Source organism: Talpa occidentalis, unplaced genomic scaffold (assembly GCF_014898055.3).
Source record: "Talpa occidentalis isolate TD23 unplaced genomic scaffold, MPIMG_talOcc4v2.1 talOcc4.9, whole genome shotgun sequence".
NCBI classification, from domain to species: domain Eukaryota; kingdom Metazoa; phylum Chordata; class Mammalia; order Eulipotyphla; family Talpidae; genus Talpa; species Talpa occidentalis.
Window position 1 is genome coordinate 115,277,451 of NW_023605305.1, and position 138,488 is coordinate 115,415,938.

At 53.9% G+C, this 138,488-nt stretch overlaps 5 protein-coding genes across 8 annotated transcripts; 4 read left to right on the forward strand and 1 right to left on the reverse strand.

Annotated features, from left to right (window-relative positions):
- The first annotated feature begins 692 nt into the window (after nucleotides 1-692).
- On the forward strand, nucleotides 693-61,118 carry RPRD2 (regulation of nuclear pre-mRNA domain containing 2). The gene is given in 12 exon segments (XM_037501058.2): nucleotides 693-978; nucleotides 29,217-29,346; nucleotides 41,328-41,428; nucleotides 42,777-42,854; nucleotides 44,047-44,099; nucleotides 44,480-44,606; nucleotides 46,428-46,603; nucleotides 50,567-50,849; nucleotides 52,052-52,318; nucleotides 54,153-54,353; nucleotides 58,140-60,176; nucleotides 60,179-61,118. Coding segments are annotated over 12 exon segments (4,392 nt in total). The 5' UTR covers nucleotides 693-773; the 3' UTR covers nucleotides 60,913-61,118.
- A 6,928-nt stretch (nucleotides 61,119-68,046) lies between these two features.
- Nucleotides 68,047-82,046, forward strand: TARS2 (threonyl-tRNA synthetase 2, mitochondrial). 4 transcript variants are annotated; one of them, XM_054691623.1, is made up of 19 exons: nucleotides 68,047-68,194; nucleotides 69,193-69,332; nucleotides 69,602-69,798; nucleotides 70,105-70,228; nucleotides 72,157-72,281; nucleotides 73,038-73,155; nucleotides 73,274-73,338; nucleotides 73,583-73,661; nucleotides 75,043-75,189; nucleotides 75,354-75,452; nucleotides 75,676-75,869; nucleotides 76,300-76,462; nucleotides 76,654-76,791; nucleotides 76,946-77,023; nucleotides 78,342-78,442; nucleotides 78,625-78,726; nucleotides 78,820-78,892; nucleotides 79,381-79,495; nucleotides 80,907-82,046. In XM_054691623.1, the coding sequence occupies exons 2-19, from the start codon at nucleotides 69,267-69,269 to the stop codon at nucleotides 81,389-81,391; spliced, it is 2,469 nt and encodes an 822-aa protein (XP_054547598.1). In that variant the 5' UTR covers nucleotides 68,047-68,194; nucleotides 69,193-69,266; the 3' UTR covers nucleotides 81,392-82,046. The 4 variants fall into 4 exon arrangements, with proteins under 4 accessions (XP_054547598.1, XP_037354839.1, XP_037354840.1 ...); XM_037498942.2 differs by having other exon boundaries at nucleotides 80,285-80,946; XM_037498943.2 differs by lacking the exon at nucleotides 80,907-82,046 and adding an exon at nucleotides 79,795-80,327.
- A 266-nt stretch (nucleotides 82,047-82,312) lies between these two features.
- On the forward strand, nucleotides 82,313-86,170 carry ECM1 (extracellular matrix protein 1). Its single transcript, XM_054691564.1, has 10 exons — nucleotides 82,313-82,335; nucleotides 82,508-82,608; nucleotides 82,726-82,809; nucleotides 82,907-82,987; nucleotides 83,197-83,250; nucleotides 83,555-83,877; nucleotides 84,181-84,555; nucleotides 85,022-85,242; nucleotides 85,395-85,482; nucleotides 85,849-86,170. Exons 1-10 carry the CDS (start codon nucleotides 82,313-82,315, stop codon nucleotides 86,077-86,079), a joined length of 1,581 nt encoding a protein of 526 aa, XP_054547539.1. The 3' UTR covers nucleotides 86,080-86,170.
- A 25,990-nt stretch (nucleotides 86,171-112,160) lies between these two features.
- Nucleotides 112,161-118,532, forward strand: ADAMTSL4 (ADAMTS like 4). Its single transcript, XM_037500485.2, is given in 22 exon segments — nucleotides 112,161-112,230; nucleotides 112,392-112,449; nucleotides 112,651-113,006; nucleotides 113,173-113,480; nucleotides 113,483-113,752; nucleotides 113,755-113,856; nucleotides 114,013-114,114; nucleotides 114,675-114,811; nucleotides 115,040-115,244; nucleotides 115,409-115,581; nucleotides 115,689-115,755; nucleotides 115,758-115,796; nucleotides 115,882-115,911; nucleotides 115,914-116,066; nucleotides 116,170-116,299; nucleotides 116,514-116,718; nucleotides 117,028-117,204; nucleotides 117,478-117,663; nucleotides 117,731-117,815; nucleotides 117,818-117,909; nucleotides 118,151-118,295; nucleotides 118,396-118,532. Coding segments are annotated over 22 exon segments (3,177 nt in total). The 5' UTR covers nucleotides 112,161-112,210.
- Nucleotides 118,533-127,875: 9,343 nt separating this feature from the next.
- Nucleotides 127,876-132,890, reverse strand: MCL1 (MCL1 apoptosis regulator, BCL2 family member). Its single transcript, XM_037500101.2, has 3 exons — nucleotides 132,113-132,890; nucleotides 131,622-131,869; nucleotides 127,876-130,906 (listed from the first exon to the last, which is right to left on the reverse strand). Exons 1-3 carry the CDS (start codon nucleotides 132,801-132,803, stop codon nucleotides 130,790-130,792), a joined length of 1,056 nt encoding a protein of 351 aa, XP_037355998.1. The 5' UTR covers nucleotides 132,804-132,890; the 3' UTR covers nucleotides 127,876-130,789.
- Nucleotides 132,891-138,488: the final 5,598 nt, after the last annotated feature.

Below are 138,488 nucleotides of genomic sequence, written 5' to 3' on the forward strand. Positions count from 1 at the left end.
TGGCGGCCTCCCGACATTAACAGTGGCGACCGAGCGGCGGGAACCCCCGGGCCCGGGGGTGTGACCCGGGCAGGCCCCTGAGGAGCACAAGGCGAAGCGGAGCAGTGAAGCCCCTTCCCCTCCCCCTCGGGTTTTCCTCCCAGCCCGCTACACGCCGGCCTGCCGCGCAGGCGCACAAGCCTGCGGAGCGCACCTCGGGCCGCGGGGCCAGCGCGCGCTTCCCCGCCCGCGCCCGTGATTGGCCGCCCGCCTGCCGCGTCGCCGCGACGCCGCGACGCCGCGACGCCGCCTCCGCGCTCCGGGCCGCTGGGGCCGGGGGGCGGGGCCGCGGGGCGCGTGCGCGCTGCCGCCGCTGCCCCTCTGCTGCTATTGCGTTGCAAAAAAAATCCCGACTGGGCAGCCCGGGCCTTCTCGAGCCGAGGGCCGCGGGACGGGGCTGCGCCGGGCGCGGGGCCCATGCGAGAGCGAGGCCCGCCTGCGGGCGCGCGGGGCCGGGCGGGGCAGGCGCCGGCGGGCAGCCGAGCGTCCGCGAACCCCTTCGTCTCGCGCCGCGCGGCGGGCAGGCTGCGCCGGGGCGCCCGTCCTCCGCGCGCGCCGACCGGCCCCAGCGCACCCCTCGCGGCGCCCGCGCCCCGGCGCGCCCCGCGCCCCGCGCCCGCGCGCGCCCCCGGGCGCCCGCCGCCCGCCCGCGCCCCGCGCTCGCAGTGATTGTTGCGCCCGCGCCCGCCGCCGCCGCCGCCAGGGGAGCAGCCGCGCTGGTGCAAACCGGGAAGATGGCGGCCGGCGGCGGCGGAGCCAGCAGCAAGGCCTCGTCCTCGGCGGGCGCCGCGGCGGGGGCGCTGGAGTCCTCGCTCGATCGGAAGCTCCAGGCGGTCACCAACACCATGGAGTCCATCCAGGGCCTGTCGTCCTGGTGTATCGAGAACAAGAAGCACCACAGCACCATCGTCTACCACTGGATGAAGTGGCTCCGGAGATGTGAGTGCGGGGACGCGGGGGCGCGGGGGGACCCCGGCGCGGGGCTGCCGCCGGCGCCCGCATTCGGCGCAGCTGCCGGGCCCAGGCCGGCCCCGAGGCCCCCCTCCAGCCTCCGGTCCCCGCCGGGCCCGGCCCGCGCTGCTGCAGCCGCGTCGTGCCTCGGGTTTTGTGGCCACTGGCTCGGCGTGACCTTGGGCCGTTGGGCCCGATCTGGGGCGATCCGGGGAGCGTTTCCCGCCGCAGCCCCTCAGGTGCGGCCGCCCTCCCGGGCCCTTCGCGGACGCTGTCGCGTCCGTTTCTTTCTCGGGCCTGGCGCGCTGGTGACCGCTGGCCTCCCGGCCGCAGCGCCGGCCCAGCGGGAGTCCGCGCTCCGGCCTCGCCGGGAGACGAGGGCCGCTCGGGTTTCCGCTGAGCTCCAACTTGTGCGGCCGGGAGGGCCTGCCGGGGTGTTGGGACCGAGGCGCCTGAGCTGCACGCGGAGCCGGGGCGGCCGCCTGGAAGGCCCCCTGCCCCTCCGGTTTCGCTGCAGTAAATACCCGCTCTTGACCCTGTCCGGAAACGACCATCCTGACGAGTACTTTGAGATAGAAAGCGTAGCCGCCTACCCGCCCATCCCTTGAAATACCTTTTTAACGAGGTGAGTTTGGTGTAATAGGTGATCGAAACAGGAAACCCAGAAACGTGCTTTTTGGATGAATAGGACTTTCCCTCCCGGTTATGTTTTGTCCATCGGGGAGTTTGTCCCCGCTTTGCTGCTTTCCTGCAGAAAAGAGGTCTGTGAAACTGTCATGATCCTGGCTTGTTTGGGAAAGATTGCAAATGTTTTGGGAGGAAATGTGGAGTCGTCCCTGTTGCTCCTTGCTGAGAAGAGAGAACTCACCCAAGTCCATATCCGACCATCTTTTGTTGCTTCTTGTGTGTGGCGTGTCACGGATGAGAGTCAGTATCCAGCTGTCCTTCATATTCCACTTCTGCCAGTGCTGTTGTAGTGTTTTAATTTGTGTTTACCCTTTAGGGAACAGGTAGAGAAAACTTGTGAGAAATCAGGGGCACCAACCTTTCCGTTTGTGTGTGAAGTTATGGTTGGGAGAGGTGGTTGTGGTTCTTTGAATAACATGCAGAAAAGATTTAGAACAAGCCTGCTTATCAGTAGCAGATCAAATAGTTACTTTCCTGCCAAGGGGTAAAATTAGGGCCTGGAACATCAAATATGATGACAGTCATCATCAGAGACTCACATTGAGTAGCTGGTGTGTTCCCAGCCCCAATTGTCGTTGTCATTCACATCATAGCTCTGTCATTTCTTGAAGTAACCCTAAGAAGTTAGGTTTTTTTTAAGTTTCTCATTTACAGATAGAGAAGCTAAGACTCCAGAACATTAAGTTGCTTATGGTCACACAGTAAAATGGTGGAGTAAGGGTTTGACTGCACCCTCTTAGATGGCAGTGGTCACATTTCACTTTGTAAAACAATGTTTTCAGGATTATTCTCTCATGGGCTTGGGACACCAGTGGTAGCAAACAGTGCTGGTGTGAGCTGCGAACACATTCGCCTCCCTGTTTTAAAACATTTTCACTAAATGATACAAGTATTTAACATTTTCTACCTTTGGGCTCTGGAGCTTAACTGTATGGTTACATCATTTGCCAGAGTAAGTTGGTCCCCAGCCTGCCTTGTGGGATTTCAAAGGACAATGACAGTATTTTTGCTAGTCAGCACTAATGGAGCCAGCGTTTCTCTCCCTCACTGTTGTTGATATTGCGCTGGAGCTTACTTTCCTTCAAAGCAGAAGGACGATCGCCCTAGGAAGACAGCACTTCATTTGCAGTGCATTAGAAATGGTCTGTGTAGTTACATGCTTTTGGCTTCCTGAAATCCTGGGTTTTCTTCCCTTGTGGAGTGGAATTTATAAAACGGTGACTGTGTAGTCATTTTACATTTACAGTTAAGCAACATCATCTATCTCATTGCACCTGCAGCCTCATGTGAGACTCAGGCATGTGGTGGCGGGCGCAGTGGACAGAGTTTATGCAGGGGCTACTCCACCCTCACTTTCATCTTTTTTTTTTACAGTTAGAATTATAATCTTAACAGAATTTTATTTTTCAGTCCGCTTTAGGCAAATCTGAGAAGCGATGTGCCCAGCCTGTCTGCCCATTTTTCTGATGCCATTTTTGCTTGTCTCTTCTTCTGGCATCCTTTTCTCAGTCATTTATCTTCAGAAGCAGTGATGAATTTAAGTAATTGCATTAGCTTCTTCAGAGATACTTTTATTTTCTCCTCTATTTCATTGTGTGTAATGAGAGACTGTCATCTCACTTGAGAGGGAGTGGTGTGGCGAAAGCAGGGGGGCTTTCTGAGGCTGGCCCCCCATGCGTGGGCGCTACAGGTTTACTCAGGTTTCTGTTATTCGCTTTACTGAAGCAGTCATGCCTTTTTTGTTTTTTTTTTCATTTGTTTATTTATTTCTATTTTTTATTTGTGCCGTCTATCTTTTTTAAGTGACTTTTATTCCTATGGCATAAACAGATGTTATGTCTGTGCTTTGAAATCCTCCAGTGGTATCCCGTTGCAATAAGATGAAGACCTAAACTTTTACTGTGGCCTACAGGATCCTACGCCATTGATGCATCTGCTGCTGTGGCTTCTTCAGTCCTGCCTTCTCATCTGGACCCAAGTTCAAATACTAGCTCTTCAGAAAGACCTTCCTAAATGACCTTGTTCGAAGCGGCCCTTCTGTTGCTTCTGTCACATGTCTTATTTACTTGTTTACATGTTTATTGCCTGCCTTCTCCCACCACCGAAGAGCAGGCACAGGGCTGTGGTGCTGCTGAGTCCCTGAGCAGCTAGAACAGTATTTGGTGCACCGTGCGATCAGCAGATGTGCTAAGATGATCTTGTGAAACAGTTAATCAAGAATGAATTGTTAATTTCTGTTTATTTGAAGGAAATGCTTGTAATTTAGTGAAAGAAATGGTAGACATGGTTGTCAGCAGGTTCAAGACATGGCTCTTAATGGACTTGGTGGGCAGTCTGATCAGATTATGATTTCCATACTTGACTCTTCCCTCGTATTTTTAATGTAAAATGGGGATCAATGTGGAACGAAAAAGACTCTGGAATTAGATCTAGGTGTTCAGATCTTCATTTATCACTTAATGCCTGGGTGACTCTGAGCAGAGTACTTAAATTATGATCCTCAATTTCTGATCTATAAATAGAGATAATGATTGTCTCATAAGATTGTTGGCTAGATTTAAGAAGATAATGCATGTCGTTTTGCATATAGAAACATTCAGATTATTTATTATGATGAGGATGCAGATAAAGATAGTCTTGAGAAGTTCCTGAATATTTAAAATAATCACAGCAGAACTTTCTCTTGAGTGCAGTGTTGAAAATTATGTTCCCAGTCAGGAGCACTTGAATTGTATCAGCCTCTCTGGCAAATTAGCAGGTTCTGGGGAACTTGTCGGACAAAATGGAGAGTAACATGTTCCCGATACCGCCGTGCTGTCTTGATGCTGAACACGAAGTAGTTGGTCTTTATTAGGGTGGTGTGAGAGTTTGAATTGTTGGCAAAAGGGGGGAGATAGGAAAGTAGACTCATTTGTAGGGCAGAAAATCTGTTGAGATTACTCTTCAGTTATTTTTGGTGCAGATTTTAAATAAGTGCGGAATTAGAAATATATTGGCACCCCCTCCTCCTTCTAGTGCTCACCCTGCTTCCGTCGTTACCAGCTTACTCCCAGTATCTTCTGTCCCCAGTGCTTTATCTCTTCTCCTTCAATTTTTGTATCTTTTCCCACTACACTAACGTAGAAATATTTCCTCATGTAAGAATAACTGATTGCAAAGAATTTGCAAAGTGCAGTTACCTTTTTTGATCTGTGACGGTGGTTTCCCAATTTTGTTTTGGAATCCTTCGCTGTACCATGATTTTTTTTAAATTTATTTTTGTGCATCAAGTACTGGGGTACAGGCCAGAGATGCGGGTGGTGAGAGGATTCACCAGAGACAAAGTGGGGAACAGAACAGGCAGACCGACGAAATACACTGCTGAGGGGAGCAGTGGGCGAGGCAGGGGAGGTCTGCTGCGCCATGTGGGTTGCTTCCTTGCCAGCCGGGGATCAAACTCATGCTGCAGTGGCTGTGTATTGCTTCATAGTGTGGTGCTCAACCCCTTGCGCCACCAGGGAGGCCCTGTACCATGATTTTTTAGCCAATTTTTACCAGTGCTTGCTTTGTGCCGGGCACTGTTGTAAGCATTTTACATCACTCATCTAGTCCACACAGCACTTTGAAGTTGGCGGTGGTATAACCTCCATTTTACAGGTGAGGAGAGAGAAGCACCTGGCGGCTCACTGCCCGTGGTGACGATGCTGTCAGCGGTGGGGCCGGGTTGAGTCCAGCGTTGTGGTCCAGCATGCTCACCTCAGCCACCCTGCCTCACAGCCGGCCTCTGTGCAGCCAGAGGCAGCGCTAACTGGGCTGCTGCTTCTTTTTTTTTTTTAAGATTTATTTTTTATTTATACAAGAGCTGGGGTACAGGCCAGAGGCGCGGGAGGGTGAGAGGATTCACCAGAGACAGAGTGGGGGCCAGAACAGGCAGACAGATCGAAAGCACTGCTGAGGGGAGCATTGGACACGACAGGAGAGGTCTGCGGCGTCATGTGGGAATCTCCCTGGCTGGCCGGGGATGGAACCCACGCTGCAGAGGCTGCGGACAGCTTCACAGCACTGCTCTCAACTGGCTGCACCACCAGGGAGGCCCCTAACTGGGCTTCTTTATTCAAGGTCAGGCCACATAGATTAACTCAAATGTTGAGTTTTTTTTTTTTTAAAGATTTATTTATTATTTATACAAGAACTTGGGCCTCCCCTGGTGGCGCAGCGGTTGAGTGCTGGGCTGCGAAGCTGTCCACAGCCTCTGCAGCGCTGGTTCGATCCCCGGCCGCCAGGGAGGGTCCCACATGGCGCGCAGACCTCTCCTGCCGCCCGCTGCTCCCCTCAGCAGTGTATTTTGTCAGTCCATCTATTCTGTTCCCCACTCTGGCTCTGGAGAATTCTCTCACCCTCCCACACTTCTGACTGTACCCAGTGCTTGTATAAATAAATAAATAAAATCTTAAAAAAAAAACTGGAGTACAGGCCAGAGGTGTGGGAGTGAGAGGATTCACCAGAGACAGAGCAGGGAGCAGAACAGGCAGATTGACTGAAAAACACTGCTGAGGGGAGCAGCGGGGAGACAGGAGAGGTCTGCTGCGCCATGTGGGTAGCTCCCTGGCTGGCAGGGGATTGAATTCGTGCTGCAGAGGCTGCAGACAGCTTCATAATGCTGTGTCTTAACTCCTTGTAACACCAGGGATGCCCCTCAAATGTTGAAATTTTTTAATCTTTATGGGTGTTTTTGTCTTGTGGGTATTTTCTTTCCCTATGGCAAGACTGATCATCTTAGGTGTATATGAAGTTCTGGTAAGCATTCATTTTTGGTTTTGATTAAAACAGGGAGAGCAAGTTGAACATGTTACTTATTACAGCCCTCTATTGGATGAAAATCTTTAATGTGAGGTGCATTTAGATGAAATAATATAAGGGTTTGGGGGCAGAAAGTTTGGGGTGCAATACTGGTCAGTGGAGAGCGCAGTCTTATATCTGGTGATGCCACAAATCTGAGGACCCAGGACCCTCTTCTGCAGCTCCAACCTCCAAAGTGTAGCTCTTTCTCTGTTTACTTTCTTTGAAGGCAGGGCTCCTGGGTCAGAAGGGGACAGCCGCAGGCACCCCACTTTTTCTGTGTGCACGTATGTGCACAAGTGGGTAGCACAAGTGGAGTGGGAGCAGATCCTGACAAGATGAATTTTGTTTGTACGTCCCTATTTTGCATTAGTTCTTTTTTTTTTTTTAATAGAGGCATGTTTTTATTTATTTATTTGTTTGTTTGTTTGTTTTGTTTATACAAGCACTGGGTACAGTCAGAAGCGCGGGAGGGCGAGAGAATTCACCAGAGCCAGAGCGGGGAGCAGAGCAGGCAGAAGGACCGAAGTACACTGCTGAGGGGAGCAGCGGGCGGCAGGAGAGGTCTGCGCGCCATGTGGGACCCTCCTCCGGTGGCCGGGGAGCAGCCGGGGATCGAACTGGCTCCACAGAGGCCGCGGGCGGCTTCGCAACCCAGCGCTCAACCGCTGCGCCACCGGGGAGGCCCTATTTTGCATTAGTTCTTTAAACACACATTTATTGACTATCTTCTGCTCCAGACACCGGGCATAGAGCAGGCAGACAAAATGGAGAAAGATTTTTGTCCTTATGGTGCTTACACGTTATAATAAGGGAGACAAACAAGATAAATAAGTGAAATGTTAAACATGTTAGAAGGTAAAGATATTAGAAGTGCTATAGAGAAATATAAAGCCAGGAAGAAGAACGCGGAGTTATGGGACTTGCAGTTTGACCCGAGGCGGCCTGGGGCAGGGCCTCGCTGAGGAGGCGCCGTCTGCGGGAAGGTGAGGTGTCACCATGTGGACGAGAGAACGAGAATAGAAAAGTCCTGAGGTTAGAGTGTGTATGGCGAGTTTAAGAAGCAACAAGAATGCTTTTGTGGCTATAAAGCATTAAACTGAAGATCAGCAGACAGACTCAGAGATCACAATGGGTGAGAGTGGGGCGAAGGGCAGATCACACCGGGTTTTATAGCAGGGACTTTGGTTTTTATCCAGAATGAGATGTGGAGTCATTTGATCGGGAGTATGTTGTGGACTGGTTGAGGTTTGTAGATTCTGATTGCTGCAGAAACAGGGCTGCCCATTGGGTAGCTATTGTAATCCTGGTTTATGAAACATTAGTAATTTGGACCGGGTTGTGACCAGGAAAAGACACGCTGTTATTCTGGACTTATTTGTAAGGTAGGTCCAACCACACTTCTACATAGATTAACAATGGGGTAAGAGAGTAGGGTAATCAAAAATAACTCTTTTTTCCTGAGTGACTGGAACGAGTTGACATTGATAATGGGGGAGGCTGTAAGTGGGGCAGATTTTAGGAGGAAGACTGGAAATTTAGGTTTGATTTGTCTGTGTTTAAAAATGTCTTACTTTGAGATACAGTTCACAAATATTAAAAAAAAATTAAGATTTTATGTTTGCGTAGAAGAGCTGGGGTACAGGCCAGAGGTGCAGGGGTGAGAGGATCCACCAGAGACAGAGTGGGGAACAGAACAGGCAGACTGACTGGAATACACTGCTGAGGGGAGCAGCGGGCGAGTCAAGAGAGGTGTGCTGCACCATGTGGGTAGCTCCCAGCCTGGGGATTGAACTCAAGCACCAGTGGCTGGCTAAGACTTAACCCCTGGGCCACCAGGGAGGCCCACACTTTTCTTTTTGATAATGTTTCAAAGCATGAACCTACCTGATTTATAATGTATAGTTATAATGGTATAAACTAAGGAAGCTGTTTCTATGTATATTATGAGACTTTTCAAGTAGTTGTGTTCTTCATTTAGCTACTTTGTCTCTCAAATGTAGAAGGGAGTTGTTATGAATAATCTAAGTGGGTTTGAAGCAATATGTAAAACATAATTTCATACACCAGATTTCTGGATACCCTAAATATTAAATTACGTGGCGCCAAATACTAAATGATGTGGCACTAGATGTTCCTATAACTCCATGAAATATTGACAAACGTCAAATGGTTATGTGGTAGGAAAATAATCTCGAAAGGAAAATTTCATCAACAGTGGAAAAATTCTAAAGTTAAATTTACTCAAACAGGCCACTGTAAAGTTTTGTGAGTGATGTATGTGTGTGATTTTGTAGGGAGTGAAAGTTTACTAATTTTATTCTTAGCCATTTGGTGTCTTGCCTTTATAAACAAACAAATAATGGATGTATCCAAACTTCTCTTCCTCAACTTTTGTTAATCAGTTTTGATTTTTTTTTTTTTTTTTTTTTTTTTAAGATTTTTTTTTTTTTTTTTTTTTTTAATATTTATTTATACAAGCACTGGGTACAGTCAGAAGCGTGGGAGGGTGAGAGAATTCACCAGAGCCAGAGCGGGGAGCAGAGCAGGCAGAAGGACCGAAGTACACTGCTGAGGGGAGCAGCGGGCGGCAGGAGAGGTCTGCGCGCCATGTGGGACCCTCGCCAGCGGCCGGGGATCGAACCGGCGCTGCAGAGGCTGCAGGCAGCTTCGCAGCCCAGCGCTCAACCGCCGCGCCACCAGGGGAGGCCCTGATTTTTTTTTTTTTTTTTTTTTTTTTTTAACTTAAGTGTTTATTGTCTTATAGTAGTACTCCACATCCAAAGGGGATATTTGGGTTAGTCGTTTTAAAATTTTTAACTATCTGATAGTTAAGAACACTTGAGGTTTTTAATGTAGGGAAGGAGCAGAGACCCTAGTAAAAATTACTCCAAAACTCAACCGGGTTGTGCAAACTGGCTTGATTGAGTTTCTCATGTTTGTCAAGGAAACAAAAAGTAGTAGGTGTTTTGTAACCTTTCAGACCCCTCCCCCCAGTTATGATTACAGAACACTGGAACAATGTACATTTTGTGGCAAAAGTAGGAGGACCTCCTTACTCCTGTTGAGAAAAAAGCAACAGTTTCATCTGTGCTTTGGGATATTAAAGTTTTTTTGGCTGAGATAAAGATAATTTAAGAAATAGCTCATTCTTTTTATTCTTAAAAAGAAACATTGAAATAGAGGCTCTTTGATGAGAGAAACAAAATGTTTATAATGCTGGGTTTAAATTTTGGTTGTGGCCTTTATCTGTCCCTCCTCTCCCTCTCTCCCGCAGCCCCGCTCGTTTTCACTTGACTTCCCTGGTTCCCGCCGCCGCAGAGAGAGGGGCTGCTTCTCTGGCACCCTCTAGTAGAAGGAGGGGAAGCATCTCTAATGTTAGGGATTCTCCTGTGCTGTGGGTCATTATAAAGTAACAGAATGGCTGCTGGGCTGCTTTATGATCATTTTTAAACTGTAGCATGACACCTTATGCTACACGATACAGCTGTGGCCTGGAGGCGGTCGGTATTGCTTGAATTAACATTTCTTCCATAGTGTCCAAAGATACAGAATTCAGAAAATGAGCTTAGAAACATGGAGCGCTGCTTCTGTCGGGTGCTGGAGGAGCTGGAAGTATACGGAATTAACAGGCTGTAACGCAAATGAGAATTGAACAGAAATACCAGGTTCTGAGAAGTGAGTCCGTAGGAGTTTTTATATGCTGGTAGCGTTTAGAAGGTAAAAACTTGTTTTGAATTTTTAGTCTTTGTGATAGGCGGACACCGGCCGCGACTGGGTGGCTGTGGCAGGCGCGGCTCCCGGCCTGGCCGGCCCGCGGCCTTCCATCCTCCACGCCCCCCCCCCGCCCCGTGCCCTCCCCTTCTGCTAACCCCTGATTGGTTGCAGTGTAAAAATGTGTGTGTTCTGTTGAATTCATCCCGTTCTCCCGGTAGCGCACCTCTGAGGGCCGCCCTGAGCGCGGCCACCTCAGGGGCGGCTCCACTGGCGCAGGTTTCGTCTTTGCTGCTCGTCTGAATAGCCCCCGTTGTGTGTACCCCCACATCTTTTTTCACCCAGTCTTTTGTTAACGGTCACTTAGGAGGGTTTTAGCTCTTGGACACGTCAGCAGATAGTGCCGAAGTAAACATGGGGGGGGGTGGTATGTTTTTGAATTAGTGTTTTCATAATTTTTTGGTAAATATACAGATGGGGGAACTGGATAGTGTGGAGTTTCTGTTTTTAATTTTTATACTCCCCTTTTTTTGCGTGGGAGAACTGGGGTATAGGCCAGAAGTGGGGGGACGGGAGAGGATTCACCAGCAACAGTGTGGGGAGCAGAACAGGCGGATCCACTGAAATCCACGGCTGAGGGGAGCCGCGGGCAGACAGGAGAGGACAGCCGCGCCTCTCCAGGCAGGGTAGCTCCCTGGCTGGGGATCGAACTCAGGCCTCAGTGGTGACAGTGCTGAGACTTAAGCCCTAGGCCACCAGGAGGCCCCCCAAACTGCTTTCCCTGAGGGCTGCACAACTTATGTTCTGTGTATCAGACTAGCTTAATAATTCATTTCCATCTTCTTAGGTTTCTTAGATCGCATTGTGCGCTGCTGACAAATGTGGGTAAGAGACAGAGAAAATAAAACTCAACAACGAGCAAAAATAACGCTACCCATTTGTATAATACTTTGTACAACAGCATTTACCAAACGCTACTAAATTAAAGTTAAACCTTGTTTCCTGCTGCCCTGCTTTAGTACTTTTAGCAACATGCGTTATGAATTTCTGAGAGGGGCGAAGGGTAGGATATTTAGCATTTTCCAAATTTATTTGACCATGAAATCCTTTTTTCGTTTAACCTTTTCATATGACTGGGATTCCACGGAACACACTTTGGGAACCTTTTTTGTCGACTTTTTCTACACACCCCTAATTAACCAACAGAGAAGCAGTTATACTTACGAGTCATAAGAAAGAGCTCATGACATAGGTTTCCCCCAAAATTGTGAAGCCAATGAAAGAAGACCCCCCCAGTATCAACACAGATGGGCCAGAATGAGCAGCGGGAGTGACCCCGAGCGGCCTCCCCGGTGGAGGTGGGCGAGACAGAGGCGGGAAAGGCAGGCCCGGTTTCCGAGGCTGTCCCGCAGCAGCTGCGGTGCACAGCGTGGCAGAGGGAATAGCTCTGTGCGGACACCGGCCGCGCAGGTAGCGCTGCGCCAGGATCATTTTCTGTAATGTTTGGTATTGGTATAATTTTATGTCTTATTCAGAGGGTTTCGAATTAAAACATTGAAGTCATGTTTGTGGCCACTGTTTAACATATTTCATGTTTTTTAAAAAATATTGTATTCTAAAGCATCAAGTAAAATGAATTTGTAAGATTTAATAAATATTGAAACAGGTTATCACTGTAATAAGGAACTGCTGACTTTGCTGCGCCCTTTGATCGTGGCGTTTTCGCGGAGACAGCTGGACAGCTGCCCTCCTGCTCGGGCAGTGCCCTCCGCCCCCCTCCCTGAGCCGGGCTTGCAGAGCCCTCTGTCTCGCGCTGGTCATTCAGCATGGCAGGCGGTTTCGGGTTTTTCCCTTGGCCGACTCCGGAAAGATGATGCCAATGGAAGGCTGACTCTCTTTCCCAAGGAGAGACTCTTTGTTTGGGCGGGGTCTCTGCGGAGTGAGGGGCAAGGGGGGGAGAGGCCCCCTGCGCTGGCGGGTGGCGAGTTGGGAAGGCGGCCGTGGAGAGGCTGAGGGTGGGGCGAGGTGGGCGAGCAGAGCTGTGCAGGAGAGCGTCACCCACACAGCGCCGAGTCCTGCCTCTTATCTGTCGACAGTTATGTTGTTCTTGGTGTTGGCTCAGGACCTTGTCATGTGTTGTATCACGTAGTCTTGGTGACGGCTCTGCCTCGGATGTGTGGCAGTCTCTGGGTAGAAAGGAGGGCGGGTGTTTTGAAAGGGCTCTGGAGTTGGACATGGCTGGGCTTTGAAATGCGGTCTGCCTAACTGACCAGAAATACATTCCTAACCAGTTACTCCGGGGTCTTGGGGAGGGAGCTGTGGACTTGGGAATGGTAAGCATTTTGGTGGCGATTAGTGGATGCTTTAAGGGACAGTGTTTTAAGTGAGAAGAGGATAGGGCCGGTGAAAGAACTCTGGGGAACCCTCTAGTTTTAAGGGCAGAAGAAGAGGTTTCCTAGGGAGATGAGAGAATCACAACAAAAGTGACTTCTCAGAAACGCAGGGAAGAGCAAGTTTTCCAGAGGAGTTCCAGGGGGGCCCGGTTCTGGGAAGGAGTGCTGTTTCTTGGGCCAAAGGGGCGGGCGGAGGGCTGCTGTGTGTGTTCTGGCCACTGCTGTAAGATTAGTAGCCCCATAGTGTACATTCATGTTCTTTTCTTAGGGTGCTGTTAACCTGCTGAGGCTCGAACTCGGGCCTCAGACAGCAGCAGTGATAGTGCTGTGACTAGAAGTCAGTCACAAAAAGCAAAAAGTTCTACTTTGTTTGGAAATTAAAATATGCATTTCTGGGGCCTCCCTGGTGGCACAAGGGGTTAAGTCTCAGCACTATGAAGCTATCGCAGCTACTGCAGCACAAGTTCGATCCCTGGCCAGGGAGCTGATCCACAGGGCGCAGCAGACCTCTCCCGTCTTCCCACTGCTCCCCTCAGCAGTGTGTTTCAATAGCTATGACTGTTCTGCTCCCCTCTTGGTCCCTGGGGAGTCCTGTCACCCCTCGCACCTTTCATCTACACCCCAGTTCTTATATGCATAAATAAAGTAAATCTTAAGAAATGATTGCCTTTATAAAAAATGCATTTCTGAATAACTGATGGGTCACAGAAGGAAGCTTGTGGCGAGTGTGCAGTAACACCGCTGAGCAGCGCACGCCCAGCGCGGGCCTAGTTTATGTGTGTGCCCTTTGGGCCCATCAGTGATGCGGCAAGACGCCGACGTCGTGGCAGCGCCTGGTGGGGACGGGCCAGAAGTTCAACATAGTGAAAAGGTAACTGCTGTGACAGAAGGTGATGAAGTCTAAAGGGTTAAGGTTAAAATTGGAGGGTCCGGGCATTGGCGTGACGGGAGACAGAGGCCCTGGGGTGGACTCAAGGTAGGCTCCGCGGCGAGGGAGAACCGAGTCAGCCCCGGAGCTGTGGCGCGCGGCACTAGCCAGGCGGCTCTCTGCAGGAGGAGTCCCAGGAAAGGGCACAGCTGGGGTTCAGGTCCTCAGGTGAGTGTATCTGCTTATGCTCAAGGAACTGCGTTCCCACATCCCCTGGCCAGGTGGGGAGACTACAGGGAAGCGGGCGCTGGCGGAAGGAGGGAGCACTGCCAAGTCTAGAGAGTAACACACGGACTCACCTTTGAAAAGGCCCCTCGCTGCCAGGGTAGAATGGGCGAGGGGGGACGGACAGCAGGGGGATCCAGGAGGGGTGCGGCTGCTCCCGGCCAGGGCTGCTGTGGGCAAATTTGCGGAGACTTTGCCATCTAAACGCTTGACGGTGTAGTCTTTCAGCAGGTTGCAGCAAGCATGCAGCTGCCCCTTTGGTCTAGAGAAACTGTGTTTTTATTACAAAATAGCACACATAAGAAACATTGGTCCAGTGTCCATGAGTTCAGCTTCAGCTCGCAGCCCTACAGCAGGGTGGAGCCACGGCCACCCAGGAGAGGTGCAGTGATGCCTTTCGCAGATATGGGAGTCTTGTGGGCATCGCCCGAGGAGGCGGAGGGTGCCCAGCGAGCCAGCATGGAGGGCAGTTGGGTGGCCCCTTCAGGGTGCCCTTCCTTTCTTTGAGACGCCGCCACGCAGGCAGTTTCCCTTACCAAGCCTGTCTCCAGGAGACCCTCACCTGAAGACTCAGCCCGGCAAATGAGAAGACATGCTCTGAAAATGAACTTGTTGCTCTCAGAGCTCAGATGTCCTGCCAGAGCTGCACAACCTCACGGCAGGTGATTTAGATTATACCCCTTCTGTTACCACAGCAACGGATTTTGTCTCGCCTTCCCTGTGCCTGCCTTGCCCCTCTCTCCATCGGGATTTGGGAGAGATCAAGAATTTAGTTTGTAACAGGGTAAGTTTTAGATATAGAATGCAGGTGTCCAGCAGAGAGTTACGTGGGTCTTGAGTTGTGGGGAGAGCTGGGGCTGGGTGCAGCATCGCTGGGCACCAGGGAGGTTAACAGCCTGAAATGCAGGAGACTGAAAATGAATGAGTTGAACATCTCAAGTGAGATATTAGACAAAGAACAATTGAATAAGCCCAAGGAAAATAGAAGGAAGGAGTAGATAAAAATAAGCATAGAACGAAGATTAGTGAGACCTAGTGAAGGATAAACGTGCGTCAGGATTGATGAAGAGAAAGGGATTAAAGCGTAAACGCAGCAGTAGATAGAAGGGCGGGAAGGTGCTGGCACTGGAAAACACTGTTGTGTGCTCCTAACATTCGGGTCAGGAAAGTCAGTGGATGAGAAAGACCAAAGTATTAGCCCACACATTATATTAACTACACACTGATAGTTGACAATAGAGTACCAGTTATAAGGCGGGGGGGGCGGGGGAATAGGCCTTTACAGCGGAGAGTTTGCCCTCGGCAGTCATGGAAGGGCCCGAGAATTCCGTGTGTGTCGTGGCGAGGCGAGGCAGCGAGCACAGGTGCCCCTCGTGCACTGAAGTTAACCTCAGAGAACCGTAACTTAACCCGAAGTTATGCCTCAGAGAACAGAGGAGTCCCCAAAGGTGGGGCGTTTCTGCAGGGCAGCTGGCTTCGCCTCTTCCAAGGATTCAGTGTCATAAAAAATAGGGAGGGGCCGGAACTCTTGCAGGCTGAGAGAGACTGAAGGGCCCCAGAAACCAGGCACTATATAAAGATGTTGGAACTTGGATTGAAAAAATACAAAAACAAAAATAGTCATGAACATTCTGGGGATAATTGGGAAATTTTGAGGATGAGCTTTATATTGGCTGTTGCTATTAATGTAGATGCTCTCAGGTGTGGTGCTGGCCTGTGGCTGTGTAGGAGACTGTCCCTGTTCTTGGGACACATGTGTTGACATATTTAGGGACAGTATTGCTGCCTGCGACACACTTTAAGGTGATTTGGCAACAGCGACGTGTGTTATGTGTTCATGGAGAGAGATGGAGCAGGTGTGGGAAGGCAGTAACAGATGGTAAACATAGGTGAGAAACTGTCATTCCAATTATTTCACATTCTGGAAAGAACTCAGAGGAACACATCTTTATTATCGCATGTGCTTTGTGTGAAGTGGATTGTATATAAAAATTTGTTGAATTACTATCAACATTTTATAAACTGCAAAGTATTGCTGGGATTGTTTCGGTGACTAGAAAAGAGAAATTAATTCTTGGAGTTTTTAATTTGGGGGATTTGTGTGGTTTAATGCAAATCTGTGTGTTTCTCAGCATCTGTGTGAACAATTGACAAGGAAAGAATATTGTTAAAAACAGCAGCCTGGGACCTCCCCTGGTGGCGCAGCGGTTGAGCGCTGGGCTGCAAAGCTGCTTGCAGCCTCTGCAGCACCAGTTCGATCCCCGGCCACCGGCGAGGGTCCCACATGGCGCAACAGACCTCTTCTGCCACGCCCGCTGCTCCCCTCAGTAGTGTATTTCATCAGTCTGCCTGTTCTGTTCCCTGCTTTGGCTCTGGTGAATTCTCTCACCCTCCCGCGCTTCTGACTGTACCCAGTACTTATATAAATAAATAAATAAATCTTAAAAAAAAAAAAAAAAAAAAAACCAGCAGCAGCAGCCTGGGCCTCCCTGGTGGCATAAGGGGTTAAGCACTGCACTATGATGCAATCCTCAGCCTCTGCAGCAAGAGTTCAATCCCTGGCCGGCCAGGGAGCAACCCACATGGCGCAGCAGACCTCTCCTGACTCACCTACTGCTCCCCTCAGCAGTGTATTTCAGTCCGTCTGCCTGTTCTGTTCCCCACTCTGTCTCTGGTGAATCATCTCACTCATCCCCCTGCATCTCTGGCCTGTAACCCAGCTCTTGTATGCATTAATAAATAAATCTTAAAAAAAAAACCAGCAGCCTGGAACAGACGCAGAACAGATTACTAGCAGAGACAGGGCGAAAAAGACGTAATAAAAGCAGTGAAATTATGGCAGTTCTTATCCCAGGTTTTTGGCCCTTAGCCCAGAACCTTCTCTTACTTGCTAATCACCTTGCTTTCTCACCTGTTTCAAAGAATTATACTTAAAAAAAATATTTATATTTGCATAAAAGAGCTGGGGTATAGGCCAGAGGTGTGGGGTGGGGTAGGGTGAGAGGATTTACCAGAGACAGAGTGGGGAGTAGAACAGGCAGATGTACTGAAATACACTGCTGAGGGGAGCAGCGGGCGAGAGAGGAGAGGTCTGCTGCACCCTGTGGGTCAGCTCCCTGGCCAGGGATTGAACTTGTGCTGTGGTAGCTGGTGATAGCTTGACAGCGCAGTGATTTTAACCCCTGCGCCACCAGGGTGACCCTGTGCTTTTACTTTGCATCTTAGAGATCTAAATGAACTACAGAACATCCTTGGGGAGGGGGTGATGGTTGCATTCCGTGCTGTGGATGGTGGTCCCCTGGCTTGTTTAGCCCCTATTAATGACTTTTTGTATATTTTCAGGCTTTTGTTGGAAATAGTGCTGCAAAGAATACCTCTTTTTGGTCTTCTTCATTTATTTTATCATGAAAAGAATACATACTTATTTTATTTTTTATGGAGGTAATGTTGGTTTACAACACTGTGTAAGATTCAGACACGTGATTACACCTTTTCATGCAGATGTATGTTACCATACCTGCAAAGAATCTTTTTTTGTTATTAAGCTTTTTTATTTTCTAACATTGTTGTTCATTTTGTACATTGTTTGCTCTCTCCCCTCAGGCGTAGACTCCGCAGATCTCCCACACCACATCACATCACCCATGAGCCATCACCACAGTCCCTTGAGCACCTCACTCTCCTGGTTTGACCCCTCTCCCTCCCCGCCCCTGCCGTGTGCCTGAGATCTGTATTTTGTCTGTGAGTTTTGTATTTTTTGTTCCTTTGACACTTTGTTTTGTTTCCCTATATTCTCCTGTAAGTGAATCCGTTCTATATTTTTCTTTCTCCTGAATTTCACTGAGCATCATCCCTTCTAGCTCCGTCCATGTTGCTGCAAATGGCATGAGTTTATCTTTTTTCATCCTGCAAAGACTATCTTCAAACATAGACCTCTGTACATAAGAGCAAGCACATCTGTGAAGTAAATTCGCATTGCTGGCTGGTGCAGCTGGAGGCAGGGATCAGTCACTATATAGGAGGTGGTTGTGTCATTGAGAAACTGAGGTGAGGTAGTGGGGAGAGAGAATGAACTGGAAATGATGTATTCCAGCAATGGTACTTTCTTTTTTTAACATTCTTGAAACCTGTGTATTTTAGGGTTGACAGTTTCATTCAGCTGATTGGAAGAACTTTTTTAATTTCTTGGGGGTGTATAAAATGGTACATGTTATAAATATCTCTTTCTCCCCCACACATGCTCCTCCAGCTGCCTAGACTGCCTTACTCCAACTTCCTTTGCGTGGATAACTTTTACTTCACATTCATGTGTTAGAATGCTGTGAACCTCCCTAAGGTAAGGAAGAGCCCTACTCTCAGAAGTGGCTACCATCTCTTCCACCTAGTTTTTTTAATATGAGTTTCAATTTTTTTTTTAAATTTGGGTAACTCTAAGCCTCACTTTTAAGTGTGTTAATTCTGCCTGGTTTTGCTCATTTTTATAAGCAATTGTATAGACTTTCTGGGGCCAGTCAGGACATCCCCTCACCACAGTCAAATCCATAGCTCAGGGCCTCCCCAGTGGCGCAGTGGTGCAGTGGTTGAGCGGTGGGTTGCGAAGCTGCCCGCAGCCTCTGCAGCGCCAATTCGATCCCTGGCCACCGGGTGACGGTCCCACATGGTGCGCAGACCTCTCCTGCCGCCCGCTGCTCCCCTCAGCAGTGTACTTCGGTCCTTCTGCCTGCTCTGCTCCTGCTCTGGCTCTGGTGAATTCTCTCACCCTCCCGCGCTTCTGACTGTACCCAGTGCATGTATAAATAAATAAATAAATAAATCTTTTAAAAAGAAATCCACAGCTCAGCACTCATATGGCAATATTATTATTTATACTTTTTGAAGGACGGTATCAGGCTTCCTATGTCAGACAGGACTTGCTCATAGGACTGGAACACATATTATTTGTTGTCTTAGTTTTCTTCTGAAATTTTCTGGTTGTAAAATAAAACACTTAATGTTCTAAACATCCAGTCTTAATGTTTCAACATTGGATTTGACGTTTAAAAGTTAACTTGTGGGCCTCCCCGGTGGCGCAGCGGTTGAGCGCTGGGTTGCGAAGCTGCCAGCAGCCTCGGCAGCGCCGGTTCGATCCCCGGCTGCTCCCCGGCCACCGGAGGGTCCCACATGGCGCGCAGACCTCTCCTGCCGCCCGCTGCTCCCCTCAGCAGTGTACTTCGGTCCTTCTGCCTGCTCTGCTCCCTGCTCTAACTCTGGTGAATTCTCTCACCCTCCCGCGCTTCTGACTGTACCCAGTGCTTATATAAATAAATAAACAAATCTTAAAAAAAAAAAATCAGGATACTAACTTTAATGCAACCCAGGAAATTTAAAAATAAAATAAAATAAAAGTTAACTTGTGGGCCCAACAAATAGCCCTTTGCCCAGTCAGAAACAGAGCTGTTCAGGGGAGACGACTAGGACAGATGGTGTGGGATTTTTTAGCTGAGTGTAAGTGACGTGTAACATAGTTTCAGGTGTGGCACACAATGATCTGATGCTTGTCTATGTTGTGAAGTGATCACCACACTAAATCTGATTAACATCCATCACCATGTGGAGTCAAACAATTCTTTTTCCCTTGTGATGGGAGCTTTCACATTCCACCATGATACTGGATTATTAACTTTAGTCACCACGGCACACATTACATCCCTGGCTTACTCATTTTCTAACTGGGGAAGCTCATATCTTTTTTAAAAAAAGATTTATTTATGCATACAAGAACTCGGGTGTAGGCCAGAGGTGCGGGGTGGGATAGGGTGAGAGGACTCACCAGAGACACAGTGGCGAGCAGAACAGGCGGATCCACTGAAATCCACTGCTGAGGGGAGCAGCGGGAAGACGAGAGGTCTGCTGCACCACATGGACTAGCCCTCTTGCTAGGGATCGAACTCTGCAACAGCTTGACAGCACTGCGACTTAACTCCTGCGCCACCAGGGAGGCCCTGGAAGCTTATGTCTTTTGACCTCACGCATTTTGCCCACCTCCCACCCCCCGCCTCTGGCAACCAATCTGTTCTCTCCGTGAGTTTGGTTTTTTGTTTGTTTTTAGATTTGTACGTAATCAAAGAGATGGTACAGTATCTGCTGTTCTCTTCCTGACTGACTTCATTTAGCTTAATGCGCCAAAGGTCCGTTAAGTCCTGAATGGGAAGGTTAAATTTTAGAAATGACTGAATATCAGTCCATTGTTTGTGTGTGCACAGAAATGTTTTCTTTATCCATCCGTCATTGGATACTTATGTTGTTTCCGTATCTTGGTGGTTGTAAATAATGACATTATACAATGAATGTGTGTGTGTATATTATCTTTTCCAGTTAAGGTTTTCATTCTCTTTGGATGCTGAAAAAAAAATTTCTAGATCATATAATAGTTCTATTTTTAACTTTTTGAGGCTCCTCCATACTGTTTGCATAATGGCTGCCCCAGTTCACGTTTCTGTAATGGACAAAGGTTTCCTTTTGTCCACATCCTTGACAACATTTGTCATTTATCTTTTTTAGTGTTCTTAGAGGTATGAGGTGATCTCTCAGTGTGGTTGTGATTTGCATTTACCTGATGATTAAATATGTTGCGCATTTTCTCTTGTACCTGTTCACCATCTGCTTATCTTCTTTGGAAAAATGTATTTGGAGCCTCTGCCCATTTTTTAAATCAGTTTGGCTTTTTGTTATTGAGTTGTATGAATTTTTCATGTAATTTTGGATAATGTGAGTATTTTCTCCCACTCAGTAGGTCACCTTTTCATTTGTTGATGATTTTTTCCATTACTGTGCAAAGGCTTGTGAGTGTGATGTGGTCCACTTGCTTGCTTTTTGCTTTTGTTGCCTTTGGCTTTGGCATCAAGCCCAAAAATCATCACTGAGGTCATTATCAAGGGACTTATTACTTATGTTTTCCTCTAGGAGTTTTAAGGCTTCAGGTTTTATATTCAAGTCTATTTTGAGTTATTTTTTGTGCACTTGTAAGACAGTGCTGCAGTCTCATTCTTGTGCATGTGGCTGTCCAGTTTTCCCAGCATTGTTTATTGACGAGACTGTCCTTTTCACATTGTGTATTCTTGGCGTTTTTGTTTGGGTATTTTCTGGATTTTTCCATTATATTCCATTGATCTGTGTGTCTGTTTTTGTGCCAATACCATGCTAGTTTTGATTATTATTACTTTGTAGTGTAGTTTGGAATCAGGGCATGTTGTACTTCCAGTTTTGTCCTTTTGAAGATTGCTTTGGCTATTCATGGTTCTGTGCAAAATTTAGGATTATTTTATTTCTATGGGAAATGCGATTGGAATTTTGATAGGGAATACATGGAGTCTGTAGATTACTCTCGTTTGTATGGACATTTTAACTATTAATTCTTCCGATCCATGATCATGGAATAGCTGTGTATTTATGTTGTCTTTTATCAATGTCTTAGAGTTTTCACTGCACAGGTCTTTTGCCTCCTTGGTTAATTTACCTGTAGCTAATTTACTCTGTCTAATGGGATTGTAAATGGGATTTTCTTTTATTACAGAAATACAACAGATCATTGCATATGGATTTTTTGCCTAACAACTTTACTGAATTCATTTATTAGTTCATATTTTCTACATATATGTTATCTGCAAATAGTGGCACTTTTACCTCTTCCTTTCCAATTTGGATGCCTTTTACATTTCTTTCCTTTTTTTTTTTTTTAAATCTATTTATTTATGCATACAAGAGCTGGAATGTAGGCCAGAGGTGCCGGTCTGGGATGGGGGTGGGGGACGTTGTGTGAGAGGATTCCCCAGAGACAGAGTGGGGAGCAGAACAGACAGATCCACTGAAACAAACTGCTGAGGGGAGCAGCGGGGAGACAGGAGAGGTCTACTGTGCCCTGGCTGGGGATTGAACTCATGCTTCAGTGGCTGCAGATAGCTTCATAGTGCTGAGAGTTAACCCCTGCACCACCAGGGAGGCCCTACATTATTTCTTGACATATTGTTCTGGTTAGGACTTCCAGTACTATGTTGGATGAGAGTAGACATCCTTGTCTTGTTCCCAATCTTAAAGGAAAAACTGTCATTGATTGTGATACTGGCTGTGAGTTTGTTGTATGTGGCCTTTATTATGTTGACACTGTATACATTTTGTTGAGGTTTTTTTTTTTTTTCTTCATAAATGGATGTTGAATTTTGTATCAGATTCAGTAAAATGTAACAGGGCTGACTGGGCTGAGATGTAGAAAATAAGGGGGAGCAAGAGTCAGATTGACATACTTCATAATTTTTTCCCACTTTCGGTAGGCCTACCCTCTTCTGTTTGCTACATTGTCTTCATATTTGATTAATGAATGGCTCCCTTAATTTTGTGAATCAGATAAACCAGCTTCACAGTTAGCAGATATTTACACTCTAAAAACAGTGCATTCAAGATGGTGAAAAGCTCAGAAAGAAGGATGTGCATATGTCATATGGGCCGATTATTTTCTACATTTGGTATAGTAGTTATATTATCTTTATATTATATAGTGGACGCGTATAAAATCACTGATTTAGCTGGATTATGATGTGCTCCCTGGCTTTCATGTCCAACAGCTAGTACAGATGTGTTCGGCGCGGTCCTAGGTGCTCAGAATTCAAGCAACAGGTGGTTTGATTGGGGTCAGAAGGCAATGGAGTGTTGTCATTGGAATCTCTGTTTAATTTTTCAAATTTGCTATTTTTAAAATTCAAATTTGTACCACATTATAAAGACCTCTGTGTACTTCTGCTGCAATTCTGCAGACCCCGCGTGTGGTGGTGCATGCTCCCTCCCGGCCGCTCTCTGCACTCCCGCGCGCCTGCGCTTTCCTTCAGGACCAGTTGGGAATTTGATGCAGCCATGTCGCCCCCTTTACACGTCGTCGGTGACCGTGTAAAGGACATTGTCTTAAAAACAAGGACATTGTCTCTCTTTAGTATTAGTAAGTCTGGGCTGCCGTAACAAAACAGCACAAACCCTGTGACTTATGCAGAGGACTCTGTTTTTTCCTACACTTCTGGAGGGCGGAAAGCCTGTGGGGGGGGAAGCGAGAAATCTCTGGTGTCCCTTCTCCCAAGGACACCCCGTATGTAACTCTCCCCAATGAGGTCGCCTGGAGTTAGGACTCCTCCTTAGGAATTTTGAGGAGACACAGTTCGCACCATTGCAACAGTTGTGCCCCGACCGGGGCACAGCACTGACCCTTGCAGCAAGACCCAGGGTCATGTGTTGCCGTCAGCTGTTACTTTCTTCAGCCTGAGACAGTTTTTCAGTTTTCCCAGACCTGGGCCCATTTTGAGAACAGGACGGCACAGGACCAGAGTGGTGGTGCTCCCTCGCGCAGAGCCCCGTAGCTCCAGGGCGTGCCGGTCCAGTTCCCCTACGGACTTGCCCCCACTGCCTTGGTGGGGGCGCGTAACCAGCCCGGGCAGACCCTGCTCCGGTCCGCCTCAGGCGTTTCAAAGCAGGAGTGAAAGGTCCGCGCGGTGTCCGGGAAGAAAGTGTAAGAACGCCACGGGGATGTAAAAACGTTCAAGAAAGTTAAAGACTATGAACCAGTGACTTGTAAACTAGCTACAAATTTGTGTTTAGTTAAGTTTCCCTATTCCTGGATCTGGGCTACGCAGCTGTGAGCACAGGTGTCCCGGACCAGGTGCCCGCGTGCCCGCGCGCCCTGTGCAGGAGCCGTGGCCGTGGCCGTGCCCGCAGCGCACGCCTTGCCCGTGGTGAGGTGCTGGTGGCTGGTTTTGAGGGAAAGAGGCTGGAGGCCGGGTAACCCTTCTGTTTTGTGTTCAGCTTGGCCGCACTAGCTTATTAGCATCCATTAATGATTGTTTCTTCGTTTTTGCTGACACGGCTGCCTGCTGCTGGTGGTATAATCCCACCACGTCCCGCGCGGGGGCTGTCGGCATCTGGCTTAAGGATAAGGCAGGCTTCTCTCCTTTCCAATCGGTTTTTTCACTTCTTACGCTAGCGTGGATCCCTGTTGTCGGGGGGTTATGATCCTTTGCAGTTATTTATTTCATCGTTTAGCTTGTCCTGTCCGTGTACTGGGCCAGTGGGAGACCCTGGTAGATAATGCTTTTGTCCATCTGATACTGTTCTTTGATCACTTTTTTTTTTTTTTTTTTTTTTAAAGATTTATTTATTTATTTATACAAGCACTGGGCACAGTCAGAAGCGCGGGAGGGTGAGAGAATTCCCCAGAGCCAGAGCGGGGAGCAGAGCAGGCAGACTGACGAAATACACTGCTGAGGGGAGCAGCGGGCGGCAGGAGCGGTCTGTGCACCATGTGGGACCCTCGCCCGGCAGCCAGGGAACGAACTGGCGCTGCAGAGGCTGCGGGCAGCTTCACAACCCAGCGCTCAACCGCTGCGCCACCGGGGAGGCCCTCTTTGATCACTTTTTACCTTTCTGCTCCAAGTTGTTTCAGGCTCTTCTAGTACTTTCTGTCCTGGCCTGCAAGCAGCCATTTCTCCAACAAACACTGGTTCCCGCGAGCAGGCGCCGGTTTAGGTGTTGGGTATTGGAATATTGGTCCTCCTGGGCCCGTCTGCAGGCATCGAGGAAAGAGCCATGTGTCTCTCTCGCCGCGTGTGTTTTCCTCTGAGTTCCCAGCAAACCTCCCGGCACCATGGGGTGGTCACGGCTCCCTCTCCCCGTGTGTCTGCGGCGCGGCAGCGGGATGATGCCCACGCGAGCCGTGTGGAGTGCGGGAGCCGGAGGGCGTCGGGGCTGCCCAGCTTCTCCCTGGCAGAGCGGGACACGGCTTCCGAGGCGGGGAGGCCGGGGCGGGGCTGGGGGGCTGCCCGCGCGGGGCTCGGTGCCTGCCCCTCAAAGCAGCTGAGGCTGAGACGGAGGCGCTCGAGCGACCAGCGAGGCTGGAGGGGCCGTGATTCTAGGCTCTTCCCCGCGAGACCTGGGGTGCCGGCCCGCAGCCCTCTGGGCGCCCCTCCGGCTGCTTCCCTCCGCGGGGCGCTGCCATCCCGTCCTGTCACCGCGCTGGACCCGGCGTGGAGCCCCGGCCTTGGGCTCGGATCCCCCAGCTTCCCTGAGGCTCCCTGGTTGCTTCCTTCCCGTCCCACTCGTTCTTCTGTGTTAATTCTAACAATAAAATCACCTGCTTTTTCTAAAACACCTTCATGAAAAGCTTCCGTTGCTTCGGGAGCTGGCCGCAGGGGAGGGGACGTGGCCGCAGGGGGGGGACGTGGCCACAGGGGAGAGGGACGTGGCCGCAGGGGAGCGTGAAAGTTGCCGTCTCACTTCTTGGCCGGGACGGGTCGCGTTGGCCTGTTCTCGGCACTTTTCTTCCGGCCGGGCCTTCCTGGTCAGACTGAGCCAAACCCTGTGGAGTTAAATCCCCGCTTCACCACTTAGACTTGGCGTGTTTCCTGTCATTGCCTCTGTGGCGTGGAGGGGTCCGGAGCAGGCCTGGAGCGGGGCTGCTGAGGAGAACTTAGCGTTGCTGCGATGTTTAGAGCAAACGCGGCACGTGCAAAGTGCTATATATGTGTGTGTTACATAAATGTACTATTCTAGCCTGAATTCCTCTCCAGAACAAAAGACGCAGGTTTCACGCTCCAACCCAGCCCTCTGCGCCTGCCGTGTCCTTCCTGCCTACAGAAATGTAACTTCTTCTTTTTTTTTTTTTTTTTAAATAGAGGCATGTTTTTATTTATTTATTTATTATATTTGTTTGTTTTGTTCATACATGCACTGGGTACAGTCAGAAGCGCGGGAGGGCGAGAGAATTCACCAGAGCCAGAGCAGGGAGCAGAGCAGGCAGAAGGACCGAAGTACACTGCTGAGGGGAGCAGCGGGCGGCAGGAGAGGTCTGCGCACCATGTGGGATCCTCCTCCGGTGGCCGGGGAGCAGCCGGGGATCGAACCGGCGCCGCAGAGGCCGCGGGCAGCTTCGCAACCCAGCGCTCAACCGCTGCGCCACCGGGGAGGCCCAGAAATGTAACTTCTTAATCAGATATTTAACTGGCATGAACTGAGCACTTAACCAGACACTGAATTAATGATTGACATGCAGCAAACAAGACATTCCCACCCATCCGGGAGCTTACAGTCCCGGGCGCGTGGCCGGCTGTCTGCTGGCGCTGAGCCCCCTGCGTCTCAGGGTGTAGCTTGCGAAGTCAGGGGACGCTTCTTGGAAGAAGTGTCATGTCAAGGAGCGCTGAGGAAAGAAAAGGGTCAGCCTCTTGAAGTGGGTGGTCAGACAAGGAGAGAGGTGGGACTTGGTACAGTTACTAAATTGGAGCTTTAAGGGAGAAAAGTGGCTAAATCTGAGGCTCAACAGGTAAATGAGAGGGTGTGAAAAGCATTCAGGGCAGGCGTCAAGTTCCCACCTCCGCCAGGCATCGCCCAGCCTACCTGACCGAATTCTCTGACCTTCCATCAGGGAGGGTTTGCACAGGGTGAGAACAGAGCTGAAATGACTTGGAGTGATTTCTTTCCGAAAGAGGTAAAGATAAGATGGGGGTCAGAATCTCACACAAATTTAAAATTTCAGATTTTTTTCTTAAAGACTTGGTAGAAAACACTGAAGATGATTCAGTGTCATAGAAAAGGACAGTTCTGAGAGAGAAAGCAAGGCCCTTAGGAACTATCAGCAGAATTCGTGAAAGGTGGAACTTTGAATTTGACAAGGAAGAGATAAGCTGAAACAGAAGGTAGGATCCAGGTGAAGGTGTTTGGGCTTTTCCCCCTTAAGGAGTGGGTAGTCACTGACAGATTTGATATGAGAAATAATTAGATAATCTTTGCATATTAGAAGGTGAATTTGGCAACAGTGTAGAATAAATGCAAAGGGACCAAGTCTGGCGGTGCGGTGGTGGTGCAGGGCGGCCAGGACGAAGTCCAGCAAAGAGCAGTAGTAAGAAGAGAAGGAGAAATATCGACAAGTATTATTGGAGACGGAATTGACTGGTCTTGGAGATTGACTGAATGGTGGTGAGGGTCAGGTAGGAATGAGGAGAAGTCAAAGCGGATTGCTAACATTCTGGCTCGACCCAAGAGCTGTAACAGATGCAAGAGGAGGAAGGTTAATAAAATATTGAAAAGTCAAGCTCAAGGTACCTCTGAGAGTTTGAAGTGTCTCTGTGTATTGACCGATAAAGAGAAATCCAGATCTCCCTGGATCTGGGGGTCATTGATACATTGAAGTGACAGTAGTTAAAGACATGGAAACGGATGGCTTTCTGATAGCATTTCATTTTATGTGTGCTACATGCTTTACATACATTATTTCATTTAATTTTATATCGTGATCTTGTCATTTCACGAAGAAAGTGACATAGGAAGAGTTAGGTAATATATAAGACCCCAAAGCTAGTTAGCAACAGAGCCAGGAATGGAACAAACTGATTTAAAGCCTGAAATCTTAAAGACTGTGCTGGGGTGAAGAGAACAGAGCACTCAGGAGAGCCCCTGGGAGGGGCACGAACTCTCCTGGGTGGAACCGTTCTCTGGCCAGGCTTGCCTGTGCGCTTGGCAGGAAGCAAAGAGGCGGAGGGAGGCCAGAAGGGCTGTGGCAGAAGCTGAGGGGAGGGATTGCTGCAGCTGGTTATTCTGTGTTTCAAAAGCCGTAAAGAGGGGCCTCCCTGGTGGCACAAGGGGTTAAGATGCAACCTATGAAGCTGTCCGCAGCCTCTGCAGCACGAGTTTGATCCCCAGCCAGGTTGCTGCCCACATGGCACAGCAGGCCTCTCCTGTCTCCCCGCTGTTCCTCTCAGCAGTGTATTTCAGTCAATCTGCCTGTTCCCCATCTGTCTCTGGGGAATGCTCTCACCCCTCGCACCTCTGGCCTGTACCCCCGTTCTTGTATGCATAAATAAATCTTCAAAAGCAGTAAAAAATAACATTTTTTAAAAAACCATTTGATAATAAGTTGGGATTTAATCATAAGCTTGTAATTGCTGTTTGAGTGGAGTGATAGCCCCATAGATGAGGTAGCATAGTTTATAGGAAGCTCTCAGCGCAATAAATTACATATTGTAAGGTCAAAAGAAAAAGGTAGTTCCTATAATTATGGAGTTAGTAGGAGCTGAAGTGGATACAGTCAGTATAATGAAACTTTCAGATTCCCAGATCTGGAACGTCTTAACTGACTTGGGTAATTTGATCAAGCTGGATTTAAATATGAATACATTTTTGGTGAGGACATAATTCTCATCCAATGGTTTCTGCTCTCTCTGTGAAATAACATGGAAGCTTCTGAGTGAGCAGGAGTGTAGTAAGGCAATGGGCTTGGCGTGGCGTTGTTATGGCAAAGGACAGAGTATGCTGATTAAGATCATGTGGAAGGACAAGCTTTGAGGACGAGCTTTCTGTTGGAGACAGAATTTATATGGTTTCCATCCTCCTGGTGATGTGATTTTCCTTCACTAGAAGCCAGGAGTAGAAATACAGGTGCAGACATAGACACATTTAGCTAGATTGATCCAGCTCTTGGGTTTTGTTAGATGTATATGCTACCAGGGCTTAATTAGAGAGGGAGGAGAAAAAGAAAAGTTTTGATAAAAAGTGATTTGAACCATGGTCAAAGACTGGTATTGTTAGAGAAAGAATTTAAGTACTGAAAGAGATTGTGGTGATAGAGAAAATAAAGACCTGAGATCTTGAGGAAATTGAAGAACACATTACTGGGAATGAGAGGTTGTGATCAGAGGAGGGGGTTTTACAACGTGCCAAGAAGGGAGGGTTATTGAATTTGAAATCAAGAAATTGAGACTAGAGGGCCTCCCTGGTGGCGCAAGGGGTTAGGCTCTGCACTATGAAGCAGCCCGCAGCCTCTGCAGCACGAGTTCAGACCCTGGCCAGCCAGGGAGCAACCCACATGGTGAGGCAGACCTCTCCTGTCTCGCTTGCTGCTCCCCTCAGCAGTGCATTTCAGTCAGTCTGCCTGTTCTGCTCCCGGCTCACACAGAGCGCAAATGATACATTTCCCAAGACATTCATCTAGTGATTAAGTAGCCACAAGACCTCTCTTGGCAGAAGATGGGAGGATTCCAGCATAGCTGAGTGATCACTGGCCTGTGTGATGGAGAGTCTGTCTGCAGGAATAACGTAGAGCTGAGCCATTGGCTTACGGTCGCGTTCTGGTTGGATCCTAGAGTCCTCGCTCTTTCCGCTAGCCGTGGTGTGTTTACAACAAGTTGAGCTTCAAAGCTAAAAGTTTGAGTTGAGATTTTCAAAGATATGTACAAAGTGAAGTAGAAATCTGCTCAAAGAGCACTTGGAACAGACATGTCTTAAGTAATCAAGATTTTTAGGCTCTGGGTTCAGTAAGTTGGCCCATCTGTTCTGTCCGTCCATCCGTCTATCCTCCATGTAATAGCAGCTGTACCGTTTGACAACACCGTAGTTGAAGTAAGTTGAACTAGGTGTAAGTTGACTGATTTGACTTTATTTCTTGTCTTTTGCTGCCCCAGCTGCCTATCCCCACCGCCTGAACCTTTTCTACCTGGCCAATGACGTCATCCAGAACTGCAAGAGGAAAAACGCACTCATATTCCGCGAGTCGTTCGCTGATGTACTTCCTGAAGCAGCTGCTCTAGTGAAGTAAGTAAATTCTTCCTGCTCTTTAAGGTCTGAGGGCACAGAGAGAATCGTACTTAGAACATTTGCTGGCAAAAGAAATCCTGACGGAATTTAGGGATTTGGTGCTCTGAGATAACGCAAGGTAAGAAGAGCTTCTGGTGACATCTGGTTAGTTGTTGCTCAGTGAAGAAAATCTTCAAGCCACTTGGCAATTTGGATTTTGGCATTTCTCTCACTTTCTGACTTAATTGTCAGACCCACCTTTCTTCTGCCTTTATATCCTGTATCCCAGAGGCGTGTCTACCGGAGCATTTAACTTATTCAGACAACTGCTGTCTCTCTGTCTCTAGCTTTTGGCCACATCTTTACTTCCTGGGAATAACTGCTTCACTGATCCGGCATATGGCCATACTTAGTTCAAAATGTCTAAAGCAACACAGTACACCTTATGTTTATGTACAGCCCTCTTACTGCAATTGGTGTAGAAATGTTATAAGTTGAGAATTATACAAGTATTATTTGAAACTCACAATAACCAATTTGCAGGTAAGCAGATTGGATTTTATTATTCTTCTCTACAAAAGAGGAAAACTGAAGCCCAGAGCAGTTAAGATTGTTAACTTGTCGTCCTTGTCACCCGCTCTCCCGTGTCACATTAATAAGCCATTGCTCCCCACCTCACATGCCTTGATAGCAAATGCTTTTGAGTTTTTTCTTTCTGGAATATTTTTTTTTCTTGGGAAGCAACAGAACTTAGATGTTAAGAATGGAAAGTTTGGGCCTCCCCGATGGCGCAGCGGTTGAGCGCTGGGTTGCGAAGCTACCTGCAGCCTCTGTGGCGCCAGTTCAATCCCCAGCTGCTCCCCGGCCACCGGAGGAGGGTCCCACATGGCGCGCAGACCTCTCCTGCCGCCCGCTGCTCCCCTCAGCAGTGTACTTCTGCCTGCTCTGCTTCCCGCTCTGGCTCTGGTGAATTCTCTCACCCTCCTGCGCTTCTGACTGTACCCAGTGCATGTATGAACAAAAAAACAAACGAACAAACAAACAAATAAATAAATAAAACATGCCTCTATTTAAAAAAAAAAAAAAAGGAAAGTTTACAATCGAGTTGCTTAATACTCAAATCCTGGGTCTACCACTTGTTAGATTAGCTATTTAATTTTTCAGTTCTTCGGATTTCTTACTAGAAAATGAGAATAGTAGTAGCAGTTTGTATCTTAGGGTTGTTGTGAAGATTATAAAAGCTAATACGAGTATCAGGGATATAAAAGTACTACAAAAATTAATGAGCTGGGGGCCTCCCCTGGTTGTGCAGGTGGTTGAGGCAGCGCTGTGAAGCTGTCTGCAGCCTCTGTAGCACCAGTGCATCCCGGCCAGCTGGTGAGGGTCCCACATGGCACAGCTAGACCTCTCCTGTCTCTCCTGCTGCTCCCCTCAGCAGTGTATTTCGTCAGTATGCCTGTTCTGTTCCCCGCTCTCTCTGGTGAGTCCTCTTACCCTCCTGCGCATCTGGTCTGTACCCCAGTTCTTGTATAAATAAATAAATCTTAAAAAAAAATTAATGAGGGCCTCCCTGGTGGCACAGCAGTTGAGTGCTGGATTGCGAAGCTGCCGCAGCCTCTGCAGCACCAGTTCGATCCCCGGCCACCGGGCAAGGGTCCCACATGGCGTGCAGACCTCTCTTGCCGCCTGCTGCTCCCCTCAACAGTGTACTTCGTCAGTCTGCCTGTTCTGCTCCCCACTCTGGCTCTGGTGAATTCTCTCACCCTCCCGCGCTTCTCACTGTACCCAGTGCTTGTATAAATAAACCTTTAAAAAAAAAAAATTAATGAGCTGGGCCTCCCTGGTTGCCTAGGGGTTAAGTCTTAGCACTACCAGCTCTATCACTGCTACTGCCTGAGTTTGATCCCTGGCCAGGGAGCTGACCCACACACGCAGCAGACCTCGCCTGTCTCCCTGCTGCTCCCCTCTGCAGTGTATTTCGGTAGATCTGCCTGTTCTGCTCCCCACTGTGTCTCTGGTTAATCCTCTCTCTCTGTCTCTCTCTCTCTGTCTCTCTCTCTCTCACACACACACACGCACACACACACCCCCCACATCTCTGGCCTGTACCCTAGCTCTTGTAATCATAAATAAATAAATATTAAAAAAAAAATAAAAAGGAAACATACAAGAGGTGTCTAGAGCAATCAATTCATGAAGGAAGCCGTACAATGACTGCCGGGGGCTGTGGGACATGGAGGTTGCTGTTCAGGGGGTGTCAGTCTTAGCATGAACTCAGGCTGCAGCGTGCCCAATGTGAGATGCGTTCTGGAGATGGGGAGGCTGTGGCGGTGGAAAGAGTTCCTCAGGCTTGCCTGGGTTCTGATATAGACAGCTGAATGTGAGATTGTGATATTGTCATGGGTCTCCCTGCGGAAATTTGATATTATGGGACTACCCCCAATGCCTAGGACTTGACCTAAATCATGACCTCAGCTCCATCTCAGGCTGGCTGTGCTGTCCAGGTGGTTGCAGCTGGTGTTGGTGAATTTTGAAGACGGTAACTCCAAGGATGGACAGACCGGCAGGTGCATTGGTGTGAAACAACTAGCTATAGGTATTAACAAGACAGACTTTACTGAGCCACCCTGCAGCCAGAAGAAAGACAAGGAAATCAGCACCTACATTAAGAAAATTGGCCATAAGTAGCATTAGTGCCAATTTCTGCTTGGAATGGTGACAAAGCGCTGGAGCCAAGTACTAGTATCATCCCTGCCTCAAGGTCGGAAAGACATCTGTGAAGATGGCGCTATCGGTGGGCCACGCTGCTTGATATTCTGGGTTACACTCTGTCCCCCAGTTGTCCAGCTGACAAATTCTTATGTTTCTTCTGCTCCAGACGTCTACAAAATTATGGTTTTGGTATTATCCCCGCCAGCCCAGTAAAGCCTTATGTTCTCAGACCCTGTGTGGTATCACATTTGCACTCGGCAGGGACAGAGTGGAAGTAAAGTCTGTTGAAATGCCCCAGGTAGTTTTGAGTGCGGTTCTTCCTGGGAAGATGTGGGCTTCATTGTCAAGGATTTACCTGCAAAGGTGTTTATCATGGCTTAGGTAATTACCAGTCGGGAGCAGCCGCACAGCTGTGCTGACTCGTCCATAGCGTGAGATGAGTTCAGTGCACTGAGCTGGGAGCGTCAGTAACCGTTCTGGTAAGAAGCTGGAAGATGGCTCCATACTCTTGAAATAGTGCTGCGGTTCTTGGAAAGCTCATGCATGCTGTACTCTGCTCCTCTGGAATCTTCTGTTTCATTGTTCATGGCATGAAACTGAATGTTACTACTGGTGGCATCAAAGCAGTGGGCAAGGAGTTGGCAAGGTCTTCCGGTCTGCCCAGAAAGCTTAGCAGGCGAATATCCTCTTCCCCACCACCCCAGTCTCTCTCTTCCAGTCATCCACAATGAGTTGATAGGTATTTTCCTCCACCAACATGAAGAGTCATGTTAGCATTTGAGGTTATATGCTAATAAAATGTAATGCATGGAAATGCTCACGTGAAGCACCATTTTAAATACTGGAGACTCATGTCTTGCAGGAAGAGCATTTAGAATAGCTTGTGCATTTCAGTCTCAACGAGAGGTGGAAAAACAGCTCTTTGTTTCTGTTAAACATTTAAGTTTAATAGTAAAAGACTGATTAATCCTCTTAAAAAGAGTTTATTAGGGGCCTCCCCTGGTGGCGCAGGCAGTTGAGCACAGCACTATGAAGCTGTCCACAGCCTCTGCAGCGTGGGTTTAATTCCCGGCCAGCCAGGGAGATACCCACATGGCGCGGCAGACCTCTCCTGTCACGCCCACTGCTCCCCTCAGCAGTGCTTTCAGTCCATCTGCCTGTTCTGCTCCCCACTCTGTCTCTGGTGAATCCTCTCACCCTTCCGTGCCTCTGGCCTGTACCTCAGCTGTTGTATAAATAAATCTTAAAGAAAATAAAAAAAAAAGTTTTATTAAATTAAAATTATTACATATATAATAATAAAAGTTAAAGGACAATACAAAAGAAAAATGAAGGACTGGTTGACAATGTTGCATTGTAAGCCCGTCAGAAGGAAAGGAGAATGTTTTGTGACTTTTTTGTGTGTATGGTAGTTTTATGTTATACTTTTCAAAATCAGTACTTTTTTTTTTTTTAAGATTTATTTATTTATGCATACAAGAACTGGGATACAGGCCAAAGATGCAGGGGGTGAGAGGATTCACCAGAGACAGAGTGGTGAGAAGAACAGGCAGACTGATGAAATACACTGCTGAGGGGAGCAGCGGGAAGCTCCCTGGTTGGCCGGGGATTGAACTTGTGCTGCAGAGGCTGCGAATTGCTTCGTAGTGCGGTGCTTAACTCCTTGCGCCACCAGGGAGGCCTATCAGTACTTTTTAAATGTAAACAAACAGTGGGCCAAATATCTGTCAAAGAATTCGAGATCCAGGGCCTCCCTGGTGGCACAGGGGTTAAAATCTCGACAGCCACTGCTCTGTGAGTTTAATTCACAGCCAAGCAGGTGATCCACACAGCGCAGCAGACCTATCCTGTCTCGCCCGCTGCTCCCCTCAGCAGTGTGTTTCAGTAGATCTGCCTATTCTGCTCCCCACTCTGTCTCTGGTAAATCCTCTCACCTCCCACACCTCTGGCCTGCACCCCAGTTCTGGTATGCATAAATGAATAAACACAAATCTTTAAAAAAAAAAAAAAAGAATTTGAGACCTGTTAAAGCAAAGTTTAATGAGAAAAAGAAAATCCTGACCTAGATTCATAAGCAAGTTAAATAATTCCAATCTTGCACACATTCAGAGAAAAGAGAGAATGCTATTTGGCTCACCTTAATGGAACTAGCGTAACTTTGACTCCAAAACTTGACCAAGAGAGTATGGGAAAGGAAAATTATAGACAGATCGATCTTATTCATGATCATAGATATCAGGGGAACATAGCTCTGTGGGGCTGGTCACAGCGCTGGGAATGCGACTTCGCATTGGGAAGCAAATTCATACAATTCACTGTGCCAGTAAGTTAAAAGAGAAAAAATGCAGAAAAATCCATTCATTATAAAACAAGTCAGGAACAGAAAGGCGCTTCGCCAGTCTGGTAACACGTGTCCAAGAATAAAAACCTGCAGAAAACATGTCACCTAGGAGGAGGCAAGTGAGAACGGTGCCTGATGCCATGTTTCTGTTCAGCTTTGTAGTGACACTCTTAACCAGAGCATAAAGCAGGAAGAAAGAAAGATACACGAAAAAGAAAAAAAGTCGTTAATGTGATTTATACATGGAAAATCAAAAGCGTCTGCAAAATCTGCAAATGGATGATTGTGATTAATAAAGTTTAGCAAGGTTATAGGATTCGAATCAATACAGTAAAGTTATTATTTTTGCTAGAAACAAAGAAAATGAGGAACATTTAATTTAAATTCTTTGTAATGGAAGAAATAGATACAGCTGATTCTTGTTAATCTTAGTAATTATGAATAAAGTTCCCATGAACAATAAATTAACAAATACTGAATCATTGCTTCGGTGGGAGACAGAGGGTCAGGTGCCTGCGAGCCCCCGGTCATGACATTCTTCCACTGGTCAGTCTACAAACCTGTGCGTTTGTCTGTAAGGACATTTTATTTGACGTGTGCCATTACACTGTTGATTTATTGAAGTCATGGGTAATCCCTGAACAAAGTTCATCTAGTACATGTGTTTTCTCTGTAGGGCACATCAAGCCTTCTTGTGCTTAACAGCAGTACACAGAAGTTTAACACAATGTCTGGGGGTCATTTTAAACAGCAAAATCATCAACAGAGGGCCTCCCTGGTGGCACAGGCGGTTGAGTGCCACACTGTGAGGCTGTCCACAGCCTCTGCAGCACAGGTTGGATCCCGGCCGGTGGGTGAGAATCCCACATGGCGTGGCAGACCTCTCCTGACTCCTCTGCTGCTCCCCTCAGCAGTGTATTTTGTCAGTCAGCCTGTTCTGTTCCCCACTCTGTCTCTGGTGAATCCTCTCACCCTCCCATGCAGCTGGCCTGTACCCTGGTTCTTGTAAAAATAAATAAATCTTAAAAAAAAAAAATAATCAACACAAAAAACCAAAATGTGAAGAAATGAGGCACTAAATAAACTACAGGGAATATGCCTCATCTGAGACAGATGCAGGCCACCCGAGTTTCACCACTCTGCTGGTCGGGAATGACTGCAGGTACACAAGCATGGGCTTAAATTATGAAATGCTAAAAATCTCAACAAAAGATGTATAAGGCCTCTGTGGAGAAAATTATAAAACATAATTGAGAAACATTGTAGAAAATATAAGTAAATATTTGTGGCTAGGGGAGGCTCAATATTTGACAATGTCAGTTCATCCCAAATTGATTAATAAATCAAATGAAGTCTCATCTAAGATCTCATTTGGGTTTTTTCTTTTTACAAGTAGACTAAAATTTATACTGTTATTTAGAGAGTGTCCACCTTCCCTTCATCCCCCCCAAAAAAGAAAGCTTAGAAACTCTTGAAGAGTAACAAGGTGGGTGACTGGCTTTATCAGATTTCAAGACTTATAATAAAGCTATGATAAATAAAGCAGTATGGTATTGCCCCAGATATAGCCAAAGAAAACACGGTAGTAGCCACTTTCAGCAGCTACTATCTCATCACATCCTAGAGCTCTTTTATTCTTTCTAATTGCTACCTTTTACCTACTTAACAATTCCTTATATTAAATTTTCCTTGCTTAAATTACTGGGGTGTGGTTTCTCTCTTTAGTTGGAGTGCAGGTTTGTTCTTATAGCTAGAGAAGTAAATGGGCCTTCTTCCACTTCTCCACTCCCACATGAGATTCAGACCCAAAGAAAGAGTGGGTTCCTACAAGAACATACTACCTGCCACTCTGGCTGCCAAAAAAAATAGGCTGGGGAGCCATCATGGCTGAACTTCAAGACAAGCCTGCAATGTTCTAGAACCTCTGCCTGACACCTGCATGCTGGCCTGTTTGAGGCATCCTCACTACCTATTCCTGCCTCTCAGCCTCCCTCCAGGGCCCTCTGTTGACAGAGGCTAACACTGAACAGAGGGGAAATAAAGAGAGTTTGCTCTCCGGCTCTAGGATCACAAAAAGGCAGTAAGTGGCACACAGATCTACCAGACAGGGCATCAATTTTATTTTTTTTAAAGATTTATTTTATGTATTTATGCATACAAGAACTGGGGTATAGACCAGAGGTGCAGGGGATGAGAGAATTCACCAGAGACAGTGGGGAGCAGAGCAGGAGGATCTACTGAAACACTGCTGAGGGGAGCAGTGGGAAGACAGGAGAGGCCTGCTGCGCCGTTTGTGTCAGCTCCCTGGCGGGGGTTCGAACTCTTGCTGTAGTTGCTGCCAATAGCTTCATTGTGCTGAGACTTAACCCCTGCGCCACCAGGGAGATCCTTAATGTCTGCTAATAACAGCATTAGCAAGGTCTGGCCCAGTGGGAGTTCTCATGTACTTTTGGTTTGAGGTTTGACTGGCATGAAACAACCTTCTATTAAAAACAGTTTGTAACGTATCCCCAGTGACCCTGGGATTCCACCGAGGTTTTAGCCATGAGAAATTTTTGCATATGTGCAGCACGATCAGTGGAAGTTTTTTATAGCAGCTCGTCTTTGTTCATGGTAATAAAATTGTGAAGACAGCCTGGTCTCTTTTGCAGTAAAATGGGTGAATTGTGGTGTATTGAAATACAAAACAGCAAACAAAATAAATGAATTTCAGTTACACATAATATCACAGATAAATCTCACAAATATTGTTTTAAATACAAAGGAGTATTTATATGGTATGATTTCATTTATATAATGTTCAAATCTGACAAAGATAAACTATTGTGCGTGTATGCCTAGATGTTAAAACTAAGAGAAAAGCAAGGGGACGGTCCCCACAAAGTCCACCATCTCTGGGAGATGGGAGGGCTCTTGGTCTTCAGGGGCCCACTGCAGTCCTCCCGGGAGCTGGCAGTGCTTGATTTATTACCCTGGATTGTGATTATATGGACATTCACTTTTATTTTTTATTTTGTAAAGATTTATTTATTCATGCATACAAGAACCAGGGCACAGGCCAGATGTGCGGGAGGGTGAGAGGATTCACCAGAGGCAGAGTGGGGAACAGAACAGGCAGACGAACCGAAACACACTGCTGAGGGGAGCAGCGGGTGAGACAGGAGAGGTCTGCTGCACCATGTGGGTATCTCGCTGGCCAGCTGGGATGGAACCCATGCTGCAGAGGCTGCAGATAGCTTCACGGCACTGTACTCAACCGCCTGCACCACCAGGGGAGGCCCTGAACATTCACTTTTAAATTACTCTTGAATAATTATATATGTGTATATACTTCCATATGTTTTATGCAATTTTTGTCATGTTATGTCACAATTTTCAAAATGTTATTACTTAAAGAGATCAAACTAGAACACAAAAAGACTTACTAGGACTAAACATGATTTTCAAAAGTATAATATTGAATAAATGAAGAAGTTGGTTGCTTTTGAAAATTTAACAACCTGCAAGAAAAAACTGCATAATAGATACAGAGTCATATAGTATTCCCAGCTAGGTGATAAGCTCTCTAGGGTTTTACTCACGCAACCCTTCTACCTTCCTAAAAGAGCAGGCATCCTCAAGAAGCTGTCACTTCCTGACCTCTGCGCCCAGGGTTGTCTCTTCTGTTATAGCCCCTAAATCACTGCAGTGTGAGAATGAAACCTTCTGTAAGTAATTGTGGGACATAAGCTTCCCATGTGGAAAAAATAAACTTTAGTGTTAAGTGTTTGCCTACACAAAAGTGTTCCAAATAAATTACCTTGATATATAAAACAGAACTTTAAAATATTAAAAGAAAATACAAGTACTTACATGATTATAGGGAGGTTAAGAAGCTCTAAGACAAAGAACAGAGAATAAAAATATGAATTATATCAGGATTAAACTGTATTACAGAAGACACCATAAAATTAAAGACAAAGGGCCTCCCTGGTGGCGCAGGCGGTTGAGCGCAGTGCTGTGAAGCTGTCCGCAGCCTCTGCAGTGCCAGTTCTATCCCCGCCGGCCTCGGAGCAACCCACATGGCAAGCAGACCTCTTCTGCCTCGCCCGCTGCTCCCCCCCAGCAATGTATTTCAGTCAGCCTGCCTGTTCTGTTCCCCACTCTGTCTCTGGTGAATCTTCTCACCCTCCCGCGCATCTGGACTGTACCCCGGCTCTTGTACAAATTAAAAAAAAAAAATTTTTTTTAACCTAAAAAAAAAAAATAAATGAAGACAAAGGACACACCCAGGAAGGTATTTGTTATAAACAAATGAAAGAGTTCATTATATAAAAGGGAATTATTGTAGAAGATGCAGCGTCGCCAATGTTTAGCATCAGATAAAGTCTGTCTACCTATTTCAGAGCTCCAAAGTGTTTTGATTATCAGCTGCCTCCTTGAGTGGACCATCGTTTGTCTTCCATTCAGTGAGGTAGCAAACACTGAGCGCCTGCAAGATAAAGCATGTTGATCTGATCCCATTCCAGAATGAAGAAATTGATTTAAAAGAGACGCTGTCCTAAGTGAGGCACGCACAGGGTGATGGTTTTAGGTTTTTTTATTTTATTATTTTTTAAAAGATTTATTTGTTTATGCATGCAAGAACTTGGGGTGAGAGAGTTCACCAGGGACAGAGTGGGGAGCAGAACAGGTGGATCCACTGAAATCCACTGCTGAGGGGAGCAGCGGGCGAGACAGGAGTGGTCTGCTGTGCCCTGTGGGTAGCTCCCTGGCCAGGAATCGAGCTCCTGCTTCAGTGGCTGGCGACAGCTTGATAGCGCTATCTTTACCCCCTGCTCCACCAGGGAGGCCCCCTGGTCTTTTTATTTTGACTCATACCTGGACACTGTATTGTGCTTGTCGTCAACTTCCTGCTTTAATTAATTGCCTTACTCTCTCACTGTTTAGAGGTGAGGGTGGCGGGGCGGGCTGCTAGCAGAGGAAGCATTATTGAACACCCTAACAATTCTGCAAGGTGAGCCAATTTCTATGGTTACTTAAAAGTCAAACAAGAGAGTTGATAACTGTTTCTATTAACGTTAATTGTACATTTGTAGGAATTGAGGTTGTGGCAAGTAGCAGCTAAAACAGGGCTCTTAGGATACCAGAGTAAGACAGACTACTGTTCCAGATTTTGTTTTATGTGAGAGAATTCCTAAATATGAGAGGTGGTTGAACTGCAGAAGTCTGAGAACTCTGTAAATAAAGAATAGATATAGCTAAAAATTTTAGAGCTGGCAGAAAGTATGTAGTACCAATTATCTTATAAATGCGGAAACCTAGCCCCCAGAGGACTTCTTACTAAGGCGCGAACTAAAATCCCTAGTTTCCCTGCCGGCGGTGCCTTTTCCTGTGTCACATACGTTTCTTCTTCTTCCGGCTCATTTGCTTGAGGACATTGGTAAAGTAGCGGCTGGGATGTCATAATGGGTAGTTTAATTTGAAAATGACAAAGTCCAATTGTCATTCGTTGAGTTACTACTAAGTGGGTACCTTGTGGGTACTGAAGAAGCAGCAGTAAATAAATTATTACCTCTGCCTGGAAGACACTCTGTAGTTTAGTTGAAAAGCCATCATTTACAGATAATTGTGACTTGACTCCTCGCAAACTGACCAGCCATCTGCTCCAAGGGGGCCTTTTTTTTTTTTTTTTTAAATAAAACTACATTCTTAACAAAATATAAGATTATAACAGATTTTAAAATGCCATATATTTAACATTAACCTAGGGCCTCCCTGGTGGCATATGGGTTAAGACGCAACGTGTGAGGGCTGTCCGCAGCCACTGCAGCACAAGTTCCAGCCCCGGCCAGGGAGCTATCCACATGGAGCAGCAGACCTCTCCTGTCTCTCCCGCTGCTCCCCTCAGCAGTGTATTTCAATCAGTCTGCCTGTTCTGCTCCCCACTCTGTCTCTGGTGAATCCTCTCACCCTCCCGCACATCTGGCCTGTACCCCCGTTCTTGTATAAATAAATAAGTCTTAAAAAAAAAAGAATATCATTTATAAAACCTGTGGTAGGAAGACTTTCCACACTTAAAAAGTGGCAGAGAGTGCTTTTTACTTCAACACAGCCACATTTTGAAATTCCATTTCATAATGTAACTTAAAAATTAAAATGCATTATGGGGAAAGATATTTGTAATGTTGCCCGAAAATTGATAGATGACTGGTAATTATATTGGTTTTATTTATTTTAACAAAATATATTTTGTCTTGACAGATCAGTTACAAATGTTAGAATGTCTCCAGTGTTACAGACCTGTTAGAATGAAAATTCTTTCCCTGTAACTTCATACTTTGGTCACAGAACCAGTTTTATTCCTCTTCTTTATTACAGTTATCCTGCCCTGTATTGCTTTTTAGTTTTTTCAGTAGTTCAACCTAAGATATGATTTTAATCTGTGAAGCAAGCAGAATAAAGGGCTGCGCCTCACCTCCCTCCTCCTGGAGATACATTTCAGCATTAGACTGTCACATTTTGGAAAATGTGTGGCAGTTATGTGATTAATTCATGATTGTTTTCAACAAAACCCTTAAAATAAAAAACAAGCCTTGCATCATTGCAAGCCCTGTTTTCTCACTCTGCACTAGTGCAGTTCCTTTTTGAACAGGTTCTTATTAGGTCTCCCCTCACCAGAGCTGGGCATCCTCTGGGGTGCCAGCTGTGTCCTCAAGCACCCCAGAGGATGCCCTCGTCACATCCATCAGGAAGTCCGCTGTGTGTCGTCACAGCATGGCCAGGACCTCATAGAAAGTGTTGAGTAAGAGTAAGATTTTAGTCCTAGACACTGTAGGAATTTTTTTTAATGAACACCAGAATACCAGAAGGCATTTGGAAAATAATTTTCCTGATGACTTTATTATCAGATTTCTAGTTTGAGATGTGTTGACATTGATAAGCCTCACTTTTTCTTTTGTTTTAGGGATCCATCTGTCTCTAAGTCTATAGAGCGAATCTTTAAAATCTGGGAAGATAGAAATGTATATCCAGAAGAAATGATTATGGCACTAAGAGAAGCATTGAGTAAGTATCTGTACACTCCTAAAAGCAAAATCGGCATCATTTTTCAGTCTTTTATGTGTGTGTATATATATATGGTTGATAAATCTTGTTCTGTTACTTAATAATGAAAAAAGTTTGGGATCTGGCTCTGTTTGTTTAAAATTGAATACTTAATGAAATATGTTTGAATTAAATTTTAAGATAGAGATGATTTGGGAGGGTTGGATGTTGTTTTTATTGACTAAAGAAAGTCACACACATTAGTGATAAAAGCCGCCAGATCGTGTCCCATGTTCCATTTGAGTGTTGTCTTTTTTTTTTTTTGGCCCTAAAATAGTTTAGTGAATCCTTTAAATACAACGAAGCACTTAAGGCAAGTGAGACTATCTGACTGGCACTCACGTGCCCCAGAATTGACAGTGCAGGGAAGATGCAGGTGCCCCCTGCCAACCACCACCAATCGGAGGATGCACTGTGTCAGCAAACCCAAGTCATCAGGGCGAGGCCAGGCTCTTCACCCCGGCAGAGTCTGTAGACGGGGACCTTAGGCACCCCATCATCTCACAGCGCTGCTCCAAAGTGGCAGGCGCCCAACCGCAGGTCTTGGGTAGTCCGCTTGGTGCCCAATCACTGCAGGGACTCTGCCCCTCTGTCATGCTTTATTCAGGTGCAACACCCTGGGTGGGGGTGGGGGGGTGGGTGTTGACATAGGGGTGGGGTGTGATGTAGGTATTGGTGATTAATAAGGGCCCTGGCCACCAGCTCCTCCCCCTCCCAGGTAGGAGGCATCCCAGCCCAGGGAGGGAGAGGGTCAGCGCCCTGTGGTGGTTTAACTTGTTTATTGCTTGTGATGAATATTTAATGCCCTGTCTGCTTGCTGTTGGAGACTTTTGGACTGGTGTCAGTACTAAGCTATTTGGGATTAAGTGTATATTGTCATTCTTCAGACTCTCCCTTGATTTAGATGTTTAGTAAGTTGCCTATCTTTCAAAAAGTTATTTAGTTCCTAAGTACTAGATGCATGTAATTAAGTCATTGAATAGAAGCTGTTGATGTCTGATACCACTGCCATCGTTTGCCTAGAAATTTGCTTTAGAGAGAGCTGCTTCCAACAAGCTGTTAAATTCATCATTTGAATTTCTAACAAGTACTGGTAAGCCTCCTCCTCAGAATCAGTGCTTTCTTATAGAAGTGTTTATTTGACAGCTTGTTAGATCTGGTAGCTGTTCTTATTTTTTGATAAAATGAAGGAAAAGAAACAAGCACACAGTCTGGGGCTGCCTTTGTTGATGCCACAACTTTGACTCTGAAGTGGACAGATGGGGCAGCTTCCCATGATGCCAGACATCAAAACTGAAATGTTTTCCAGGTACCACTTTCAAAACTCAGAAGCAGCTGAAAGAAAATCTGAACAAACAACCGAATAAGCAGTGGAAGAAATCACAAAGTAAGGAACAAAATCTCAACTAATATAAAATTACCTCCTCTTTTTGGAGCAGGAGAAAAATGTGGACTGTTTGACATCATACCTGGCATAAACCGCGGTGAGCCTGAGTTTGCCAGGCTGGTCGGCGCCTCGTGACTTAACATTAAACAAGCCATCATGGAGTTAACTTCTAAAAAAGCAATGGCATAAAAACCTGCCTTAAACAAAGGAAGTGCAGAAAAAGGGTTGAATGAGTCAAGATTCAAGAGCAGTTGGGGGATTAAAGAAGCAAAAATACTTGACAGTGTCCAGGCTAACTCTCAGGTTCAAAGATACGTGAAGTTAGAGGCAGCTGACATGAAACAGCAGAGCTAATGAGGAGCAGAGACCAGGCGTCAAGAAGCATTTCTGTGGGAGTTGGGAAATCCTTAGGTTTGGGGTACACTCTCCCGATTTAGACATGGGCCTCATGTCCTGGCCAGAAGCTCATGCCTTCACGAGCTCCTGTTACTCATGTCCTCCTGTCAGCAGGAGGTGGGGTGCAGCGCTGCAGGGGCAGGCCCTGTGGCCAGGTGTGTGGGGCGCAAGGTAAAGACCCTTGGAACTGCGACACTGGGGTGGTTTTGCTCCAAGAGTGTATGCTGCTCGGGCTGACCAGGGGCGCCTCTCACATCCTTTGGTCCCAAGGCGCGAGCTCGGGACAGCAGGAGTCACCTTCTCGGCCACAAATCAGCTACCTTGGTGATATACTAGAATTTTCCATTTCTGCTGTGAATTGAGTCAGCAGAAAATGAAATCCAAAGCTAAGTACATCGGAATAGAGTTGCTATTTCTAAGTAATTTTCTTCAGCCAGTGCTCAGGATTAATTGCATGTCCTGAGCCTAAATACCCTTAATTTGAGGTGCTGAGATCCTCTTACTCGCCGTCAGACTGTTGCATGCATCTTACTGTCTCCAAATCCATAATTCTTGAACTTTATGACTTGAAAGGGTCTGTTGGAGGTAAGTAGGTTAGCTCTATCTAAATGGTATACTTTTATACTGATCATACTTGAGAGTGTTTAAATGTCATGTTATTCTAGGAATTAGCATTTAAGTGCATGTTTGGCGTATGTTCAGAGAGTATACCCTGAACTGTAGAACCGAAATTTTACCTGATTATTAATCAACTCTGTTTCTGTATGTTTAATAACCTTTTGTTTAATTCCAACAGCATCCACGAATCCAAAAGCTGCTCTCAAGTCTAAGATAGTGGCTGAATTTCGTGTAAGTTACAGTATATGTTTAATTACAAGCAGAGTCAATTTTGAACCCCAGTAAAGCTCTACTAAACTAAAATTTTCTTAGAGTTAACATAGTAAGACTGTTTAAATTTTATTTGAAGAAACTATAAGTGGACCTTTGTATCAGTCTTTACTCTGTATCATAAATTACTGGGACTGACTAAGGAAAAGGATCTTTTAAAGCATTAACTAAACATATGGTTTCAACATGGGAACAGATGTCAGTATCACTGATTGTGTAGAAATATGAAGGGTTTTGTTCCTCTTGGCATTGGTTAGGTATCAGCATGTTTTATTTTACTGGGGAGAAATAGAATAAGCGAACCATCTTTCAAGTGAAATAAGGCTGTGGTCTGTGTTCAGTCTCAGGCCCTCATTGAGGAGCTGTTGCTGTACAAACGCTCAGAAGATCAGATAGAATTGAAGGAAAAACAGCTGTCAACGATGAGGGTGGACGTGTGCAGCACAGAGACACTCAAATGCTTAAAAGGTAACACACCCTCGTAAATGGAGTGACTCCGGCTTGCTTTCTGGATCTGTCATTTTCCTCCATAAAGATGACCCTTGCCTCTAGAAAGCAGTTGTGGAGACCTGTGGTTTCCCAGGAAGTGATTGCACGCACACAGGCTTGATATGTAAATCCCTGTCCTCCGCCTTGTACGCCTTGAGCTCATGCAATGCCAGATGTTGAGTGTAGCTCAATGTCGAGTGTAGCTCAGTAAGCCGAAGAACAAATTAAGAATAGCAATAGTAAAAACAGACTCCGTCCTCCCTACTCTGAGTGCGTCTGTGATGTATTAGTTGATAGATGTGGATGTGTAGACTGGTGTACTGCACGTGTGTGGTTAACTGGATTGGGCATGTTCTTTAATAAGGTCACACCGTGTTGTGTAATTTATCAGAATATAAATCTCTTAAAGGTACAGATTACCCTCATTTGTTCATTGCTATATGCTGACACCCAGAGTGATACCTGGTCTGTAATAGGCATTTGATGTTTTAGAAATAATGAATAAATGACTATTAATTGTTCGTTTTGACACCATTTTGTTCTTGCACCATGCTTTAAATTTAGCATGTTATCTAATTTTTTTTTAATAGAGGCATTTTTTATTTATTTATTTGTTTGTTTGTTTGCTTGTTTGTTTATACATGCACTGGGTACAGTCAGAAGCGCGGGAGGGTGAGAGAATTCACCAGAGCCAGAGCGGGGAGCAGAGCAGGCAGAAGGACCGAAGTACACTGCTGAGGGGAGCAGCGGGCGGCAGGAGAGGTCTGCGCGCCATGTGGGACCCTCCTCCGGTGACCGGGGAGCAGCCGGGGATCGAACCGGCGCCGCACAGGCTGCGGGCAGCTTCGCAACCCAGCGCTCAACCGCTGCGCCACTGGGGAGGCCCATGTTATCTAATTTAATCCTCACAATAATTCAGAAGCATATCAAAAGCACAGCTGACTAGAGGCAGAGACATCACTTGTACCCATATCTAATGCCACATCACAGTAGACGCGGGGAAAGAAGTACACTTAGGAGAAGTAATACCATTGTTTAAAAATCATGGCTTATCAGAAAAAAAAAAAAAAAAAAATACCGGATGGTCTCACTCATAGCAGGAATCTAGAAAACTTAAATAAGGGACCAGGAAAATGAATAACTATAAGAAAAGGAAAATCAAAATCAACAAAAAACTATGAACCAGAGACACTCTATGGGGGGTGGGGAGGGGAGATTGGGGTCAAAATAAGGGGGTTGCAATTGTATGGGGAATATAAAAATAATATTTATTTTACAAAATAAAAAATAAAATAAAAATCATGGCTTATATTTTTCTGATACCAAATCACCAGGTATCTTCTGCAAATAAGAAAGAAGGATTTTTAATGCCATACACACAGAGGTGACTTTACTTTTCTGAATTTTAGTTTTCTCATCTTAAGAGAGTGGTCTTAACTGCATTCTGTAGTGTAAAAGTTGGTGGCATAAGCAAGTAGAGTTAACCTTCATGGCGTTGCTCCTTAGTACCGGTGTGACATCTGCTCACAAAGAAAGGCAACCTGTCAGCCTCCTTCCAGCTGCACGCGCCTTTCGCCCTCAGCGCAGGCCTCTGGGGCTCTCCTACTCTGCTCACGAGGCTTCACATGAGGCATTTATACCTGTTTTGCGATCTGGAGACACTTCTTTAAGATGAAGTTAAGAATCTTACACTCTGCTAAAGCAGCAAGAATAGGTTCACAGATCATCCTGAGCCATTTCTTCAAAAGATTAAATTTTTTTACCTTTTTATCTTGAACTCATATTTCTCTGTTGTTTTAGATAAGACAGGTGGGAAGAAGTTCTCCAAAGAATTTGAAGAGGCAAGCTCCAAGCTGGAGGAGTTTGTGAATGGATTAGATAAACAGGTGAAAAATGGGCCCTCACTGACAGAAGCACTAGAAAATGCTGGAATTTTCTATGAAGCACAGTACAAAGAAGTAAAAGTGGTGGCTAATGTAAGTAATAATTAAAGCTCTTCAGTGGACTCTTTATATGTGTTGCTTAACTCTGTGCGGACAAGCATTATTATCTGCAGTTCCCACATAAAGTTGCCTTTGAAGAGAGTTGGTAACCTGGTACCAACTAACTATAAGCCTGTAAGTAGTGGGGTTTAACTCAAGACCTGGGTCTTCCTAATGGTAACGCTCATGCAGACCTGATGGTCTCACTTCTCTAAAGCCTGTGTCTTGGCATTTTGGAGACAGGGTGCTGAGCTACTGTGACCGGACATAAAAATGGGGCAGAATATACATATATGTGTATACACACACACATTTTTTTAACCAAAAGATTGGATGTAAACATTCTCTTAACTAAATTTTGTATAGAAGCCCTGAATTGGGCTTCCCGCTGCAGGCTATTTCCTTTAAAGCACCTTCACCAGTTGTGTTTCATCACGGTCAGCAACAACTCCAGAGTCTTCCTGCGCGCTCTGTGGAATTCTTAACACGAGAGTATGCGTCTGTAGTCGCTCGATGTTTTCTCTTTGTCCAGAGAAGGTTCACTTTTCCCTTTACTAGGAAAATACGGTGGCCCCCTTATCCAAGGGGTAGATGTCACAACACCCCCAGTGGATGCCTGAAGCTGGAGTATCGTGCTCCGTGCAGTGTTCTCCTGTCTGTGCATATCTAGTGCGGCTTAAAGAGCCGTGCAGTAGGAAGTTAACAATAGTAACTAGTAAGCTAAACAGTTGTAATAATATACTGTGATAAAAGTTATGTGAGTCTCTCTCAAAATAGCTTACTGCTCATAAATACAGTCTGCAGTTGACCGTGGATAACACTAGAAAGTGAAACTGCAGATAATGGGGGTGGGGGGTGCTCTGTCACGCGAGACACTGTCCTCTTTTTTTTTTTTTTTTTTTTTTTTTGGTACTTTTTTTTAATTATTATTTTTTGTTTTTTTACATCATTGTTCATTTTTAAACAATATCTGCTGCTTCCCACACCCTCAGGTGTAGTCCCCATAGAGTTTCCTTCACCAATGCACCCGTGCACCATCACCTCAGTCCCCTGTGCTCCTCCCTCCCTCTGATCCCTCTCCTGCCTCCTCCCCTGCAGTGTGTCTCTGGTTTATAATTGTTTGTTTTTGCTTCATTGTATTTTGTACTGTTATTATTTTTTCCCCGATGTCTTATTTGGGTCCCCTATGTTCCTGCTATAAGTGAAACCATCCGATTTTTTTATTTTTCCTTCTGGCTTATTTCACTGAGCATCATTCCTTCTAGCTCTATCCACATTGCTGCAAATAGCATGAGTTTATCTTTTTTTGATTGCTGAGTAATATTCCATTGTGTATATGTACCACATCTTCTTGATCCAGTCATCTATTTTGGGGCATTTAGGTTGTTTCCAGGTTTTACCTATTGTAAATAGTGCTGCAATAAACATAGGGGTACAAGTGGTCTTTTGAATCAGTGCTCTTGTGTCCTTTAGGTAGATCCTTAGGAGTGGAATTACGGGGTCATATGGTAGCTCCATTTTTAGTAGACTGAGGAACCTCCACACAGCTCTCCGTAGTGGTTGGACCAGTTTGCACTCCCACCAGCAATGTAGGAGAGTGCCTTTTTCACCACATCCTTGCTTGTTTTTTTGATGTGTGCCATTCTTACTGGTGTAAGGTCATATCTCCATGTGGTTTTGATTTGCATTTCCCTGATTATAGGGATGTTGAACATTTTTTCATATGCCTGTTGGCCATTTGTATTTCCTCTTTGGAGAAATGTCTTTTAAGTTCTTCTGCCCATTTCTTGACTGGATTGTTTATTTTGTTTTTGTTGAGTCTTGTGAGTTCTTTGTATGTCTTTGAGATCAGTCCCTTATCAGTTGAATGGAGTACAAAGATTTTTTTTTTCCTAATCAGTGGGGTAGCTCTGTTTTGGTTAATGTCTCTTGCTGTACAGAAGCTTTTCAGTTTGATGTAATCCCAGTTGTTTATCTTTTCCTTTACTATCTTTACTTTGGGTGATGAGTCTTTTTTTTTTTTAAAGATTGATTTATTTGTTTATCCAAGCACTGGGTACAGTCAGAAGCAGGGGAGGGGGAGAGAATTCACCAGAGCCAGAGCGGAGAGTAGAATAGGCAGACTGACGAAATTTACTGCCGAGGGGTGCAGCGGGCAGCAGGAGAGGTCTGCGCGCCAGGTGGGACCTGGGGGTCAAACCGATGCTGCAGAGGCTGTGAGCAGCTTTGCAACCCAGCGCTCCACCGCTGCACCACCAGGGAGGCCCTGGGTGATGCGTCTTTTAAGATGTTATTGCGATGTATGTCATGTAGTGTTTTACCTGTGTGTTCTTTTATTTTATGTTTTCAGGTCTCATGTCCAGTTCTCTTATCCATTTTGAGTTGATTTTTGTGCATGGTGAAAGGTAGTGGTCTAGTTTCATTTTTTTGCATGTGGTGGTCCAGTTTTCCCAGCACCATTTATTTCCGTGTTCCATTGCATGTTCTTTACTCCTTTGTCAAAGATCAGTTGTCCATATAAATATGGTTTTATTTCTGGGCTCTCTATTCGGTTCCATTGGTTTGTGTGTCTGTTTTTGTTCCAGTACCAAACTGTTTTAATTAATATGGCTTTGTAGTATAGCTTGAAGTTTGGAAGTGTGATACCTCCTTTCTCCTTTGTTTTCATCAGTAGGGCTTTGGCTATTTGTGTTTTTTTGTTGTTCCATATGAATTTCATCAGTATTTGTTCTTCAGTATTTGTTCTATTTCTTTGAAGAATGTCATTGAGATTTTTATTGGAATAGCGTTGAATCTGTATATTGCTTTTGGTAGGATGGACATTTTAATAATATTAATTCTTCCAATCCATGAGCAGGGGATGTCTTTCCATTTCTTTGGAGACACTGTCCTTAATCAAGCCTGAAACTAAGCTGACTGAGGTTGAATTGCTGCCTGGCTGAGCCTTGCTTTCCTCTGGTTCATCTCAGCTTCTCGGAAGTAGATTTTTAATCTCAGACTGTCTGGGTTCCTGCTCCATGGCGTGACTTGAGCTCTAACCCTTGTCTCCTCAGCACCACGAGACTGCTAAGTTCCGCTGTGCTCTTCAGAGGTTTTTGCTTGGCTGAATTCCCCTTTAAGCAATTTCAGAATTCGGCAGACCTCTTGAAGGAAAAATGATAACATATTGTTGTACGAGTTCTGTTCTTCCTCTTTCATCAGAATCTTGGTTTTTCAAATCTCAAATCTATACAGACCAGCAGGACTGTTAAAAGTTCTGCTTTCCAGGCCTCCCTTAGTGGCACAGCAGTTGAGTGCTTGGCTGTGAATCTGCCCTCAGCCTCTGCAGCGCCGGTTCGATCCCCGGCCACTGGCAAGGGTCCCACATGGCGCGCAGACCTCTCCTGCTGCGCCCGCTGCTCCCCTCAGCAGTGTCCTCCGTCTGTCTGCCTGCTCTGCTCCCCACTCCGACTCTGGTGAATTCTCTCACCCTCCCGTGCTTCTTGTATGTATGTATGTATGTATGTATGTATGTATGTATGTATAAATAAATAAATAAATCTTGTATAAATAAGTAAATCTTTAAAAAAAAAAAAAAGTCAGTATTTGACCTTGTAGGCTGCGCTTTATTTATGGATTTGATTTTTTTTTTTCTGGCTTCTTTGTCACTGCTGTTATCTTTAATACCTGGGAGAGTGGCCAGTCTGTTTATGCCATCGGTAAACACTGGTTAGTCAGATGGAGAGAAGGGAGCGGAGGGGGATGAGTTGTAGGTGACCTGTAGCTGTCCAGCGCAGGCAGCTCCATGGATGGTGAATACCAAAAAATAGAGGTTGGAAATTACTCCAAACCTGACAAACCATCCTGGTTTCCTGTTTTCTGCCTGTGATGTGGTTAATAATGAGGAAATTGCATCAGAGTCAAAATGGTAGCTATTTGGTGCTTTTCTCAAAGGGATAAAATCTTTTTCTCTTCTAGGCTTACAAAACCTTTGCTAATCGCGTGAACAATTTAAAGAAAAAGCTGGATCAGCTAAAGGCAACCCTTCCTGATCCTGAGGAATCACCAGTCCCCTCCCCAAGCATGGATGCTCCCTCCCCAACTGGCTCCGAGTCTCCTTTTCAGGGGATGGGAGGTGAGGAGTCCCAGTCCCCAGCCATGGAGAGTGAGAAATCTGCCACGCCCGAGCCTGCCACAGATAACCGTGATGTGGAAGACATGGAGCTTTCCGACGTGGAGGATGACGGGGCCAAGATCATCGGTATGTCCTGCGCAGTCCCTGGGCCACCTGTTTTCTTAAGAGTCTTGCTTTCCCACCATCGAGTCCATCACACACAGTTACTCACGGTAGTTCGGGATTTGTGCAGCAGGGACTGGGAGCTGAGGCCGCGCGGGTATGGCTCAGCACCTGTGCTGCCCACTGTGGTGACCAGTAACCCCTTGTGGCTGTCGGGCGTGAAATGTGCACCCTAGACAGGTGCACTCCTGCAGTTCCAGGGCTCTAGAAATCTGGTACCATTGAGAAGAGTGAAAATGGCTGTTTTCATGTTATAACTCATTGAAATGAGGATGTTGCAATATATTGAGATTAGTAAAATATATTATTAAAATTAACTCACTTGTTTCTTTCTGTGTGTGTGACTACCAAACAATCAATGTCAGCTCACATGCGTGGCTTGAACTACTTTTCTCTGAACAGCACGGCTCTAGAGGGAGGGGCGCCCAGTTGGAATTCCCTGTTCTCCGTCACTCTTGATCTTCAAGAGTCCAAACCCATGGTTTTGTTAGGCTCACTTTCAACGTTTTCCTGGTTTGGCAAATTATTTCTCTGGCATCCAGCTTTTTGTAGTTATTCTTACTAGGCAGTTCTGGCGAATGTAGTGCACTGTATAGCCTTTAAAGTACCCAAAGGAGCATATCACGGCGCATCAAGAGTTCCAACAGTGCAGTTCAAAGTCATGCCGATCGCACCCTCCCCACCCCCACCCTGTAGGCCAGTTTCAGGAAGACAAAGGAAAGTACACTAAAATGTGCACCAAGTTTCTGTCTCTTAGAAAGCTCTGGGTTAAGGGCAAAGAAGGTAAAAAACATTAAGTTTTAAAGAAAAGCAGTCACACTTCATATTTATAATTTATGACATAAATATCATCACTGAGAGAATACTAGCATATTCCAAATAATAACATGGCTCTAGAAATGTACAAATTTCATGCATATATACTAAGATATAAGGAAAATAATTAAAAACTAAGATGAAAGATTAATATGGAAAATTCATTTTAAACAGGTTTTGAAGGCAGGACGGATCATAAAGTATAAAGAGCATGACGTGTGGTTGCTTTTCTTTAAAGTGTCGTGCTTTTTACCTTCTGTCAAGGGACGTGAGGACATGCTGTTTCATACTAGAAGCCGTCTGGAAAGTAGAATAGTAGGCTGCAGTGTCGTCTCTTTCTGTTTCCACAGTGGAGGACAGGAAGGAGAAACCTGTGGAGAAGTCAGCTGTATCCACGTCTGCACCCACAAAGCCAACAGAAAGTGTCCCAAAGGCCTCCCCCTGCGCCCCGGCCCCGGTGCCCGTGACCATGACGGCAACCCCACCCCTTCCAAAGCCTGCGACCCCTTCCCTTCTGACCCCCTCTCCGGCCCTGGCGCTGCCAAACCTGGCAAATGTGGATCTGGCGAAGATCAGCTCCATCCTCAGCAGCCTAACATCAGTCATGAAAAATACTGGTAAGTAAACCCAATGAGAGCATTAAAAAAGGTGATTTCCATTTTCCTAATTGAACAGTCAGTCCAGGTTTTTGTTGATTTTCTAAAAATAAGAGTAATTTTTAACTTTTTTTTTTTTTTTTAAGATTTTTTTTTTAAGATTTTTTTTTTTTTGGTGGGACCCTCGCCAGTGGCCAGGGATTGAACTAGTGCTGCGGAGGCTGCGGGCAACCTTGCAGCCCAGCGCTCAACCACTGCGCCACCAGGGGAGGCCCAAGATTGATTTATTTTTATGCATACAAGAGCATAAAAAGAGATGTGGGAGGTGTGAGAGGATCTATCAGAGACAGAGCGGGGAATAGAACAGGCAGATTGACTAACATACACTGCTGAGGGGAGCAGCAGGGGAGACAGGAGAGGTCTGCCTCGCCATGTGGGTTTTTCCCTGCCCTGCCGGGGATCGAACTTGTGCTGCGGATTGCTTCATAGTGCAGTGCTTAATCCCCTGCGCCATCAGGGGGGCCCAAGAGTAATTTTTTTTAACTTAAAATAAAACTGTGAACGGGGGTGGAATTCGGAGGAAAGAGCACAAGGGCAGTGGCAATGGTCAGGGGCCAAGGCGGTGGCAGAGTTGCGGGGACAACACCTGGGGTGGGGGCAGCGAGTACTGTCTAGAAATTAATGTGAAGGGGGACAAAAAGCACTTCATCTGAAAATGAACTTAAAAAATGAAATGCAGGGCCTTCCTGCTGGCTCAGGGGTTAAGAAGCAACTTATGAAGCAAGCTCCAACCACCGCAGCATGAGTTCAATTCCCAGCCAGCCAGGGAGCAACCCACATGGCGCAGCAGACCTCTCCTGTCTTGCCCACTGCTCCCCTCAGCAGTGTGTTTCAATGGATCCGCCTGTTCTGCTCTCCAGTCTGTGGTGAATCCTCTCACCCCCCACACCCCTGGTCTTTACCCCAGCTGTATGCATAAATAAATAAAGCTTTTTGAAAAAATAAACAAATATTCTAATGACAGTACACAGATGTGCAGCCCCCACATGAACCCCTTGTCTTCAAACACGTGGCCAGTGGTGTTTGTGCCCAAACCAATCCTGAATATTCTGAAGAAAATCCCAGTTACTTCATTTCTCCATAAATGCCTAAATATGTATTTCTCAAAGATAAAGACTCTCCAAAAAATCAGCATATTGCTTAAGTCTTTTCATGTTATAACTAAAATGATCCAAACATGTAATGTTTTATGTGCCAAGTGTATGCAAGTCCCTGTGGCTCCCCAGCCTCGCAACACTTCCTGTGCTGGTTTAACCTTTGTCAGATCCAATCTTTAAAAGTTATTTTAACCTGCTTTGCTTATTCATTTTCTTTTGTTCCTGTTTTTTAAAAAATTATTTTATCTTCAATACTTTTTTCCCTATGTTAAAATTCAACCTAGTGTTGTAAAATGTAAAAATATAAAGGAAGTTGTATTTAAAGGTTTTTTCAAAAACATCTTTCTTACTTAATCACAGACTTAGTGACGTGGTAGCCAAGTCATGTGTCTGCACAGCTCCATCACAGCCACCTGTGATCATGAGCCCTCGGGGGCTGGGGTGCAGTGCCCCTTGGAGCGGGTGGAGAGAGGTCCCTGGGCTGTTCCCCTTGGCTCTCAAAATTAATGAATACTTAGCAAAAAAAACCCTTAATACTTGTTTATTTTGGGGATATCCAAAATAGACAAGAACAAATCTTCACCCAATACTAAGTTTTTTTTTTTTTTTTTTGCACAAGCCTTTTTTTTTTTTTTTGCACTGAGGGAGCGTGAGTGTGGGGGACATGCGTTTTCTTGAGTTAATCTTTCTGCCACCAGGGGTCAGTCCTGCATCGAGACCGTCTCCGGGAACGCCCACCAGTCCCAGCAACCTCACCACCGGCCTAAAAACACCGGCACCTTCTGCGACCACGTCCCACAATCCTCTGGCAAACATCCTCTCGAAAGTGGAGATCACCCCAGAGAGCATCCTGTCTGCCCTCTCCAAGACCCAGACGCAGTCGGCCCCCGCGCTACAAGGTAAACCGCAGGCGCCCAAGGGCACTGAGTTGAGAGTGTGTCTCTGAGGGCTCGGTCTGGGAACAGGCTGAGGACTCCAAAGCTGTGAAGTATGAGATACAGTAAATCTCTTAGTCTCTATCATCTGCAAGCTGGCGTTTGTGGAATTATAAGATGTCAAAGCTGAACGAAAACTTTAAATAACATCTAGTCTAATCCCCTCCTTTTCAGGTGAGAAAATTAAGGGCCAGTGAGATGATGTGACCGACTTCAGGTCACACATCTGTATTCCGTGATGAGCTGGGCCTCAGCCAGATTTCCTGACTGGAGCCCAGAGTTCTCTCACTTACACCATGACATCCAGGGTTGTGGTGCCCGCTCTTAGTACAGGTCAGTATGTGTCGAGGTTCATCTGTTTTACTGTGAACCAAAGCGAAAGACAGTAAGAAAGGCCAGTTTTACTCTTGAAAGTCTAATGAGACATGATTATTATTTTTGTCCTGGTATTTTCTAGATGCTACTATTTATAGGTATATGTATATAATACATTATCTAGTACACTTTCTTTGTTTTCACTCTCTGTAATCTCTGTTTTCAGCTCTGCTAATTACCTGTTTTGCCAGCTCTGTCTGCTTCTAACATTTTTTTCCATAAGGCTCACCTGCTGTGTGTTGTCAGGCCCCCAGACACAAACCCAGCTCCTCTCAAGCACCCTCAATGTAATCATGAAGTGAATTACAGAACAGTTTCTCCAACACAGTGAGTCTCAACCAGGACCCTCCAGGGGCCATTTGGCAATGTCTGGACATGTTTGTATCCACAAGAAGTAATTATCCAGCCCAGAATGCCAGTAGTGCCAAGGCTGAAAAACCCTCCGTTCTGTGACTAGAGAACAGTTCACAGCATTAACCTTACTGTTTCCTGAGCTGTCCTCTGAGCCGTCAAGTCAGGCGCTGTTACAGGGAGCTTTGTGCTAAGATTGGAGGATTTCATTACTATTAAATAGTAACCCACAGCCCTGTCCATTAGCACTAACAGTAAAAAATTAATAATAATAATAATACTACAGCACAACTTATGCTGCTGATTTCAGTGACGGTGAGTTTGAGATCAGCATGGTCCCTTTTCTCTCACTAGAGAAAGTATAGTAAAAATCTTTTTTTAAAGATTCATTTTATTTATTTATGCATACAAGAGCTGGGGTGTAGGTCAGAGGTGCAGGGGGTGAGTGGATTCACCAGAGACAGAGTGGGGAGCAGAACAGGCGGGTTGACTGAAATAAGCTGCTGAGGGGAGCAGCCGGGAGACAGGAGAGGTCTGCCACTCCATGTGGCTCAGCTCCCTGGCCAGGGATTGAATTTGTGCTGCAGTGGCTGGTGTTAGCTTGATAGTGCTGAGACTTAATCCCTTGCACCACCAGGAAGGCCAGGTATAGTAAAAATCTTGAACTCACTTGTATTTTACTTTCTTATGTATATATAATACCTAACCCTTAAAGAAGTTTTTCATTTCAGCAAATTGTTGGCAACAGTATCACAAAAACTTACTCATCAGGGAGAATTTGAACAGAACTAGGTATGTTCTGACAATGAGGAATGAAAACTCCGGAAAACAACCTTCGTGAAATAGCAGAGTAGTTTTTCACCATTCATTTCCTTATAGACACTTCTCTTTTGAAGTCTTCTTGACTTTTAAAAGAACTATGTCTAGCACCTTAAATAGATGTGTTTCCTCAAAGATTAAAGAGAATGTAGTAGACCTTTGCTCTGATTATGTCACCCACATCCCTTATTGATGGATTGTCAGCACAAAAGAACCAACTCAGTGGGCAAAAAGATCACAGATTATGGCTTATTAAGATTAAGAAAAGCGGGCCTCCCTGGTGGCATAAGGGGTTAAGCCCGCACTATGAAGCAATCCACAGCCTCTGCAGCATGAGTTCGATCCCCAGCCAGCCAGGGAGCAACCCACATGGCAAGGCAGACCTCTCCTGTCTTGCCTGCTGCTCCCCTTTGCAGTGTATCTGAGTCAGTCTGCCTGTTCTGCTCCCCACTCTGTCTCTGATGGATCCTCTCACCCCCACATCTCTGGCCTGTACCCCAGCTCTTGTATGCATAAATAAATAAATCTTAAAAAAAAAAAAAAGATTAAGAAAAGTAATGTTTACCGGTGAAAGACTACACCAGAAATCTGGATTGCATCTTTCTTGACAAAGTGGTCTTTGAATAATTTCTGCCACAATATATCTGGGAGATATGCTGAAATATCTTTTTAAAATCAGGTGATATTATTATACATCACATTTTAGTGCTTGAGAACTTCTGGTTTTGGTAGGAACAGTGACTTCTAAGAATTAATCCAGACTATTAGGAGGATCAGTGTACAGCCAGGGCGCTTCTTTAGACATAAGACATGTTCATTTATGGGAGAATAATAACTGGAATAAATACCATATCAATTACTTGGATGTCATTGAATTGTCAACAGTAAAACCACACACCATTATTTAGAAGTAGATGGTGTTAAAAATATTGTAAGAATGGAAGGGCCTTGAAATTCTTTATACCTTAAACCTCTTAGCAATTCTAGATTAAAATTGAGATTTTGAAGAAACATTAATGAAGTATCATGAATTCCTTGCTTTCACATACTACATGAAGGACGTCGTAGTGTACGACTAAAAGCTATAAATGCAGGTGACATGTACATTTGAGTTTTCATTTGAATTGAAGCTGAATAATTTTTCCAAAATGTGATTGAATTTATGGGACCTCTGTTATCTCTTTGTCAGTGTTTTTCTAAAAAATTTTCTACAGGAGCTGTTTGCGTGGGTGAACTTCAGCCTTGCCCCAGAGAGTTCTCTCTCAGTGCTTCTGGGAAGGTTTTGTCTGTCAGTGAGTAGGGTCCAGTCTCATCTGTGTCGACCTGGGTAGTCAATAATCCTTAAAATTTGTTTTTTTATGAAAATTTTTTTACGTGTTTATAATTTGTCACAATAATTTGTCACCTTTCATTTACATACAGAAGATTCTGTTTTCTGAGTAGATCAGTCAGGCACAATGTTATATATAGTGGAAAGCTGTTAGGATTTCAATTTATGAAGTGTGTTTTTTATGAAAGGGTCAGTGTCCCAGGTGGTCTGACTTTGTGAGTCTTTGTGTTGTCCGTTTGTGTATTTGTTATTGCTACACTTCCAACCAAAAATGATCGCTTGAGGCTTCCACTCCCAAAGGTAACACCAACAGGTAAACTAGCCAGAGATGAATAAAACATTCCCTGTTCAGACAGATCTCTGCAGTTGGTATGTGCTGTCTTTCTCTTGAGAATAGCAGTGTACACAGTAGCTCCGGAGGGACAATTACAGAGGCTGAAAAGGAAGGGCAGGGCAGGACACTTGCCCGCCCGTAGAGAAACAGTCCCGCGATCAAGCATTGGGAAACACGGGCTTGCAGTGTTATTTTAAGAATAATTTTGCCTCCTTTCTCTTCCTGCTCAGTCTTGTTTAAACCATGAGTGATTCTGACACGAAAATCTCCCCCTTCCTGTTGCCTTTCATCGTACACGTTGGGCTTGTTTCACGGCTGCACCAGGACCGTGTCGCGATGGCCTTCCTCATGTTGATAAGGAGGCTCAGTGTTCCTGTGACATTTAGCCCTTGTTTGTTTGGTCTAGATTCCCTCTGGCCCTATAATTTAATCTCTTTCTGGTTCTCATTGGAAGGAATGAAACTGTCGAATTAGCCTACACTGTTTTTATTGTAAGGTCGGGTGTTGTTCTCACTGAGTCCTCTGATCTTTCTTTCTATAGGCCTGTCCTCTTTACTTCAGAGTGTCACAGGGAACCCAGCTCCAGCCAGTGAAGCTGCGCCCCAGAGCACTTCCGCGTCCCCCGCCAACACCACCATCTCCAGCGTGAAGGGGAGAAATCTGCCCTCCACCACCCAAACCTTCATGCCCAAGAGCTTCAGCTATTCTCCTAACTCAACAACTTCTGAAGTCTCTTCGACTTCAGCCAGCAAGGCCTCCATTGGGCCAAGTCCAGGGCTCCCAAGCACTACTTTCAAGCTGCCCTCCAACTCCCTGGCATTTGCCAGCACCCACAATACTAGCTCTGCCGCCCCCCCTCCTGAAGTTGCCATGTGCCAACCTTCAGACATCTCCAAGCCAAAGCTGGAGTCCGAGTCCACCTCCCCAAGCCTGGAAATGAAGATCCACAACTTCTTAAAAGGTAATCCTGGCTTCAGTGGCTTAAACTTAAACATCCCAATCCTGAGCAGCTTGGGGTCCAGTGCCCCCACGGAGAGCCACTCCTCAGAATTCCCACGTGGCCCGACGAGCACCTCCGTGGACAACATCGGTGGAACCCCAGTGCGGGACGAGCGGAGCGGGACGCCCACGCAGGATGAGATGATGGACAAGCCCACGTCCAGCAGTGTCGACACCGTGTCCTTGCTCTCCAAGATCATCAGCCCTGGCTCCTCAACCCCCAGCAGCACGAGATCGCCGCCCCCCGGGAGAGAGGAGGGCTACCCCCGGGAGCTCGCCAACTCTGTGTCTGCCTACCGACCCTTCAGCCTCGGCAGTGAGTCTCCCTATAAGCAGCCCTCGGAGGGCATGGAGAGGCCATCTTCCCTGATGGACTCTTCGCAGGAGAAGTTCTATCCAGATACCTCTTTCCAGGAAGATGAGGATTACCGAGATTTCGAGTATTCAGGGCCTCCCCCCTCTGCCATGATGAACCTGGAGAAGAAACCAGCCAAGTCCATCTTGAAGGCAAGTAAGCTCTCTGATGCCACCGAGTACCAGCCAATCCTGTCCAGCTATAGCCACAGGGCCCAAGAATTTGGGGTGAAGTCCACCTTCCCTCCATCCGTGAGGGCCCTGCTGGACTCCGGTGACAGCTGCGACCGTCTCTCATCCTCCCCTGGGCTCTTTGGTGCCTTCAGCATCAGAGGGAATGAGCCTGGGTCCGACCGGTCTCCATCGCCGAGTAAGAATGATTCCTTTTTCACCCCTGACTCCAACCACAATAGCTTGCCTCAACCTACCACTGGGCACCTCACTTTGCCACAGAAGCAGTACCCAGACTCTCCTCACCCCGTCCCACACCGTTCCCTTTTCTCTCCGCAGAACACCCTTGCCGCTCCCGCGGGCCACCCGCCCACCTCAGGCATGGAGAAAGCCCTGGCCTCCACCATTTCCACCACGTCGACGATTGAGTTTAAGAATATGCTTAAAAACGCCTCCCGCAAGCCCTCGGATGATAAGCATTTTGGCCAGGCCCCCGGCAAGGGCGCCCCGAGCGACGGTGTGGGCCTCTCCGGCCTCACCCAGCCCAGCCTGCCCGCCCCCGAGCAGCAGCAGCCAGAAGAGCACTTCCGCATTGAGACCCGCGTCTCCTCCTCCTGCCTAGACTTGCCCGACAGCACCGAGGAGAAGGGGGCCCCCATAGAGACCTTGGGCTACCATAACGCATCCAATCGGAGGATGTCGGGGGAGCCCATTCAGACCGTGGAGTCAGTCCGCGTGCCCGGGAAGGGAAGCCGAGGCCATGGGCGCGAGGCCTCGCGGGTGGGCTGGTTTGACCTGAGCTCCTCAGGCGGCTCTTTCGACAACGGCCCCTCCAGTGCCTCTGAGCTGGCGCCCCTTGGGGGTGCGGGCAGCGGAGGCCTCACTAGCTTTAAAACAACATCATACAAGGACCGGGCACCCCAATTTCAGGAAAGTGTCGGCAGCTTTCGTTCCAACAGTTTCAACTCAACATTTGAGCATCATCTCCCCCCAGCCCCCTTGGAACACGGGACACCCTTCCAGAGAGAGCCAGTGGGGCCGGCGTCGGCCCCGCCCGCCCCCCCAAGGATCACGGTGGTATCTTCTCTCGAGAGGCGCCCACGCATCTGCCTTCCGTGGATCTCTCGAACCCGTTCACGAAGGAGGCGGCCCTGACCCACGCGGCCCCGCCCCCTCCTCCCGGAGAGCACAGTGGAGTTCCTTTCCCCACCCCGCCCCCTCCTCCTCCCCCCGGGGAACATAGCAGCAGCGGTGGCAGTGGTGTCCCCTTTTCTACTCCGCCCCCCCCGCAGCCCCCCGTTGACCACTCTGGGGTGGTCCCCTTCCCAGCCCCATCGCTGGCCGAGCACGGAGTGGCGGGGGCCGTGGCAATGTTTCCCAAGGACCATAGCTCCCTCCTTCAAGGGACCCTGGCAGAGCATTTTGGGGTGCTCCCAGGACCCAGGGACCACGTGGGCCCCACCCAGCGGGACCTCAATGGCCCTGGCCTTAGCCGTGTGCGCGAGAGCCTGAGCCTGCCCTCCCATTCTCTGGAGCACCTAGGCCCGGCCCACGGAGCAGCAGGTGGGGGAGTCAGCAACAGCGGCGGTGGCCCCCCCTTGGGTCCCTCACACAGAGACACCATCAGCCGGAGCGGTATGATTTTGCGGAGTCCCCGGCCAGACTTCCGGCCTAGGGAGCCTTTCCTCAGCAGAGATCCGTTCCACAGTCTAAAGAGACCCCGGCCGCCTTTTGCCAGGGGCCCTCCATTTTTTGCACCAAAACGCCCATTCTTCCCTCCCAGGTACTGACGGAAGCCAAGGGAAAGGCATTGGAACAGTCTAGAGAGCTTTGGAAGTAGGAGTTTGGATTATTGGCGGTTTTGTTTCCCCTCCTTTGACTTTTTTTTATTATGCCCGAGGGCCTCCCTTCCAAATTAGAACGCCACCCGTGCTCACACGTCACTGGTCGACCCGTCCTCCCTCTGCCCGCCGCACTTACCCGAGTTGTTTGTATTTTTTAAAAAGGGGGGAGAGGGGACAGCAAAGAAACGTAACCAGAGCCTCTGCCTCTGGCTGGGGTTCGCGGGGCGGGGAGGGAAACAGGTCTCGTTTACCCCGTCTATGAAGAGGATTATTACATTTGAAATAAAACTTCCATCAGTGCAGATAATGCCGTGCCATGTTGGGGTGTTATTTGGGGTTTGGCTTAAGTAGTCAATGGAAGGATTCCCGTCCCCTGCTCTCTCCCGCTGAGTGACCGCTGCGGCCGGCTGGGCTCCCCTCTGTGCCCTGCCCACCCACCGCGTGGCGAGGGCAGGGAGGGGGCCTCGGCCTGGCCAGCGCAGTTGTGCTGTCTGATCCGCAGGGCGTGTGGGCCTGGACTTCCTTACCTTTCTCCATTTCTTTTTTAAATCAGCCTCTTTGAAAGTGCTGTTAGGTGGTAGCTCTGAGGGGATATAAATTCCAGGTTTAACTAAGGAACAGCTGCTGTGAGGAGCCGTGAACGGTGCGCTGCGGCCTGCCCGTCCTCCGTGGTCAGGCGGGCGCGGGCCTGGCTGAGGTGGTTTCTCGGGTCTCGCACAAGCTCTTCCAGCTTTTCCCTTCGCTTTCTTTTTCTCCCTCCGTTTTCACTTCTACTTTGACCAGAAAGTCACTACAGTTGACAAATGACACGAAAGTGCACCTGAAATGTGCTCCCTGTGGTTTTAATGTGAGAGTAGACGTCTTCATCTGCGGTTCCTCCCGTTGTGCTGTTAGATGATGAGCTTCCGCAAAGGCTAACCGCGAGGGAAAGGGAAATGTGCCTCTTTCTCGTTTTCCCGTCCTTGTCCTATATTCAGCTGGTTCTGGTGTTTGCAGGAGCTTCAGTAGCACCTTTTCTGTTCTGTGGCTTTAGATGTGTGTGTGCCGAGTGGTATCTTGCAGGAGGACGCGATGCATCCAAGTGAGCCCAGGCCTTCTCTCATGCCCACTCCCAATGAGAAAGAAGTGCTTTCCTCCTCCCTGGCCTGGGAGACTCCCTTCTAATCCATATTCCAGCTAGCCCTGAGGAAAAGACAGTCACCGCCCTGAGTGTTCATAGCGCCACATCTCAGGACACAGAAGCAAACGTGGCTTTCCCGCCTTTATTATTCAGCGTCTCCCACCGTCCACTCTGGTAGCCTCCAGCTAGGCGAATGAAACTATGTGTTGGGTCTGTTTCATATTTTCTCTCAAGTTAGTATAGAGCTGACTGAGGTGGCTTTAGATTCTTCCAGTGAAATATTAAAGATGGCGGAGACGTGGCGATACGGTGACAGGAGGCGGTTAGGTCTCAGATACAGGCGCTTTGCAGGTGAAGAGCAGCTTAAGCCAGGGGAGCGTCATAGTTTGGGAGTTTTCCTGTAACTTATTCCATGTTATTTATTTGGGTCGCCATGTGTTCCATGGGGAGGGCGCTGCAAGTTGTCTTCCTGATGCATTTCTGGTCTTAATCCAACTGTTCGTTCTTTTTTGACCCTGTTAGGTCCATTTGCCCAAGGCTCCTTCCCCCAAATGCATGACACCATGACCTTGTGTGTGGGATGGAATATATAGTGTAGCAAACGAAGAGACAATATAGTTATGTTGAGTCTTAAGACATTTGTTTAGGGAAAAGTATAAGAAAGTGGGGGGAGAGCTCTATTTGACACAATTGAAATAGATTTTTTTTTTTTTACAGAAAGTAAGTGGAATGTTTTTCATTCTAGAATAAAAGAATGTGAATTCTTCTGCTGCTCTTGTTAAGCTAAAAGTAGTGTTTACTTGAAGAGGCTCTCTGACCATTTGATTTTATCAGGAAATGTGGGGATGTCAGGAAAATGGCTTCCTGAATATTGGGGCACGGTGGCTGATACACGAAAGACTGTACTTGTATACAGTCTGAAAGATGGACCTTTAAGTGCTGGGGTTTGGGTGAAGTATTTTTTTGTAAAGCCACAAAATCCTCAGTGTTTTTGCTTTGGAATGGAAGTGAGGATTTGTGTGTGACTGTCAGTTGTTAATTTTAAGGAAATCTGTCCACAGCAGTAAATGAAGACAACAATGTATATATGTGATATAGTGAAAAAAAAGACAATTCTGGTATTCATAACGTGAAACAAAGGGGTTTTATTCTTTCCGTGTCTGTGATTTAAAGCTCCGCGCCCATGCCCTGATTTTTGTATTTCAACCTGAGTTCAAAGAAAAAAAAATAAACAAGATATTTTTTAAAGAAAGCATAACATAGTGTGTCTTGGCAAGGACATGAGTCACGTGAAAACATGCGAAGTTGTTGCTGAGGTTCTTGGTGCTCCCTGGAAAATGAGACAGAGCCGACAGGGCCTCCGGGGAGCCGGCGCCGCCCGAGCGCGGTGCTCCGTGTCCGAGGCTCCTGCAGTGTTTTGTAAGAGTCTGTTCTCCGGTCCTCTTAGCTCCGAACTCGCCCTGCTCCCCTCTGCCCTCCAGAAGTTGAGAAATAGAGTTCGGTTTGATTTCAGGGAGGGTGAGGTGATCAGAGAACAGGATTTTTTTTAGCTTCTGTGGTCCCAGGAGGACGACGTCTGTGATAACCACGGCACAGCGGCCGGTCTCTGGGAAGCGCGCGCGGCCTCCCGGCGCCGACTGGTCACCGTCGACCCTGAAGCTGCTGGTTCACGCAGAACTAAGCTTCAGCTGTTACTGTTCTGAAGCCTCTGTAAACTACTGCTTTCACCCCTTTTTCCCTTCTGTCCGCCCCCCCCCTTTTTTTTGAATGGGCAGGGTGCCTGTTAAGTAAAAGTAGATTTGTTGGATTGATATTCTCACATGTTCGGTGTGGAAAGCAAGTACATGCGTTAGAGGCAACAAAAATGAAATCCTTCTGAAATGTGTATTAATATCATTTAATAAAATAACTAGTTCTGAAGGTTTGACATTTTTCTTTGAGATCTGGGGCTGTGACCACGGGCCCCTGGCTTCTCTGGTGAGCACAAGTAGGAGGGATGACTCCGAGCCAAGATGCCACCTGCGGAGCAGCCTGCTTGGAGGCCCGTCCCCTGCAGAGCCCTGAGCCCCTCCGTGACTGTCCGGGCCTGAAGGTGCAGCCAGCTGCAGAGCCAGAAAGCAAGCCGGGCGCCTCGGCAGGTGTGCCGGGTCAGCAGCCTGAGCCCAAGCGTGCCTGCCGCGGGCCCCCGAACCGGCACCGTGTGTCTCCGCCTGCGACCTGGCGCTCGCCTCACTTCCAACCATTCCTCTCAAAACTCTCTGTCCCAGTACTGTTTTGTTCTCCCGTTAATAAAGTACGGTTTCCTTGTTGTGTGGCTGCCTTTTCCCCTCCCCTTGATCTTGCCCTGCTGTCCCCTTTGACTTCCGCACTGAGCGCCCGCAAGGCCGTGTGGGCCTCGAGGATCTTCATGGCCTTTGGGTTTTCTGTTTGCTCCTTTGTAATTCAAATTTGGAGAAGAATGATGGGTAGGGTGAGATCAAGATGTTCAGGAGTGGCTGGTAATGAGGTGGGTTATGCTGTATGGATAATTACCTGTGTATGTCTTCAAAAAGTTGTGCAGTTGTGAGCAAAGAAGCATTTTTAAAGCAAATACAAATCGGGGTGATGGTGACAGGGATCCTGGCCAGCCCTGTTCCCACATCTGCCCCTTCTGCTGGCAGTCTGGCAAAGGACGCCACGCCCTTCCCTTGCCCCGTCCCTTCATGACCCAAATGGCTTAATCAACGGAATGTTGGCTTTAGGGTAAAGAGATAGTCACCGCCTCGCCTCCGGCCCTGGCTCACTGGCAGGGTAGAATGCTCTAAATAGCAGCCTTGATTACGCGGAGCTGCACACGTGTCCCAGACACTCCAGAAATAGCCCCAGCGGTAGGGTGCGCCGCCAGGCTCGGGGCTGCTGAGCTCCAGCTCCCTGGCCCCCCTCGAGAGCTTGCCCCCCATTCCTGTCTCCACCCGCAAGGAAGCGGCAGCTGTTAGACCTCTGGGGAGGGGTCTGAGGGTCCCCTGGCACGTTGACAATGCACACCTTCCCCTAAGCCAGTCTGGGAGAGGAGAGGCACTTGCCCCTCTTGTACGTACACATGTGCATACACACCACATGAGTGGGTTTTGGGGTATTGGGGCGTTTCTCATACTTGTTTGTGAGTAACTGTATGGACAAGTCCGGTCAGCTGCTCTTCACAATTGCTGAGTAATTGCTCATCGAAGCTGCCCAGGCAGTTACAAGAGGGACACCCTCAAGTGAGATAGGGGAGTCTTAAGTAAACATCCTGTTTCCCTTCCTCTGTAGAAGTTCCAGCAAGTGCAAAGCAGGGACGGAGAAAGTTGAGCCTGGTGACGAGCAAGAGGGGAAGGGGAACGTGTAGAAATGGATGCTGCAGTGACCCTAGGCCCCCCCTTTTCTCTCCTTTCCCTCTGTTCTCATGGTGGTAAGAGTCAAAAGCCAGAAATACAGGTGTGGGCCAGGGCCAGCAGCGCCACGGTGCCCACAGGACAAAAACAGCTGTGGCGTCTGTCTGATTCTGAGGTGTTGACTAAACCCGCCCGCCCTGGCCTGTCGGGGTTCACCGCGAGTTAGATGCTCCAGCGGCTTTAGTTCCTCATTCCCATGGTTGCTCTTTACAAGAATTATTTGTGCCCTTTGCCACATAATTTGTGGAGAAAAGAGGATGTCATGCTTCCTACATTTTTCTTGGGGTATTTCAGCCAGGGCGGGTGGGAAGAAACAAAGGGGCAGCATCGGCCTTGTGGCCTCTCCCACCTCCTGGCCAGGGCCCGGCCCCCGCACTAGGCAGCGCGGAGGCCTTGTGTTGTCCAGGTGTGGGGGGGCGTCGGGACTCTCGGTTAGTGGACAGTCGGCTTCGCTGTCTCCTGGAGGTGCTTCCTGCGGCTGCTCTCAGGGTGCTTGGTTTGTGCTTTTTTCTGCTTCAGCACTGAGCCTCAGTGGACACATCCCGTGCTGGCTCCTGTGTTCCAGACACTTCTGCGTTTCCCCTTTGCCTTGACCTGCAAGTCAGGGCCATGTAGGGGGCAGCGGTGGACGTGCTGTCTCCTTGCTTCTCTTTACGGTCTCAGGTCTTGGGGACGGGGCTCTATGTAGAGGTTTTAGGTGAACCCAAGGCTTTGCTTTTTCAAAGCAAGGTTCAAGCGTGCCGCATGCCCCTGGTAGCTGTCCCCAGCAAACTGGCTATAGACATTCTTTCCCTCCGTGACATCTTTTTTTAAAAAGATTTATTTATGCATACAAGAGCTAGGGTGCAGGCCAGAGATGCGGCGGGCAGGGGAGTGAGAGGATTCGCCAGAGACAGAGCAGAGAGCAGAACAGGGGGATCCACTAAAACACTGCTGAGGGGAGCAGCGGGCAGACAGGAGGGGTCTGCTGCGCCCTGTCGGTAGCTCCCTGGCAGGGATCAAACTCGTGCTGCTGTGGCTGCGGTAGCTTCATAGTGCTGAGACTTAATCCCTTGCGCCAGCAGAGAGGCCCTCCTCTGTGACATCTTAAAGGCAGAAAAGTAAAAGCTTGGCCCCATCTTAGATCTTCATTACTAAGGGGGAAAAGAAATCTTACCCTCCTAACTACAGTACCTCAGACCACTAGCCGTGACATAAACTTTTGTATTTCTTTTTACCTCCAATATATTTTCTACCTTTTTGGTGCAGGGAAGTGAAAATTTTACTTCTAAGAGCTAAACCGTGATTCTGATGACAAGTGGAAAATGTGTGTGCCCTTCAGTGAGAACATTCCCCAGGTAGTTTACAATTATGAAAAGAAAGTACCTCACCCAAAGCTTCTAAAGGTGGAATAAAACCGCCCGTTTCCCAAAACTCGGCTGGGGCCTTCCGAGCCCCCCTCTCCGCCCGGGTTGCTGTGAGACCTGGCCTGTTTCCTGAACACTTCATCTTCCTTGCTGCCCATCTGGTAGGGAAGATGTGTTAGATACCTGCTCTCTTGGACTTTTATAGGACCCTCCGCTGCCCCCTAAACGAAAGAGGGGAAAGGCTCCAAGTAGTGTACCCTGGGGAGCAAGAGGGAGCGGCACCAGCAAACGTGACGCCTTCTGACTAACCTGGCCCGAGAGGCAGCATGGCGCTGGCGTGGCGGGCTCTGGGTGCAGGCACGCGGGGCTGACTGCTCCGAGGGTGGTGGTGCATGTTTTAAAGGTGCATAAGAATAGCAGTGACTCGGGCAGGGTTGCTGGAGGAGTTAAATGAGATAGCAAAGGCAGGCTCTTGACACCCAGTAGGTATTATCCTAGGGGGTACATGAGGCAATTTTTAGGGATAGATGTTTCCCAGGCAGATTAATGGGTTTAACATTCCCTGAGGCTGGAACACGCTATTTACAAATCAAGTCGTGGGAGAACCATGGTGACTGGGGGCCGCCCTGAGCTAGCCCGCTCTTGCCTCCTTGCAGGAGAGGGAGAAATGGAGTGACTCTTGACATTCCTTCCTTCTCCTGCAACGCAAGGCACGGAGGCGATGATGTGGCGGCGGATTGGCATCCTCTCGGCACCCTGCTCAGTGCAGTGCACACAGCAGCAGTCGCGTTGGAGTAGATGTTTGAGGGATGAGTGCGGGAGTGCCACCCCGCGTGATCGCTAGTCCAGCAACCCTCCACTACTCTAACAAAAGAGGACAAGGTAGAATGAGTCTGGGATGTGTTTGTCTGCCAATGTATCCTTTGGCATTTCAAGTCAATATAGTGATGGGTACACTATTAATATTTATTGAGCACCTGCCATTTCTTTCTATATATTTCTACAATAAAATGCCTGCCCCTTTTGGTGCCCAGCTGTGGGGAAACAATGCCTGTTGTTGCAGTTTTTATGAATGCCATTTAAAAATCTTCACAACCTGCTTCCAACCACACAAGTCATCTTCCTCTTCCACAGCCTTGTCTATTCTTTTTGTATTTCAGGGTTGGCTAACATACCAGAAGATGGAGCCGAATGGAGCCTCTGACTCAGACCAACTGCTGCTTCCCCAGACAGAAGCTCTGGCCGCTGGAAACCTACATTAAACAGCTTTCTCTGACAGCTCCTCCTCCACAGTCTTTGATTCCATCACCATCAGAAACTTGAGAACCAAGTCTAACCACCCCCACCCCCAGGTGAGGGGACAATGGGAATTACAGGGAACCCCACAGCTGTCCCCAAGTCCATTTCCACTCATGCTTTTTTACTAAAGCTCTAACCGTGTTTCGGTTTATCACCGTGTAAAATAAATCAGATACACATAGTCCTGTGTAGAGAGAGCAGCGAGAGGGGAGGGAAGGGGTAAAAAGGAAGTTGAGAGCTAGGACAGGAATGAGAGGCCAAGGTCTTGGTAAGAAGCAGAGTCTAGGGTCGGGCACCTCTGTCCAGCGTGATGGGGATATACTGGGAGTGACCTCTCTTACCCCAGAAAGGAGGGGGTGGTCGAAGAGGACAAGACTTGGATTCAGAGTGCAGCATCAGCATTTACTGTTTGTCCTTAGATCACTTCCTTTTCTGACTTTAAACTTCTCATCTATAAGACGAAGAGGTCTCCACGGTCCCTCTAAGGCAGGTTCTCTGCTGGGGTCCTAAAGGTCTGACACTTGTGGCCCGTGTACGTGCCCATCCCTGTGTGCCCCGCAGCATGATAAGGTGTTTACATCAAATTAGCCTCATCAAATGGGGCTGTAACTGTTGTTCCCATTTACTGAGGAAACTGAAGCTGAGAAGAAATCTGAAATCACACAGTGCCCAGCAGATCCGGGATTTACCCTAAATCTGCTGGTTCCAAAGTCTGTGCTCTGAACTGGTTCCTGCCTGCTAGTGGAGATGCTGTGAAAGACTTCTTTGGTTAGAAAAGAAACAGCTAACTGCCTTTCCCCTCCGCTTTTCTCCTGCCCTCTCTCTCAAGAGCTGTCCTGGCCGGTCCGCAGAGCCGCAAAATCCCTGATCGCTTTTCTGCTGAAACTCAGCGGGGCTGGAGCGCGGCGGTGTAACAGCTTAGGTCTTCCGGTCAGGCGGAACCTCCGGCACCGCCGCTCTTGCTGTGTGGGGGGTACCTCTCTGGAGTTCCTGGAGGCGGTGCCAGACTTGAGTGGCAGCGGTTCTAACCAATAGGCTTGGGTATTGTTAGGCAAGGAGCCAATGAGGGATCTGGCGGAGGAGAGGCGGCGGTAACTGGCGGCTGTGTGCCGGGCCTGAGGAAACATGGGGCTGTATCCGAGGTGGCGGCGGCTCCGGCTCCCAGGGTTACGAGCCTGCGGGGTGCACACGGTGCGTGAGGGGCCCTAAAGTTCCGAGCCGCATCGGGCGCAGCCCAAGGCCAAGATGGAGGCTCTCCACCCAGCCTGACCCCTCGCCGACGCCCCAGGCGCACCTGCCCAGCCCTCTCCCTCACGCCATCTTTTTGCTGGGACGAGCGAGCCCCCCCTCGGGCCCTTGTCACGGTCCCCCCCAAGAGCCAGGGGTTAGGAGCAAGGCCACCTGCCCAGTCACCAGTGGAAGGGTGGGAATTGCGTTATTCCTGACATGTTTCCCTCCAGGCAGCTGTGCCGACCCTTCCGCACTGGTTGGCAGAGCGGCTTGGCCTCTTCGAGGAGCTCTGGGCCGCCCAGGTGAAGAGGTTAGCCCGCAGGGCCCAGAAGGAGCGCCGGTCTATTAAGATATCACTTCCCGGAGGCCAGCAAGTGGACGCTGTGGCGTGGAACACAACCCCTTACCAAATAGCCCAGCAGATCAGGTACTAGGCCTGTTCTCAGGTCCCCGGTCTGCTCTTGCACCTTTGCTTCCTTTGGACCTGAGTGGGGAAAGAAAGCTGTGCGTGCTGCAGCCCCACCCCCATCAAGGGCCTTTCCTGAGGATTTTTCTTTTTGCATTAGTGTTAGAGTCTCTGCACATCCATTATCCGTCAGGCAAAGTAACAGGCTCTGTTGCTTTGATAACACATCTCCCCTTTGCAAGTGTACACTTGCTAAGAAATGGGTCCCTTTCACCCCCTCTGGTTGGTAACCCTCTTTTTCTCCCAACCCCACCCCCATTGCTGAAGTTCAACACTGGCAGATACTGCAGTGGTGGCTCAAGTGAATGGAGAACCCTATGATCTGGAGCGGCCCCTGGAGACAGACTGTGACCTCAGGTTTCTGACTTTTGCTTCTGCAGAGGGGAAAGCAGTAAGTTTCTTCTTTCAGAGGAATACATTAGCTACTAAACTATGAGAGATTTAAGCAGCCATTTCTAACATTTCCTTTGCAGTAGTTTCTCCATTTGTAGTTGGGAGGGAGACCTACCACAGATAGCTTGTTTTGCTTATTCTGGCTAAACCAGAAACTTACAATGAGTTTTTACTTAGCCTGTATCTGAAAAGGACAGGTATTAACTTGAAAGAAGAAGGACAAGGACTCCCTGGTGGCCTAGGGGTTAAGTCTCAGTGCTACCACCATAAGACTTGATCCATCCTGAGTTTGATCCCCAGCCCCAGAGCTGACCCACAGACATCTGTCTCGCCCACTGCTCCCCTCAGCAGTGTATTTCAGTAGACCCACTGGTCTGCTCCCCGCTCTGCCTCTGGTGAATCCTCTTAACCCCTGCACTTCTGGCCTACATCCCAGTTCTTCTATGCGGAAATAAATAAAATTAAAATCTTGCAATAAAGAAATAATTCTTAAAAAAAAAAAAAAGGATAATATGCTAGACTAGTCCCCTCACCTCTTTTTGGTGGGCAGATAATTTCAGTGGGTTCTTTTTTCACAAATGACACCAAGCAGTCATGCAGTGTGGGCAGCATTGAGTGCATTTCTGAGTCACAGACCTGCACACTCCTTTCGACTGGTGCAGTGATGACAGAAACTTTCCTCTTGGATGTACCATTCACTGTGGCCCCTGCACTATCTTCAGGGTAAAGAAACCTGCATCTTTTCTCCAAGATGACTTTCCTTTTCATGTGACCACTACTGGACGTTCCTTCTTTCTGAGTTCTGGTTTGCCTTCTTCACCGGTCATCACTGTGATGCCCACACCAGCAGCAGAGATCTGTCCGCTTGTCCCTTGATCCCCTTCACAGAGGGGATGTACAGACTTTTTGCTCCTGTGTGCTCATCATAGTTGATCATGGCTCCTAGTGGACAACCCAAGGAAATTAGCAATTTCGCACCAGCGGACCCTCTACATCACTTCAACATCTTGAACACCAGAAAGGGAGAGAAAGCCAGCGCCCTCAACTTTGAGACAATATTATAAGTCCTCCATAGGGTGTATTCTAGCATGGCTTCCACAACTGAGCACACAAACTACCTCCTCCCCACTTTGTCTTAAGCATATTAGCTTGGTAATTATTCGGATGCAATGGAGGAAAATGGAGTTCCCATGTCTCCATGGGACAACTGGTGACCAAACCTAGAGGAGTGGTTGCATCATACTAGATTCCTGGGACAGAAAAAAAATAAAGACTGAAAGATGTAACAGGCCTTGGGAACCACTGTCTTTTTTTTTTTTTTTTTTTTAAGATTTATTTATTTATGCATGCAAGAGCTGGGGCACAGGCCAGAGGCATGGTGGGGGGGGGCTGAGAGGACTCATCAGAGACAGAGTGGGGAACAGAACAGGCAGACTGACGAAATACACTCCTGAGGGGAGCAGCGGGCGAGACAGGAGAGGTCTGCTGCGTTATGTGGGCCACTCCCTGGCTGGCCGGGGATCAAACTCGTATTGCAGAGGCTGCGGACAGCTTCATAGGCTGTATCCCAACCCCCCGTGCCACCAGGGAGGCCCGGGAACCACTGTCTTAAGAAAGTAGTTAATTCTGAAGCCCTAGAAAATGTTACAGTTACAGCAAAAGAAAACTGGCCGCTTACTCAGTCCTCTAGGGCCAAGAAGACTGAGTTGGGCTGGCGGATAATCTCTTCGGTGCACTAAAAGGAAGGTTACTGGCCTTCTTTTCTATTCAATTTTTAATAGTCACCCTCAAGGTCGGATTCCCCATTTTGTAGTAATTTCTAGGTGAGCCAGTCTGGTTTCACACCATCTTCTCTGAGGAGAGGATCAGAGAACTAGTGGTTAAAGGAGAAAGTTTGAAGTCAAGAACTCTGCTCTTGTGAACCAGGTGTTCTGGCACTCCAGCGCCCATGTCCTGGGGGCAGCAGCTGAACACCAACTAGGTGCTATCCTCTGCCGAGGTCCCAGTACAGAGTGTGGCTTCTACCATGACTTCTTCCTGGAAAAGCAGCGGTGAGTAGTTCAAGGAGGGAGAGTGATACTGGGGTAGTTTGTTTTTTAGAGATTTCACCAGATTTATTTTCAACTGTTTTGAAGTATAATTGACATAAAATAGTAATATATTTAAAGCATCCAAACTGATAGTATGCACGTATATATCGTGAAAGGATTCCCACAGTTGAGAGGTACAGCATATCTGTCACCTTGCATTTGGAGAGAAGGAGATGAGAACAATTAAGATGTCTCTTAGCAAATTTCAGTTATGCAATGCAGAACCATCCATCGTCGCCGAGCTGTACACATAGGGCATAAATCTTATAAATGTAACTTAGGAATCTTAAAAGTTTTAATAGCTTCTAACATTATTGGGATGGTTTCTGAGACCTCAGGCTTGAGGTCTTCAATTTGGAGGGAAAAGCTAGGGGAGGACCCCTTGAGTTAACTGTGACATCCACTAGTCCATGCCTTTCCTCTTTCGAATTCTGCTTGGAATTTATTTTCTCTTGCCTTTATGAATTCCTCGATCTTTGCTTCATCCGTCCATATTGCTTGATTTTGTCCATCCAGATTATCTGCACTGAACTTTTAATTTCACATAGAGCTTTTGTTCCAGCTTTGTACCCAATTTCCTACTTACGTGTTCTTTTAGTTAGTCTTTTCCAATAATTCTAAATGTTTCTAGAGAGCAGGACTTTACCCCTTAGCCAATAAGTGTGTCACCCAGTTGATGCTTCTCAGACAATAAAACCCACAGCTGCCATCTTCCAGGACAGTCCGGGGCTCGGAGCTGCCTGTCTTGGAGCGCCTCTGCCAGGAATTTGCAGCTGCTGCTCAACCCTTCCGGAGGCTAGAGGTTTCCCGGGAGCAGCTTTGTCAACTCTTCAAGGTGGGGTGGAGACGCACAGGTTTCTGAGGAAGATCCAAAGGCTGGAGGGAAGAGATGGCTCTCTCCCAGCATATCTTGGTGGAAATAAAGACTTCTCTTCACTCCTCCCTTGTTCCAGGATAACCCCTTCAAGCTCCGCGTGATCGAGGAGAAGGTGACAGGTCCGGCAGCCACAGTATATGGGTGAGCCCTGTCAGGACCAGGGAGCCAGGGCATGGTGGGGCTGCGTGGGGGCTGGGGCTGAGGAGGGAGGAAGAGGGTGATTTGTGTTGCTCCAGAGAAAAAACATGGGAACAGGAATTGATTTTTATCCCCCACTGCTCTCTCTAGAACAGTCCCTCACCACTTCTCGTCTGCGGGAGAGGAGGAGAGGGAGAAAGGTAGCTCATTACTTTGGAAACCATAATCGGCCCCTTCTCTCTCGTAGGTGTGGCATGTCGGTTGATCTTTGCCGGGGCCCCCACCTTCGCCATACTGGACAGATCGGAGGACTGAAGCTATTAACAGTCAGTGGGGCGGGCAGGGGTCGAGTCAGCCTGGTTTCCTGGGAGGGAATGGGAATGGGAGATGGTCTTCTCTCTCGGCCCCTTTTTTATGCTGATTGCTAATGGGGAGATCCAGAAGGAGAAAGATGCTTAGTCCCTGCCTTCTAGAAACTCCCAGTGTGGTGGCAGATACTGGACACCCTGCCGGGGCCCAGAAGCCAATTCAAATTCCAGAGTCAGACATCAGTGCTAAGGGACATGAAGTGGGGTGTGAACAGGCTGGACAGGACCCCACAGCGAAGGCGACTGTGGCGAGAGGAGGTGTAGAACGCCCCGCGACAGGCTTGGGGAGAATATCCTAAGTCACGGGCACATCTTTTGTGAAAATACTGTTCCCAGGCAAGATGGGTTATTAGGTGGGAGTGGGCGCAGGGAGGAGCGGGGGGCAGTTACGTAGACTAAAAAGCCCTGGCCTGAAAGCCACGCCGTCAGCGCCCAGTCCTGGCTCTGCTGCCAGTGACGTGTGCGGCCTTAGGTCAGCCCCATCACCTGTTCCCACCAGAGAGTGTGGCGTGATACATTTTTTTTTTTTTTTTTTTTTTTTTAAAGATTTATTTATTTATTTATTTATACATGCACTGGGTACAGTCAGAAGCGCGGGAGGGTGAGAGAATTCACCAGAGCCAGAGCGGGGAGCAGAGCAGGCAGAAGGACCGAAGGACACTGCTGAGGGGAGCAGCGGGCGGCAGGAGAGGTCTGCGCGCCATGTGGGACCCTCCTCCGGTGGCCGGGGAGCAGCCGGGGATCGAACCGGCGCTGCAGAGGCCGCGGGCAGCTTCGCAACCCAGTGCTCCACCGCTGCGTGATACATTTTAAATATAAAAAAATTAATGCTGCTAACTCCCGTCTGACCAGTGAATCCGCAGTGTAGAGATAGGCCTCGCGGGCGCGGGAGCGGGGCGAGGACATGACAACAGCGCTGTAACCACAGGCCGTCTCGGTGGTGCTGCTGTTGAGGGGAAGGGCGGGGGCAGGAGCAGCTCTGGTGTGGAGACTGGTAGGAGGGGCATAGACTGACCTTTGGGTTACTGCCCTGAGCACCCACTGATGAGAGGGGGACAGAACTAAGTAGAGGCTGCCCGTGGGGCAGTGGTACTGGGAGGGAGAAGTGCAGGATGCGTTTAGGCTTGAGGGGGACATGAGAGTCAAGAGTCAGGCACCTCCGAGCTGTAGCGGCAGGGCTCTGCAGGGTTCGGTGGCCATCCTACTCGTGACCGGAAGGAGCGAGGGGGTGAGTTGGGCCAGGGTCAGTGACACAGCTGTTCTGCTGACAGGGTCTCATGTGCGGATGGGGGGGCGCTTCCCTGCTCCCCTCCTTCACTTTGCCTCTGTCCCGCGGCAGAATTCGTCAGCCTTATGGAGGTCTTCAGGCAGCCCAGAGCCGCTGCAGAGAGTGGCGGGGATTTCCTTCCCCACGGCAGAGGAGCTGAGGGCCTGGGAAGAACAGAGGGAGGAAGCAGAGTTACGGGACCACCGGCGCATTGGGAAGGTGCAGAGGCCGGGGAGTGAGGGCTGGGGGGTAAGGATTGAGGAGAGGGGAGGGGGCCTGAGCCCCAGCCAGGGTCCAGGAGGCTTTCGTAGTGCTGGCAGTTGTTTCTTCTGGGCTCCAGAGTCCCCTCCCCCTGGAGGTAACCATGGCCATCCCCACCCCAGGAGCAGGAGCTCTTCTTCTTCCATGAACTGAGCCCTGGGAGCTGCTTCTTCCTGCCTCGCGGGACAAGAGTGTATAACGCACTGGTGGCTTTCATCAGGGTAAGGGGGGAGGACCCAGGAGGGGCCAAGGGCCGAGCAGGAGCCAGGCGTTGAAAGGACGGGTAGAAGCTTGGACGTAGACGTGGTAAAGTGCTGACGGCCTGTATCAGGGGCCTGCGGTGGGGGACGCAGAGAGGGTTGAGATCGCGTGACCAGGGGGCCAGAGAGTCACAGATGCTGCCCCGGCCGCCCTGACCTCGCACACCTGTACCCTTCTCTCTAGGCCGAGTACACCCGCCGTGGCTTCTCAGAGGTGAAAACCCCCACGCTGTTTTCCACAAAACTGTGGGAACTGTCGGGGCACTGGGCGCACTACCAGGAAGACATGTTTGCCCTGCAACCCCCGGGCTCTGACAGGCCTGCTGGCCAGCCCACAGACACACTGGCCCTCAAGCCCATGAACTGCCCTGCGCACTGGTGAGCTGGAGCCCGGAAGCTGGGTCCTCCCGGGGCTGGGCTGGGCTCGGCAGCCACTTGCTAAAGCTGAGTAATAGACCTGGGAAGGCCCTGGGGCCTCCTGAGTTGAGTCTTGAGTCTGGCCTCTGCCTGAGTCACCGAGCTTCTAGGTCCCTGTCTCTTTACGTGCAACAGCAAGGATTTGGAGTAACTGTCTGAGGTTCCTCTTTCCGGGCCACAGGACAGGCGCGGGAGAGATGCTAGTGTCGTTCCTGAGAGAATCCTTTGAGCTAGGCAGGGCTCCGGTGTGAGCAGCAGGCTTGACAGGGATGCCCAGGCTGACCAGGGTGTCCTCTGGTGTGCGGAGGAGGGAGCAGGCACGAGGGGTGGAGGCACGGGCTTCGGGGCCAGCTTTCCCCGTGGCCCTGACCCCTCCCCACCCCAACCTCAGCCTGATGTTCGCCCACCGGCCCAGATCCTGGCGAGAGCTGCCCCTGCGACTGGCAGACTTCGGGGCCCTGCATCGGGCTGAGGCCTCAGGCAGTCTGGGGGGCCTGACCCGGCTGCGGTGCTTCCAGCAGGACGACGCACACATCTTCTGTGCCCTGGACCAGGTGGCTCCCCAACGCATTTCTAAACCACCTTTTGTTCTCCCTGTGAACCCCCACTATTTCTGGTCCTCAGTTGCCTTCCATATGTTCGGTTACATTCTCTTCCCAACCTGCCTCTGTGCGTTTGCCTCGAGCCCGGTGAGCCCAGCGCCCTAGCGAGCATGCGGCTCACCCGCCTCCTTTCCGGCCCCCAGCTGGAAGCGGAGATCCGGGACTGTCTCGATTTCCTCCGCTCTGTCTACGCTGTCCTTGGCTTCTCCTTCCGCCTGGCACTGTCCACCCGGCCATCTGGCTTCCTGGGAGAGCCTCGCCTTTGGGACCAAGCTGAGCAGGTGAGCGGGTGGTGAGGGGCGGAGGCAGAGGGTTCACTCTGGTGGGAGGGGAGGAAGAAGGCGGAAGCGGGGTCTGGGCTGGAGGCCCGCGCTGCAACGCTGGTTTGCTCGTGAAGTCTAAGGTGACGCGTCTTCTCGCCTCTTTCCTTCAAAGGTGCTTCAGCGGGCCCTGGAAGAATTCGGAGAACCCTGGGACCTCAACCCGGGAGAGGGTGCCTTCTATGGGCCTAAAGTAAGTGGGGGCCCTAGCTAGAGCTTTGCTATCTAGTAGGTATGAAGGAACACTCTGAGCCTGTGCCGGATACAAAGGAGTGTCGTCTGTTTCCCATCCCCCGTGACCCAGTCTAGGGCTGGGGAGCCTGACGGGCCCTGCTAGGGTGTCTCTTTCAGTCCGAAGGGCGACGTGGTAGCATAAGGGGGGGGGGGCACTGTTTAGGCAGAGGCTGGAAGGGGGGGTGGAGGGAGAAGTGTCTGGCATGAATACAAAGCTGTTAGGATTTGAGGGGCCACTCTTGGAACCGGGAGCGGACTCAGGATCAAGTGGACATCCATTGCTCTTTCAAGAACCCTCTCTCTCAGGAAGGCAAAGGAGAGTAGAGTGGCTCAAGGTGCCTGGGGAGTCAGAGAGGTTCTGATGAAGGGAGAGACTCGGGCTGTTTAGTTTTCATTTTAAAAGGACAAGCTTACTAGGAAAAAGAGAAAGGGCAACAAGCGCGGCTCCTGCGTGGCCACAAGCGGGCCAGAGAGTGCTGGGGGTGTACATGCTGTGGCGGAAGGGCTGTCGGGATCAGGGAGGAGTTGGGTTGTAGACTCCTGGGATTGAGGGCCAGCACGGAAAGGCCCGCCTTGTGGGGGCAGGAAGAGTACCCCCGGGGTGCAAGGGGGTACAGTGAGGTAGCAAGTGGAGACGTGCTCCCCTGAGGGTACTAGCCTGAGTGCTCCGTGAGGCAGTGCCAGGGTCATCGCTGAGGGGGGATGTGGAGAGCGGGGGACGGGCCACGCCGGTCAGGGCCGCCACGGGAAAGCTGGCAGCAGCGAGGGTCCAGTGGAGCTTCGGAACGTGACTCCCCCGGGGCGTCAGCTCTGATTTGCGCCGAGTGCCCGGTGATGACAGGAGCAGCCTGCCGCAGGGCCGAGGAGGCGACGTGCTGCCCGGGAGGGTTTGCCACGTGGACGTGACAGAAGAACAATGATACATGGGTTACATGTGGGGAAAGAAACAAGGTGGGGCCCTGGGTGGCAAAAAGGGTCAGAGAGCCATTTCTGGGAGTGATTGGCCCCTGGGCCGGGAGCTGTAGTCAGAGCAGGTGTCTGACAGGCTGGTGCGGGCGGTGACGGGCGGGCGGGGCCGGGCTGCGGGCCTGGGGCAGGCCTCGGAAGGAGCAGCTCAGGAGGTGAGAGGTCAGGGTGTGGACGGGCCGTCTGTGTGCTGCCCTGCCACGTGGCAGACACCCCTGCAGCGTCGCGGGGACACAGTAGAGCGTGACACGGCGGGGGGGACACAGATGGCTCTGGTCCTGGTTCTCACGCCCCTGCTCTGTGCCCTCCAGATTGACGTGCATCTGCATGACGCCCTGGGTCGGCCCCATCAGTGCGGGACAGTCCAGCTCGACTTCCAGCTGCCCCTGAGGTTTGACCTCCAGTACAAGGGGTACGGCCCGCGACCCCGCGCCCGTGCCCTAGCTGGAGCCCAGCGTTCCGGCCCCCTTTGAGCCTAAGCACCACCCCAGTTTCCCGCCCCTCCCAGCCGGGGAGAATATTTCTTGAGAAGCGGACGGCAGTCAGGGTACATAGTTCCTGACGCTTCCTCTCCACCCCCTCTTTCTCTCCAAGGCAGGCGGGGGCCCCAGAGCGGCCGGTCCTCATTCACCGAGCGGTGCTGGGCTCCGTGGAGAGGATGCTGGGCGTGCTGGCCGAGAGCTGCGGGGGGAGATGGTGAGCCCTCTGGCCCTGGGTCCTGCCTGCTCCCCGCGCCGCTGTGGGGTCAGAGCCAGACGCCGCTTGTCCTCCCTCCTCTTTCCCACGCAGGCCCCTGTGGCTGTCCCCGTTCCAGGTGGCGGTCATCCCAGTGGGCACCGAGCAAGAGGGATACGCCAGGGAGGTGAGGTGTGGGGGGAAAAGCAGGGCCCGGAACAGGCCAAATGGGGGGGCCGGGGCTGGGGGCCTGCTAGGAAGAGGCCCCACGGGTCATGGAAAGGTCCCCCAGCACTGGAGCCACATTGGGTTCGCGTGGCCGCCGCCCGGCTGCTGGGTGCGGGCAAAACAAGTGAACAGATGCCAGATGCTGGCAGCAGCACTGGGCACATTAGAGGACTGGGCAGAAGTGGGGCTTCCCGCTCTGGAGAGGGCTGAGATGCGGCTGCAGGAGCCGCCGGCTGGTAGAGCAGGGCTGGAAGCAGGCGGCGTCCCGGGCACCCTTGGGCTCCACTCTAGGAGGCAGCAGAGAAGCTGCAGGAGCCTGTTAGAGAGTCTGAGGAGGGGTGTCCTGAGGGCCCGGGGGCCAGCAGGGGCCTTGGGAAGATTGGTCTCGGACTTGCGGCTCCTCAGCCTTCCCTTAAGCGAAGTGCCTGTCGCCAACCCCTGGCCCAGGTATGGCAGAGCCTGAAGGCCGCGGGACTGGCCGCGGACCTGGACGCCGACTCTGGACTCACCCTCAGCCGCAGAGTCCGCCGGGCCCAGGTCACCCACTACAACTTTCAGTTTGGTAAGTGACAGGATTAGCGCAGCCCCGCGGAGCCCACACTCACCCGCCTCCCTCCACACTCCTGTGTCCAGTAATTCAGGTCGTCTGCGTGTTTGAGTCATTGGGTCTCATACCTGAGCTGGGCAGGGGCCGGGGCTCGGCATGCCTGAGCCATCTGGGGCCCGAGTTCCTGTAGCCTTCGCCTGCCCTTCCCCTGCCCCAGCTGCTGCAATCTGTTAGGTTCATTAGCCCAGGGAACATCAGCGGGAAAGGGACAGGAAGGGTTAATGGGCATTCATTAGTAGCTTTGTTTATTCTAGTCCTAGATGGAGTCAGCGCTGCGCCGTGAGGGGAGCCCCGCCTGACCTCCCTTTTCCATTTCCCGGGGTTCACGGCTCTGTCTCGGGGCTCAGAGCAGAGGCTCCTCAGCCGGATGACCTGGCTGTACACCCCTGGCCACGCACACTTGCGCCTCCTACCCCTGTGGCCAGCCTCCCCTCGCTCTAGTGTCTGCGCACGCGCACGTTTCTCTGCTCGCCCATCTGTTCGTCTCTCCAGCTGGCCCTACTGCCCTTGACCCTGGGCGCCTGCCTGGGAGTGATAGGCAGGAGGGAGCGTCTGGAGCACGTCCTTATCTCCTCAGGATGAGCAGGGCACTGGGGAACAGGAGGCGGCTAAACACAGCCCTTCCCTGAGCCACAGCGGGCTCTGCGCTCATCCTTCCTGGACAGTTGGTCTCAAACGTCTGCACAAGGCGATGTCTCTGGGTAACTTGGTCCGGAGAGCCCCACACCTCCCGTCTTCCCGCAGTGGTTGGCCAGAAGGAGCAGAGCGAGAGGACGGTGAACATTCGGTCTCGAGACAATCGCCGCCTGGGGGAGTGGGGCCTGGCAGAGGCCGTGCGGCGGCTGCTGGAGCTGCAGGACACCCGGGTGCCAAATGCTGAGGAGCTTTTCTGAGTGTGTGTGGGGCTGTGGTGAGACCTGAGGAGCCGCCGCCAGCCCCTTCTCGTGGGAGAGCCCAGCCTCACTGGCGGGCCCTGGACCCTCAGAGCTCAGTGGAGGCCTGAATCTCCTCTCCGCAGAGAGACTCGGTCTGGGGGGCTGTGGCTGTTAGACGTGAGGGAGGGGCACTGGAGATAATAAACTTGAAGCTGCTGAGTGCGTGTCTTTATCTCTGACTCCTGGGGCTCGGGGATGGCCGACACAGGGAGCTTGGACTGTCTCCTCTTTTCCCAGGGAGTTGGGGGCATCGCCGGGGACAGCCCAGGCCTCTCCGGGCTGGGTTGCTCCCTGGGGCGCTGTCCTTTCCCGCTGTCAGCTCCTCGGGTCTCCTCAGCCCAGCGCAGCAGGTGTCAGATCCCTCCTCCACACAAGGCAGGGAAATCAAGGTACATAACAAGGTCTCTGGCATCTCCTTCCTCCCCCCTCAGAACCACTTTCTCTCGGCGTCGGGAATGCTCTCCTGCCATCCATCACATTCCTCTCGGAGCTCTCAGGAGGATTCAGGGTGAGTTTGGGAGGAGCTGCTGCCAGAGGAGGAGCAGCTGGGACTGAGTCACGGCAAGGCAGGAAGCTGAGGAGGGCGGGAGATGGCCGTATAAAGACGGAGCAGGAACCGGCCCTGAGCTGCACAACAGCAGCAGCAACCGGAGAAGCAGGCTCCAGCAGCCCAGCCCTCTGCCCGAGGACGCGCTCCGAGCCGCCACTGACCAGCCCTCGCCCTGCGATGGGGGCCGTGCCCAGAGCAGCTGTGCTCCTGGCCTGCTTGGCTATTGTCTCGGCAACCCCCGAGGGCGGTGAGTCAGGTGGGGGTCGGCACTGGGGAAGGGGTTCTGGCCAGCGTGGGCGCGGGCCTGGTCAGCCACCCCGAGAGGCTGTCACCCGCAGGGCGATTCTCCATTCGGCCTGTTTCTGAGCAGGCCCCAGAGGACCCGGGGCGTGGGCGCCTTTAACCAGAGGGCACAGGGCACAGAGGAGAGGGGTTCCTGGAGATGCCGCCAAGACCACAAAATTGCAGTCAGATGGACAACAATGGGGGGGAGGGGTGGCTTCACAGGTGGGGGCCTCTGCCTGAAGACCACCTGTATGTGGGGCCTATAAGGAGGCCCCCCCCGCCGCCCCGGAGCTGCTCAGAACTGTTTTGCTGACCCGTGACTGACTCCCTGCCTGGTTAGGGGAGGAGTTGAGGTGTCCATCCTCTGGGGCCGCTCGCAGCCACCCTAGACCTAGCGCGCGCTCTGCAGCTGAGGCTCCGGAGCTGAGCGCAGCTGAGGGACCTGTGGGGCCAGCCACAAAGTCTGCCAACCCCGCCAGTTATCCCCTGGGGCGACTCCTTTCCTGGGGCTCTAGACTGACACGGAATCCTGAATCATCCCCGGCCCCCCAGGTAGTAGATTCAGACCCCACTGAGGAGGATCCAGGACTAGCTGAAGGGCCGCCTCAGCCTGCGGGCGGCTCCTGCTCTGAAAGCCCAAGGTGCTCAAAACACCTGCAGCAGAGGGGGGGGTGGCCGGTGGCGCTCCCGCAGCTCAGGTGCACTTTCTTCTGAAGCTTCCGAGCTGAGAGGCTGGGAGAGGAGGGCCCGTCCTGGGAAGCACCTTCCCGCCCAGCCCCAGCCCCACATACCACGCTCCCTGCCAGGCCTGGGAGACCCGAGGCCTCAGGGCAGGAGAGGTGCGGCCATGACGAGGGTCCAGGCTCAGCACCCAGCACTGACGTCTCTGTGTGTGTTCCGGGTGGGGGAGCCGGGCGACTGGGCGGGGGCCGGGCAGAAGCCACTCAGAGGGGCACCTGCTGTCCTTTCTGCTGACGGCCGGTGCTCCCCAGCCCCGTGTCCATGGCCAGGAAGGGGCCCCCCGCGCCAGCCCTGATTCCGCCTTCCTCCTAGGTCCCAAGGCTCCCGAGGAGGCTCAGCTGGGGCCCTTTCAAGGGGATAACCAGCCCTTTGAAAAAGGTGAGGGCGGCGGGGAGTGGAATGGCTTTGGGGGTCCCAGAGGAACCGCAGGCTCTGAGTATCTCCTCTGGCCTCTAGTTGGCTATGCCGCCCCCCCGCCCCCCCCCTGACCCAGGCCTTCCCCATGGATCACCCCGATGCCCCGCAGCCTGCACCCGAGTTTGAGGCACAGAGTGAAGGTTAGTGCACCTGCCCACCTCGGTTACCCCCAGGTTGCCTCTGGTGGAGCCCCTGTCCTCAGAGGGGAGGTGGGAGGCCCGGGGGAAGGCGGCTCCTCACACACTGCCCCCCTGCAGTGCAGCCTCTCCCGGCTCTGGCTCTCGACATCCCTCTGCAAGAGGAGAGGCAGGCCCCGCCCCAGCTGCCCCTGGAAAGGGGAGGTGAGTGCCACCCGCCCGGCTCCGCGCGAGGCCAGCTGCTGGCACAGCTCCCGTCTGACCTCTGACCTTTGCTTCTCTTGCCCGCGCCACTCTGCAGCCGACCCCGCTCGCCCTTCGGACGCCATCCCCCAGCATGAAGGGCTGCCCCCTCTCCAGGTTCCTGTCAGACAGAAGGAGTGTAAGTGCCTCCCCTGCTCCCCGCTCCAGGCCGTAGCGTCGCGGGTAAAGTTGGGGGAAATGGTGTCTCTTATAAAGTCAGGAGATTACATGGCATAAAAGTAGCTCCTCTGACATGGCTACTGCTTTCCTCTCGCGACTGGAAACTGGCCAGGCCCCCTAGGGGTGCTCGCCCCGCTCGGTCTTCTCACATGTCTCCCTCTACCCCAGTGGACCCGCCTTTCCCCCACCAGAAGGAGATGGCCTTCCCGTCCAAGCAGAGGGGTGAGTGACCGCGCGGCCCCCCTGTGCGCGCCCACGACCCCGGGAGGGAAGCAGAAGCCTGAGCCTGGGAAGCAGGCCCGGCTCGGGGACGCTGGCAGGGGGCAGCTCTCACGCCTCAGTCTCTCGTCCTCTCCGTCAGTCTTGAAGGGAAGAGCCGCAAATGATCAGCACTTTTTTCAGGGCCACAAATTAATCTTTCTGCCCCCCTCACCGGCCCAGTCCCTTCCCCGAAGCCCAGCTTCCCGCAGCCCCCCAGCTCTCTCGGCCTGTCCCTTCTTTCACGCGGTCCTGCTTCCCACTCTAGAAGGAACAGCCGGCTTCGTGGATGACCAGCTCCCAGAGCCCGAGTCTGGGAGTCCGGCCCATCACTGCCTGCACGGCCGGCCCCACGGGGGCTGGGGCCACCGCCTGGACGGCTTTCCCCCGGGCCGGCCTTCCCAGGACAACCTGGACCAGATCTGCCTTCCCGACCGGCAGCACATAGTGTACGGCCCCTGGAACCTGCCGCAGACGGGCCACTCCCACCTCAGCCGCCAGGGAGAGACGCTCAACCTGCTGGAGACCGGCTACTCCCGCTGCTGCCGCTGCCGGAACCAAGCAAACCGCCTGGACTGTGCACAACTCGTGGTAAGAGTTGGGCCCTCGGCCCCGGGGTGCCCGTCCCTTCCGGCCAGAGAGTGTGTGTGTGCGTGTGTGTGTGCACGCGCGTGTGTGTGTGCGCGGGTGTGCGCGCGCGCCCGCATGCGTCTCTGAAGACCGACAGGCCCGCACCTGGCGTCAGGACCTCAGGCCTGGCCTCCCCGGGGAGCCAGGGGAAGAGGACGCCTCTGCTTCTTTCTCATCTACCTGCCCAGGGTCCCTCCTGGCGCTGGGCGGAAGACAGGCGCGTGGACAGTGGGCAGCTGGGCTGACGCACCCCTCTTGCTCTAGTGGGAGGACGCGGTCACCCGGTTCTGTGAGGCCGAGTTCTCGGTCAAGACGCGGCCCCACTGGTGCTGCAAACGGCAGGGGGAGGCTCGATTCTCCTGCTTCCAAACGGCAGCCCCCCAGCCACACTACCCGCTCCGGGCCTGCCCCAGCCACCAGCCCGGCATCTCCTCGGGCCTCGAGCTGCCCTTCCCCCCTGGCGCGCCCACTCTGGACAACATCAGGAACATCTGCCGCCTGAGGCGCCTCCGCGCTGTGCCGCGCCACCTCCCGGGCTCCGGCCCGGTCCACAGGCAGCTGCAGGCGCTGACCCGGCTGGAGGGCGAGTTCCAGCGCTGCTGCCGGCAGGGGGGCAACCACACCTGCATCTGGAAGGCCGTAAGTGGGCGCCCAGCCTCCCCGAGAGCCCGCCTGCCCGCCCGCGACCTCCGATCCTGCCAGCCCATCCGTCCCTGCGCCCCCGCTGCCAGCATGTGGCCCGCAGTCCGCCCGTTGTGTTCGTCGGCTGAGTCTGTGCGCCTCCAGCCTCCATCCTGCACGCCTGGCCTCGCCCACCCACGGCCCCAGCGCGCCGGCTGCCGCCCGCCCGCTGCCCAGCTCTGGCCTCCCCCGCCCTCTCGTTGCAGCTCACCTCCTCCAAACCCAGCCGTGCCCACCTGCGCCCCACCCGCACCCCACCCGTGCCCCGCCCCACCCCCACAGCTGCCTCCTGCTGGTTCTTTGCCCTTCCCGTGGGCACCGGGCGGGAAGTCCCTCCTCCCAGGGGCAACAGGGAAGCCCGAGGTTCGGGAGAGCTGGGCCAAGGCCAGGCTTCTGATTCCCCCCCCCCCCCCCCCGCCTGCAGTGGGAGGACGCCCTCGACGGATACTGCGACCGCGAGCAGGCCGTGAAGACCCACCACCACTCATGCTGCCAGCACCCTCCCAGCCCTGCCCGGGACGAGTGTTTCGCCCGCCGGGCGCCCTACCCCAACTATGACCGGGACATCTTGACCCTTGACCTCAGTCGAGTCACCCCCAGCCTCATGAACCAGCTCTGCGGGAATCGGAAGGTCCTCAGCAAGCAGTGAGTCTTGCCCGCTGTTTCCCCGGCTCTTTTCCCGCCCCAGGCCTCCTTCTGGGGCACCTCGGGGCGCTCTCGGGAAGGGCAGACTCGTCTCCAAGCCCGCCGATGTCTGGGTGCCGAGACCCTGACCCCCGCCCTCTCCCGCCCCGCAGCAAGCAGATTCCTGGGCTCATCCACAACATGACTGTCCGCTGCTGCGACCTGCCGCTGGCCGAGCAGACCTGCTGCGCGGAGGACGAGGTGAGCCGCGCTCCTCTCCGGGAAATCCAGGGCGCAGCAAGGGCGGGTGCAGGCCACTTGCCCTTTAGTACCTCAGAGCGGCCCGCAGGAACGGCGACTACCCGGGGAGACCCTTTTTCTCGGGTCCGGAAGTCCTCACTCCGGCCTGATCTGCTCTATTCTGCCTCCCTGAGCATTAAGTGTCTGGCACTTGCACTTGCCGATGTGCACATCTGCCCATCCCCAGGAGCCTCGCCCTGCAAGGCAGCCTGGCCTCTTGCTGGGTCCCAGGAGGGGGCGGAGGGAGGGGGACTGTGGGCACCAGTACCCACACCTGACCTCGGACGGCCCCCCTCCCCGTCCCTGCGCCCCACTCTCCTTCACCAGAAATCAGCCTTCATTGACGGGCTGTGCGGCGCCCGGCGGAACTCCTGGCATGACACTGCCTTCTGCTGCGACCTGAGCCCCGGGGATGAGCAGACCAACTGCTTCAACACGAACTACCTGAGGAACGTGGCTCTAGTGTCTGGAGAGACGGGGCCTGCCAAGGGCCAGGGGGAGCAAGACCCAACTCAGGAAACAGATTCCAGCCCCACCCTGGAGCCCAAGAAAGAGTGAGTCACTCCGGAGCCGTGGAGGATCAGATTGGGGGAACCCCACCCCATCTCGCCTCCCTTGAATACTCAGTACAGTAAACACCTCTGGATTTAGCGCCTCATTGTCTGTGACATCTCACACACAACACACCCTCGGTGCCGGAGCCCGCTTGGATGTCCCGAGGGGGCCCTGCGGCCGCAGCCCCGCTGGGGGCCACCCTGCAGGCTGGGCGGGGCCTTCACTAACCGGCCTGACTTCACGCTAGTCGCTCTCCATGATTCACGCCTTTAAGGAGCCTCCCTTGTTCGCTCACTGGGGGCTCAGGGATGGCAAAGACACGACCCACGCCCTTGGAGAGCCCCCGAAATGCCCCGGCCCCGGCTGACTCTCGAATCTCCAGGAGGGGGGTGGCCGGGGCGCCCGCTGAGCCTGCGCGCAGGTGTGGGGCTGGGGGCGCCCGCGGGGACTCCCCGCCCCGAGCCCGGCAGGCGCGCGGGGCCCCCACCGCGGGCGCGCAGGCCGGGCACGGGGAAGGCTGGGCCCGGGCGCGGCGGGCGTTGCTCCCGAGAAGCCGCGGTCGGGCCCGGGCGCGGCGCCCGAAGCCTGCTGGGCGGTCTTTGGGGTCTGGCTGGAAAGACCGTCGCTCGTCCCGCCGCCGCCTCGCCCGCAGGGGTCGGAGGGGCCGCGGGGCGCAGGCCGGGAGCGTCTCCCCGCAGAGCCGGAGGACCCCGGCCGAGGCGCAGCCCGCACCGGACCCGGGCGGCGTGGCGCGCGCCCTTCCCGGCTGCAAACGCGAGCGGCGAGGCCGCAGCTGACGGCCCCGCCCCGGGCCCCCGCGGGTCTCACGCCGCCCCCGCGCCCCCGCGCCCCCGCGCCCCCGCGCCCCCGCGCCCCGCGCCCCCGCGCCCCCCGCGCCCCCGCGCCCCCGCGCCCCCGCGCCCCGCGCCCCCGCGCCCCCGCGCCCCGCGCCCCCGCGCCCCCGCGCCCCCGCGCCCCCGCGCCCGCCGTCTGTTTGCCCCGGTTTCCATGGGGCCCGCCCCGCCCCCGCGGCGCCTCCGCCCCCCGCCTGCCCGTCAGCACGGCTGCCAATGAGCGGGCGGGAGCCGCGCCTAGCCCCGCCCCCGGGGCCCGCCCGCGTCTGCGTCACGCGCACGGAGGGACCCGGCGTGTCCGCGCCCGCCCCGACTGCGCCCGCCCCCCAGCGCCCGTCCCCCCCGCGCCCGTCCCCCCCCGCGCCCGTCCCCCCCCCAGCGCCCGTCCCCCCCCCGCCCACCTCCCCCCGCGCCCACCTCCCCCCGCGCCCGCCTCCCCCGCGCCCGCCTCCCCGCGCCCGCCTCCCCCCGCGCCCACCTCCCCCGCGCCGACCTCCCCGCGCCCTCGGGACGGCCCGCGGGCTCTCCGCGCGGGGTCCGCACGCGCCTGTGCGGGGAGGTCCGGGGGCGGCCGCGTCTGCGGGGCGAGCGCCGGGGGCGCGCGGGGAGGGCGGCGGCCCGGGGACCCCGTCTCAGCCTCCCGGCGCCCGCAGGCTGAGGGGAGAGGGCCCGAGGGGCGACAGGCGGCGGCGCCAAGCAGCCCCCGCGGGCGGGGCGCGGCCGGGCGGCGGGGCGTCCGCGCGAGAAGCGAGTTGGGGGCCGCGGGGCCGCGCGGCGAGCTGCTGCGCCTCGGGGTGCGGCCGGGGGGGTCCCCCGAGGAGGCCTTGCCGGGGCGGGGCGGGCCCGGCTCTGGGCGCGGCTCGGGGACTCCGGCCTCGGGATCGCAGCTCCGCGCAGACCCGCGGGTCGGGACCCTCCGGCGGCCGCGGGGCTGGGGGGGGCGGCGCGCGGGGCGCTCGCAGACGGGGGTTCACGCCAGACGCGAGGGTCCGGTCCCCGGCATCGGCGGGGGCGGGAAGAGGGAGGGGGCGGGCGCGTCAGGGGCTGAGGAAACAGGGCGGGCAGCCCCTCTTCGCGGAGGGGGCTCCCAGGGGCGCCCCCAAGCCTGGCCAACTCCGAGGTGGGGTGTCAGCGGGGCGCGGGGGAGACGGGAACAGCGCGCACAGCGCGGGGCCGGCGGCGCGGGGGGCGTTGCTGTTGACAGTCTCCTGAGTCGCTGCGTTTCTTGAGATTCTCCCCAAAAGCGCCGGCGCCGGCCTCCCTGGCGGCGCGGGGGCTTCAGTCTCCGCGCGGTGAAGCAGCCGCCGGCCACTGCGGCGCGAGTTCGCGCCCCGGCCGGGGAGGTGACCCACGCGGCGCGCGGACTCCCCGGTCTCCCCCAGCGGCGGGCTGCAGCCCGTCTGCCCGCTCCGCTCCCCGCGCCGTCTCTGGCGACGCCTCTCGCCTTCCCTCACACTGGCCTGAATAAATAAATCTTTCCCAAAAATTAGGGGGACGCACACGCGGCCATCGCTGCCCCCTGAGGCCCATCTCAGCGACAGAACCGGCAGGTACCGCGGTGCCGGCGAGAGGGCTGGGCAGCGCCTCACCCCTCCCCGCCCTGTTGCCCCGGGGCTCGGGTCTCCTCAGTAGCCCTGAAATCCCCCGCGCGGGGACGGGGGGCGCCGCGGCCCGGGGGTGTCGGGGTGCAACCGGGCGGCGCGCCGTGGGTCTGCGCGAGAGGGTCGGGCTCACCGCGGCCGCTGCGCGGGGCCCCGCCCGGCTACCCCAGGCTCCTCGCACTGCGGGGCGGGAAGAACTTCATGGAGTGACCCGTTTGTTACGTTCCCTTCAGCGTGAGCCTGGAAGCGCCCAGGCGCGCGCCCCGGGGCTGCCCCTCCAGCTGCTGTCCCGCAGGCGGGAATCAAGTCCACCGGGAATTTATTAAAAAGGGCATCCGGGAGCCTCCCTGGTGGCGCAGCGGGTTGAGCGCAGCGCTGCGAAGCTCTCCGCAGCTTCTGCAGTGCGGGTTCCATCCCCGGCTGGCCAGGGAGCTACCCACATGGCGCGGCAGACCTCTCCTGTCTCCCGGCTGCTCCCCTCAGCAGTGTACTTGGGTCAGTCTGCCTGTTCTGTTCCCCACTCTGTCCTGGTGAATCCGCTCACCTCCTGCGCCTCTAGCCTGTACCCCGGTTCTTGTATAAATAAATAAATAAATAAATAAATCTTTTTAAAAAAGGTTAAAAAAAGGGCATTCAGGGAAATGGCAGACTTTAAAATGCACTGAACAAATGGACAGTGCATTGTTAGAAAATGATATTCCCCCAGCAGTCACCCCTTCAAGAAAAAGGGCCTTCACCCACAACCCCTCCTACACAGTGCTGGGTAAAGGTCAGAGGGCGCTGCCCAGGCCGGGACTGGTCAGGCCTGTGGGGTTTCAGCTGGGGCTCACCTGCAGGGCCACTCAGCCTCAGGGCCCAGCAGTGGGGTTTTCTTAACAAACGGGAGACAAAGGGTTTAAAGGGCCCAGTGGCCAGCTGCCTCCCCTAGAGAGTGTGCAGTGTCCCCGAGTTCTAAAGGCCACTGATGCCAGATGGCACTGGCCCCTCCCGGGACTGGATGGGGGCCAGGGGGCAGCCGGACAAGGGGCAGGAAAAGCTTTTACTGTTTTGTTTTTTTTTTTAAGATTTATTTATTTATAGGGCCTCCCGGTGGCACAGGGGTTGAGCGCTGGGCTGCAAAGCTCCCTGCAGCCTCTGCAGCACCGCTTTGATCCCCACCCCGCCGCCGGTGAGGGTACCATATGGCGTGCACACCTCTCCTGCCTCTTTTTAAAAAAGATTTATTTATTTATACAAGCACTGGGGTACAGGCCAGAGGTGCAGAAGATTCACCAGAGCCAGAGCAGGGAGCAGAACAGGCAGACTGACGAAGTACACTGCTGAGGGGAGCAGCGGGGAGACAGGAGAGGGCTGCTGTGCCATGTGGGTAGCTCCCCGCTAGCTGGGATGGAGCCCGCGCTGCAGAGGCTGCAGACAGCTTCACAGCGCTGTGCTCAATCGCCTGCGCCCCCAGGGGAGGCCCAGAACTGGGTTTTTAAGTGACTTCAAGTTTGAGTTTTTCGTGGCCATACCTGTGCTTACGCTTAAAAACTCCCAGTCTGGGGGGTGGGGGGGAAGCCCCCCATCTAGCTCTACCTGATATTTTGGGCCCATAGATATATAAATTTTTTGTCTTTCAAATTTTTATTTGGGGTCACAGTCAGCTTTGGGTTCTAGATCCGGCTCAGGCCCAACAGGCAGCAGCCGCCTGGCCCGGCCCGCCCCGAGCGGCAGCTTCGGGGGCGCCCTGGGCGCGCGAGGCTGAGGGCCGCGGCCTGCAATCTCGTTCTCAGGTTCTGTGCAGGAGTCGCCCCTTTCGAGACACAGGGCAGCGCGAGCGTGGCTCCGAAAAAGGGCCGAGGCTGCGGGCTGCGAGAGCCAGGAGGGGCCGAGGCTCTGAGCCTCTGAGGAAACTCGGGGCTTCTGCCCGGCGCTCCCCCGGCGGCCACAGCCGCGCCAGCGCCGGGGGCCGAGCCTTGGGGGCGCCAGAGGCTTCTCCAGCCGGTTTCCCGAGGGGCGCTCGCGGGGCGTCCGGGCAGCGCGCACGGGGCCGGCCCCACACCCGGTCCCTGCTGGAGGCCCCGGCGGGTGTGACCGGAGTTTCACTGCGGGGCGCCTGGCTCCCCGGTGCTGTGTCCTGTTTAGCATCTTTCCACGTGCGCATTAGGCAGTTTTATGTTCTTTGTCTTTTTGAGAAATATTTTTCCAAATTTCCTATTGTTTACATGGATATTTACCTTTCTGTTATTGAGTTGTAAAGGGTTTTTTTTTTTTTTTTTCTTTGTGGCTACAAGATCTGGGGTGCAGGCCAGAAGTGCAGAGAGTGCGAGGACTCACCAGAGACAGAGCGGGGAGCAGAACAGGCAGATGGACTGAAACCCACTGCTGAGGGGAGCAGCGGGGAGACAGGAGAGGTCTGCTGCGCCCTGTGGGTAGCTCCCTGGCGGGGGCTGGAACTCGCGCTGCAGAGGCTGCGGACAGCTTCGTCGTGCTGAGACTTAAGCCCTTGCGCCACCGGGAGGCCCCAAGTGGACCACTGTAGCTTGTCCTTAGCCTTGACATCAGGATGTGCGGATGCCTCCAATGTGATAATAAAGGACGTGGAGCCCATTTATCTGTTGTGTGCTTTTTCCTTTGCCTTGGGTTTCCTGCAGCTGTGATGCAGTGTCTCCCGCGGTGGTGTCTCTGGTGTGTGTCCCGCTAGGACTTGCTGGCTTGTTGAATGTATGATTCTAGGAAAATGGGAGCTGCTTTTCCTGCCGCTGTTTGCTGCGTCTCTCCTCTGCGGGTGTCACTGTGATCTCGTGGCTCTTGTTCATGCCTCCGAATTCTACTTTTTCACTCTGTTATGAGTCATTCTAGAACTTTTCTGCTGACCTGGGTGTCAGTACATTAATTTTTTCTTCTGCTATCTCTAACCCTCTGCTAAAACAGTTTTAAGTTCCAGAATTTTTATAGTTTCCTGTTTAAATTTGCCATGTAATTTTTTTTAAGCATCCAGCTCCCAGAGAGTCTATTCTTGGTCCTTCTTCCCTGGACATGAGCACGATTGTTTTGTAATCAGCGCTGATAATTCCCATATCCGGAGCCCCGCGAGGCTGCCGCCATGCGCATTGTTCCCGCTGTTGGTCTCGTGTCCTCCGTTTATCTTCCTGGGCTGCACATTGTTTTTGAAAATTTATTTATAGAAAGAGCTTGAGGCTGAAGATAACACTGTCTTCCTCTGAGAAGTTCTTCTTTTGCTGACTCCCGAGGGCCCTGGTGAGCTGAACCACAGTTCAGACCTTGGGTGGCGCTTGCCGCAGTCCACGCCCCTGCGGATCACACCCGGGCAGAGCAACGTTCACGAGGGTCCCCATTCTTGCAAACTCTGACTCTGAAAATTTCACCTTCACCCCTCGAGGCTGCCAGCATCACAGCGCAGGCAGCCTTTTCCAGAGCAAAACCCCCAAGGCATAAGCCGCCTCAGGAAAGGCTCCACTTCCCGGCATCCCATCCTTGTCAGCATCTCAGCTCGGTCATCCTGCAAGTCTTGTTACTTCTCCAATGCTTATAAGAAGGGTGTTGTTTTTTTTTTTTTTTTTTTGCTTGGAAGAACTGGGGTGTAGGCCGGAGGTGCAGGGGGAGAGAGGATCCACCAGAGACTGAGTGGGGAATAGAAAAGGCAGAGCCACTGAAATCCATTGCCGAGGGGAGCAGCGGGGAGACAAGAGAGGTCTGCTGCACCCTGTGGGTAGCTCCCTGGCTAGGGATCAAACTCAGACCGTGGCGGTGATAGTTCTGAGACTCAACCCCTAGGCCAAAAGTCTAAGATGACTTTTTTTTTTTAAGATTTATTTATGCACACAAGAGCTGGGGTACAGACCAGAGATGCGGGGGGCAGGTGAGAGGATTCACCAGAGACAGAGTGGGGAGCAGAACAGGCAGAAAGACCGAAATCCACTGCTGAGGGGAGCAGCAGGCGAGACAGGAGAGGTCTGCTGCACCATGTGGGTTTCTCTCTGGCCGGGCGGGGTTCAAACTCGTGCTGCAGAGGCTGCGGATTGCTTCATAGTGCAGTGCTTCCCCTTGCACCACCAGAGAGGCCTAAGATGACTTTTTTTTAAGTTTTTATTGGTGTGGAGTTTTATTTGAATTCCTCATAGGCAACAAAAAACAAAGAACCCAATCAAAAAATGGGCCAAGTCCCAACTAGACAGTTCTTCGAAAGATGCCCTGAGGGCCTAGCGGCACAGGAAAGCTGCTCAGCCTCACTGACTAGAAGGGGCTGCAAAGGGCACCACGCTGAGATGGCACCTCTCCCGGGAGGGGCTGCCCACGGCAAAAAGAACAGAAACAACAAATGTTGGGGAGAAAGGGAGCCTCATCCGCTGTGGAGGGAATGTCCTTCGGTGCAGCCTCTATGGGAAACGGTGTGGAGATTACTTCAAAACAGAAGCACCAGGCGACCTCCCTGGTGGCACAAGGGTTAAGTCTCAGCACCATGAAGCTGTCCACAGCCTCTGCAGCGTGAGTTGGATCCCCAACCAGGGAGCTACCCACATGGCGCAGCAGACCTCTCCTGTCTCCCCGCTGCTCCCCTCAGCAGTGGATTTCTGTGGATCCACCTGTTCTGCTCCCCACTCTGTCTCTGGGGAGTCCTCCCACCCCCCACAGCTCTGGCCTGTGCCCCAGCTCTTGTATGCATAAATAAATAAATCTTTAAAAAACAAAGAAAGTGGAAGACAGATACCAGATGGTCTGACTTATCTGTGAAATATAAATAAGCAAACAAACTGGCAGAGTAAAAAATAATTCTTAGACTCTGTAAAATGCGCTGGTTACCAGAGGGAGGGGGAGGAGGGCGGGGGGCAGCGGAGGAAGGGGCCAGGCCACCGGTAAGGGAATTCCGGTGGCGGGTGAGCAAAGCGTGTGCACATGGGGGTGAATATGCGCCCCCGAGTTATACAGCTGTGTGAAGACCACGTGCGTCCACGTGCAGACGAGCTTCCAGATGCGCCCGGCCCTCTGGATGAGGCGCCAACAGGCAGCAGGGTCTTCACAGAGGACGGGTCCTTGCGGTGTTAGGGTCAACCCCGGGAACGCCTTTTTCTTTCTGTCAGTGAGAAACGGGCCCATAACCCACTTTTGGGCAAAAAAAAAAAAAGACACAAGAAGAAAACTCCTGGAAAGTAGCGGCTGAATTGTGCCCACTGAAAGTGAGCTCTTTGGGGACCAAAGTCGCTCTCTCTCTTTTTTTTTTTTTAAAGATTTATTACTTTGTGCATGCAGAGCTGGGGCACAGGCCAGAAGTGCGGGAGGTGTGGGGGCGGGTGAGAGCATTCACCAGAGACAGAGCAGGGAACAGAACAGGCAGACTGACGAAATACACTGCTGAGGGGAGCAGCGGGCGTGGCAGGAGAGGTCTGCCGTGCCCTGTGGGTAGCTCCCTGGCTGGCGGGAATTGAACTCGTGCTGCAGAGGCTGTGGACACGGTTGTGTCTCAACCCTTGCGCCACCAGGGTGACCCCTCGCTCTTCTTTTGCTTTGGGATGAAGTCACGTAGGGAAGTCACACTCGAGTCTGCACCAACCCTCTTGTGACTGAGGCCAAGAGATGTCAGTATGTGGTTCTTGGTGTGCCTGAGTCACTTAAAATCCCCAGAACACTTTGCTTCTTAAAGAAACAACAAACGTCCTCAAGGCTTCACTGGTAGCCAGGTTTTCTACTGTGCAGGCCAAGGCATTCCTAACCGACACATCATCCTTCCAGGCTCAGCTTTAAATGTCACTTCCTCAGGGAGGCCTTCCTGAAACCCCCAGATCAACACTTTCCCTGGAACTCTCGGTTTTCCCTGTATACCCGGCAGGGCTGTTTGCTGATGATATTCTTTTTTTTTTTTTTTAAAGATTTATTTTATTTTTAAAAGATTTATTTATTTATTTATACAAGCACTGGGTACAGTCAGAAGCGCAGGAGGGTGAGAGAATTCACCAGAGCCAGAGCGGGGAGCGGAACAGGCAGAAGGACCAAAGTGCACTGCTGAGGGGAGCAGCGGGCGGCAGGAGAGGTCTGCGCGCCCTGTGGGACCCTCCTCCGGTGGCCGGGGAGCAGCCGGGGATCGAACCTGCGCCGCAGAGGCTGCGGGCAGCTTCGCAACCCAGCGCTCAACAGCTGCGCCATAGGGGAGGCCCTTAAAGATTTGTTTATTTATGCATACAAGAGCTGGGGTGCAGGCCAGAGGTCTGGGGTGGGGAGAGGATTCACCAGAGACAGAGTGGGGAACAGAACAGGCAGATCTACTGAAATACACTGCTAAGGGGAGCGGCAGGGAGACAGGAGAGTCTGCTGCTGATGTTTCTTTTTTTCTTTTTTTTTGAGATTTATTTTATTTAAATAAGAGCTGGGGTACAGGCCTGAGGCATGGGTGGGTGAGAGGATTCACCAGAGACAGAATGGGTAGCAGAACAGGCAGATGGACCAAAAGCACTGCTGAGGAGAGCAGCGGGCAAGACAGGAGGGGTCTGCTACGCCATGTGGTTACCTCCCTGGCCGGCCGGGAATCGAACTCGGGCTGCGGAGGCTGCAGACAGTTTCACTGCACTGCGCTCACACCGCTGTGCCACTGGGGAGGCCCCAGTGATGTTCTTTCACCCTGACTGTAAACGCCTGAAAACCAAGAGCACACCCCAGGGCCAGGCCTGAGGGCCTCTAAAGGAAGAGCTTCCCGAACATACCAACAAGCCAAGAGCACAAGTAAAGAGAGAAACTGGGGCCTCCCCGGTGGCGCAGCAGTTGAGCGCTGGGTTGCGAAGCTGCCCGTGGCCTCTGCGGCGCCAGTTCGATCCCCGGCTGCTCCCCAGCCACCAGAGGAGGGTCCTGCATGGCGCGCAGACCTCTCCTGCCGCCCGCTGCTCCCCTCAGCAGTGTCCTTCGGTCCTTCTGCCTGCTCTGCTCCCCGCTCTGGCCCTGGTGAATTCTCTCACCCTCCCGCGCTTCTGACTGTACCCAGTGCTTGTATAAATAAATAAATCTTTAAAAAAAAGAGAGAGAGAGAGAAACTGGATAAAATCCTGGAGGATGTAAAATAAAATGGGAGTGACTGTGCTTCTCCCAGCCCGCGAAGCCTTCCAGCGCGCCAGGAATCACTAGAGGTTGGGGCGTCCATGGTGAGGACGGGCTGTGAGGGTGGGTCTGGCGCGAGGAAGGGTTGCCAAGGGGTGCTCCAGACCCAGCTGGGATTAGAAACCATAAAAGGGCGTTGGCCTAAATCGGCTGATCACGAGATTTCCTGCAGCTCTGCTCTGGCATCTGCGTGTGGGAGAAAGTTGGGTAATTAGATTGAGCCCAAGATGGGCGCCCTTAGGACAGGCTGCCTTCTGTTCTTCCCTCTGCCGAAGTAAATAAAAGTGGATGTGGAATCTTGTTTCCTCTGTCAATGGAGCCCTCTGGGACGCCTTTTGTTCTGGACGGAGACTCTGCCTGGCTGCTCAGCGCTCACCCCAGAGGTCGTTCCTCATCCCTGAGTGCCGTGGGGGGGCTTGAGCAGGATCCGTGAATTTCCTCACGCATGTGCAACCCTGTGTGTGTGTGTGTGTGTGTGTGTGTGTGTGTGTGCGCACACGCATGCGCATGCCTAGGAGGGCGTTTATAGCTTTCACAGATGCTCGCAGGGGCCTGGGATGGAGAAAGGCCGGGCTTGGGTGGACTTGCGAGCTGGGGCCACCACGGGGTTCCCTGTGGGGATCGGGCTCCGCTGGCTGAGAGCGAGCGCCCCGCTTATTGACAAGACCTGGCGCGGGGAGAGGGAAGCGTCAGAGGCCTCGGCTGCACCGCGCAGCCCTCAGCCATCTCGGCCCTCAGGTGGGGTTATCAGCACGACTCCCGGGCTCGCGGGGCCCTGGCGAGGATGAGTCACCCGCGTTGACACGGGCAAATGCTTCCAGCCTGGGCCGCGCCGAGTCGGGGTCGCCTCTGCCGGGACCGGGACGAGCGACGCGCCCCAACGTCGCGGGCCACAGCGGAGCCAGGGGTGGCGTCCAGGAGGCGCGGGTCCCGTGCAGCTTCTGCCAAACCCAAAAGCTCCGTCTTGTCTGTGTGGCCCCGGCAGGTTCCGGGGGGCGCTGGGCCTCGGCTCTCTCGCCCCGGGACGCAGACCTGGGGGGCCTGCCCTGGCGCAGGGGTGCCGTGGGGCCCCGACAGTGACTGGCCGCGTGCCCGTGTTGTTGCCCGTGTTGTTGCCCAGGTGCGCTCCGGGCCTCCCTTCCCGGCGGTTCCGGCCTCCCCTGCCTGGGCCTCCCCTGCCTGGGCCTCCCCTGCCTGGGCCTCCCCTGCCTGGAACCTTCAGGCCCCACAAAACTCCTTCCCGCCCGCCTGGTGCTTCCCGGTGGCTCTTGGGGTGAAGAACTGAGAGTAAATGAGGAACCCCAAGGTCCTTCAACCCGCACCTTGCTTCGTGGCCCCCCTATGGGAGCCCCCCTGGCTCCCTCCCCACCCTGGGGAACCGCTCGCCACCCGCCGGGCCTTCCTCACCCCGGGCCAGCTCCGGCTCCAGGCGGTGCGGGAAGGCGCGTGTCCTCGAGCGCGAGCAGGTCCCCGCCCGCCCCGCCTGCCCCTCTGGCCCCGCGCCCGGTTCTCTGTGCCCGGGGCCTCCCCGGAGCCGCCGGTGAAGGCGAGAAGCCCTCCAAGAGGCCGAGCCCGCGTTCTCAGGTCCCCCGAGGGGTCCCCGGCTCTGGGCTACCCCGCAGGCCCGAGGCCGAACACGGGCCGAGCTGCCCCCGCGCCCTGCAGCCGCCTGCCCAGCGGCGGCCCCTCAACACAGGACCCCCACAGCCGGGGGCAGGCGCCGGGGGCGTCCCGGGAGGTGCCCTTCACCCGCGGCTGAGGGCGCCGGGCCTGGCCTGGGCAGCGCCTCCCAGGGAGAGAGACCGCAGCTCACCGCCCGGAGCCCCCCGCGTCCCGGACCCCCGCGTCCAGGCGCCCCCGCTTCTGGGCAGCTCGGGCTGCTGCGGGATCCGAGGGTTACTCTGGGCTCGGCCCGCCTGCTCCGCGCGGGGTGGTCACCCCCCTCTGCCCGCACCCTCCGGCTCGTCTCCCGCGGGGCGCCCCCAGCGCCATCGGGCGCCGCGGCAGGGGCTCCCTTCTCCCGAGCCCAGGCCGCGACCAGGGGCGCAGCGCGGGGGCTGGACGGTGAAGGACCCTTCGCGGACCCGCAGGACGCCCCGCTTGCCCCGCCCGGCCCAGCGCAGGTGCCCGCGCCCCAGCGGCCGGACGAAGGGCCTTGGGGTCCCCCCCACCCCCACCCACACCCCCGGCCGAGCCCGCAGGACCGGCGGGAGCGCGACCGCCCGGGGGCAGCCTCGGGCCCGGGCAGCGGCCTGAGCTCGGCGGGCACGCGGGGGTCCCCGAGAGCGGCTGGCGGGGCCGGGGCGCCGGGCACCGCGGGGGGGAAAGGCGGGCGCGGGCCGGGCTGGGGAAGCGACCGGCCGGCGGGGGCCCCGCGGGGGGCGCAGAAGAAAAGAAAATGGGAAGATGCCCGGGAGAGAAGGGGCGCCGGGAAGTCACAGCCCGGGAGGGGCCCCGGGGGGCGGGGGCCGAGCTGGGGCAGAAGGCGCAGCGGAGACCCGCGGGGCGGCCGCCGGGTTCCCAGGCAGAGGACACAGCCCGGGCGGAGGCGGAGGGACCCCGCATGTGCCGTGAGGAGAAGGCGGGTGGGCTGGAGGGGGCGCAGGGGAGGTGGAGGATGCGGGGGGCAGTGAGATGGAGGACGGGGCAGGGGAGCTGCAGAGCCAGCGGTGCTGCTGCCCCCCGTCCCTGCCCAGGGGGCCTCTCCTGGAAATCTCTCTTCCTGACCGCTGCCCCTGGCCTAGTTCAGCTACGCCTGGCGCCCTGCAGTGAATTCTTTCCCTGGAGGGCAAAGGACCCTCTTGCTAGGCCGGGGCCTGGAACATCTCCAAGCTGCCGCCCCAGGGAGAGGGCGGGGCCGGGGAGAGGCAGGTGTGAAGTCCAGGGCGGGGCAGAGACAAACCTGCAGGTCTCACCTGGCCCCACCCGGCCCAGCCTGACCTGTGCTCACTGCCTGACAATACAGAGCTTGTCCTGAGCGTGGGGAGGGGGCAGGGGGTGGGGAGCCGGTGCCCTGAGCCTGCCAGGCGCCGGCCTGTGGAGAGGCCTCCCAGCCCCAGCAGGTCTTCACTGTGTCTGGGCTCTCCGGCCTTCTCTGGCCGCCTCTGCGGCTCTGCTGTTCCTTCTACTCCTGCTTCTCTGCTGCTGCTGGCGCCCCTGTGACGCCGCCCTTAAAAGCCCAGTCTCAGCCCAGGTGAATCCCATCTACCTACGCCCACACCCCACTGCAGGTGCCCGCCATCAGGCATGCGTTCAGGACCGCAAGGATCCATCATCCATCCTGATGGCGGGAGGGCACAAAGCCTGATGCTTTTACCTGACCCGACACAGGCCATGTCTGTGGGCACTTTTTTTTTTAAAGATTTATTTTATTTACTTATGTATGTAAGAGCTGGGGTGCAGGCCAGAGGTGCAGGGGGTGAGAGGATTCACCAAAGACAGAGTGGGGATCTGGCGGATCCACTGAAATCCACTGCTGCGGGGAGCAGCAGGCAGACAGGAGAGGTCTGCGGTGCCCTGTGGGTAGCTCCCTGGCCAGGGATTGAACTTGCGCTGCAGTGGCTGCGGACCGCCTCACAGTGCTGAGACTTAACTCCTGCGTGTGAGCCAGGCATGTTCAGTTAAAAGCCCAGAGCCTGAGGACAAGGGCGGGGACAGTCCCTTGCACACAGTAGACTTCATGAGGACACGGTTTATCTGTGCTCAGGGAATGAAACCAGTGATTCTTCGTTTACCCCAAATGGGACCTGAGCCACTTGGGAGCCTGGGGCCAGGAGGCAGCACACAGGTCTGCAGGCCCTGCAGCACCAACCCCCGGGCCACTCCTCTGTAAAATCGGGCCGGCCTGTCCATCCCTGGCCCCTCCAGTTCGGAAGGGCTGAACCTTGCTTTGAAAAAAAGCATAATGAGCGCCTTCTGCTGGGTGCTGGTTATGGGAAGGCCTCGCCAGCCCTCTCTCTGCCCCAGAGCATTGCGGGAGCTGCAGGGCCCTTCCTGGCAGCCATGGCAGGAGGAAGCAGAGGCCTTAACTGACGTCAGGTGGTTGAGGAGCGCAGAGACACCACTGTGAGCTCAGAAGCGGGGGTCTTCCTTCTGCTGTGTCCCTGGGCCGACGCTTCCGGGCCAGGCACTCTGGGGCCCATCTGGAATGTGATGTGGAGAGAATCACGGCAGCCAGCCTGGAGCGTGGGGGCTGGACGTGAGGCAGTGAGCACGACAACACACGCAACCCCTGAAAGCACAATGGGGACGGCAGAGGCCCAGAAATTTTGCTGGGGCCACTGACAACTGAGAGTTCAGGCCCTCTGTCCCGGGGGCCCGAGCGAGCTGAGCTGGCCTGGCCTGGCCTCCGCCCGGCCTCCACCCTCTGGTCTGACTTCAGGTCCGTGGTATGTACAGCGTGGCCTCACGTTCTGGACCGTGCACCAGCGCTCCCCTCGCCCTCCACCCTCTTAGGGCTTGCTGGCCTCGTGGATTCAGCGCTTCCGCCTCAGTTTGCGCCCTGCGTTCACGTGGGCAGTGGCTCAGTGGACATTCCCCAACATTTCGCTGGCTTCTCCTCTCTGCATGCACAGGGGTGACACGGCAGCGCGGAATCCCTGGTGCTGGGCCCTGTGAGCAACACCCAAAGGTGTAAGGCCAAGCCCCTGGTCTGAGGAATTTGTGATCTGCCCAGAATCTCACGACTCGTCAGGGGCCGTGTGGGTCTCCAGCCGAGTGCCGTGGGGGGCGCGGCCGGTCAGGACAGTGGAGCCTTCTCGGCAGAGGTGGCGCTGCGGGGGGGCAGGGCCATGGGGAGTGGCTCAGAGGCCGTGAGCAAGTGTCACGTGTCGCTGGGACCACACAGGTGAGCAGGGCTCAGTCAGGTGTGGCCGCAGGATGGCCAAGGACACAGACCACGTGAAAGACGCCAAGTCTTGAGGCTAAGAGGCCGGATTCACATCTCTGACGATGTGGAATCTAGTCTGGTCTTGCCGGAAATGTCACGATCTTTTTACCTGTGAAGTGAAGGGCCCAGGGGCTGACCTCACCCTAGTCACTCTGGCGACTTCTGTACCTCCAACCCCCACCATTACCATGACCCCTCCTGGAGCCCTCAAGGGCCATGAAGGCTGGTGACTCAAATGGCCTCCGTTCAGCAGCTCCTTGACACGGTCCACCTCAAGAGACGAGATGGTCATCACGTTGGACTGACCGGGGGTGAGGCCCCCTCAGCGTGCTCTTCGGAGTCACACCCACTCGGTTAGGGACTTAGGGACATGGTCACCCCCTCAGGCTCCTGGGCAGGAACCCTGCACCTCTGGGAGCTCCCATGGGTGGCCCTGGGCCCCTGCAGCCCTCCCAGAGTTCGTGGTGGGTGTGGGCCTCTGACAGGCAGCTGACGGTCTCTGGCCCCAGGATAAGACTATCAGGCTGTGGAATACCATGGGCGTGTGCAGACGCGGCCTGGGGTGAGGCTGCCGGGAGCGGGCACCTCGTCTGCTTCTCACCCAAGCCTCATCTGCTTCTCACCCATCATCACCCTCATGGGTGGGACGAGCTGATGCCTCCCAGGGGCAGCACCTCCATGTGCTGGCTGTGCCTCCGGGCCCAGCACCAAGCCCTGGGGCTTGGAGGGCGAGGGGTCGTGGACAAGCCGAAGCAAAAGCTATCAGTGCCAGGGGCCTCCCTGGTGGCGCAGGGGTTAAGTCAGCACTATCAAGCTATCACCAGCCACTGCAGCACAAGTCCGATCCCTGGCCAGCGAGGGAGATACCCACATGGCGTGGCAGACCTCTCCTGTCTCCTGCTGCTCCCCTCAGCAGTGTATTTCAGTCCGTCTGCCTGTTCTGCTCCCTGCTCTGTTTCTGGTGAGTCCTCTTACCCCCCACACTTCTGGCCTGTGCCCCAGCTCTTGTATGCATAAATAAATAAATCTTTAGAAGAAAAAAAAGCTCTCTGAGCAGCAGCAGGGAGGCAGAACCCCCACCCGTGGCCCTGCGGGCAGGATTGCTGGCGGAGGCTCTGCCCGCGGCACAGCCAGCGAGGGGAGAGTGGCCGTGGCCGTCGGCCCCCGCCGGGAGCACATGCAGAAGCTTCGAATACAAAACTGGTTTCTGAAAAAATAAAATAAAACTGATCTCTGATGTTTCATATTAGTCTGAAATAAAGAGAGAAAAAGGACTAAAGGTGCCTCAGGAATTTTGAAGACCAGTCCCCGAAATAGGAGTGAGGCGGCGGGGGAGCAGGCCCGGGAGAAGCCTGCTCTAGACTCGGAGAGTTTGCAGCGGCGGGAGGCGGGGAGAGCCAAGAGCAGCTCTGCCTCTCACTCCCCCAGCACAAGCTCTTGTTACAGATCCCAACAAAGGAACCAGAAAATAGCACGCAGGGGTCCCGCTGAACCGTCCGGGGTCTTTGCTGGGGCATCCACTGCCCCCCACCCGCTCCCCCAGTGCCCGAAGCTGCCTCAAGGGGAGAACGAGAAGAGGAACTGGCCTTGGTCCCAAGAGCTTTGTCAGCTTCTCCGGCCGTGAGGAAACACCCTCTGCATCACCCACACAGTTGGTCTGGAAGCCTGTGGAGCTGCGGGTGCCGAGTGCCGGGGGCAAGGGTGGGAAACCCCTAATTGACCCTTCAGTTTCCTTGGCCCAAGGGAAGGAGCCTCGCACAGCAGTTAGGCTGTTCCTGTTCCCGAGAGAGCAGCTGAGTGTGGTGCCTCGCGCCCTTGTCCGGCGAGCAGACCCAGCAGCTGCTCACCAGCAAACTCCCCGCGAGCGCTTTCGAGGGGCCGCACCTGGCACAGGGTGCCCGTGGAGTCAGAGACAAGCCGCGGTGGAGACCCGGCACCTGTGCTTTCAAACCTCTGTAGAAAACGGTGGGTCACACCCAGGTGGCCCCCGGGAGAGAGCGACGGGTGGGGTGTCGGGGCTGGAGGGGGCCGGACGGCAGTGGGCGTGCGGGCGGCAAGGGCCCGCTCAGGGGGGAGACTGAGCCGGCCTTGGAGGAGGAGCCGCAGCAGCGGAGAGGAAGGAGTGAGGCCACAGGCCCTGGCAGGCGGGGCGCTGCCTGTTTGGGGGTGAAGCTGGAGAGGCCAACAGAAGCCACGGGGCACAGGCCGTGAGTGCCAAGCTCCCACCCCGGGACTGGATCCTGAAGCTGCCAGGAGCGGGGAGGAGGGGAGCAGCCCTGGCAGCCTCTGCGCTGAGCCCGGCCTGCAGGCGGCCCCGGCCTGCAGGCCTCCACCTGCCCACGGGCCCTGCTTCTGGCGTCACGTTCTCCCCCGCGCTGGTGTCCTGCCCGTCTCTGGCCCGGCTTTGCATTTGGGCCCTTGTCCCTGGAGCTCTCCCGCGTCTGCCTTTTCCTCCTCCAGCGCCACGTCAAGATTAGCTTGACCGGGCCGCCCTGGGGGCGCAAGGGGTGGAGCACAGCGCTGTGAAGCTGCCCGCAGCCGCTGCAGCTCGAGTGCCATCCCCACCGGCCAGGGAGCTACCCGCATGGCGCACAGACCTCGCCTGCCTCCCCTCAGCGCTGTATTTCCGCCAGTTCTGCTCCGCGCGGACGGGACAGCTGAGGAAGTTCCTGCCGTTCACGAAGACGCGGAGTCTAAATGCATTTGCAGCGGGGGAGGCTGGGGAGCGGCATCGAGACCAGCTCTCCGCCTTCCACTCTCCCAGCCCAGGCTTTCATGACAGAGATGAACAGAGGAACCAGAAAATAGCCCGCAACTGTGTTTTTCCTTATACAGATGAAAAAGGTACGGCATGAAATGAAACACGTTTTCCTGGGCAGTGGGGAACATGCGCTGAAGCCCGCACAGCCTCAGAGAACAGGAGTCAGCTCTGGAAAGTTCTGTTCGCAGAGTAAACAGGTTCTCTCCAAAAACTCCAGCTCCCTTTAGGACAGCAGGCTCCCAGCACTGCTCCCACTCTGTCTCTGGAGAATCGTCTCACCCCCTGCACCCCTGCCCCTCTGGCCTGCACCCCAGTCCAGTAGGCATAAATAAATAAACCTTAAAAAAAAAAAAAAAGATTAGCTTGACCCCAAACTGGCTTTCTCTAGAAAGGCTGGATGCTTTGAGGCACGAAAGTTAGATTCCTGGGGGGGGAACCCGAGGCAGTCCTGGGGTCAGTCCTGTCCAGGGATGGCCCCTGGAGAACAAGCCACTCTGGAGGCTCAGGTGCGGCTGGGACGCACTTGGACGCTGGTCCTTGGGGTGGGCCTGGGCCTCCCCTCCCTGCCCTGCTCTGCGGCCCCAGAGACCTTCCTCAAGCCCCGGCAAGGCCACGTCACCTCCAGAACCCGCCTGTCTGTTCACCTCGGCTCGGCTCAGAGAACTCCTTAATCTCCCTGGAATGAGGCGAGGAGCTGGAAATCTGACCCAGTCGTCACACGGCCCTCGGCGCTCTCCGGGAGCCTGTGCGCTGCCGGCACCGTCTGACCGGGACAAACGCGCTGGTTCCTGCTCGGGACTCGCATGTGCCATCGGCCCGGACGAAGGCCAGGGCAGCCAGGGCGGCTCCAGCCCCACCGAGGGAGCTACAGGGAGCGGAGTCTCTAGAAACGCTGGAGTCCTGGGGCCACCAGGAGGCAGCGCCACCCTCCCCTTGGGGCCTCGCCCTGCCGAGCCTCTGCGCCTCCGCCAGCCCAGCTCCCGGCCAGGAGCCCCGCGCCCAGGAGCCCCGCGCCCAGGAGCTGGCCCCCCCCCCCCCCGGGAGGCGCCGCGGGCTGCCAGGCGTCTGCATAAGGAAGACGGTCCGCGCAGCGCCCCACACCCCCCACCCCGCGCGTCGGGCGCTGCCCACCGGCCAGGGGAGCCAGGGCACCGTCAGCCACCCGGCCGGCTCCCAGGGCATCACCATGCGCTTGACGCCGTCACACACTTTGGGGCACATCAGCCAGAAACACAGGGAACAGCTTCATCAGTCATCACGCTGACCCGCCCGTCACACACGAGCTGCCAACTGTCCCAGTTCTCGGGTGACACGAGGCGGCTGAGCTGAGGCTGCTGTTACTCCAGTTTCAGAGACGCTTGGGCTGCCTGAGGTCACACAGCTCCCAGCTGGCAAGACTGGGAAACGGACTGGGGGGATCTGGGTGAGACAGCGCCCCCCGCATGAGCCCCTTCCGGACACAGGCCCAGGAAGCCTGGAGGCGGCGTGTTGCTCGGGAATGTTCTATTAGACCCATTTTTGTAGAAGGACTGGGGTGCAGGCCAGAGGTAGGGGGGTGAGAGGATTCCCCAGAGACAGAGTGGGGAACAGAACAGGCGGATCCAAGGAAACACACTGCTGAGGGGAGCAGCGGGGATACAGGAGAGGTCTGCTGTGCCCAGGGAGCTCCCTGGCCGGGGATTGAAATCAGGCCATAGCGGTGCTGGTGCTGAGACCTAACCCGTAGGCCACCAGGGAGGCCCAGAATGTTCTCTAAGATTCTAAGGATAAGTTGCGTGGAAGCCTGTGTCGGGGCCGGGTGCTGGCCAATTGTTCCCCATCTCTGGCAAGTCATCACTGTATTAAATCTGTAAAACAGTTATGTTGAGTCTCTCCTGGAGGAAGGGCATCATCTGAGGAATCCCCTCATCTCGGCACACAACGAATATCCTCAAACACTCCGGAGGCCTCACCAGAAGCGGTGGTTGGGTCCGCGCTTCCCCAACGCCAAGACGAGTTCAAACCCTTTGACGCAGTTGTCGGACACCAATGACGCTGTGAACCCGACGGCTGCCAAGGTGATGTCCGGGCAGCTCCCCGGACTCCGTAAGCCTCTACCCCCGTCTTCAGAATGTCCATTGGCAGCAGACGCGTCACCCGTCATGGGCTGCACGGAGGCCACTCGGCCAGCGAGGACCCTGTGGCCACTGGGGCACCAAAAGGAGGCGGATTCTGCCTTCGGGACTTTCTGACCAAACTGAAGGCGCCCCGCGCGGTGACCGGGAGGCCAGAACATCCCGTCCACTTCTTGGTCCTCACTCATCGAGTGGGTCACATCCTGTTTCATCATCCCACAGTCAGCTCAGCCGTGACGGTGCAAGATGACAACTGGAAAGTGCTGGAACGTGGCCAGCGCCGAGGCAGGCACGCTCTTCTGCTCATCCGTGGGTTAGCCCACAAGCATGCATTAAACGCCTACTGTGTGCGCAATATCAAAGGTAAACAAGCGGGTGGGTCCCTGGAGAGGACAGAGGACAACAGGCTGCTCTTCTAACTGGCCGGGGCGCGGGTGACCTGGGCCGAGGCAGAGCCTGAGGTCAGGAGAACGTCATTGGGACGAAAACAGGCGAAGCACCGTTGACACTGGGACCAGCCGGGAGCAGAGAACAGAGCTGCTGGCTCTTCTAGAACAAAGGAGCTGAGCACACCCTGATTCTGAGAGGCCGAAAGGCAAACACCGGCTTGCTGGAGTGGCTGCTATGACCACAAGCCGAAGCCAGTTTCACATTTGCTTCAACCCCACCTGCACACGCTGGAGCTGGCCTCAGCGAAGGCTTGGAGCAGGGACAACGTCTCACGGAAAACATTAGCTCGTATTGTAGCAATTCAATCACATTAGCCAATTACATGAATCAAATGAATGTAATTAAATACTGCATTAATGAAGTAGTCATTAAATGTTATTCAATTCATCACAAATAAAACTTCCTTAACTTGCCATCAGGAAAAAAAATTATTAAACAAGCTCAGCTAAATTTCTCAAAAATTTGAACAGTAAACAACATATGCAGGGAGCGGCTTCTAGCTGTGAGATTTGGGGCAAAGTACTGAATTTCTCTGTCTTTTTTTCCAAATGCGTTAGAATGATGCCTCACCCAGGTAAGGGGTGAGGTCTTAGCACGGCCCAGGGCCCAGAATGAGGACCATTAACGTCAGTTATATTGTTATTATGAAGCCACCTTGCTAAGCTCAGAGTCGGACCAATACTCAGACGTCCCCTCTCTTTGTCCTTTATCTGTCCTACCCCTAAGAGCTACTTTTGGGTGAATGTCTACTTGTAAGAAACCCCTTTTTTTTAATAAATTTTATTTTTATATTCCCCATACAATTGCAACCCCCTTATTTTGACCCCAATCCCTCCTTTCCCCGCCCCCCACTCCCCATAGAGTGTCTCTGGTTCATAGTTTTTGTTGATTTTGATTTTCACTTTCTTATAGTTACTCATTTTCCTGGTCCCTTATTTAAGTTTTCTAGATTCCTGCTATGAGTGAGACCATCCGGTATTTTTCTTTTTCTTTCTGGCTTATTTCGCTGAGCATGATCCCTTCCAGCGCCATCCATGTTGCGGCAAATTGCATGTGTTTATCTTTTTTGATGGCTGAGTAATATTCCATGGTGTATATGGACCACATCAAGAAACCCCTTTTTATCCTTGAGATAGGGCCCACATTTGATGTGGTGCTGCACAATTGCTGAGGCAGGGGAAAGTCTCATCTTTATGCAATATTTTCCGACCCCCAAGTCATGGGACGTGACAGCTGTAAACCCCACGAGCTCTTTGGTCCCCAGCCACTTCTTAATGGAAAGGGCTATTTCTGACCTCCAGCTCGTGGCAGCTACAAATGTCAAAGGTGGAAATTTTCTCTTCTCCCAGGCTCCCTTCCCGCTCTGCTGTCCTCAGTCCCACCTTCTTGTGCCGTAGCTGAACTCCCTGCAGATAAGTGGACGCTGGTGGCATGTGACCGGGGGTCCCTGACCTAAATTATCTCCCTCTGCCTGTGGACTGGCCATTTCACTGCCCACGTTGCACTCTGACGTCTGAGCCCAAGGGCTTCCCTATCCAAGCCCAGACTATAAATATGCCTCGGGCTTAGGACTATTTGTCTCCAAGAGTCCTCAGATAAACCACTCTTCCTGGGAGGGGGAGCTTTAACCCATAATCTCCCGAACTCTTTAGCAACAGGGCACAGGACTTAGATGTTTGAAGGATCAGTGCAAGGTGGAGGCCGGCAGGCAAGTCTGTACAGCAGTCATGTTTTGGGGTGTATCTGGTGTCTTAAAGTTGTTCTGCTGCTATCAATATTTTCGAAACTTTTTAAATATTGTAACGTCAGTACTTTATAACTCCTCCTGAAAAATAAAAACACAAAGGTAGAAGCTTTAACGATGTTGTTCTGCATCTCCACAAAATAAAGGGGTCTCAGCTGCCCCCTGCCAGCTTCCTCAGGGGTGGCTGAGTCCTGGCCCCTGGGCCTAGTTTGTTTGTCCTGTAGCATTCCCATTCAGATATTAACCCTTCAAAACAAAAAACAAGTACAAAATATGAAAAATATATAGATGATACAAAAGTAGTCCTTGTCTTGAAAAAACTTGTGGATTTATTGAGAAAGCAAACTATGCATGCGAAACGTCACGTCAGGATACAATTCTTACATTTTTAAAATATTTTATGTTTCCACTTTTTTTTTTAAGATTTATTTATTTATTTATACATGCACTGGGTACAGTCAGAAGTGCGAGAGGGCGAGAGAATTCACCAGAGCCAGAGCGGGGAGCAGAGCAGGCAGAAGGACCGAAGGACACTGCTGAGGGGAGCAGCGGGCGGCAGGAGAGGTCTGCGCGCCATGTGGGATCCTCGCAGGGGGCCGGGGATCAAACTGGTGCTGCAGAGGCTGCGGGCAGCTTCGCAGCCTAGCGCTCAACCGCTCTGCCACCCGGGAGGCCCTATGTTTTCACTCTTTAGAGATAACATTTGCTTCTCCTGAAAGCAATAATTACCTCCTCAAAACTGTTTGGTTCCTTCTACACCCAGCCCTTGAAGCCAGAGACACTTCCATTGCAACCTCAGCACCCAAGGTGCTCCAGAGAAGTTAACTGGGCGCATCTGAGACCCTGTTATCTTGTGGGGGAGTGGGATGCTGTTGCTAGAGCTTCTATTTTTATGATGTTGTTTCTCAAGAGAAGTCATAAAATATTCTGGCTTTATGATATTGATAAGTCACTGGGAAGGGAAAAAAAAAAATCTTTGACATACTGAGTAGATCCAAACCATAACTGTGGTTCACGAGTTAATGGCAAATAAACATTTTTAAATATCAGTGACCATTTATTATCTACCGTCGGCCATTTCACACATCTATATTTTATTTATTTATTTATTTATTTTTGTGGGACCCTTGCTGGCGGCCGGGGAACGAACCGGCGCTGCAGCCTCGCAGCCCAGCGCTCAACCGCTGCGCCACCGGGGAGGCCCACATCTATATTTTTTTTTTAAAGATTTTTATTTATTTATTTATACGAGCACTGGGTACAGTCAGAAGCGCGGGAGGGTGAGAGAATTCACCAGAGCCAGAGCGGGGAGCAGGGCAGGCAGAAGGACCGAGGTACACTGCTGAGGGGAGCAGCGGGCGGCAGGAGAGGTCTGCGCGCCATGTGGGACCCTCCTTACCACATCTATATTTTAACATAACTAGTAACATAAGCAACATTGTGGGTAAATACTGGGACATGTAAACATACAGGGTAAAAAAGCAAAAGCCTGTTTTAACCACCACCACCCCCCCACCCCCCCCCCCCCCCACCCCCGCCCAGAGCCCCTTGGGTGCCGCCCGCCGAGAGTCGGGTGGGTCCTTCCAGACGACTTGGGCAGAGGCAGCTCCGGGCCGCGAGCCACCAGCCCAGCCCGAGGACGAGGAGCCGCCGCCAGGGGCCTGAGTGTCCGTCCGGGCCGCGCTGGCACGCGCGGGTGCTGGGTTCGAGGCCCGGGCCCTCGAGATGGCGCGAGTGGAAAAAGCAGATACCCCGAGCCTCAGAAGAGGCCCCCGGCCTCGGAATCGCGGGGCTCACGGGCCGACTTGGGGAGACAGGGCTGACCGTCTCGCGGGGGAGGCGAGGGCCGGCACCGGTGCGAGGGGCGGGGGGGCGCTCGGGCTCCGCGCGCACAGCGCCGTCCGGGGCGCGGGGCTCGCCTCGCCGCTGGGCGCCCCCACGTCCGGCCACCAGCGCCCCGCGGCCGCCCCTCTTGGGCAGGACACGCCCGACCCGGGGACGTGCCGGCTGACGCTGCCCCCGAACTGCGGGACCGCCCCGCCCGGGCCCTCGAGCCAAGCGCCGGCTCCCGCCGGGTGGCCGAGCCCGCAGCCCCGCGTGGGTGGGCGCCGCGGCTCTGGGCCGGCGGGGGCGGGGCCTCCCGAGGGCGGGGCCTGCCATGGGGCGGGGCCTCGGGCGGGGGCGGGGCCTCGAGCGGGGAGGGGCGGGGCCCGGGCGGGGAGGGGCGGGGCCCGGGCGGGGCCCGGGCGGGGCCCGGGCGGGGAGGGGCGGGGCCCGGGCGGGGGCGGCAGTGTCCGCAGCGCGGCTCTGGGGCCGAAGCGGCCGCCGCGGACCGAGGCTGCTGGAGGGAGCGCCGGGGCGCGGAAGGGTTAACGGGCTCCCGGGGCCGCGCGAAGCAGGTACAGACCCCCTCTGGGGCCCCGGCCCGGGCCGCACCCCCCGGCCCCGCTAGAGCCGCCGTCCCCCCCCGCGCGACGCCCCCGCCCCCGCGTGCGGCCGCGCCCCCCCCGACCCCGGGCGCGACCCCGCAGCCGGGCCCGCCGAGCGCGAGCGCAGGGCCGGTCCGCGGGGCCCTGGCGCTGCCGGCGCGCGGGGAATCAGCCAAGATTCCTGCTCAGTCACACAGCGCAGTTGGACACACGGCCCGGCTCCTGCACGCGCCGCCCTCCCGCCCCTCCGCGCGGAGGCGCGCCGGCTGCTGCGCCTGCACCCCGAGCCGGGACGGGGCGCCCCGAGGGCGGCGCGCGGGCCCCCGCTGCGGCGCGGCCCGACGACTCCACCTGCTGGGGGTCCCCCAGGAGCCGCGCGCGGGGCGCAGCCCGGACCCGGGAGCTCCGACGAGGACAGGGGCGCTCACCGCCGGCCCGGCCCGCGCCCATGGCCCCCCGCCCGGCCGCCGCGACCCGAGTCCCAGAGGTGGGTCCTCCCAGGGGGAGGGGTCGGCCCTGCCCGGCCTCCTCCTGACCCTCCCCAGCCTGGCGTGCGGGCGGGACCCCCGGCTGCCCAGGCCAGGGTCGTGCCTGGCACCCGCGCGCCACTTCTCACCTCTCCTCTCCTCTGCGCACCCCGGGCACTCGGACACCCGTGAGAGGGGCACGAGAAGGGGTAAAAAGCACAGATGCGTGTCTGTTTCCACGGTGGAGGGGGTGTCGGCCCCCAGCCCGGCTGTGCAGGGGGACAGGGTGGGACTTTTCCAGCAAGGGAGCCAGGCCTGGCTGGGGCCCCAGGAGCTCACGTCACCCCCTCCCCCCACCCCCTTCTCCAGGGAACTGCCAGAGCCAGAGCCCGGGCAGTGTGGGATTATGTGTACCGGGCAGCCCCGGAGGGACAGGAGACAGGGCCAGGCAGCGGAGGGAAGCGCAGGCAGACGGGGCGGAGGGGACCCGCGGCAGGGAAGGGCAGTGACCTCCCCCCGTCTGTCCGTCCTTCAACCTCCAGCAGCAGCATCAGGCAGGGCGAGCCCTTTGGGTGGCGGAACGCCGGCCACTGGAGCCCTCGCCCCCCCCCACCACCGTCAGGGTGGAGTGGCTGACCTCAGCCCGGGCCGGCGCGGCCGCCCCTTCCCACCCTTTGGGGCTCAGGCTCATCTCTGCGGCCTCCCTTCAAGTCCCTGGGTCCTGGGGTCTCGGGGAAGGGGGCGAGGTGAGTGTCACCGCCCCGGCCACATTCCCGCTGCCCCCAGCTGGCCCACCTGGCACCGGCTCCTTGGATCCCTTCCCCTGTGCCTTTCGGATCCAACAGAAACATTTTTTTTCCCCTGGAAAGCAGAAGGCGGAGCAGGGTGAGGAGTGGGAGCAGGCAGGGCCGCAGGAGCAGGAGGGGCTGGGGGCACAAGGGCAGTGGGGCGCGTCCCGCCTGGAGGCCAGGGGGAGGTTCCCAGCCCCCGGCCCACGAGTCCCGGGCGGGCGGGCCTGGACGGGCGCAGCGGCAGCCCTCCCTCCATCTCCCTTCCAGGCCCCCCCAGTCCCTCAGTTGCCCCCAAAATAAGCCCCCAGCGAGCCAGTGCCTCACCCCGGCCCTAGAGGGAGTCAGCCCCCAGGAGGGAACCACCTGCTGCCAGAGCAGGGCCCACCGAGCTCTTCCCGGCCGGCCGGAGGCGGCTGGAGGCGGGCAGGGGGCCCAGAGGGAGCGCCGCTGAGGGAAGGAACCTCTGGGAGGCAGGGAGGGCAGGGCAGGCCCGCGGGACTCCTTGTCAGCGCCTCGCAGGAGGGCCTGGCATCTCCTCACCGCTCCCCTCCCCAACGTGCGGGGACCCCAGCGGGCGGCAGCTCCCCGGGAGGGCTGAGGGGTGGCCGGGTGGAAACCGTCTTAGAATGAGGCAGCGCTGGCCGCCAGACGGCCCCGGGGGGGCCTGGGAAGGAGCAGGGACGGCCCCAGGGCCCGCGGTGACACCGCCCCAGCCCGAGCCCCAGGGGCCCCCTCCCGCCTCCCCTGCTCGGAGCATCCCAGCCCTGTGGGCTGCCCTTCCCCACCGCACCCGCACTCTGAGACGCCCTTCCGCGGGGTGCTCCTTCCCAGCCCCCAGCTTCTGGAGCCCGGAGGGCGACCGTCGGCTTCCATCCCTGCGCGCAGAGGGCCCGGGGGCCCGAGTAGCCTGCCGCCCGCGGTCCCCTCTCCTGGCCGCCGCCACCGGGGAGCAATGGAGAAGAGGGCGGGCAGGTAAGAGGGGGCAAGAGAAGGGACATCCCTGAGAGGCTGGGGACGCAGCGAGGAACTTCTGCTTTCTGAGAAGTCGCCTCAGGATGTGGGGAGCCTGGGGGGGGCGGTCATGTCACGACACCCCGGCTCCCAGCAGACATCCCGCCACCTTGGGTTTGCAGGCCCCAGCTGTGTCTGATGCTGTTTCTGTCCTTCCCTCAGCTCTGCCTGGATCAGGAGGTGAGCGGGGGAGGAGAGGCCTGGGCCCTTTCACCTGTGCCCTCGCCCGTCCCCCTTTTCCAGACCAGCTCCCTCAGTCCCTGCCGAACCCAAGTCCCCCCTCTGCCAGCGCATGCGGCCTTGGCCCCAGCTCTGGGCTGCACAGTCTCTACAGCTCCCCGGAAACTCTTCCCAATTTTGTCTGACTTTTTTACCTGACAGGTGTCACCTGGACACTCCCTGGAGACACCCCCCGAGGAGGGGCAGGGCCCTGAGGGCACCTGGGGCTCTTGGGACCAGTGGGCCTCTTGTTCCCAGCCCTGCGGGGTGGGGGTGCAGCTCAGGAGCCGGACTTGTCAGCTCCCTGCAGCTCAGCTCCACCAGGGCCTGCCTCTCCCTCCCCGGCCCCCAAGACACCCAGACGCCCCGCTCCCCAGGGGGCAGGGCCCTAGGCCCCAGGCCTCCCGAGAAGGCCTCTCCCTGTACAGACCACGTCCTCGGGGGAGAGGTGGCCCACTTCAAGGTCCAGCCCCCCAACTGGGGAGAGAGGAGACCCAGGAGAGTCCAGGAGCCAGGCGGTGAGGGGCTTGGCTCTGAGGGAGGGTGGGCTTGGGGTGAAGCGAGGTGGGGACCAGGATGCGAGGCTTCGGGGGCTTTTCTTGGCGCTGGAAGTCCGGGACGGCTGGGGAGGTGGGTGAGAAGTGGTCGGAGCTGTGACCCCCATCTCTTCTCAACACCTCTCAGGTCCCGGCTCCGCGACCCCATCAAGCCAGGGATGTTTGGTTACGGGCGCGTGCCCTTCGCCCTGCCACTCCACCGGAACCGGAGGCACCCCCCGAGGCCGCCCAGCTCCGAGCTCTCCCAGCCCCCAGCCCCTCCATCCCTGACTCCGGGGGCAGAGCCGGCCCCCACAAACCAAACCCCTCAGGCTCCGCTCCCTCCTCTAGAATTGTCTGCCCACACCCCGCCTCCCCCAGCAGAACCTCCAAGTCCCAAAGCTGCCCAGACAGAGGTGCCCTCCAGAAGCAGGCCTGCCCCACCAGAGCCCACTCCGGTGCCCAGGCCTCAGGCACGGCCACCCCCGGGTCCACGCTCCCCCCAGGGAAAAATAGCTCCTTCCACGTGCCCCTTCCGCCAAGAACACCCAGTTCCCAGGGTCGGGCCAGTCCCTGGGGGGCAGAGAGACACCCTAGTCCCGCCCTCTCTGCCCCTCGGGGCCACGGCCAGCAGCACTGGGTGCACCGGAGACCCGGGGGCGGTCGGCACAGGCCCCTCGCGCAGGCCGCCCCTCGCCACGCGGACGGCTGGCTGCCCCTGCTCAGCACCGGCCCCACGCCAGCCCCCGCTGGAGCCTCTTTGCTCCCAGCAGCCCCGTCCCGAAGTGTCCCGGGGAGAGCGAGCAGCTCAGAGCCTGCAGCCAGGCGGTGAGTCCCCGGCCGGCCGCCCCCCGGGCCCGCTGGCCCGGCCTTGGGCCGGTGCCGCTCGCAGCTCTGGACCCGCGGGGGCCGGCTCTGCACCTTCCCTAGAGGGAGCTGCCCCCCAGATCCAGCCCTGCCCCTGCGCTGATCCCGGGTCCCCCCGCAGCCCTGCCCCCCGAGCAGCCGGACCCGCGGGCCCTGCAGTGTGCCGCCTTCGACGCGCAGGAGTTCATGGGCCGCCTGTACCAGTGGGAGCCCTTCACGGAAGGTGACTGCCGCGCTGCCTGGGGCGCTGCGCGGGGCGCGGGGGAGACAGGCCTGTGCTCCCCACCCCGAAAGCTTTCCTCCTCCTCCTCCTCCTCCTCCTCCTCCTCCTCCTCCTCCTCCTCGGCCCGTCTTCCCTCTTCCTTCCCCGGGCTGGGGTGAGGGGCTGGCCCCAGCGGGAGGCGAGGGGTGCGGACAGGCCCTGCTGCCGACGGAGGGGGACCCGGACACTTCCCCAGGGAATCCACCGGAGCCGGGGTGCAGAGCTGAGGGGTCCCGCCCGTGCGGACGCAGGGTGGGCATGCCACGTGCTCCCCGGTGCCACCCGCTGGCCAGCCTGTGTCCACGTGACGCCAAGACGGGCCCCGCGAGCCCTGAGCCAGCACGGCCGGGGCCTCGACACCCCAACTGCCCCGACCCAGCCTCTGTGGGCCCCGCCCCAGCCTTTCAAGGCACGGCCACCCAGGCAGCCCTGGGGTGCCCCCCGCGGCTGTTGGGGCCTGCGGGTTTCCGCAGCTCCCCCGCGCCAGGGGCCCCAGCTCCCCACCCTCTGCCCTGCCTCAGTCCAGGGCTCCCAACGCTGCGAGCTGAACTGCCGCCCCCGGGGCTTCCGCTTCTACGTGCGTCACACCGAGAAGGTGCAGGACGGGACCCTGTGTCAGCCCGGAGCCCTCGACATCTGCGTGGCGGGGCGCTGCCTGGTGAGGCGCGGGGGGGGGGTGGGGGGGGGCGCACGAGGACGTGGCAGACGCCGCTCAGTTCGCCGCTGCAAGGCGGACGCCAGGGGCCGGCGGGAACGGGGTCCGCACAGCGGCAGGCGGGAAGGCACCGCAGCCCCCCGGCCCAAGTGCATCTCACGGGGTGGGGGGTGAGCCGTGGGGCGGCGGGGCCAGGCTGCAGCCCGTGCCCCTCCTCGGCCCGCTCCCCAGAGCCCCGGCTGCGATGGGATCCTGGGCTCCGGCCGGCGTCCAGACGGCTGCGGCGTCTGCGGGGGCGATGGCTCTACCTGTCGCCTGGTCGCGGGGAACCTCACGGCCCGCGGGGGCCCCCTGGGCTATCAGAAGATCCTGTTCATTCCCGCGGGAGCCTCCCGGCTGCAGATCGCCCAGCTCCGGCCCAGCTCCAACTACCTGGGTGAGCACCCCGTCCCCAGTCGTGGGCCCCACTGCATTGGGGGGCTTCCTTCTGCTCCCAGACGTCATCTGGCACCCGGCCCGGCCCCCGTGGGAGCTGAGCGTGCGGGCCAGGCTCTGCGGGGGACACGGCGACCGGCCCCTGTCCTCGTCTCCCCCCTGCAGCGCTCCGGGGCCCGGGGGGCCGGTCCATCATCAACGGAAACTGGGCTGTGGATCCCCCCGGGGCCTACACGGCCGGGGGCACGACCTTCCAGTACAACCGGCCTCCTCGAGAAGAGGGCGCGGGGGAGACGCTGTCCGCAGAAGGCCCCACCACCCAGCCCGTGGACGTCTACGTGAGCCCGGCGGGCAGCGGGCGGGCGGCGGGCGGGCACCACCGGGGCGGGGGCCGGGGCGAGCCCCTCTGCGTCTCCTGAACACGCGTCCCCGCCCTTCCCCCCAGATGATCTTTCAAGAGGAGAATCCAGGCGTCTCTTACCAGTATGTCATCTCCTCGCCCCCAACGCTCGAGCCCCCACCCCGGAGCCCCGCGCCCCCCACCCCCAGCCGGGTGAGGAGACGGACCCCCTGCCAGGAGAGGGGGCTGGAGGGTGGCCCCGGGCCTGCCTCTCACTGCGTGCTTGGCTCCTGCACAGAGATTTTGAGGGTCGAGCCCCTACCTGCTTCGGCCCCCGGCCCCCCAGGACGCCAGGCGCCCTCCACCGTCAGGTGCGGATCCCACAGATGCCCGCCCTGCTGCGCCCCAGGACACCTCTGGGCTCTCCAGCTGGGTACTGGAAACGAGTGGGGCACTCGGAGTGCTCCGCCTCCTGTGGGAAAGGTGAGGTGCACGCGCTGTCCTGAGCCCCGGGGGCCGCCCCTCAGCTCTGATGCCCCACGGACGCTGGATGCCGGGGGGGCCCCGGCTTCCCTCATCCCTTCAGGTGTCTGGCGCCCCATCTTCCTCTGCACGTCCCGCGAGTCGGGAGAGGAACTGGATGAACGTAGCTGCGCTGCGGCCACCAGACCCCCGGTCTCCCCGGAGCCCTGCCATGGCCCCCCGTGTCCCCCATAGTGAGTGTCCCGCAGGGAGACCCAGGGCCCAGGGGGGCGGGCGTCCTCAGTGCCCGCCGGGGCTCCCGGGCCTGCGCGCCAGCCGGCCGTGGACACCGTGTCTGCTGAGAAAGGCCCGTCCCGGGGAGCGGGGTCGCCCCGGCTGCCCCCCCCAGGCGCCCCTGCCCGCGCGGCCTGCACATCTGCTCTGTGCCTCTCCCCGCCCGCGCCACAGCTGGGAGGCCGGCGAGTGGACGTCGTGCAGCCGCTCCTGCGGCCCCGGCACCCAGCACCGCCAGCTGCTCTGCCGGCAGGAGTTTGGGGGCGGTGGTTCCTCGGTGCCCCCCGAGCGCTGCGGGCACCTCCCACGGCCCAACATCACCCAGCCCTGCCAGCTGCGCCTCTGCGGCCACTGGGAGGTCCGCTCGCCCTGGAGCAAGGTGAGCAGGCCTGGGGGGAGGCCCCGGGGCTGGGGGGCCCTGAGCAGTGGGTGCGGCAAGGCAGAGCAGTGGTTTCGCAGCTCTTCACTCAGCAGAGGCTGGTTATAGGGGGGGGGGGGGCTCCCGGGTGAGGTAAGAGCCTGAGGCGGGTCTTGGGGGCCCAGAGCTGGTGCTCAGCCTGCGCCTCCGCCCACAAAGCCGAGAGCCTGCTGAGCTGGAGTCACCGGCAGATTCTAGTCTAAAGCCGCAGAGCCCGAGGCTGGGGGGGGTCACCTGGCAAGCCCAGACCCTGGGTCCCCCATCCCTCAGTGCTCCGTGAGGTGCGGCCGAGGCCAGAGGAGCCGCCAGGTTCGCTGCGTGGGAAGCAACGGAGAGGAAGTGAGCGAGCAGGAGTGCGCCTCGGGGCCCCCCAGGCCCCCCAGCAGAGAGGCCTGCAACATGGGGCCCTGCACGACGGCCTGGTTCCACAGTGCCTGGAGCACCAAGGTGGGCCCCTCACCTCTCGCGGAGGCCCTGCCCCTAGTGCCCCCCCAGGACACCTCTCAGAGCCTTTCCAGCAGCCTCAGTGAGTGCTTGTTGAGCAAGCGCCTACTACGCGCTCGATGCTGCTGATGCCCAGCATGGAGCTGAGAACAATAGCAGGTCTTGGACCCGGGCAGGGGGTTCCCTCACCTGCAGGCCCGTCCTGGGAGCACCCCACGCCCCTCCTCTTCCCCAGCCACCACAGCCCCCCTCAGCTGCCGCCCTGCCGCCCCACAGTGCTCGGCCGAGTGCGGGACGGGGATCCAGCGGCGCTCCGTGGTCTGCCTGGGCAGCGGGGAGGCGCAGGAGGCCGGGCCCAGCGAGCAGAGCTGCGCGCCGGGCAGCCGCCCCCCGGACATGCGCGCCTGCAGCGTGGGGCCCTGCGAGCCGAGCCGGCGCTGGTACACCGGGCCCTGGGCGGAGGTGAGCCGGGCCGCGCGGGGGGGGGCGGGGGGCGCGCGGGCGTGACCCTGTCCCCTCCCTCCCGCAGTGCTCCTCGGAGTGCGGGGCGGGCACCCAGCGCAGGGACGTCATCTGCGTGTCCAAACTCGGGGCCGAGTTCCACGTGACCGCCCCCGCAACTGCTCCCACCTGCCCCGGCCCCCTGCGCTGCAGCCGTGCCAGGGCCAGGGCTGCCAGGACCGCTGGTTTTCCACACCCTGGAGCCCGGTGAGCCCCGGCTTCCAAGGGGGCTCCCTCTCCCTGGGCCGCCCCCTCCCCCCGCCCCGTGTCCCACAGCAGGGCCGCGGGCTCGACACCAGCCGCCTCGCCTGAGGCCCGCTGGGCCCCCAGCTGGGATTTCAGGGTCCGCCCCCCCCCCCGCCCCCAGCTCGTCCTCCCAGGGGCGCGGCTGGGAGTCAGGGGGAGCCTGGGGCCACAAAGGTCTGACACGACACTGGGGTCTCCCCAGTGCTCTCGCTCCTGCCAGGGGGGCGTGCAGACGAGGGAGGCCCAGTGCCTGACTGCCAACCAGACCCTCGGCCTCCGCTGCCCCGGCCACCTGCGGCCCTCCCGGAAGCGGCCCTGCAACAGCCAACCGTGCGACCAGCGCCCAGGTGGGGCCCCGCCCCGGGGGGGCTTGGCGGGGCGCGGGGGGCGGGGAGCGCGGGCCGCGCCCCCCCGGGGTGACCTCGGTGACCGGCGCTCTGCCCGCAGACGACCAGTGCCAGGACGACTCCCCGCACTGCCCCCTGGTGGTGCAGGCGCGGCTCTGCGTGTACCCCTACTACACGGCCGCCTGCTGCCGCTCCTGCGCGCACGCGCTGCGGCGCCCCCCGCCCGAGCCCGCCTGAGGCGCCCGCCCCGACTGCTGGTTTGCCCCCGCCACCCGTGGAGCGGCTCCTCGGCACCCCGGCTGCCCTGCCTGCCCTGGCCCGGCCGGGGCTGTCCCCCAGGGGCGGCCGGAATGCAGTCGGGGTGTGAGCGGGCCCGCGAGCCGCGCCTCAGAAAGACAGGAGCGGCCGGAGAAGGGGGCGCGAGGGGTGCGGCCTCTCGCCCGGAGACGCCCCTAGGCTGCGCGGGGCTCGGGCCACCCGGGGTCTCCCGCGCCCCAGTTCTCGGGGAGGCCTCGCACCTGGCGGCCCAGCCCTGCGGCCCCGGCCCCAGGGGGACTCGACGCCCCTCCGCAGAGCAGCCGCGACGGCGCGCGGGGAAACTGCTCGTGCGCGACGCCCCGGCCCCCGGCCCCGGCCCCGTCTTCTAAAGCCCTCCCCACCCCAGAACTAATTTATTTTTTATTAAAGCCGATGACGACAAATGAGAAACAGGCTCTTCCTTGTCCTCAAAGGGCCCTTGTGCAGCCGCCGGAGCCAGCGCGTGAGGTCAGCGCGGCAGGGGCCGCGCCTCGAGGCCGGCGCGGGGCCGGGGGGGGGCCGGGGGGCCGGCGCGGGCTGCAGGCGGGCCCGGCCGCCAGGGGTCAGCGCTCCTCGCGGCCGCGGGCGCCGGCCGGGCCGCATCTGTCACGCCGGCGGCCGGCGGCGTCTCTCGACTTGGGACGGGGCGGCCGGCGGCTCGGCCTCCTCCCGGCCCCTGCCTGGCCGTCCTCCCCTCCCGGGCCGACCTGCGGGCCGCGGCCGCTCACAGGACCGCGCCGAGGCAGCGGCCCCCGACCCCCGCGCCTGCCGTCGGCGGAAGCGCGGGGGGCGGGCCGGGCCCGGTTCGGGACGCCGGGCCGGGCCGCCGAGCCGGGCCCGGGCGGGCCCGGGCGGGCCGGGGTGTCCTGCCAAGGCGCATTCCTCGGAGCTGCCTCACGCCGGGCTCCTCCCGCCCGCCCGCCCGCGCACCTCTAGGTAACTGGCCCGCCGCGGCCGGCGCGAGGGGGCGGCCGTGTCCCTGCCCCTCGGAGGCCGAGCCCTGGGCCGAGCTCCAGCAGCCAGACCCCGCGGGCCCAGAGCCGGGACGCCCCCTGGAGGCGCCCGCCCCCGCCCTGCCCCTCCTCAGGCCGGGGGCCGCGCCCTGCGCCGCGGGGGAACTCGTGCCGCCGCCCGCGACGCCCGCCCACCCCGTGCCGGCCCCCGGGCTGCCCCTGCCGCCGCGTCGCCGGGGCCTGGCGGCCATCTTGAGGGCGTGAGGGGGGGGAAGCGGCGGGATGAGGGGGGGAAGCGGCGGGATGAGGGGGGAAGCGGCGGGATGAGGGGGGAAGCGGCGGGATGGGGGAAAGGAAAATGAAACCGACGAGCCAGCGCGAGGGAAGGGGCGTGAGTGAGGAAGCCCGGCCGGCGTCCGCCCAGCGCCAGGGGCCCGCGGAGCCCGCCAGGGGGCAGAGGCGTGGGCGGGAGGCGGCCCTGAGTCAGCGGGGAGATACGGGGCCGAAGGCCGGCGCGGGGGGCGGGAGGGCGGCCCGGGCCCTCCCAGCGATTCCTGGAAGCCGCGGGCGGGCGGCGGCGCCGGCTCAGCTGACTTCCCTGCAGTCCCTCCCCGCCGGGCCCCGCGGCTGTTGCCGGGCAGGTTTAGAGCCGGGCCGGGCCCGGGAGCCAATCACAGGTGGGGGACGCGGCCCAGCCCTGGGAGGGAGCCCCCGGCTCCAGCACCTCTTTCTCTTTCCGCGAGCCCGCGGCCCCCTCGCGGCCCCCAGCCGCCGGCTCCAGGGTGTGGGCTTCCCTCTCGGGTTGGCCCCGTCCCCCGCCCATGTTCAGGCCAGGATTAAGTGCAGCCCCTCTGGACCCATTTCCCTGGCCACGGAGGTCAGGATGGGGTCAGTGTGGAAGTTTTCAGGAAGGGGAACCGGACCCTAAGGGACCCCTGTGCCGGGCCCCTCTGATAAAGCAAGCGTGTGGCCAGACACCTCCGTGACCTCTGAAACCCCCTGCAGGGACTTGGGAGAGAGGCAGCTGCAACCCGAGGCCAGGGCGAGGTGGTGCAGGCCCCCAAGCTGGGTGCAGAGGTGGTGTGGCCCCCAGGCTGGGGGTGGGGGGGTGGGGGAAGGACTGGAGGACGTGGACCCCTATGAACTGAGGTGGGGGTGGGTTGGCGATAGAAACAATTTGATATGCGCAGGGCTCCCCATTCCAGTACTGGCTGGGGGAGGGGGCTGTGGCTCCGCATCCGTGTGCTTGGGAGTGCGCGTGAGGTCTCGGGAGTGCGCGTGAGGTCTCAAGTGCAGCTGGGTCAGAATTCCTCGCCCCTCCCCCCTCCCAGCGCCCCCAGAGCAATTACCCACCCTATTAAGCGGTAACCTTCAGACTAAATTTAGCTCCTAGACTTCCCCAACCCCAGGGCCTCCCAGTAAGCAGGTGCTCGCAGCTGCAGGGGTGGGCCTGTGGAGACCCAGGCGGTCACCTCCACTCCAGATGCTGCCTTGGGGAGCCTGCGTGTGGCTGTGCCGGCTCAAGCACCTTCCCTCAGGGGACCTCTAGAGAACTGTGGTTGGGGACCCTGGATGGACCTCGCGGGCAGAAGGACCATGAAGGAAGAGGGGACAAAGTGCAAGGAGAAGCTCCCTCCAGATTCTGTCCAGTCAGATCCTCTTTCATTTCTTGCTTTCCCCTTCTCCCCAGTTTTGCAAACAGACTTTTAACTGAACACCCTTCCAGAGGGCGTGGAACGTGGGAGATCATGGCTGTCCTGAGTGTGTCAGGACTCAGGACTCTCCCCCCCCCCCCCCCCCGGGGTCCCCTCAGATAGTTGGCAGGGGGCCTATTTGTTACAGGTGATGAAGTGGCATCAGCTTTCAAGGGCAGGGAGGGAGGCACCTTCCACAGGAAACATCTGAGGAAAGTACCGAAGTCTCAGCCTGTCAACAAGAGAGCTCAAGCTGGGCTTGAGTCTGCTTCACGCTGACAGCAGACGGGGAGATTCAGAGGGAGGGGGCTCCGGAGCTCGGGTCTGAAGGTAGAGGACTTGAGGAAGGGGTGTGCAAAACTGAGGACCAGGTCCGCGTGAGCCTGGCGGTCAGATCCAGGGGAGCCCCAGAGGGGGTGCTGGGCGGCGGCGTAGGGGTGGCCTGGGCCTCAGGAGGTCCCCGGGCTGGGGCTAGGATGTGGGCGTTGAATTGAGCGTCAGGGTCTCTTTGAAGACAGCTCTTCGGAACTCTGCGTGAGGAAAAGAAACTGGGGGAAAGCACAGACTGCATCCCTGGGGTCCGCCTGGGCTTAAAAAGCAGGGTGGCAAAGGCCCTGCCCCCCCCCCTTTTTTACGTTGCTATCACTGGAGAACCGAGCGATCCGAGCCGTGTCACCAGGGGCTACGAGTAAACGCACAGCCCACATGCAAATCCACGGGCACTGCAGGTGTCCGTCAGGCTGAGGCTGGGAGGGGCAGCGTGTGCTCCCAGGCCCCTTTCTCTCGCCCCTCCCTCCCCCTGACCACGGATTCCTGGTTGCCAGCCTCTTGCATCACTAAGGCCCCTTGTCAGTGCTAGTCAAGGAGGGGGCAGCCCTCTTCTTGGAAGGACCAGAGAGTAATTCAGGCTCCGCAGGCACCTGCTGCTGTTGCGGCAGGAAGGCGGCCCTGGACAGGCGTGAGCCGACAGGGCGCCTGTGTTCCCTTGAACTTTATGCCACTTAACTTTTAATGTCCTGTCGTTTTAACGTGTCACAAAGTGGTTTCTTTCGATCTTTTGAAAAATGCAGAAACCATGCCTAGCTCCGGGGCGGGGGGGGGGGCGGGTCCTGGGGCAGTCCGCTGACCTCCCCCAGACTTTTCCATCCAGCTGGACTGCTCTGCCCACCCAGCCACAGAAAGCCCAGTTTGTGTGCCCTCTGGGCTTTGAAATACAGCTGAAGAGTCTTTCAATCCGACATCCTGTCTCTGATGCCATTCTCAGGGGCCTCTCCCTGGGGGATCGAGCTGAGAGATGGCCCACAGGAAACCCTTAGAGGTGTCCCTGACATTCCTCAGTTGTACAGCTTCACGGCACTTGCACGCATGTTCTCTTGAATTCCGCACAGTAAGCCAGGAAGACAGTGGCTGAAGCCAGTTTACAAGGGAGAACATTTAAACCTGAAACTGCGGCTCCTTTTTTTTCACTTTTGAAATTCTACCCCATTCTTTGGTTCTAGTACTCACCTCCAGCCCCACAGGGCACCTTACCTGATTATCAATTTCCTCAAAAATCCCAGAGTGATCCAGAACTTGGATGGCTCGAAGAGTTTTTGTTATTTTCAAATGTCATTCACTACTTTCAGCATTTTGGGTAATTATTATTTTTTTGACCCAAAATTTCAAGGACTTAAAACTCTTTTCAAATGTATTCACTATTTTGGGTTTTTAAAAAAGATTTATGCATAGAATTGGAGTGCGGACCAGAGATGGGGGCGGGGAGTGAGAAGATTCACCAGAGACAGTGGGGGCAGAACAGGCAGATCCACCAAAACACACTGGCAAGGGGAGCAGCGGGCAGACAGGAGAGGTCTGCCGCACCATGTGGGTAGCTCCCTAGCCCGGGATCAAACCCAGGCAGCAGTGATAGCCCTGAGACTCAGTGCCTAGGCCACCAGGGAGGCCCATCAAATGTATTCAGTATTTTAGTCCAAGGAAATAAATGTGTGATCTCCAAGGTATGTTGTCATGTAAACAAAGGCTTATGTATTACTAGTTGAATGAGGGGTTTTCCTGGTGAAAAACTTTATCACTAAAGTTCTGTGCTTTATGCTCTGCACTTAAAAGCGATGCCCTCTTTCTGAAATGCCATCTGGGTTACCTACCAGAGCTCATTCTGCATTAGATGTTTCCTTTACCCCAGTGGCATCCCTGCAGCTTTCACGGCTCCCAGGGCTGGGGAAAGGTACACACATCTCTGTCCTGCTTGGGCCTCACCCCAACTTTGAGAAAAGGGGTTGGTTGTTCCTCAAAGAAGAAAACAAGTCACCTCATTTCAAAACACAGAGACAAAACCTCTTTCGACACCAACTTGTTTCCTTCTTTCTGTTTCTCTACTTTGCCTCAAGAGGGTTTCTGAGAAATGAAAATAACGTCACCTCCCACAACCTCAATCTGCAGTTTTTTAAATGAGGGAGGGTTGGGAGTGTTCCGCTTCAGCCAATTTTATCAACCTCAAACTTCGCAAAGTAGGAGAAAAGCCCTTCCAGAGGTGGGCTCCCCTGGCCTGCCTCAGAGCTGGGCTCACAGGGCCTAAGGAAATAAACAAACTATCCTCTCAGGAAATTTCAGTAACAAAGCAGTGACACCAGACAGCTGCTTGCTCCAGGAGCCCAGCTGTCTCGTCCACACCCCGCCCCTCCATTTCCATGGAAGCCAGAGATGGGTGGGGAGCTCGTCCAGGCACCTCAGGAAAGGAAGTGTCAGCGGAGGAGAACATACATGAAAGATGGGGCAGGTGCCCAGGGGTAAAATGCACAAAGCCACGTTTCCAGGGGAAACTACTCCCCCTTCACACCTGAACACCTAGAGTCGTGGCTTGCGGGTCAGGGAGGCGAGGGATATTCAAAGCCAGCTATTAGACAAGAAAGCTCACTTTTTCTAGGGGGGCCAGGCCTCTTGTTAAAGGTGTTTCTTAAAGTGGGAAACTCATCTAATTCACAATGAACCCCAACAGTTAAACGTTCTAGTCCTGTTTCCTTGGCGCTCTCCCAGCACACCTTGTCCCAGCTCACTTGAATAAACACATGTGACTGCGGGAGGGTGGGAAGCAGCCAAGTGGGGGAGGGTGAAGTTCTGAATGGAATGCAGCTCCAGCCTGCTCGGGCCTCTGGCACCGCCGTGGATTTATACAGAGAAGCCAAAACAATGAGCTCATGGGCAAGAATGCAGCCCGTGGGCAGCCAGAGCCGCTGATCTTTTGAACCAGGATGGGAATAGCTGGGACAGAGGCTCCCACGGGAACAGGATTAGGGGAGAGCGGGAGCCATGCGTGTCTTGGGGTCCAGTTATGTAACTTTTGGGGGCTGTCACAGGTAAAATTACAAAGAGCGGTGCCCTCAAAATGCCCTTTCCCTGGCACGTGACCTTAGGAGGGTAAAGGATGAGCAGGCTGGAGAGTGAGCTGCCCAGGCGGTGCTGCTACACCTGAGGGCCCCTCCCCCACCGAGACCCCAGCCTCTGAGGGTGCGTCCCCTTTCTCAGACAAGCAAGCAATCCATCCAGCGGATTTCGAAGACCAGAGAGACATCTCCTTTCCCCCCTCCCACAAATTCCCATTACTCTTGTCAAGGACCCTGGGCGGAAGAAACCAGAGACACCCTATTAACTGGCCACACGTGGTAAAGGGGAAGGCGGGCAGGGTGGGGAGACAAACTGAAAAAAATTACCTACAAATCTGTCACACCTTAGAGACCTTTCCAGCTCCAGGCTGTGGTGCATGTTTCTTTCTTACTCATTCTTTGATCTAAGATCCAGCCTCCAAGGTTCCCTCTGAAAGCTGCTGACCACGCCCTCCCAGTGGGCTTCCTGCCGGCACACCCCTGGCCTCTCAAGCCTTTACTATGGCGCGCCACGTCCTGCTTTCCAATCATCTGTCCATGCCTTTCGCTGAGATCGTGAACTTTACTGTTTTGCCAGAATTACTTTCCTATTCTATGGATTCGTTATGCTAACATTCCTCAGTATCTGTCTCCTAAGAACCAGGACATTCTCTTCCATAACACAAGGTAATTAATACTCAAAGGTTAACACTGATACAGGCAATGCCTGGAGCAAAACTTCCACTGTGCCATGTCCTCTACAGCCTTCTCCTCAGGGACCCAGAGATCACCATGCACCTATGTGCGTGTCCGCTTGCTTCCTCTAGCATTTTCTGACCGAGTCACAAGGGCAATCTTGCAATTCCTGCATCTTACAGCTTGGCCCAAGGTCCTGTTGCGTGGTGAACAAATGAAAGGCCCAACACACACTCAGCTGCCTAGAGCTCATTACATGGCCCAGCTGACTGCAGTGAACAATTCTTAATAAATTAAGGTAATTCCTGAAGAGGGGGTGAGATTTAAGTGAATAGAGACACCAAAGGCAGAGATGAGCCATGGAAATGGTGTTTATTTGGAAAAGGTAAAATCCACGCTCTGACCCTTACACATTTCCAAACGGGAACTACTATTCTGAACAGGTTGGGAAAGGAACTGCAAGAGAAAGAAGATGCAGTTTGAGAAAAAACTTTTCACATGGACTTCAACAAAACAAAACAAAAACCTTAAAAGAATCTTTGGTTAAAAAAGAACACTGAGGGCCTCCCTGGTGGCGCAGCGGTTGAGCGCTGGGTTGCGAAGCTGCCCGCGGCCTCTGCAGCGCCGGTTCGATCCCCGGCTGCTCCCCGGCCACTGGAGGAGGGTCCCACATGGCGCGCAGACCTCTCCTGCCGCCCGCTGCTCCCCTCAGCAGTGTGCTTCGGTCCTTCTGCCTGCTCTGCTCCCCGCTCTGGCTCTGGTGAATTCTCTCACCCTCCCGCGCTTCTGACTGTACCCAGTGCATGTATAAACAAACAAACAAAAAAACAAACAAAAAAAAACATGCCTCTCTAAAAAAAAAAAAAAAAAAAAAAAAGAACACTGAGGGCCTCCCCTGTGGTGCAGCAGTTGAGCGCTGAGTTGCGAAGCTGCCAGCAGCCTCTGCAGCACCGGTTCAATCCCCGGCTGCTCCCCGGCCTCCGGAGAAGGGTCCCACCATGGATGGTGCACAGACCTCTCCTGCCGCCCGCTGCTCCCCTCAGCAGTGTCCTTAGGTCCTTCTGCCTGCTCTGCTCCCCGCTCTGGCTCTGGTGGGTTCTCTCACCCTCCCCCGCTTCTGCTGTACCCAGTGCTTGTATAAATAAATAAATCTTAAAAAATAGTAATAATGTTTAAAAGAAAAAAAAAACACACAAATTCTGGAGAAATGTCTGTTCTGTCAGCCTCGAGGCAGATTCCCAGCCCCCACCTTTCCACATGCTTCACATAGCTAAGATAACACTCATTTCACAGCCAAAGGAGGTCAGAGTAAAACTTTCCAATCTTGAAGGAATGGGCCTTTGATCATTGTGGGAAGGTTCAAGACAAAGTTCTGCAATCATTCAAACCAGGGGAGCCAGACAGAGCTAGATAATGGGTTCATCATCCCTAACTCCAGGAAATGGCCAGGGCTCTGGGCATCTCGCTGGAGCCACACCACATACCAGTTGCACAAATTATTTCACTTTTTGTAAAATCTTCCAGCTGTCACAACTGCTTTAAATTTTTCTGGAAGCCAACAGTATGAAGCAAGAGCTGGCTCTCAAATTGCGAAACAGGAACTGAGAAGTCTGGTTCTGTCGAGAAGGGGAATGACTATCTTGATTCCTCTAAGTTGCCATTTGACCAGCTTTTAAAATGTTAAACATTGTGACAGCCTCCTGTCACAAGGTATGACTCGGAGCAACCCCATTTCACTGGGCTCAGGCTGGAGTCCTGGGTCCAATCATGAGTGGGAAGGGCACAAGTCAGCTTTTTCTGCAATGATAAAAAGTTGCCATCTTCTGGCAGGCTCCAGGAGGCAGCTTTCCAAGCAGAAATGCACTTTTGAAAGCAGACAAAACCTGGATGGGCACTAGCACAGGCTCCAGTTTGCAAGATCAGTATTTAGTGCTCAGGTGTGCAAATCTATTTGCTCATTTTCCTGGTGCTTTCCACTCCCCCTTTTGAGGTAGCTAAAAATACTGGATAGGCTTTCTGAAATTGATCTATCCAGAGAATTCCTTTTGGGGAGAGGGAAAGAAAGTACCAATTCTTCTGGCTCCTCCACCTCAAAAGATTGAAGATGAAATAACTGCCTAGTGAAGCCTCTTACTCAAAATTACACTAGGCATTTGATGAAAATCCAGGGGCCTCCCTGGTGGCACAAGGGGTTAAGCACCGCACTATGAAGCAATCGCAGCCTCTGCACACAAGTTCGATCCCCGGCCAGGGAGCAACCCACATGGTGCAGCAGACCTCTCCTGTCTGGCCCGCTGGTCCCCTCAGCAGTGTATTTTAGTCAGTCTGCCTGTTCTGTTCCCCACTGTGTCTGGCTAATCCTCTCACAACCCCCCACCCCTGCATCTCTGGCCTGTACCCCCCCTCTTATATGCATAAATAAATGAATCTTGAAAAAACAAAACAAAACATGCATAAATAAATGAATCTTAAAAAAACAAAACATAAAACCAGGACATGGATTTTGATTTTTGTACCCTTAAGTACAGTAGTAATCTACTTAAAAACACAACTCATTTGAATGAAAGTGATTATTCTGAAAGGACTTGTCCTTTGCTTTAAGGCAACTCAGCTTTATGGGGCCTCTTAACTCACCTATGCTCATTGGCTCATGAGACTTCCCCAAAAGGCTTGACTACGAGGGGGAAGGAAGACGGCCCATAAATCAGAAAACACCCATACCACACCTTCAATTTGAATAAAAGATTTATTATTTTCTTCTCAGGAAAAACAGGAAGTTAGGGAAACACTACATTTTACAGCCCGCATTAATCTGTAGTTGGTCCTAAGCCTTCCTGGCAACAGCTGTCAACAGCATTAACTGTTTAACCAGAACCAAAATGTCAACCCCCAGAGAATACACATGGATGACACCAGAGACCCACATGTCTTTCCCTGAGAGAAGTGTAAGACAGACAAGTTGCTGAGAGCCACCTTTCCAAGCAGCCCCTCCCTTCCCATCCTGGAGGATTTGCCTGTGTGATGCAGCTAGTCAGCAATTTTACAACACTTGCCTCCTCTCCCTATAAACCAACCCCCCCCTTTTCCCAAAGCACTTGGGCTCCCCAACCATCACAACCCCAACACAACATTTCAACTGAGACCCTCACCTACATTTCAACAGTCACACCTAGTAAATTGGAAATGGGGACCCTAAACTCCACCAGTTTTCATCTATGCACTTACTTCCACACAGGGTATGGGGAAACAGGCCTTTTCGCCACCATAACCAGATCTTAAGATCAAAAACTACATAAAGTGCTTGTAGGTATTTAGAGAGACACATGATATAAATAAGTGGTTTATGATCAAGATAAATACACAAGCAAAATAGCTCTAGTTAGATTACCTATGGCTCGGAGGTGGGCAGGCATGACAATTCTCCCATTACATTCTCAGTCATTTAATTTATGCCTATTTTTATCTGAAGTCCACAGATTAAAGGTCATGTTCTGAAGTTTTTAGTTTACCAGTAGCTTTTTTTTGTAACTCTTTGAGACTTCATGGACCCCACTTCTTTGTATAAAATTTAACATTCAAATGCAAAGGAATATAAAAGAAAAATCACGATTGTTTCCCTTCTACGGAAATCCCTAAAAGGACTTTTCCAAGTAATGACAGAACCACCAAAAGGGTGCATTCAAAAAAGGGACTCCTCCCACCTCAAGACTGCTGCCACAACAAGCCAGGACACCACTACCCCCAAGATACAATTTGTGAAAGCTGGAGGTCTGTGGACTCCAGGGGAGAGCAGTGGGCTTACTCAGATTACTAGTACCAAGCTCCAAAAGGACTAACAGTTCAAAAACGGCTAGGTTCAGACGCAGGAAAAATCTGTTCAGGGAGCAGAATAAGCAGCAAATATTCAAAGGAAGAATAGCAAATAAATGCTAAGTTTTAAAGAATATCAAATCTGAAATCAAAGAGATGCCAGTGCAAAAATTTGAAACAAAGTTTGGGAACCAGTAATAAAAATGAAACAGTATTTGTTTTATTGATAAAACTAGGCTCAGACCTGTCCTTAAACAAGCCTAATAATAGCACCATGGTTAGACTATAGCCTGCTTTTCTAAGACATCGTTTTACGTTTATATTATGCAAACAAGGGATCAAATGTCTCTCCATGCACCTGATGGGATCTTTTTATACACACACTTAGTCGTCCCATTTGGAACAGCTGAATATCTTTTAATAAAGGCTTTGAAGATGAGCTCATGAACTCAAGTTTAATTTTACCAGTTAAATTCTGTCAAATGGAAAGAACTCAATTGTGTAGCAGCCCAATCAGAGCCCATTATTTTGAAGTCATCACCCTGTGGCGCATTCCCCCCTCACCAAAAAACAAACCCTTAAAACTCCAACTTAATTATTCAAAACTTACATGTAACAAAGTGAAAGGACTGATTTTCCTTTCCTCAACTTCTCAACTCTAGGTTTGTTTTTAAAAAAAAAAAAATCCCATCTAAAGAGTACTTACCAAAATCAGGCAGGAAAATAAAAACCTGCAGTTACCAATCAGAGCTGTTCCACTACAACCAAACTGCATACAATTAACATCAATTGGTTCCATATACATTCTAGAACTGACCAGGACATTTATAATAGAAAAGCTGTAAGAAATAGGTTCCTAACTACTAAGTTGTAAATTTCAAAAGGGTATGAAAAACATGTAAATTTGACTGTTTACATTTCAAGGAAATAGACTCTGTAAAAATATATACATTTTTACAGACATACATTTACAACAAGTCATTTCAAAAATTGAGGATATTCCACATTTTAACTGCAATCATTGAGCCTTAAGTCAAGTATTCTTGGCCATTAACTAGGCTAATAAACTAGGAATCACTCAAACCAAACCAAAGGTATAAAACCCTTAAACACTCAAACTTGTCAATAAGTACACCCGGGAAAGCTCATTAAAGGATAAAAGCTTCCCTTCACACTCTGTTGTACAGTACTGAGGCTTCGAGTCATAGGTCTGTTTCTTGTAGCTTAAATCCACACCACACAGCCATCACTGGTCTTAGAGCATCTCCTTTTTCAACACTATTAGGAAGTAAATAAACTCGAAGGACGTGTTTACTGAACTATGACTAGCCTGGCTACTGGCCACTCTCCTGTTCTAGACAAGGGAATTAAGTTTCTCCACCGTCTTTGCTAAATCTCAAGTCCCCCTCCTCCATCCATGGCCTCTCAAAAGTTTGCCTATAGGTAAAACTAAACTTTGCTTCTTTCAAACAGTGACTCTTCAAGGACTACTTTTCCCAAGTATTTATTCCTGTTACCCAGAATCCCCTTGCCACTTGCTTTTCTACGCTTGCTAGAGCAGAACTCTTGGAGGTTACAGCCTGGGCAACTTGAAGTCCAACTTCATAAATACACTTGATTTCACAGCAGTCGTTATGTGGTCTTGGTGGCTGGAGTTGGTTAAGAGTCAATATTGCACTTAAAGGCTATCTTATTAGATATGCCAGACCAGCTCCGACTCCAGCAACACCTGCAAAAGCCAGCAGCACATTTCTGATGCCACCTTCTAGGTCCTCTACATGGAAGAAATCCACAAACCCATCCTAGAAAACAAAAAAGAGAGTAATCTTCAAGTATGGGTTTCTGCTGGCTTAAAAAGCACTATTTACAGGGAATACATGGGTGGGGCAACCCAAGTCTCCTGCCCCCCCCCCACCTCAACGAACCCATTTGGCTGGAAGGAACACGCCCTACACACTGCAGTGAGCACCCAGAGTAGTTAAAAGGGGTTAAAAGGGAACTTTACAGCAGCACCTTAGTCGTGCAACTTAAGAAGGACGTAAGTTTCCATTACTTAGACGAAAGGCACAAGCTCTTACCCTCCAGACCAGCCGCTCTGTAGACCCTGTTCTCAGTGTGGCTCCCCACCTCCCACGTCCAACTGGAGCCATTTGGCTCTAAGTTCGAAATGCAGGCCCCACCCATATCTGTTCAACTAAAATGGAACGGGGAGAGCACATGAGGCAGTTTACCATCACTCCCAGGTGATTCTTATGTTTTCATAATTTGACTCCACAGGTAATGGTGAATATCCAGCTAAATTACAATAAAATATCAGACGCAAAAGACTCTAGGACCAGCACAAGAGCCCAGAGGATAATCAGGACCCCGGATGCGGCATCCGCCACAGCCACATCACTCCTTCATGGCCCCATGCAGCTGGGCGTCCCGAGGAGCCTGAAAGCGAGCTAGGCCTCCAAAAACCATCTGGCTCACCCCACTTCCAGGAAGCCCTCCTGAAGCTTCCAGCGAACTTACCCAGCCTCTTTGTTTGACTAGCCACTCTCGTTTCGTCCTGACGAGGACGTCTGTGATGCTTTCTGCTAACGGGTCGATGCAGCTTTCTTGGTTTATGCTCTTCAAGTGTTTGGCCACAAAGGCACCAAAAGAAATAAGAGTCACAATCCTGCCCCAGTTGGTTACTCCATCGCTGAAAACGTGGACCATCACCCGAGACAAGGACTTGACGTCGTCCTCGCCCTTGATGTCCAGCTTCCGCAGCATGCCTGCGGGGAGAAGCGGCGGCCTCAGCGCCTTTGTCTCGCCGGCCCACCCGCGGCGCGGCCGCCCCCACCTGCGCGCGGCAGCCCACCCTTTCCGGGCCGGGAGCAGCGCTGCCGTTTCCACGGGAATCGAGGGGCGGAAACAATGACTCACGGCCAGAAAATCCTGGCCTCGGAAAGACCTGCGCGGCGCGTCCGGCCCGCCTCGCCCCTTCCACCCCGCGGGGCGCCCGGGCGCGGCCCTACCTTGGAAGGCCGTCTGGTGGTTGCGCTGCACGCCGTCCCCCACGCGCCGCAGGGTCTCCAGCGCCTTCCGGCCGGCCGCGCCGGGGCGGCCCAGCGGCTTGGCGTCCTTGGCGCCGGTCGCCTGCTCGCGGAGGTACCGGGAGATGATCTCCAGCGACTGGCGGTACAGCTCGTCCTCCTCCTCCTCCGCCGGCGGCGGCGTGGACGGCAGGGAGCCGTCGGTGCCCGAGGCGCTGCCGGCCTCGCCCACCAGCCCGCGCAGGGGCAGCACCGCCGGCCGCTTCCCCGGGGGCTCCGGCTCGTACCCGTCCAGCTCCTCCTCGGGCGACATGATGGCGTCGGCGGCCGGCGCTGCCATCTCCTGAGGCGGCGGCGCGCGGCGGGCGGGCGCGAACAACAGCCGCCGCGCGGGGGTCGCCGTGACGTCGAGGCCGTCGGCGCCAATGGGCGCGGGCCGCGCGACCCTCCGGGCGTCCGGCGCGAGGGCGGCCGGGGAGCCCGCGCCGGCGCCGCCGCCCATCAGCGCGCCGGCCTCCCCTCCCCCGGCCTCGCGCCGGGCCGCGGCCTCCTTGCCCGCGGCCGAGAGCCGCCCCGCCGGCGGCCCCGCGTCCCCGCCGCTGCCGGCCCCCACGCCGGCGCCGCCGCAGTAGAGGTTGAGGCCGATCACCGCGTTTCTCCTGAAGCCGAGCATCGCGTCGCGCGGAGGCCGGCGGGGGCGGGGAGGGCGCCGGACCGCTCGGGGGGAAGAGGAACTGGAGAGTGAGGGCCCCGCGCCCCGCTCGCGGCTTTAGGCCGTCCCACCCGCGCGGCGCCGCCCAACGGGAAGGGCGCCCATAAAAGGGGGAGGGGCGGGCGCTTCCGGCGCTGCGCACGGCCCGGCGGCCGCGGGGCGGGGCTTCCGGCGCCCGACCTCTCGCGGCGCGCGGCGTGACGCGGCGTGACCCGGCGCCGGCGCGGGTGGGCGGGGCCCGCGGGGACGCGCCCGGGGCCCGCGGGGGCTCTGCGGAGGCCCTTTGCTCGGACGGAGGGCCCCGGCCCGACCCGCGGAGCTGAGGGAGGCGCGCGAGGAAGGCGCGCCCGGTGGGCAGGGCCGCCTCCGAGAGGGAGGGGGACGCCCTGGGGGTCTCCGCGCCTCCCGACGTCCTGGGAACGGCCGCCCCGTGGGCCGCTCTGCCGGGCCCCGCGCCTGTCGGGGCCTGAGACCAAATCGAGCTGCCCCAACTCCGTGCCAGCCCGGCCGCCGCGCCTGCTCCCGCCCTCCGCCGCCTCCGGAAAAGCCTCACTCGAATAGCCGCTCGTGGAGCCGGACGCCCCTTGAGCATTCCCTATAAGGCGCGTTAGACGAGGGGTGACCTCGAGGACGAGGGGCCCGCTGTGCACGTGTCAGTTACCACGACCCGAATAAACCTTGTTGAAAAGACGTGGGGGGGGGGAGCTGGGATTCCAGGACAAGGCATGTGAGGGACGTGAGCAGGAGAGGCGAGAGGGGCCTCGTGCCCAGCGTCAGCCCGGAGCTGAGCTCGGGCTCCGGCACCCACCGCGACGTATGTGGGCAGGCCCTGGAGTCACGGGGGTTGTCATCTGTGCAGAGGATGGAGAGCAAGGGCTGGCAGTGCACAAGAAGTAAGTTCTCTGTCTGAGAACTTAGGCTCCATATAGGCGGCAGCAACGCAGGCGTGGAGAGGTTGGAGAATCCACTTGGGGCTCTGAGAACTGGAGGAAGACCATGGGAGAGGCAGCATTTCTGCCGGGCCTTCTAAAATGAGATTTTATCAGGTAGTGATAAGTTGGTGAAGGGAGCAAAACTGAGGAAGTAGCAACTGCAAAAATTTTGCAGAGGCTGAAAAAGGAAGTGCAAGGCAAGTTTCGCTATAAATGCTTAGCCAGACATTGCGGGTCCTGGCAATCTCACTGCATTTCACTAGTCAGTTCACGCTCTTGTGCTCCAAGAGGATTTTTTTTTTTTTTTAAGATTGATTTATTTATGCATACAAGAACTGGGGTACAGGCCAGAGGGGCAGAGGAGCAGGGGTGAGAGGATTCACCAGAGGGAGTGGGGTGTAGAACAGGCAGAATGACTGAAACACACTGCTGAGGGGAGCAGCCTGGAGGGGTCTGCTGCGCCATATGGGTCAGCTCCCTGGCCAGGGATCGAACTCATGGTGCAGATAGCCTCATAGTGCTGAGACTTAATCCCTGCACCACCAAGGAGGACCTACATCATTTCTTTTAAAATAGAAAATAGGAGGGCCTCCCTGGTGGCACAAGTGGTTAAGCACCATACTGTGATGCTGTCCACAGCCTCTGCAGCACAAGTTCGATCCCGAGCCGGCCAGGGAGCAACCCACATGGCATAGCAGACCTCTCCTGACTCACCTGCTGCTCCCCTCAGCAGTGTATTTCAGTCAATCTGCCTGTTCTGTTCCCCACTCTGGCTCTGGTGAATCCTCTCACCCTCCCACCCCCACATCTCTGGCCTGTACCCCAGCTCTTGTATGCATAAATAAATAAATCTTAAATAAAATAAAATAGAAAATAGGGGCCTCCCTGGTGGCGAAAGGGCTTGAGCACAGCACGGTGAAGCTGTACACAGCCTGATTATTCAACCATTTTATTCCTCAGCCTGGTAAAGCCCTTGGGTCTGATTTGGTTTTTTAAGTCTGCTATATGGCTCAGGCTCTGGGATGTTCTCCAGTGTGCTAATAGAAGTTTGCAGAACTACCTATGCATCCTGTTCTCCCCCTTTATTTCTCCTCCTTTATTTCTTCCCACCACTTTTTTGATCCTCCTCCCTCCCCTCCTGCTTTTTTGTTCCACTTCCTTTAAACTGAAGCTAATCTATGCCTTTAAGCTCTTTGTAAAGCCTCTTTACAACCATACTCTGCTCCCCCATCTGTTTTATTTACTTCAGTGATGAAGTAATCAACAGAATAACACATTTAATTGATTGAAGATATGAGAAATTGGATTTATTTAGTCAACAGGGAAAGAAACGTTGAAGAAGGACACTACAGCAGGTACAAAAGCAGTCAATAGTCTGTAGGTAGTAAGTGGCAACTTTGGGCTAATCATCTTTAGCAGACCTGAAAAATATCACTGTACCTTATTGGTTTTTTTTTTTAAGATTTATTTATGCATACAATAACGGGTACAGGCCAGAGTTGGGGGACGGTGAGAGGATGTACCAGAGACAGAGTGGGGAGCAGAACAGGCAGACTGACTGAAATACACTGCTGAGGGGAGCGGCGGGCAAGACAGGAGAGGTCTGCTGTGCTGTGTGGGTTTCTCCCTTGTCAGCCGGGGAATCAAACTCGTGCTGCAGAGGCTGAGGATTGCTTCCTAGTGCTGTGCTATACTCCTTGCGCCACCAGGGAGGCCCCCTTATTGGGTTTTGACACATTATCCTTTAATTTTTGAGGGTCGTAAACCTTCTAGGTTCTAATCAAACAAAATTACACTCACCAGGATAATCAGGTGATCCTCAGGTGGACTAGAAAATGCTACAGTGATGCGTTAACAGACGGTGTAGCACGTTTTTGCCTTATTTTTAAAATGTTGTAAAGGCAGGACTGGACCAGTGCAGGTTTTCTGATCCCATGCAGACCAGGTAAAGGAGGAGTCAGAGTCCTCAGTGGTTTTTTGCAGGTCTTTTATTGGGGTTCACCAGGCATATGGCAGGCAGGGGTGCTGGCTGGGGGGCTGGGAGGCTGACAGGCCTCCCAGCCCCCAGCAAGTCTTCACTCTATCTGGGCTCTCTGGCGTTCGTTCTGCTGCTTCTCGGCTTCTCTTTCGGCTTCTGCTTTGGCTTCTGCTGGCGTCCCCGTGATGCCGCCCTTAAAAAGCACAATCTTAGCTCAGCTGAATCCCATCTACCTATGCCTATACCCTATTCCAGGTGCCCGCCATCAGGCATGCATTCAGGACAAGGATCCATCATTTATCCTGATGGCGGGAGGGCAGAAAAGCCTGACATTTTCTTTACCCTACAGTCCACCCCCTCAGGGTTTTCTGCCATACAGTCTCTCTCTATATATAATTTTCTTATCAAACATAAACAATGCAGCCATGGCCCACAAAAGCAAATACATTACAATATAACAAAATACAACAGAACACAAAAGTCCAGGCAGGGCCCCAACCTAGTGCAAAAGACAATTATTGGTACCAGCAGATGAGCCACCACATCTGCTGCCGAAGGCACTGCTCATACGAGGGAGGGGAACCGCTCATGGCATCTACTGTAACACACCAGGAGCCGTCAGGCTTCCTGGCCTTCTCTGGCTGTAGTCTCGGCTACAAGGCACACACAGCATCCACCCCCAGGATGCACTCGCTCTGGGATTGGCGATTCTATTCTGTTGGGGGTAATCGCCAAACCTCAGGGTTTCTGTCTGCTGTCGCTCCAACACTCGGCCTTCATAGCCACTAATGTGACTCGCAGACCCCTGCACTCAGGCCAACCCACTGCACAAGCACATGGGTCGGGGATCCAAACTCTACATTCAGCTTGGGCTCCACCCCAAGCCACGTTCCCCACCCGTCCCCAAAAGACGGGTTCCTCAGCTCCTCGCCCTCACTCGACAAGGAGCAGGGCATCACCCACAGGTGATTTTACGAGACTCACAGTTCTTCAGCATACCCAGGCTGCTTAACAGCCACTCAGGGCTTCTCAACTTAGCATCAGCACCAGCTTTTGCCTTCTCAGCTGGCTTTTCTCCTCCGCCTGGCTGCTGGGCATAACAGGCTGCTTTTGGCCATCAAGGCCCACTGGCCACCCCCAGATTCCCATCTCCTGGGGTTTACAAACGAAACTGTTCCACCCCAGGGCCCCAAAATATATCAACCTGCAAGGGCCTCCGCCTTCTGGCGGGAATGTCAGTCCAAGTTCATCAGTCCGAGTCCATCAGTCCATTAGGCCAAGTTCGTTGGCCTCTCCCTGAATCACTACTGGCGCGCTCCTAATCGTGGTCCTCTCTTCGCCGGTGATTCTCCTGCCTCAGGGGTCGTTGGCTGGTCCTCTCGGGCGTCTCCATGCGAGGTCTCGTCCGTCCCACAGCTCCCGGACCCTATCCACCTTCTGTGCCGCCATGGCGCCTCCAGCGTCGTCACAGGCAAACACTGTTACTCCTTAGTCCCTCCAGGTCTTCGGAGGGCTCCAATACCCGTCTGCATGGATCATCTTGCCGACTTAGGCCAATTGTAGGGGGCAGGACTGGGCACAGGGCAGGTTTTCTGATCCCATGCAGACTGGGTAAAGGAGGAGTCAGAGTCCTCAGTGGTTTTTTGCAGGTCTTTTATTGGGGTTCACTAGGCATATGGCAGGCAGGGGTGCTGGCTGGGAGGCTGGCAGGCTGACAGGCCTCCCAGCCCCCAGCAAGTCTTCACTCTATCCGGGCTCTCTGGCGTTCGTTCTGCTGCTTCTCGGCTTCTCTTTCGGCTTCCGCTTTGGCTTCTGCTGGCGGCCCCGTGACGCCGCCCTTAAAAGCACAGTCTTAGCCCAGGTGAATCCCAAATACCTATGCCCACACCCTATTCCAGGTGCCCGCCATCAGGCATGCATTCAGGACAAGGATCCATCATCTATCCTGATGGCGGGAGGGCAGAAAAGCCTGACATTTTCTTTACCCTACAAATGTGCATACCTTTCCCTATACAGTTGTTTTCTGTGACCATAAATGATCTCTAAAAGTGATTCTTGGTCACAAGCTAAAAAGGTTGATGGCATGTTTTTGTGTCAGAACCATTCATCAAATTCGTTGCTTAGTGGCTTTTCTAAGTTCTGCAGACTGTACTCAGCAACTGTGCCAGCGTCTTCCGCCCTTTCAGCACACCACAGTCTATCACCTTCACACAGCAAGTTCATAGTTTTAACCCCTGGTCTCCACAAGTAACACTAGCATAAAACTGGGATTCAGTAGCCTCTTGGAAGGAGTCAGACATTGCTAGTTGTCTCCGATTTATTCTTTCTTTGCAATAGAACCAAGAATTAGCACAGTCGCTCCATAACAACCAGGGACTCAGGGTCTTCCTGGTGGTACAGGGGTTAAAGTCTCAGGGATCTCAAGCTATTGGCAGCCACTGCTGCCTGAGCCTGCCAGGAAGGTAACCCACAGGGCGCAACAGACCTCTCCTGTCTCCCCACTGCTCCCCTCAGCAGTGGAATTCAGTAGATCCACCTGTTCTGCTCCCCACTCTGTCTCTGGTGAATCCTCTCCGCCCCCCCCCCCCACCTCTGGCCTGTAGCCCAGTTCTTGTATGCATAAGTAAATGACTCTTAAAAAAAAAAAATTGCAAGCGGGATCAATGGGCTTTATTGTAACAGGACACAGGTAGTTCACTGATAATGCTTTCAAATTCCAGGTGACAGTTAACCTTA

What these genes read in the sequence shown, in the direction of transcription:
- MCL1 (XM_037500101.2), bottom strand. Translation starts at nt 132,803, where the DNA reads ATGCTCGGCTTCAGGAGAAACGCGGTGATCGGCCTCAACCTCTACTGC. An exon ending in CCACCAGACGGCCTTCCAAG is followed by an intron (nt 131,870 to 132,112) that starts GTAGGGCCGCGC and finishes TTCTCCCCGCAG; the next exon opens with GCATGCTGCGGAAGCTGGAC. An exon ending in TAGTCAAACAAAGAGGCTGG is followed by an intron (nt 130,907 to 131,621) that starts GTAAGTTCGCTG and finishes TTTGTTTTCTAG; the next exon opens with GATGGGTTTGTGGATTTCTT.
- ECM1 (XM_054691564.1), top strand. Translation starts at nt 82,313, where the DNA reads ATGGCCAGGAAGGGGCCCCCCGC. An exon ending in CTTCCCGTCCAAGCAGAGGG is followed by an intron (nt 83,251 to 83,554) that starts GTGAGTGACCGC and finishes TTCCCACTCTAG; the next exon opens with AAGGAACAGCCGGCTTCGTG. An exon ending in TGGACTGTGCACAACTCGTG is followed by an intron (nt 83,878 to 84,180) that starts GTAAGAGTTGGG and finishes CTCTTGCTCTAG; the next exon opens with TGGGAGGACGCGGTCACCCG.
- TARS2 (XM_054691623.1), top strand. Translation starts at nt 69,267, where the DNA reads ATGGGGCTGTATCCGAGGTGGCGGCGGCTCCGGCTCCCAGGGTTACGA. An exon ending in CAAATAGCCCAGCAGATCAG is followed by an intron (nt 69,799 to 70,104) that starts GTACTAGGCCTG and finishes CCATTGCTGAAG; the next exon opens with TTCAACACTGGCAGATACTG. An exon ending in ATGAACTGCCCTGCGCACTG is followed by an intron (nt 75,870 to 76,299) that starts GTGAGCTGGAGC and finishes CCCCAACCTCAG; the next exon opens with CCTGATGTTCGCCCACCGGC.